Raw genomic sequence first — 139,646 nt, 5'->3', positions numbered from 1 at the left:
GAAAGTAAAGGCATTATCCTCTCACTGCAGCCAGAGTACTAAACCAACATGCCCTGTTGTAACAATCTAACACCAGAGGATGGGATGTATATCGTTGTGTTGGTAGGACAGTTCAAATGGACTCCCGGGCTCAGTACGGCTTTACTATGGTGGTGTAAATCCAGTTTTTGACCTGGCGAAGGCCTGGCTTCTTTGTTTGCAGGTGCAAAGCTTGAGTATTTGCACCTTTGTCAAGTAGGAAAGGGTACAAGTACTCAGGGTTGTGCCTGCAGTTCAACTGTGCGTGAAAATTGTGTCGGTGCTTCCAGGTGGAATTCAAGGAGGTGGTTTTAACCTAGCAGGGCCTAAAATGGTCAGTTACTTGTGCGATTACTTCTCTCCCCAGGACTTACTGCCGCAGGTGAGATTAGCAGAGGTGTTCGAACTGGATCTCCCTCAGTTTATTTTCCCTTGGTGAAATTCAATGGCCTGTGTTTATTCAGAAGGTCAGACAGGACGATCACAAGGGGCCCTTCTGGCCTTAAAAATCAATGGAGTTTTCCCATTGACTTCAATGAAGCAAGGATTTCACCCTATGAATCTATAAACATGATGAAGCTGAGTGGGGTGTTCTCTGTGAGGGGACCTGGGCTTTGGAATCCACCCCACTGTGGGCCATCCAGATCTGTTAACCTTTTGGGCCTACTGCAAGGCCCGTCTTTTTCTACTCTTCTCTACGGCTGAGGAGGGGGTTGTCTGGGGGGCTAAATTTATGGACAGTCCTTTGTTTATTATGTTTGTTTTGTCATTTTTAATTAGTGGCCAGGAGTCTGGGGCAACGGATGGTTGGGTGCTTAGAGCTGTGCTTTATAAACTGAAGACACAAATTAAATTTGCTCTCACAAATAGGAAGATACCCCCTCAAAAAGATTCCACTTTGTGTATAAATATAGATGTATTCACATTTACTGAATAATTCACTGTCTACTTCTAGTTCCTTTTGCTGTATAGTATACTTGTTTTGACCAATGGCGGCCACATGAAATGAGTATGGCTTCTGCCTATGGGTTTTGCATTACAAAATCTTATTGTTGTGTCAATAGACAATGGGAAGAGATGTCATGTGACTGAAGGGTAAAGTATCAGCTTTAATTTTAAATTCTCTGGCTTCTGTTAGCTCCAATCATAACATTGCTTGTTTATTAATTTAGATGTATCAAAATGCTAAAAAGATGCTTGAGAACATAAGAGCAGCCATACTGGGTCAGACTGATGGTCCATCTACCCCGGTATCCTCTCTGGCATAGGCCAGCACCAGCGCTTCAGTGAGAATGTACAGAACAGGGCAGTTGCAGTGATCTACCCCTGCATCCCTTCATGGCTTATCCCTATGTTCCAGGTGTCCTTGACATAACTTAGGATGTCTATTTTAAGAGGAGCAGCACGCTTTAGGGTAGCCCACCATCCCCAGAACTCCGAGCACCTTAAAAGCTATCTCCCTTCCAGTTAAACAGGACCGGCCTTGACAAATTCCACTCCATTTTCGTCTAAACACAGAGGCCACACATTGCTCTCAGACTTGTACAACACAACCAGCATCAGGCAAGTTATATGGGATGTAAATGAGGAAACACTTTGGCGTGGGGGGCAGGGTGTATGGCTCTTTTTCCCTCCCACAGGAATCATGCTTGTAAAGTCATAAATTTCAGCTTATTTATCCAAGTGATTGCAATAGTTTACTCAGAGCTATTAAGGCCTCTCAGCCACTGGTATGCTCAAAGAATCAGAGTGGCTCTGTCCTCAAGAGAAATGAGTATTTAGGAAATTTCTTAAAGCACATTTCTTTCTGGTCTCTTGCCACTAGTGACACATCTATAACAGCTCATTTCTGGACATCTTTAAAGCAGCCCTAACCCATCCTTTGCCTGTTGGTGGTAAGGTTGTATTCACAGCCACCTGTACATTAAAACATTCTTCCATACAAATGTTTTGACTGTACAAAGCAGCAGTTGTGAAAGTTTAAAACCACAGCTACAACTCAAAAGCACTCAGTGTGCCACCTTTCCATGGGTCTATGGTCAATAGCAGTTCTTAAAATAGCAATGTATGGTTCTAGCTAATGCATACAACTATCCCATTAAAGGAAAATATGGATAAGTTGTATTCACCTTCTTCAAAGGAAGGACCTGACCCCTAAGGTACTTGAACACAATCTCTTTAGCAAGGAGTGCTTAGTTATTGCCCCAACTTGACTTCAGGACAGCACTGTCTATATCATTACATGATTGCATTGAGCAGTTATTCTTGTGGTATTAATTCTCTCTTCCTGCTTGTGAGTATCCCTCTCACTCCTAACTTATCTGACTCGAAACAAGTCAGATAAGTTATGTGCCTCTCCTTACTGAATTACTGTATGTTGTGATATGTTGTGCTGATTAAGGTCTTTTATAATGCAACCCAGGTACCACCTGACTGCCGCCTGCTTCCCAACAGTGGTCCACGCCCCACAGTGTGAGAATGACTCTTACAAATCGGTAACAATGTATTGCAGAGAAATTCTGTCCACAGCCTAAATTTCACTCCTGGTGTGATGTTGCCCAAATATCTCAAAGGAACCGGGGCAGCAATAACACACAATACAGTGTGCCATTAAACTACTTGCCTTGGGTGCCTGAAGAGTTATAAAATCTTTTGGGTTACACAAATCCAGCCATTGGCTAAGAAGTCCTTACCTCTTACAGTTACTGCACTAGAGTTCGGTGCATCTAGAAATCAATTTCTTTCTACCCATTTTTACTCAGGAAGTCCACGTGGTGGTTGTATTACTTTTACGAGGCCATAGGAACTGTGGATCCCAGATATGTGGCCATCTCACCATTTTATGTACATACAAGTGAACTAGGGTGACCAGACATCCCAATAGTAGGGGCTTTGTCTCCTATAGGCATCTATTTCTTCCCCCGCCCCCTGATTTTTCATGTTTGCTATCTGGTCAAAAGTGAACTGACTCTAGATCAGATCTGACAGTTGTGCTGTCAGTTTGACTCCCGTTGAAATCTGTGAGAACTGAGTCTGTGGAACTGAGCTCCTCTGCCACAAACACCTTCCAGTCTAAGCGGAGGCACAGCGGTACCCTCTGATCAGGGTGAACTGACTGATGGCATTACCTCATGTGGCACTCTCAATGAAAAGTGCCTACTTGTATGATGGCACAGTGACTGAAACTGGCCTGTTCCACCTGATCACTTCTGCACCCTCAGATGTGTGTTGATGTTTATTAGCTATAAGAATAAAGGGGCAAATTTTCTGTACCTGTCCACTCTCTTTGTGCTCCCCAAGCGGCAGAAAGGAAGTAGAGAATGATCACAAACACTCAGCAGGCACAGAGCTGGCAGAGCCCCCTCTGCTGGCTCCCCCCTTGCATCCCCTAGCGCATGGGGTATAACAAGGAGGGGCTAGAGAAGGACAGTGGCTAGAGTGTGATGCTCTGTGCAATTCCCATTTGGCAGATTGTTCCTTGGGAGCCACCAGTTTGTTAGAGTAGCCCCCAGACTCTACGCTGAACACAGGGCCAGGACCAGGCAACAAATGAGGGGGCTGATCCAGCTCCCAGACTGGATCCACGTCCCTGATGTGCCCAGTAGAGAACCTGCCCCATCAAGTCTTGCTGCACCAAAGCTATGTGGCCCCATTTACAACTTAGTTAAATGTTTCCAGAACCTTGAAACTAGGCGAACAGCCAACGAGCTAATCACGGGTCAATTTTCATTTTAAAAAGCAAATGCTGGTTAGTTCCCTGCATGAAAGTGGAAAAAAAGGGGTGACCGTTAAAAAGTGCATTGCAGCATGGAGAATGTCCCAGTGCTGCTGGCAGCATGTTTCCAGCTCAGCTCTCAAGGCCTGCAAAAGCAGCTGGTGGTAGAAAGGCCAACGTAACCTTAGCAAATACCAGAGTAGGAAGGTGTTTATGGGGACTGATGTTCAACAGCAACTTCTGGTGCTGTGTTTGAACTAAAAAAGAGCAAGCATTAGCACTTGTAATTGGAGGTGGCGGGAGCAGTTGCTGAACTGATGGTTCATGTATGTTCACGCTGTGAGGACAGGTGTGGAATCTGTTCAGATCCAGCTGTGTCCAAAGGAAAGCAACCTTTCTAGCTAGGATGCCACCAGGCATTTGTACATAGAAAGTTCTCTCACCCTTCTTTACTTTACTTTCAAAAGTGGGGTAGAACAAGGTGTTATGCAGCCCAGCACTCTATAGTCTCATACACACAGCTTTGCCAATGCACCCTAATCCTCATCTGCAGACATCTCAACTATCCTAGTCCTGGGTCACCACCCTAGTCTGGCAACACGCTTCGCTCTTCACCTGATGTCTAATGCTAGTGCACCACCATGTGGGGCTCCATGGAAAGTCAGTTTGACAAGATAAAAATATTTTTGCATCAGAAAACTCCAGGCTTCCAACTGTCATCTCCTGCTTTCACTGATACAGTGCCAGTCAGAGACCTCTTGACTTCATTTGATCCCAGGAAAGACCATGTGTCAAAGGGGAGGGGGAGGGGAGACGACTTCCCACATACTTTTTTTTTGCATTTTGAAAGCACTTTGCATACAAGAAACTCAACAAAGTTTGAAAATTGATGCATTACCTAGTCTCATAAATTCACACATTTTTAAGGCTAAAAGGCACCATTGTGAACTGAGCTGCCTAACATGGCCAGAGATTTTCACCTAATAATTCCTGCAGCAAGCCCATAAGTTAAAATCATTTTAGGCAGATTTCCAATCTTGATTTAAAGACTGCACGTGATAGAGAACTGACTATATCCCTAGGTAAATTGTTCCAGTGGTTAATTACCCAAAAATGTGTGCCTTATTTCTAACCTGAATTAGCTGAGATTCAGCTTCCAACATTCAATCTCATTGAGCCTTTATCTGCTAGACTGAAGAGCTGTGTACTATCAGAAAGCTTTCCCCTATGTAGGTACTTATAACTCATAATCAAGTAACCTCCTAAGTTTTAAGAACAGGAGTACTTGTGGCACCTTAGAGACTAACACGGCTCCAACTCTAAAACCTCCTAAGTTTTAGTTTGCTAAACTAAATAGATTGAACTCGTTTGGGTTCTCACTATAAGGCACATTTTCCAGAATTTGGCTCATTCTTGTAGCTGTTTTCAGAACCCTTTCCAATTTGTTTTCTTCCATTTTAAAATGTGGACATCAGAACTGGACAGTATTCCCATGGTGAACAGGTATGCCACAAACAGTGGTAATAACACCTCCCTATTTGTATGGTATGTTTTCTTGCTTATACATCCAGGGATCACATTTGCTTGTTTAACCACCACATCTCAATGCTAGTTCAGGGTCAGTTGGTTCTCGACCATGATGCTCAAGTACTTTTCTACATCACTGTTTTCCAAAATACATTAACCCTGTGTAAAGGAATGTTCCTCCCATTCCTTTCTTGCAGCTTAGAAACTAAATCATGGGAAGGATAAGGCCAAACTTTTCAAAAGTAGTCATTGAATTTCTGTCTCAATTTTTGTATTTCACTCAACCCCTCTGCTAATTGGGCCCACGCTTTCTCGGGTTGGACACCTAAAACTAAGGCACGCAGTCCCAGGGGCCACCGTTGAAAATTCGGCTGCCCATAACTTAGCCAAGTGCACACAGCAAAGCCTGCAACAGAGTCAGGAGTAGAACCCAGACCTTCTTGGCCCCACTTCTGCAATTTAACCATAAGCAATGCTTTCACCCTTCCCCAGCGATGGGACACACCCCAACATGGTTTCAGTGGGTTTCCAGCATTGTGTGACTTGAAATTATAGTCAAGAGCTTACCCCTCCTTACCCCTATTGTTAATAATTACAGCACTTCGCACCTGCCCACCACATGGCCCCCATGCCATGCCCCGGTCCCTATGGGGTCTATGGGGGAAGGAGGTGCTGCCCCAGTCCCTATGGGTGGAGGGGGAGGAGCAGCCCCTATCCCTATAGGGTCTACATGGGGAGGAGGGGGGCTGGCCCCAAAAGAGAATGGGGGGGAGCTGCTCCTGTCCTATGGGAGGATGGGGAGTTGGCCCTAGAGGGTCTATAGGAGGAGCTGCCCCTATGGGGGAGAAGGGCAGCTGGGCCTAGTCAGGGCTTGTGACTCCTTGGTGAAGGGCGGGGGAAGCTGCCCCCGTTGCTAGGGCGTTGGGAGGCGGGGCGCAGCAGCGGGCGCTCGAAGGCTCGGCGCTCGACCCGGGCCTGCCGGCTCGGGGGCTCGGCGCTCGGCCCGCCGGGGTAGTGTCCTGCGCGGCGCGGCGCTCTAGGCCCCGCGGGAGTCGGGAGCGGCGTGGGTAGCGCGCGGCAGGATGGTGAAGCTGACGGCGGAGCTGATCGAGCAGGCGGCTCAGTACACGAACGCCGTGCGGGACCGGGAGCTGGATCTGCGCGGTGAGGCCCGGCCGGGGGCCGGCAGGCCCCGACCTCGGAGCCGCGCGCCTGGGGCGAAGCGAGGCCTTGCTCGGCGACCGGGGGCTCTGTTCGTTCGTTCGTTCGTGTGTGTGTGTGTGTGTGTGTGTGTGTGTGTGTGTGTGTGTAGGGGCTGGGGGAGGGGGAGGGGTTCGGGCTGGGGGAGGGGTTGAGGTGGGGAAGGTTGTGGGGGGAGGGGTTGAGGTGGGGAAGGTTGTGGGGGGAGGGGTTCGGGCCGGGGGAGGGGTTGAGGTGGGGAAGGTTGTGGGGGGAGGGGTTCGGGCCGGGGGAGGGGTTGAGGTGGGGAAGGTTGTGGGGGGAGGGGTTCGGGCTGGGGGAGGGGAAGAGGTGGGGAAGGTTGTGGGGGGAGGGGTTCGGGCCGGGGGTGGGAATAGGGGAGCCTCACTCCAGTTGTGTGCACTTTGCGGGGGGGGGGTGATGTTGTTCGCGGTTTCTTGCCTGGGTACCCTGCATTCCTTGTTGAACCTGCTGCTTTCACCCCCCACCCCCCATACTAAGTCCATCTAACCCGGGTCTGATGCTTTCCCCCTAGGGTACAAAATCCCCGTCATTGAGAACCTGGGCGCCACCTTGGACCAGTTCGATGCCATCGATTTCTCTGACAATGAGATCCGCAAGTTGGACGGGTTCCCTCTGCTGAAGAGGCTGAAAACGTTACTCATGAATAACAACAGGATATGGTATGGGGTTGTGGTGCTGCAGCGTGGGATAGATTGGGGGTGTGCGTGGAAGGAGTCCTGGGGTGCAGCCAGTTTTCAGTATTGGCTTTTCCTTGTATCATTGGAGTGGTGCAATTTACAAATGGCCAATGATTATTTTAATGGAGGAACGCAGCATGTTGCAATATGGAGCAGCATCGTAGCCTGCTTCATTTTCAGTGGGCTTTACATGTGCTGATGCTCATAACTCCTGGGTCAGATCAATAAGTAGTCTCCTCTTTTTATGGTCAGGAAAACTAAGGCATGGAGTTTGTGATTTGCTCAAAGCCACAGATACTCAGTAGCTTTTGTTTACCATTCCTGTGCTCAGACCAGTGAAAAATGTAAATCATGTTCACAAAGTTTGGGGCATTGGTAAGTGGGGCACAAAATGGATGTGATCAGAGGTAATTTACAGTAGCAAATAAAGAACCAAACTGTTTTACTTGAAACAGGGTGAATGATTCCAAAACCAGGTGATCCCTTGTACATGTATTGCATTGAAGGGTTAAAATGTGTGTGCATGTTTTTATTATTAAAATTTATTACCAACCTAAATCAGATTTGATTATTTTTTTTAAAATATCAATTTTAGTCGGATCGGTGAGGGACTCGAACAGGCCTTACCCAACCTCCAGGAGATCATTCTTACCAATAATAGCATTGTGGAGCTGGTAAGTTACTAATAAAAAAAATAGATCAAACCAGTTTGAATTATGCACATATTTGTATATGTTGTTGTTGTTACATGGCTTTGTTTAAAGCAGTTTTATTTGCCTTTCATGTATTAATCACAGATTATCTTTTCTCAAGAGGATAATTTTTGATATGCAGTGAAGCATAAGATGTTACTGATAGAGGGCTTTTCTAGGAAAGGTATAACACAGTAACATGTGAATAGAACTATTCAAATGCATAAAAGTTGAGTGTGTGCGGCATTGTTTATAGGACTGTAGCCTTCATTAGAATGTACCTTTTGAAGTTGGATATTGTGCTATTTTTATTACAAAAAGGTCAGACTTTTCTTTAATTTTCCAGTTTGATTAGGCTTATGCCTCTTTTACACTCTTCCGATGTAAAATGGGCATGGAATATTAAAGGAGAATAGGAAACTTTCACAAGGATCACTTCATTGCTTTGAAATTAAACAGCTCCAGATCTAAACAGACTCAAAGAAACAAAGTCTTGTGAATTAAAAAAACCTGAAACACTCAATGTAAAAACTTTTTTTTTTTCATAGTTGTATTGTAGCCGTTTAGGAATCATATGCAATATTTTTTCCTAGTTTCTATGTTTGCATTACATGCTTGTGAATGCTAACAGTATTATTATATACCCTCTTAAGGCTAAATTTTGTCTGAGACTATTGCACAGGCATAAATAAGGGCAGATTTTAGTCCTTGGTGTGGGGCTTGAGATTTGAAGTCCTTGATGGCATGGTTAGGCCTTGCCTACACTACAAAGTTTTGTTGCCGAAAGCTATGCCACTTTAATTAAAACTGCTGTTGCATGTCCACACTATGCTCCTTGTGTCGGCAGAGTGCATCAACACTAGCAGCTCTTGCATCCATACAGAGAGCAAGTGCACTGTGGTAGCTGGCCGCAGGGTGCTATGGGAAGGGTTTGCAAAGCTGCCATGGGGCAGGTACAGCGTCACATGATGCAGGTTTCTCAATCCCATTGTTCCATGGGCATCCCAGTAGATTGTCAGCTGCGTTTCAACTGAAGGGGGCTGGAGAGTGGTGTGCCTTGGGCTGGGGAGACAGTAGGCTGACCAGCCAATCCTGGGGGAGGGGTAACCCCCCTCCCCCATCAGCCCTCAACTCTGCTCCTCACAGCAATCTCTCTGAAGCAGCCTATGGTTTTGTGATTCCCTCCAAGTTCTCCTGCAGCCTCCTTAGCTGCAGGGAGCAGCATCCTGAGCAGCTCTGTGACCTGAGGAATGTCAAAGCAGCACGGCAGTCAGTCCTTCCACTCCCCACAGCAGCAGTCTGCCTGCCACTGTGTTACTAGTGTAGAACAGAAGCATTCCAAGTTAATGACACAGAGCAGCACAGCTCAGATGGCAGATACTTCCTGGAGCTTTGAAAGGGGAGGAGAGCATGCCTGCAGGGTAGCAAAGATCAAAACAGTCATGGCAGGCATTGTGGGATATTGGTGGAAGCCAGTTATGTGGACAAAACAAACAGCAGTGTCTACACTGACGCTTTATTGCTTTAACTTTGTCGCAAAAAGCTTTATGCCTTTCGGCGAGGTGGTTTTATTTTGTCAGCAAAACAGACTTTTGCCGCCAAAAGTAGCTTTGTAGTGTGTAACCTCCCTTGCTTTGTTGGCAAAAGGCAGATTTTTGCCAACAACACTTCGTAGTGTAGACAAGGCCTTATCTGCTTAAGCCTTATCTCAATGTGCTAATGGCCTAAGACTAAAATTTGTTTTACCTCTTCTTTTTTTTTCTTTTTCCCCTGTTATTTTGAAGGTATTTTATCCTAATGATATTCAGAACATTTAAGAGCAATTCTTTCTTGAATGAAGGTTTATATACTGAGTAATTCAGATATTGTTAAGTACTTTGTTTACATTTCTAGAAAAAATATTTTCAGATCATTGTAATAAATTACACTTTCATTTCATTTTCACTTTTTAAAAAAAAGTTTGAAATGAACATGATCTTTATCCTTTATTATAGTCCGATATCCTTTACAGTAGCCGCATACTACCAACCATTTTTACTTACCCGCTATTTATATGAGTGCTTGGATACGCTAGAGGCTAATGATAGTCCATTACAAGTTTTGGACTCCTGTTAAGTTAGAACATAAGAATGGCCATACTGAGTCAGACCAAAGGTCTGTCCAGCCCAGTATCCTGTCTTCCGACAGTGGCTAATACCAGGGGCTTCAGAGGGAATGAACAGAACAGATAATCATCAAGTGATCCATCCCCTGTGGCCCATTCCCAGCTTCTGGCAAACAGAGGCTTGGGACACCATCCCTGCCCATCCTGGCTAATAGTCATTGATGGACCTATCCTCCATGAACTTATCTAGTTCTTTTTTGAACTGTGTTATAGTCTGTTTTAAGATGACTTATTGTAGTCCCATTATTCAGGGTGAACTGGATCCTTTGGCAACAATTAAATCACTGACTTACCTGAGGTACGTAATCTTAATGTGTATAAACTGATCTTTTTAACGTACAGTTATACTTGCTTTTAAAAAAATCTTTCATATTATTTTACGCTTACTATTAGCCACTGGCTTAGTTCTTTGTTTTGAAATGGCTGGTTTTTCCATTGGACCCAGACGTGTGTTAAATAATGAATCAATAAACAAAAGGCTACAAAAAATACATAATTTTTAATGGGTGAAATTCTTCAGTTACCACCAAGTCTGCCAAAGTAAATAGGAATTAGCCACTATGTTTACATTAAGTGCTGTGTAAGCATACAACCGTCTCTATTGTATATTTTACCTTCTCAGAATTACGTTGAGATCTATTGTTACAAAATACTTCAGTTTAAATCTAAATCACATGCTGTTCAGCAGAGGGAATTGCATCAAGCCAGGAGATCAATAAGAGATCATGAGCCAGAATCGGGGGTTGGGGGAGGAAATGTTCAGATTTTTGTTTGTTGTAGAAATATGATGAACAATTAGAGTTGTTTGTGTTTTTGTTTTCATTTCCATAGTAAAATTCACTAAGATGGTAAACTAGACTCTAAGAACAAACTTTCACTCTTTTTCATAGAGATGAAGAGCAGCGTTGTTACTGCATTTATTTAGTGTACAGTCTTAAAGTTTAGCGTGCAACTTCTTTAAAAGAAGCAGTCTCTTGTATTCAGAATTTCTTTAAAATCTTTCTTTACTTCATAGTATTTTAAGGAACCCTGTAACAAATAAGAAGCATTACAGATTGTATGTAATCCACAAAGTCCCACAAATCAGAGTGTTGGATTTCCAGAAAGTGAAATTAAAAGTAAGTGGCATTTTTCCTAGCCTCTCTGTAATTAGGATCTTTTAGTTAGATATTTGTTCTTGTTTTGTTTTTATTTGAAAATTTAATGGTGGTGCAATTTGTGCCCTCCCCCCTGACCCACCAGTGTTTGTAAGCTACATTTACATCAATACTGGTGTCTAATGAAATACATACTTTGGGGCAGCTTTTACTTCACCCGCTCACTGTTTCAATAGCTTAATTCAGTAGCTTAAACCACCAGTGTTTAAGTACAGTTTGGATCTTCTTTGCCCTTTTTAGTGTTCTGAGTACAGCAGCAGATCTTTAGTGAAAGAAATAGGAAATCTTAACATAAACCTCCACTCCATCTGAGGACAAAAAGGTGGGGAAGAATTCCTCTGGGAAGTGTCTGAGACTGCCATACTCAGAGTTTAAGCCTTTTAACTTATTGTCAAAGTGCTTCTAAATCTAGTGTTGAGACACCGGTCTTCGCTGATCCAAGAAGTCTTCAGCCTATTTGTTTTTCAAGGAAAGAAGCTATGCAAAATGCACATGATGTCCCTATTGAAATTAACTTTGTGTGTGTGTGGTATCGCTGTAGGAGCGTCAGGAGGCAGAGAAAATGTTCAAGGGCAAACGGGGTGCACAGCTTGCAAAGGATATTGCCAAGAGAACAAAAACGTAAGATAAAGAGAACCAATTTAAACTGGCATTTGCCTTCAGAAACACCACCTGGGTTTCCCTGTGTGGCAGTGGAGAGTAAATTGAAATGCCACTTGTTAACAGGATGTCTTAACATCTCTGGTGGTGTCTCACCAGATATGCTGGCTCCAAACATCCTACTCTTGGATGGTGGTGAATACCATTGCTCAAAACCACTTTTTTTTTAAAAAGGTGACTTCTCATTACAGTCTACGCGGCAGAACTCAACTGTTCAGCAACATCCAAGTTAATGGCTTAAATCCAATGCATAATCTTCTTAATGCAGAAGGCCTGCTTCTCTTCATGAGCAGATAAAAGAGTGGGAGGTGGGGAAGCAAGTAAAAGGGTGGGAGGTGAGGAAGCTGACCTGCTGGTGTTTCTGAAGGAGGCAGTTCTTCATTGTATCAGTTTGTTAACAAAGATAAGATACTACACTTGATTGAATGCAATACTTCCGAAGTTTTAACTTTGGAAGTTAGAGAAGCAGATGTCATTCATAGGGATGTTAATGATATGCCTTTTATTTTTCTTTCAAGTTTCAATCCAGGTGCTGGTTTGCCGACTGACAAAAAGAAAGCTGGGCCCTCCACAGGAGATGTTGAAGCAATTAAGGTAACATTTTTAGGACAGGGAAAACCTAAGTAGGGAAACTGCCCAGGATCAGAAATTTAGTGATGTTAGGTGCCCCCCCTTACTGGTAACGGCATTCTTACTTTCCAAAGTAACAGAGGAAAAATGCGTTCTGATCACTTACATACTATACCTTTTGGGTTTCTTGTTGCAGAAATCTGAGGTTTTATTGGACTTCCTTTGCGTCGCTTTCTTGATCTTAGCGACATCTTGTTCTGAGTTTAGACTTGACCACAGAGTAGGCCAACATACTGTAACTCTCTCTACAGTAAAATTTTAGTTGTCTTGAAGCAGATGTTCTTTATATATTAATCGCAGCAGCTTGTTAACATGTTGAATGAGTATTGATCAGCTTGTTGGTCTTCCCCTTCTAGAATGCCATAGCAAATGCTACAACTCTGGCTGAAGTGGAGAGACTCAAGGGTTTGCTGCAGTCTGGTCAGATACCTGGCAGAGAACGAAAAACAGGTAATTGTATACTTTTGTTTCTCTTCTGGTTTGTTACAGAGTGATTGAGTAATATAAACAGCATGAATCAAAAACATAACTTTTTAAAACTTTGCCTGGAACTTGATATGATCTCAATCAGTGGGTTGAGGTGGATGGGTTATGTTGTTGGAGATGGTTAAAAAAGAATTGGTGTCATCGATCGGTCTGATTCTATTTCCAAAAAGTTAAAAGGATGGAACAAGGGAGTGGATATTTCATGCTGCATAAATCAGGAAAGATGAACTTTTAGACACTGTGAAAGGGTGCAGGAATCTTAAGCAAAGTGAAAATGTAACACTTGTGCAGTATAGTTGAATTTGACTAAAATCATTTGGGCAAAATTTGACAACCTCAAAGACAAAAGCTTAATTTTCTGGGTCAGTTTGTTGACCCTAAAGATACCAGGTATTCTGACCTTTTTAGACAGTGGAAGACCTAGACTATGGGGAGTTTCTCAGTGGGAATAAAGCAAGCTGCATATCAGACTAGGCAGTGACAAGGTCAGATGTTACCATGGGTATAACTCAAACTGTGCAGTAAAATAATTGAACCAATAACTGTAGGTGAATGTGAGAATCTTCAAATCATTATCCCCCTTTTCAGATAGGGTATAAGAGATTAGTGTCTGTAAAGTCTTAACAGGTATTAAATAATTCTGATGTATCCATTTTGTAGGACCAACAGAGGAAGTTGAAGAGGAGATGGAAGAAGACACAGTTCCCAATGGATCTTAAATGGTATCGTCAGGTGATCTGAAGAATATGTACTATTGTATCCTTGTTTATGAATACATTTCCAGTGTTGTCATAGAGTTAAGTTAATAACATTACCACTTTTACAAAATGGATTTTTGTTAGCTTGGGGCTTTTTTTGAAGTCCGATTAGTGTGTGTGAAATTTCCATTGTAAATTTTATACTGTACATGAAGTCCAATAAAACAGCATTTCCTCTCTGCAGGCGTTATTGTGACAATTTTATTCTCTGTGGGCCTAAAATCGATTTAGTATCCTCTTCTTCCTTAGGTTTCTCCTAGATGCATTCTCTTTCCCCAGTGGCCTTTTCTTTAACTCACCCTTGATATTTAGTTACTGGTGAAGTCTTCATATGATTTAAACTGTCTGTTATTAAAATATGAATATAAATATTGACACAACTGTGGGGAAAGCAAAAAATAAATTACCCATGGTCTATATTTGGTTAGCCAAAATGTAATTACCAAAGTTTGAATTTAGTCAGTTGACTAACCCTTATTCCCTTTTTAAAAAACAACAACAAAAGTTATGCATCTGTTAACTAGGGCCAAGACCTCAGTTTTGTATTATCCAGAGATTGCAGTACCAGCAATCAATTAGGACATTGGTTCGTTAATTCACCAGTTATCCTTCTCATCAGCACTCATGCAGCCTGGTACTGTGAAGCTGTCTCCCATCTATGAAATGACTCTAGAAGTTACACAGATCTCCTATTAGCATAACTGCAGTATGTATAAAATCACCCATTGCAGAAACACTGCGATGCTAGAGCTCCTAAACATCTGCACCACCAAGGCTTTTCAGTCACCATATGCCTGAAGCATGCCTTTACAAGGTCTGAGTCAGCTGGACTTGTAAAGACTAGGATGCTGAGTGATGTGACATGCTTATGCAGCAATGCTCATGGTTGCAGGCTCTTCCCATTGCAAGCCAAACCAATGAAGCAGTACACTGTCTGTCTCCCTGGGTGTAATGAACTAATGAAAAAGAAAAATGACAGATGTGCCTTGGAGCAGGCTGATTCAGGGCAGGGGGGTGGGGGCCTAGGTATGAGTGAGCATGTTCCAGTGATGCATAAAGTTTTTAAAAACACTGATCTGCTATTTGGAGCTCTGTTGAAGGACAAGCAGTAGTGAGTCCTAAAATGACATGCAGCCGTACAAAGAGCATCTGGGGAGCGGAAGCAGGAAGCTAGGATAAATGTAAGCAGAGAATCTAGAAGCCGCTGCAACTGGGGACCCTATCCAGGAAATGAACAGCAGTCAGCTGTCTGAGAAGATCTGCAGCCAGCAAAGGAGGTAAGAGATGAAGAGTAGGGAGACTTGTTCTTAAAAGCTGATGCTAGTGTGAAGGAGGCTTGATGTGAGGGCTAGGTGTAACCAGTGCCAAATCATGGCAGTAGAAGGGGTGTAAAAGCGTAGGTAACAAGGGCTGGCAGCTCATACAGCGAGGGAGGCACTGGCAAATGCAGAGGGAGTTGGAGAGAGGAATAAATGCTCAGTTCTTCCAGGCCAGTAACAGCTATGGGCAGGCCCTGTTCCTGCAAGTCACAGGCTGTAGGCAGGGAGCTATTCACAGCCATTAGACACAGGGAGGCAGGATCTTCCGAAGTCCAGGACTTGGGCATGCCTTAGAGACGGGGTCTTGGGACCAGTGGGGGCCTCCACCCCCTGCAACCCCTGTGGCAGCTACACCCATCACTCCTGGCAGAGGCAGGGGCAGCTGGAATCCAGGGGAGGATCCTAGGGCAGTCCAGGGAACCTCAGGATTGGTAGATCTGGGCTTCTCAGACTCAGAGCACCTCTAACCTTTGATTGGTCTAGGGCTACCCTCGCTGCGCTTCCTGATTTCTCATCATTGGTCTGAACATCTAACACCCCCCTTCTGATTGGTTTAAGTTTTGGCCTCTTCCTCTATCGCTTGATTGGCCGCAGCTTCGATACCTCTTCTTTTGATTGGTCTCCCCCTCCTTTTTTTTTTTTTTTAATACTAACCACCGTCCCCTGATCTTTCCTATATCGCGATTGGCCGTCAGCAGCCGCGCTGCTTTCTGATTGGCGGAGCCTCTCCAGGCCCTGGCTACGTGTCGCCTGGCCCGGGGAAGAGCGCCGGGGGCGGTACCCGCTCCCGGACGTGGCGGTCAGGCGGGCTGGCCCCGTGAATCCGGCTCGCTGTGAGGGGAGGCCGCGGCCGGCGGGATGGAGCTGGGCGGGGGGGCGCCGGGTCCCGGCAGGCCCGTGCTGGAGCAGGAGGGGATCCAGGTCCTGCAGCAGTCGGGTGAGCGGCCGGGGCCCTGGGCTGGGCCGGGGGCGGGCTCTGGGGGTAACGCCCGCCCCGAGGCGGTTGGGGGGGTCTGGGGGGCAGGGTCGCTTGTGAGGGGGCCTGGGCTCTGGGGCTAAGCGCCGACCTGGGGGCTGCCCCCCCCCAGCGTGTAGCCTGCCATGGCCCGTGGGGGGGGGGGGTGAGGGGTGACAGGCCCCACAGGAGTGCGGGGGCATGAGCCCCCACGGATCCTCTTCCCCGGCAGCAAGTGGGAATCCAGGCCCAGCCTTGACACCTCTGGCTTGACGCGTCCCTCTCCTCTTTCCCCAGTGGGCTGGCTGCTGGCCAGCTACGGCTGGTACATCCTCTTCGGCTGCGTCACTGTCTACCTCGTTGTCCAGAAGTTGGCTGAAAAGATGAGAGCCCAGAGGAGGAACCGACCCAATGCAGCCGGGGCACCACTTGGTTTGTAAATCTCCATTGGATCTGGGGTGGCACGTTCGCTTGCCCTGGTTTAGATCCGTGGTTTAGATCCTTTACCGTGGGTCCTTGGGCGTAATACCTTGGAAGGCTTCCCAAAGTCACGGTTATTGGTAGAAGGTCAGATGTGGAGAGCTTTGTTAAACGCCAGTATGTGACAACGTTCCTGCTCTAAGAATCTTATGAACTAACACAGACGTGATACCCAGGGCAACTTTTCAGGCAGCAAAGGTGCAGAGCCCTCACTGGCGAGGAGGTCAGTGGGGGAAGGCTTAGTGAAAGATGTGGCGTTGAAGACTGGGAAGGCTTTGCCAAAGATGGAGGGTGGCCTGAAAGGAGAAGAGAGAAATAAAGGAAGCAGTGAAAAGAGGTTCTGCAGGATAGCATAGGGTTTGGGGATAATGCGTCTTGACTATGATATTGAAAGCAACACGTTCTGTATAGTGACTTATATGATACCGTGGTGCCAAAATACTTCAGGGTTCATCACCACGGAAGTTGAGCACCCTATAGAATTTCCAGAGAAACTGTAAGATGTTTTTGTTATGCTTTGCAAACCCTCCTGATTAGTATTTGCCAGTCACTTCCTCCTTCTTATTATCCCTTAGCGCCACCCACTTCATAGGTCATGTTTGTGCGTAGCTGCCTACTGTGTATGCTATCTTATCTCTTGAACTGTGCCACTAGGTTGTAAATTGTACGCAGTCCAGGCTTTGTTTCAGTTTGAAACCACCTATTGCCTTCCCTTTGCATGCTGACTTTCTTTCATCGGGATAACTGGATGTCACTGTGCAGTGAAACTCCACAGGAATCTTTTTTTCTAAAAATCGTGTTCCATTGTTGCAGGCTGCAATGGAAATACTAAGTCACAGGAAAAAATGACATGCCAAAAACCCAGTATTTTACACAACTACTGCTGAAACTTCTCTATCCAAACAATTGTTTATTCATGATTTAATACATATCAACATACAACTCCATGCATAGAAAATATGAAACTTCCCTGTATTAACAAGTAGAAAACGCTGAGTAAAATATCTGAGGTTTTTTGGGGTTTTCTGGGGGGAAGTCAGCCTTTTCCCCTGTGACACTTACAAAAGGCAGCAGAGAGAGAGGTGGATACAATAGGTGGCCTGTATCAGGCTGTCTGCTTTCTCCTTGGAGAGGAAGGTGTATAATATCTTCATAAATTATGTCTCTGATAGAGCATGTTGGATCTTCCACTTTATTGTTATGATGAGACAAGTAGGAGCAATTGGAGAAGGAATGGGAGGGAGTCTGTGCTGGTTTGTTAATGATTCCTAATAGAAAAAGTTCTGTATATAGATGAAAGTGGATTCCCTGCAGGAGTATGGGTAGGTAGTTCTGAAATAATTCTTACCAACCAGTTTCAAACACTAGAATGGCAACTTTAAATTGTTGATGGGTGGGTTAACTGTAATGGGTTAATGATAATTCCAAAAATTCTAAATGTGATCAGCAGTTGGATCAGTATATAAGTTATTGGAAAAGATTAGTTAGAAAGTAAGCTTCAGCTACAGTTTCTTCCAGAGCAACTATAGAGCTGTATGGTTACACTTCTGTATCAAGATTCTTTGAAGATGATCGTTTTGCCAACTTTTTTTCATGATCTCATAGAACCTGATGTGGTGGTGAGACAGCAGGAAGCTCTGGCAGCAGCTCGCTTCAGGATGCAAGAGGAGTTGAATGAACAAGCTGAAAAATACAAAGAAAAGCAAAGACAGGTAATGTGAGGGCCAGGAGGACATTTATTTAACTTCTTAATTCGCAGTCCAGTTTTTGTGTGTGTGGTGGGTGGGTTTTGGGGTTTTTTTGTTTTTTTTTTGGTACAGAGTAGGTTTATACCTGACCAAATAGTAGAAGATCTGTGAACTCCTGGATTTCTTCCATATTCTGTTTGGAACAGAAGGCTTGGAAGATTACCCAAGGCTTAAGGGTCAAATGGTGAAGACTGATGTATTCCATTTCTATTCCTTCAAAGACTTTTGGCATAAGGAGAATAATTGTCTTAAGCCCAAATGCTGAAGTGCTTGCTTGAGTTGAAGCTTTGATGATCAGTCAAAATGATTAGATCCTGCTAACATGCAGGAAATTCATTCATGCTGGACTGTTTCCACTATTTGTTCTACTCCTTCCTGAAGTAACTGACCTAGTTAATACTTTTTTCTCCTAAAACATACAATAAGAGAAAACTCTATAGGCCTGATTCTTGAAAAAGTCAGACTTGGACTGTGATTGTGCATGCAAACCTGGGTTATGTGTACGCAAAAGGATTCTTCACTGGCTATATTAGCATGCCAGTTAACCACACAATTACACATGGAATTTGTATGCTCAATAGCAGACTTAATTTTTCAGGAAATTGAGTGCCAGTACAACTCCACGAGGCCTTAAAAAGCTGTAGAGTGCAACTTGCACTAATGAGGAATACCACATAATTCAGTGATGCTGTCTCCTCTAGGTAACAGCATGGGAAAGCTAATAATCAGAATAGCAGTAATGAACCTCACTAATCCTAGTTCGCTTTATTTTCTCCCCGCAGTCAATAGAGATGGTAATATCTCTTCATAAGTAATCTTCAAGTGTCGGAGTCCCTATCAGTGTAGTTAGACTTTAGCTACCAGGATTTCTTCAAATATCAAATGGAAAACTGTGTTCAGGAGGAGAATAGCCATCTTTGAGGAAATCTAACCCAATGCATTTAGACTGAGAGAGCCTTGCTTTCTTTGACTCTGGGCAAACTAATATACCTCTTTTTCTTTCCCATCCTTAAGAATAAAGGAGTCTGATGTGTTAACCATTAGCCTGTACTGCCTATTCGATAAATTACTTAAGAAAGATTCTGGTAGCATTTTCATATGCTGATAATTATGTTTATTCCATGTGAAAATATGCTTTATTCTGCTTTTCAGCGTTTCATTTGAACAATGTTTTCTTCCACCAAAAGCCTCTGATATTTTAAATGCCTTCATATCCATGATTTGTAAAGATTTGCTTTCAAGAAGACCTTTTTTTTATATATACTAAAATCTAGTTAGCTCTTTACTTAACATTTCATTTTATTATTTCAATTTGTCTCAGCACATGGAAAAGAGGTGCAGCTATGATTTAAAGTCATATTCTTTCCCATCCCTGTGCAGTGTGGTTGGAAAGACTTAGATATTACTTCTTTAGCTAAGGCAAGGAAAAGTAGGAATTGTATCAGTTTTGTTTGTGTGTTTGGTTTATGATTTTTTTCTATGCTAAAATGGCAGCACTTTAGCTGTTGGCTTTTTGGGGGTTGTTACAGTTAATTATACCGTCAAACAGTGTTACAAATTCTTCTATTTCCGCCCCCACCCCCACCCAGCTTGAAGAAGAGAAGAGAAGGCAAAAGATAGCAATATGGGAAAGCATGCAAGAAGGAAAAAGCTATAAAGGAAATCTGAAACTGAACCAGGTAACTTTACTCTTCTTAAACTTCACATGTTGCAGCAAATATCTTTAGTTAGATAACTAGCTGAAAACTACAAGTTGACAAGCTCTAAATAATTTTCATTTGTCTGAACAGCAAGAAATAGAATCCACTGCTTCTGCGTCATCAACAGTCCCGAAGCCTAAACCTAACAAAAAGCCTTTGCGAGGAGGTAGTAAGTATGAAACCTGGGTGTCTGTCAGTTATGGAAAATGAAATACTTATTCGGCTAGCTGGATGGTTATTTTATATGTGGGTGATTTTGTGTCTCTTTGTTGAGACAGAGGGTACGCCTTGATTCTCGATACAGCTCATGTCTTGTTGGAGGAGTCTTATATTTGAGCACTGTAGTCAGTACAAAGTCAGTTCAACTTTTGTAGCCACGTTCTGCTAAATGTTGCAGAGAAAAATCTCTGGGCCTGTTTGTTTCTGCTGTGGGGAAACCTGACAGTATTACAGCCCCTTGAGAAAACGTTTTAGCATGACTCAGAGATCCAGTAACTCCTCACTTAACCTTGTCCCAGTTAACATTGTTCCGCTGTTGCTGATCTATTAGGGAACAAGCTTGTTTAAAATTGTGCAATGCTCCCTAATAACATTGTTTGGCAGCTGCTTGCTTTGTCCATTGCTTGCAGGATTCTCTGGACGAACAGCCCCTCCTTGTGGGGATTAGAACCTGAGGGGACCAGTAGCTTCCCCCCCGCCCCCCATCAGCTTCCCTAAATTCCCTGTAAGGTATGTGGCTTGGCAGCTGCCCAGCAGCAGTTCAGGTGCTGCCCTCCCCCAGCTGCTCCTGACCTGCCCTCTGCCTTGGAGCTGCTCCCGGGAGCTTCCTGCTTGCGGTGGGAGGAGAGACTGATATCAGGATGTCCCGCTGCTCCTTCCCCCTGCTCCGTACCCCCTCTCCACAAAGCGGAGGAGGAGACAGAGCTTGGCCAGGGGAGGCTTGCTGGAAGCTGTTGCTTCCTGTCTGACCTGGCTGATCTGCTTAAAAGGGCAACGTACTTGAAGTGGGGTCAGCGTACTTAAAGGGGCAGTGCACGTCTCTCTCTCTCTCTTTCTCTTTCATGCACCCCTCTGCACTTTGGAAAGTCAGCACTTGTGCAGCCGTGCATGTGCCTTCAGGAGGAGGGAGTGAAGTGGTGCACTCCAGCTGGATAGCGTGGGCTTATCAGCATGTTCAGTTTTTGCAGGGAAGTGTTTGCAGCTGTTGCCCTGACTGCATCTATTGTGTTTCCTCCCTCCTGCCTCAGTCCATGCTGCCTTGTAGAGTGTGAGGCTACATTAACAACAGCGTATTAACCCTTGAGGGCTCAGCCGAGTGCTAGTTCATCATTTAGCAGCAAGGCATTCCCTGGGAAATATCCCACTATCTGACTTCACCACCTCAACCAAGCTTTACAATCATTCATTGCTGCGTACAATATTAAACTGTTTGTTTAAAATTGTTTAAAACTTGTACTGTATGTGTACATAATGTCTTCTGTCTGGTGAAAAAAATTTCCCTGGAACCTAACACCACCACATTAATTCTTATGGGGAAATTGGATTTGCTTAACATCATTTCACATAAAGTCGCATTTTTCAGGAACATAACTACAGCGTTAAGTGAGGAGTTACTGTACTGTCTCCTGATCTTAGAAAATGTAGATTTTGATTAACTTTTTTTTTTTTTTTTGGTAACTTCTTTTGGTCTGGGTAAATAAAAGGAGCCCCACAGCATGCTGTCTGGTCTCTGTGTGTATCTCCGAGCCCTGTTTTTTTAGATACGTCTTTTCTGCGTTTTGTTTTATTTTACACAAATGTAAGTGTAATTTTAGTTTCATGCAGCATTTCATTTGCCTGACTGCTCAGATGCCACAGTGATTGAACCATGATATCACTACTATAGATAAAAGCCACACAGCCAGTCTCCCCCCCCCGCGCCCCATGTACAATGCACCTACTTTCCCTAATAATAAAGCCCAATTTGGGACCAATATTCTAATTGGTATTGCCATTAGTGATTGTCCAGATGATCCTACCAATGAATGTACCAAAGCAGAAGGAATACACCTTGAGGGTACAGCAGTGAATAGGTTACAATAGCTGCACAAAGAACCTTGTCGCATCTTTAATATGTTTAGTCAATAGTTCATTTTACTATTGAGTTGAAAATCCTACTTGAATGTGAGATTGACTGCCATCAATGCCAAACACGTTGTATGTATCACCTTAACTGATCACTCTTGTTATAGTGTGTTTGGTAACACCCATTGTTTCGTGTTCTCTGTGTATAAAAAATCGTTCTACTGTGTTTTCCACTGCATGCATCCGATGAAGTGAGCTGTAGCTCATGAAAGCTTATGCTCAAATAAATTTGTTAGTCTCTAAGGTGCCACAAGTACTCCTGTTCTTTTTGCAGATACAGACTAACACGGCTGCTACTCTGGACCGTTGTATGTTGTTTATCATCAGCATACTCTAGTAGTCTGTTACCACGGAATGCCGAGCATTAAAACTGTTATGAACAGGAAATGAGAGAATAACAAAGAATGGGCTGCAGCTAAGCTAAGAAATGTCATAACATCAGTTGGTTCCTTCAGTCATTTCCCTCTCCTGCCACCTATCCTAGCTTCATCCCAGGCAGAATCCATGTTTAAATGACAGATTATGGAATTAGATGGCTGTATTCTGCTCATGAGGTAAACAAGGGTCAGTTGAAGAATCCTGCAGGCTGAATAAAATTCTGAAAACAGAACTTTTAGTTGTTCAGTGAACAAGATAACTTCTGTAATGATGGGGAAAGTCGTGGAGGTTTGAATGGAATAGGTTAATATTGAAAACTGCTCAGTCAGTATAGCAGAGAGTAGTAATCTGTCTGCTGATCGTGTATGGACAAAATAATTAGACAAGAGACATTTGCAAGCCTATATCTTTCCCAAGTGTACCCTTGTAAAAGGTGACTGAATCTGGTGTTTATCACATTGGGAAATCCAACTAAAAATCAGTGTCTGTCTGGTTTATCTTTTGAAACGAGAAAAGTAAAATTGCCAAAGCCATGGGGATGAGAGGCCTGCACTTCTCTAACACCAGTAGCATGTCAGAAGTTTACTTCAAAGAGGTTAGAGTTTAACCTCATGGCAAAAAAATGGAGCTTAATGGTCTGCAATAATGAATGAGCAGTGCTATGTCTGTGATGCAGACTTTGTTATGTACAGTGTTATCACTGCAAACTGCACATCTCCCTTGTGCATTTTGGAAGTCCTGTGGGTCTTCTGCCACTTAATTTCTCTGTTGGAGTGGGCCAAACTTGTGAAATATGAGTGCTGTACTGTGATATGTAACCTCTTAAAATCGCCAGACTTCAGTTATTGATGACATGGACTGTTGGATTGTGTTACGAAATAAATCCCCTCCTGACTGGGGTTTACCTCTAACTCTCAATTGTCCATGTTTTTACTATCCTTCCTCTGTCGTTGCAGGTTATAATCCTTTGTCTGGAGAAGGCGGTGGAACCTGTGCTTGGAGACCAGGTCGCAGAGGAGGTCCATCTTCAAGTGGATGAGGCTAACCTTACTGGTGTCTAATGACACTAGCAGGCCTAATCTGACCCACTAGTCAACTGCCTGCAGCTTGCATGTCACAGTGACTCTTTTGGGGCTTGGTTTAGTACAGGTGTAGACTTAGAAACAAATGTACGTGACACACAGATTTTAATGTGACAGCTAAAAGCCCTGACACATTATCACACACAGGAAAATGGTTTATCCTTTTTTAACAGACTGAAGATTATACAGGGAACAGAATGTCAATCAACAGTTGTCTTTTGGTTATCTAAAGAAGAAGCGTGGTCTATGGCTAAAGCATGTGACTTAGTCACGAAGTCTGGCTTCTATGCCTGGCTGGTCAGGAGACTGCCTGTGTGACCTGAGGCAAGTTCCTTAACGATCTGTGCCTCAGTTTACCCATCTGTAAAATGGGGATGTTACCTTCCTCATGGGGGGTGGGGAGTGCACAAAGGCATATGGGTGACAAAGACCTGTGAGAATAGGGCTTGCCTGTGTGATATTTCCATTCTTGGGGGCACTTCAACAAGTCTGACTTAATATTTCTGCTGGTTACTAAGTGCTAAATCTTTCACTGGGTGATTTAGAGCATGGCTCCAAGGGCTCAGATGTCATGGGTTTAGTACAAAAGGCCAATTATTATAGATGAGTCTCTGTGACAAGCTGCATTGAATGATGTTGTCCTTATAAATGGTAAACAAACCAGTGAGGATCACGGATACTAGACAGTAGATGCGGGTTTCTTGCTATATCTTTTTTTTTTATTTCAACAGTTTTGTAAAACAAAACACTGTAAATATTGAATACCATTGGAAATAAATTGTAAACTTAGTATTTGCAATACTGTGGTTTTTACAGCATCTTTTTACATAGGAGGTACCTGTTCTAGTTCAATAAATGTGACTAAAGCAAGATACTTCCTGGATTGTGTGGTTACGTTTTTTGACTACTAATTCAGCATTAATGCTTGGCCTGACATTTTGATGGCGTCCCTCAGTGATTTTTTTTTAACTCTTCTAATTTTCATTGGTGGCTATTTCAATGCTGAATGTCCGTTTTCTAATAAATAAATAAATCTCCTTCAGGCTGAGACCAAAATGCGGAAAATATCAGGCTAGAAACTAAAAGCTTTGGACAGTTACAAATGTTGGAAAATGGGGTAAAACAGATCCTCAGCAATTGAATCTTGTCCAGCCTTTACAATTGGAGAGCTTATGCTGAAAAACATATGGCAAGGGCCTTGTGCTTTCAAATGGTTGGAGACGGTCAGTAGCTCTTTCCAGGCTGTAGTCAATGATCTCTGGCTTTTTGGGGTGGTGGAAATATCTTGGGCCGGTTAACTTGAAAACTAACACCTTCAAACAGAAGAACAATAATTTATAACTTCTGTGGCTGTGATCCTACAGTGTGATCCATTCATGGTGACCCCTGTGCTGATGACATCAGTGGGAACCTGCATGAGTCTAGTAGGTCCCCAGGCAGGATCAGGTCCTTCATCTGGAGGCCACTAGAGTAATTTCCTGTGTACCATCTTGCTTCTCTTCACCAGAGGCACTGCAGAAATCTTCCAACATGGGCTGGTGGCCTGGCGGTCTTTCATGCTGAATAGCTCAGCTGGATACAGAAGCCTGTCCTGTACCCTGCTGTCGGTCTATGCTGTGTGAAGGGTCCGGAACATTTGTGCTGAAAAGAGTCGACAGTTTGCAAATGAGTTTAACTCCAGCCTGTGTAAATTCTACATGCTCTAAACAGTAAGTGAATAAAGAGTATAGGCTCTTCATCCTTCTTTTTTGGCATATATTCAGCTGTGTGGGTGGACACAGTGTTGATCTAAAGGCAGCGGATTTATAAGTGTCACCCCCTCTTCAGTACTTTTATCAGAAACCTGGGTGGCTTTGGCTAGTCCTTCTTTGTGGATCTTGCAAGATAAAGCATGAAAAGTTCCCATCAAAGGCATATGGCAAGTATCCACACGGCTCTGGTCTCTTTATTTTGAGTTCGTATGTACAGTGTCCTATTTCACTAAACTAGCTTAAAGCCCCTTGCAAAATTGTGCTTCTAAACACACACTTGGAGACTCTTCACTGCTATTTCTGCACGGATATTCCATTTTATGAGTTCACAAATCTTTATAGCGACTACCCCCTACATCTTATGTTCCCAACTTTCAACCGCTGACCATAAATGGACTATTTCAGCCAAGTGTCATTTAATCTTATGAGCTTTAAAGTCCCTAGTCAGGAACTGGAAGAGTGAAGAATCTCCCAGTGTAGTCTTCTCCTGTTACTTATGTCATTTTGATTTTAGCTTGTAAGGGATATATCTAAATGCATTCAGAATGTGCAATGAGAAGGCTGTTAATATACTATCAAAACCATCTTTTCATTTCCTGGCCTCTGTGTGCTTAGATTCATACTCTCAAACGTCCCTGAGTATGTCTGTGCTATGTACTGTAGTGTGAGGCATTTCACTTCTTGGGGCTTTCATTGTTGAATAAAGCAAAGGAAAGCGGGAGGCCAGGAAAAGCTCCATTAGTAGATTTTGAAGATCACCTATCATGGGAGTGAATGGGGTGGCAGGGCTGTCTTCAGGCCCCTGTGGTTGAGCATGAGTGTTCCCTAAGGCTGGGTTAACTGGGCAGCAGCATGGGTTTCACGCTGGGATGCTATCTTCACCATAGAAAGCGATGTTTAATTTTGAATGAAAGGTGCAAAATGCCCCAAATGACAAAGATTCTAAAGAGGCAGAATCAAAGGTGCGTGGGGGAGTAGTTCCTTTGCACTCACCTTGTTCCCAGACTCCCAATTTGTTTGTTTGTTTTAAAGGTAGCTTTTTTCCTTAAAAGATCTTTACTGAGTTATATGGATCTTTATTAGATGCGCCCTGCTCCCTCTGTCAGGACTTCCTTGTTCAGGCCAGGCAGTGGGAATGTGTGTTTCACTGAGCTCCCTGATCATTAGAGCTGGGCAAATGATTCTTTTGGATGGGGCAGAGAAGATTTGCTTCCATGTCTCCTCCCTTCCAGCCAAGTGCCTTAATCACCAAGCTGAAGGGGAGCTCACTCTGGCACAGTGAATATTTATACAAAATGGAACAGCTTCAACAGGCATGCCTGAGAGTAGCTCACCCTAGAATACCCCTTAGCCCAGTGGTCAGGATGCTCACAGGAAAGCTGAATTCAAGTCCCTGCTCCAGAGTGGGGATTAAACCCTGGCTTTCCTGCATCCCAACAAATGCCCTCATCATTGGTTAGAAGGGGAAATGTACCCTCTCTCTCTCTCTTTTCTGAAGCTGGCCTTGAAAAACTTTTGCCCAGTCAAAACTAATTGGGTCAAATTCACAAGCAGTTTTCAGGGGTGATCGGAGATGTTCTTTTCTGACAAACTATAAACGTTTTGCCCAGTTCTACTAGTCATGTCAATTTTTGTTCCTTCTTTAGCAACTTAAGAGATGCCCACTGAGGATGGAGTGAGTTTATTTAGTGACTGGTAACTTTCAAAACAAACCAAAAACAAAAAAACCCACCTTAATCCTCAGGTCTGTGAAACATGCCAAATTTGAGTCTTCTTGAATCAGTCATTTTAGAGTTAATAATGAGCGAGTTAAAAATCCTACTCCCTGCTCTCCCCTGCCCCCCCCCCCGGCTTTATATTTGTTTTTGGCTTGCAATTACTCAAACAGCTGGAAGCTTTTTCCCTCAGACATCTAAAAAGCAGATCAATTCTGGACTGAAAGCAAATATGGAAAGTTTTAGCCCAGAGGAAGAGTTATCCAGAACTACAAGTGAGTGAAAATGGGGTTATAACGTAACTGTGGAGTGCCACGCTCCTATTTAAGACAATGTCAAAATTCCAACAAATGGCAATGATACAGGATTGTACCCTACACTCGTTGCCTTCAGCAAACACACCAGTGTTCTCTGGCTTAAAAGCTTATTGCTTAATAACTGCTGTAATTGCACTGTTGTGCATTTACTGGAGATATTTCTCTGGCAGAGATTATACTGTAAAACATTAAGACTGACACTTATTTTGCTAGAACAATACAGAGTTTCTAGTTAACACAAATACTGTTTAAACCTCCAAGCATAAGACACCTTTGGGGTAGAATTTCAAAGACGTAAAGGAGTTAAGTTTGTGCCTTTGAAAATCTCTTTCCAAGGTGTTAGGTACCTTCGCCCTGGTCTACACGGGGGGGAGGGGAGGAAGGGTCAACCTAAGATATGCAACTTCAGCTACGTGAATAGCGTAGCTGAAGTCGGCGTATCTTAGGTCGACTTACCTGGCCGCGAGGACAGCGGCGAGTCAACCGCTGCCGCTCCCCCATCAACTCCATTTCCGCCTCTCGCGAGCTGGAGTTCTGGAGTCGACGGGGAGCATGTTTGGGGATCGATTTATCGCGTCTAGATGAGATGCGATAAATCGATTCCCCGATAGATCGATCATTACCCGCCGATCCGGGTAGATAGATCGATCACTACCCACCGATACCTGCCCTTAGAAATACAGCTAGACTTGAAAGATATCAGTTTCAACTAAACTTTCATTGGGAAGGTTTCTCAGGCCCAGGATGGAATTGCTGGTTAAAACAGGACAAAGAAACCCATTCCAGAGCGGCCAAGCCATTAGGGCATGTTGGGAAGACCCAGGTTCAAGTCTCTGATAGGCCACGGACTTGAGCCTGGTTTGCCCACTTCCTATCTGAGTGCCCTAACCCCCAGGATATTGGCTGCTCTCTCACATGGGGCTGCTTTGTTTTGGGATTCTTTGCAGAACTATTTGAAAGATCTTGGTTTCATTCCACATTATAATAGAATGAAATGCAGAAACCTCAAACAAATTTTGCATACCTGACTTCTTGTTTTCCAGCCAGCCCTCCACATAAGTAGCTTACCTCTTGCAGTAAAACAAGTTCTGCTGCATTTTCTAGAGTTTTGTCTGGTGTAATTTTGAAGTTCTCGGTGATCTGAGGCTTTCAGTGCTTTCCTTGGTAGATTAGTGTACGGTCTAGTTGATTTTAACCTTAGCCAGTTTTCTGTGATACTCATACGACGTATTCTGTTTCCTGGGAAGAGAACTCCTAGCACTAGTTGGAGCTCATAGTGAAGGGGCTAGCCAGGGGTCAGAAGGAGGGGGAAAGTACTCTATTGAGTTCCACTGAAAGCTAAGCTTTATGGTCTCACGATCTCAAAATACTACTCCTGGAGGATTGTGCAGAGCTCTACAATGGACGAAATCTTCCTCTGTGTAGGAGATCTGCACAAGGCCTCAGCATGGTTTAAGTGGGACCTAATTAGTAGTACATACCCATAGGAGCCCAGCGCCAGGTTTATGTCTACACTGCAGCAGGGAGTGAGCCTCCCAGCGTGGGTAGAACGACTCGTGCTCGCTGGGCTCAAGCAAAGCACTTAAAACAGCAGCGCAGACGGTGTGGCTTGAGCTGCAGCTCGGGCTCTCAAGCCCACGCGACCCCTGGATCTGAGCTCAGGTGCCCTGCTAATGTGAGTCTTTCTACCCAGTCTGGGAAGCTCGCTCTCAGCTGTGGTGTAGACGTGTCCTATGCAGAAGGATTTCACCGAATACAATAGTCTCTCTACTTCCCTGCATGTTTTATTAGCAATGAAATGCTTAAGAGGGTTGACTTTTAAATCATCGCTTGGCTTTTTAGTCAACTTCTCCTGGAGATCAATGAGGCATTTCCCACCTGGGTTGTTTCAGGCTGGCTGCACGTGACAGCATCATAGAATCATAGAATATCAGGGTTGGAAGGGACCTCAGGAGGTCATCTAGTCCAACCCCCTGCTCAAAGCAGGACCAACACCAACTAAATCATCCCAGCCAAGGCTTTGTCAAGCCTGACCTTAAAAACCTCTAAGGAAGGAGATTCTACCACCTCCCTAGGGAACCCATTCCAGTGCTTCACCATCCTCCTAGTGAAATAGTGTTTCCTGATATCCAACCTTGATCTCCCCCGCTGCAACTTGAGACCATTGCTCCTTGCTCTGTCATCTGCCACCACTGAAAACAGCCCAGCTCCATCCTCTTTGGAACCCCCCTTCAGGTAGATGAAGGGTGCTATCAAATCCCCCCTCACTCTTCTCTTTTGCACACTAAATAAGCCCAGTTCCCTCAGCCTCTCCTCGTAAGTCATGTGCCCCAGCCCCCTAATCATTTTCACTGCCCTCTGCTGGACTCTCTCCAATTTGTCCCCATCCCTTCTGTAGTGGGGGGCCCAAAACTGGACGCAGTACTTCAGATGTGGCCTCACCAGTGCCGAATAGAGAGGAATCAATCTGTTGGCAATGCTCCCACTAATGCAGCCCAATATGCCTTCTTGACAACAAGGGCACACTGTTGACTCATATCCAGCTTCTCATCCACTGTAACTCCCAGGTCCTTTTCTGCAGAACTGCCGCTTAGCCAGTCGGTCCCCTCATCAGTCGTCATCCCATTGAATGGTGAAGATGTTGGCTTTGTCTGTGTTAGGAAGTAGCTCCATTTTTGCAGTCGGTTTAGCTGAGGCAGTGCTGTGTGCAGTTTGTCCTTATCTGCACTTACCACAGTCAGCACCGCTACTGGTGAACAGATCACTGTTAAGCCCTTTCGGAAATGGTGCTGTTTTCAAGTGTAAAAATAGCCTGTTTGCAACCAGATGAGCTGGGGACTTGACTTTCTTTAGAAGAAAAGCTTAGATTTGGGAGTGTGACATGCAATGGAAAAGTACCCTATCGCTGGCTTGGTGTGACCTGGCCCACATCCACTTCTGTGGGTGGTGCAGTGCAAGCCTCCAACTAGAGAACTCAGCTGTCCCACACTTGACCACCCCACCACACCTACCGCTTGAGAGTCCCACTCATGAACAGAATGCTTTTGTTACCTGATCAAGGCCCAGATCCTCCAAGGGTAGGAGGTGCCTAACTCCTACTGATTTCAGTACCTTTGAAGATCAGGGCTCAGTGGTCTAGATTAAGGCCCTACTCAATTCACTCCCCGTGGGGACCTACAGGTGGGTTTAAACCTCTGGTTCCTAGCCTCTTCCTGCAAGCACCTGCTATGATGGATTGACAGGTAGGCAGCCCCTATTCGGACTCCTTTTACCATGCCCCCCTCCATCCATGCTCTCTTTTCCTGTGCATTTTTAACTTCTGCCTCTGTTTTCCCTCCCTGTTTGTGTCTTGTGGTGACTGCTAACTGCAGGGCACACTGCATGGATTGAGGCCTCCTTTGGTAGCTTTGAGAGGCTGAGTTGCTGAGCTTTACGAGAGCAAAAAGAAGCCTGGTCACTTGGCAGCTGCCTATGCATGTTGCCCAGCATGTGGGAGTTCCTTGTGTGGCTGGATGCATTAGGGCCTGCTGCTGGAACATGGATTGATGGTGAGTGGTTTTCAGGAGGCCACCAGCTGCTTCCTGTAGCTGTAGGAGCTACACTTGGCCTGGGAAGGTGAATCAAGCCTAGGGTCAAAGCTGCTTGCTCCTATTCTCTATCCCACAGCAAAGCCTAAGTAGTCTGGGATTCCCCTACGGGAGAGCCTGCTCCCTGTGTTGGGAAATACCGTTGTAAACCCAGATCCCCAACAGTAAAATGTTAATGGTTTTTATAAGTTGTATTGTGGCAGCAGCCAAAAGGGCTCTCTGAGGTTATGTTGACAGTGGAAATGTTTTACTGCCTTGTGACATTCTGAAGCTTTGTTTCTGAGACTGCAAATCCTTCTGAAACAGACTGATGCCTGCCCCAGGGGTAAGTTTGAAGGAAAGGTTTAAAAGGAACAGTTTGCTATCAGTTGACTCAAGCTAAGTCTGCTTCACCTCCATTGCTTCCCCTTCTTTCACTACAGACCCCTCTCTTTAGTGATCTCACTCATCGCCATTCCATGAGGACACGGTGCAGATTCCGATTGGCTGCTGACATTTTATGGCAAAAATGAAATGGTTAGTTTTGTGGGGTGTGAAATGTTTTGAGGGCAAATTCTGAGAATTTTCTGTTTCCCTTTTTAAAAGGGAGTGGAGGGGAAATCAGGAACTTGATCTTTGAGAGGTCACTTTGTAAATGTGCTTCCTGTTTTTAGGGCTCTCCTACTGTACGTATGAAAACTAGAGGATGCTGTCAGTGGGAAACATTATTATTTTTTTTATTAGTAGTAGTAACAAAACCTGCATTAAAAGCTGTGACCTGACCATCTTGCTGCTCTAAGTATCTTCTCCTGTAAATCCAATAATGGCTTTTGTGTTTAACCAGACGTACAAACACTGTTTGCCCTACTGCTTAGGTATAAGACACCCCAGACACTGTGTCCCCAGCTGTCACTTCTAAAATATATATTTTCCAGACACTTCCAAAAGTTAAATGAGGCTGTTCTGAGAGAAGGGTAGTAAAATGTATGAAACAAAGTTTCCTTCTGTGACTGCAAGGTCTGAATCGTTGTAGTGATCAAATGCAGCAGCAGTCTCGTCTTTTCCTGCAGGAAGCGCATGGAGCCTACTGCTGCATTACTACGTTAGACCATAGGAGAGCAGCATTGTTCCAGGTTTATGCCTCAGGCCTAACATGTATCACCCCAGTGATTCAAATGAAAGGAGAAGCTGGGTTTGATCAGTGTCAGGACCAGGGAAGGCTGAGGAGAAGAGCAGTGAGTGTTGGAAGTCTGGAGGGAGCAGCAGGGTTTCTGCATCACCCAGGAAAACACAGCGGTGCTGGAAATACTGTGACACAGACAAGTATTACTAGTTGCCCCGCTAGATTTTTCTAACTTGACTGTGTTACCCTGAATATGTGAAGTGTGCTCATTTTCCAGGGCCGGAAGAGTTTTAAAGACTTGGGTTTGAACACTGGTTACCAAAGAACTGTAACAATTAGGTTCCTAGAGCAGTTAAAAACTACTCTCTTTCTTTAACTCCATCATTTAAAAAATAGTGACGAATTTATAATGCACCATTACATTATTTAAGTATTTATAATATGCTTATCACAGGGTTTTCCACAGGATAAGCGAAAAGAGCAAAATTACCAGCCAATAATGTGTACCAAACAAGTTAGCCTTTCTCTGTCAATCATATAGCAGATGCGCTTTCCCTGTGGCTGTCCCACAAACTCCACTCATCCCAAAAGAATGAAATCTCTCTGCTTTATCCATGTACATAAAATATATACAAAGCCTCATTATCGTTCAGGATAATGTTGACCTGCAGCTTGACAACTAGACGTGGATTTAAATTGTGCGTTTGGTCCTAACAAGTGCTCAGTTTTCTACTTGTATCTTTGCTGCTGATGTTTGGGAGAGTGAATGTCCTATTCTGAATGTTCTATATTAGTAGCAATAAGTTGAAGGAGCAAGGACATGTACTTCTCGCAAATCTTGGAAAGTTATCTAAGTTTTCTTTGCAACAATTTCACAAAATCCACATACAGAGTGGAAGGAAAAAGAGTGTGTATCTGTAGTTGTGGGTTTACATAACTACAGTAAAAATGTAATGTGCTTTTTTTTTTTTTTTTCAGTGTCAACTAATATAAGATGCAAATGTTAACTAATGTTTATTTGGGTGGCTGCTGTATGAAGTGCGATCATGCAGCATGACCCATTCCCTTCCAATGCCAAGTAATTGTCAGTGTAAACCAAACTATTGTGGTCTGCGTGCAGCATAGTGTGGTGGCAGGAAGGACTAAATTGGAGTTAGTCTGACATCTTGCCTTATGCAGTGTTGTTGTAGTCGTGTTGCCTTCCTTTATCTTTGTTATGGGCAAGAACTCCTATGGGCGTCAATGATTTTAGGCAAGAATCAAGGGTTATAATGAGGTTAAATTATGCATGCAGGGTTTTTCTTAAACTACCAAGGATCAAGTCTGGGATCGTTCCACAGATGATGGTAGGTAATGTGTAATACACTTTTTGGCAGTGGATGGGCAACCTGCGGCCCACATATGGCCCATGAGGGTAATCTGATTGCGGGCCATGAGACATTTTTGCACGGCCCCCCGCAGCTCCCAGTGGCTGCGGTTCGCCCACCACTGCTTTATGGTGTCTCCAATATCCTAGTGCTATTTCCAAGAGCATTAGTGTGTCCAGTATCCCATAACCTCCCTGTATATAGAAGTGGCTATTTTTACATTTAAACAGAACCTTTCATCCTCAGAGATACCAAAGTTCTCCATGAACTACAAACATACTTCACTACTGAAATGCAGCTACCTCTGCAGTAGCGTAGTGCATTGCACAATGACGAAAGGGAGCCGAAACTTTGGTGAGGCTAGTGTCAGGGCAAATGTATTGTACCCAAGTGTGCTTTGGAGCCCATACTGTTCACAAAGAACAGCGAGGACATTTGTTTTACCTGACAGGCCTCTGCACAGTGAACGTCATGCTATCTGTCGAAGGATGGAAGGCACCGGTCAGCCCAGTTGGGATTTGAAGCTTAATCAACAGCTAAAAGATTTAGCATTTTGTCTAGTAGTGTGTGACTAATATTCTCACACATCAGCCTCTGCTCCTAGTTATGTGAGAAACATGGAATAAATAATGTGAATTTTGAATCTGAATCCTTCCTGTGCGGTTAGATGCCATTCCTGTCTATGCTGGGCCACGCGGCATGTCCTCTCTCATGTGAATTACAGGGCTTTAGTTCCATTGGGGGCTTTGGTAATGTCATAAACTGTGAGAGTAAAGCTTACCTCTGCAGAGTCCGGCAATGGAATTGCCGCCTTCTAATTCAGAAAAGGTGCTTGCTTTATTTTCTTGTGTATACAGCGATCCCGCCACAATAAAATCTAGCCAAGAATGCCCTATCTCAGTGATTCTGACCCTTTCCAGACTACTGTACCCCTTTCAGGAGTCTGATTTGTCTCATGTACCCCAAGTTTCACCTCACTTAAAAACTACTTGGCTACAAAACCAGACATAAAAATACAAAAGTCACAGCTCACCATTACTGAAACATTCCTGATGTTCTCATTTTGTCTGTATGGAATTTTAGTTTGTACTGATTTCGCTAGTGCTTTTTATGTAGCCTGTTGTAAAACTAGGCAAATATCTAGATGAGTTGATGTACCCCTGGATGACCTTTGTGTACCCTCAGGGGTACACATCTCTGGTTGAGAATCACTGCCCTATCTGACATAAGAAAGGGTGGAATAAAAGTAAATCAAACTCTACTTGTTTTAATCCCTGTATTCCTGTTCTCCTGCCGTCTTATAAACTTCATCCTCTCTACATCCGTTGTAAAGTCAAATAGATTTGACATTTTTATGAGGAGTTTTTTTCCTCTCTGAGAAGAAGCCAGTTGACAACATGTCAGCCCCAGTCCTGTCTTTCATTGCCTTTTATCCGTGCTAACTGCCTTTTCCTTTCAGAAGATTCTTGTGACTCAAAAGCCTGTTGGCTTTCCCTTGAATCAGGAGATTTTTTAATGCCAATTTGGAGCCTGGTTAGAGTGCTCCTATTCCTGCCATTATATATAGACGACCTGCCACACCTCACTTATTTTGAAGGGCGTTGTCCCTCCCTTTGAGTTAATTTTAAGTCAGTGTTCTAAAGTTTCGCTCAAAGGATTTTGCCATGTGTTTTAGGGTCTGATGACACAGTTTTTACACAGGCAAAAAGCAATACCCACCCCACCCCACCCACCACCTGGCTTCAATGGGGTTATTTGAAGAACCATTGAATAAACGCTCAGAAATTTCACTTATTTTGACCAGCACAGTCTGGAGCGAGGCCTTTCTAACTCTCTGCTAGACTTTTTATAATGTCAAAGAAATGGAGGTTTCTGTTCCCCCTTTCAGGCCAAAATGGATAAGAATGTATCCTAACCCCTTGTAAGTGATTAATCCTCTACTAGAAATAATGTCAAATACTGCAAAAATGTAATAAAAAGGAATTAACTTATTTTTTTAACCATTTGGAAAGAAGTGATACCACAGCAGATTAAAGGATTTTATTGTCCTAAACAGTGTGTTCAGATTATTTCACTAGAGATAGCTGTCAGTACATGCTGGGTCCCATGCCATGTATCAAGAGAAGAGACTCCAGACAAAAGCTCTTCTTAGGAACTGATATTGTAATAGTAAGCAATGCTTTCACCCTATCCAGAAGGGAGTCATTCTTTCACGTGAACAAACGGATTTCTTTTGATCTGTCTGGGATGGAAAGGTTTCTCTTTTGCAAGCAAAGGGGTCTTGCACAGCATTTTGGGGGAAAAAAATAAAAAAAGGAAAAGTTCAACCTCTTTCTAAGAGGAAACCGCCAATCCGCCCCTTGCTTCAAACTTGTAAAGCTGCTGGGGAATTGTCTGCTTGCTTTATATGGTCTGATCCAGTGCCCATTTAAGTTAATGGAGGGATTCTTACTGACTTCAATGGGTGCTGGATCAGGCCCTACATAAACTCTCTTTCCTCTGGTTCCTGTGCCAGACTTGTATCCTATTGTCTTTCATGGGCCTGCATGCTAATGTAGGAGGCATAATCTCACATACTTTTTTCCTGCCCCCTGGCTGACTTTGCTGTCCGGATGCTTCTCACTTTCTCTCTTTTCCTCAGGTTTCAGAGTGGTAGCCATGTTAGTTTCTATCAGCAAAAACAACAAGGAGTCCTTGTGGCACCTTAGAGACTAACAAATTTATGCTTATGCCCAAATAAATTTGTTAGTCTCCAAGGTGCCACAAGGACTCCTTGTTGTTTTTTCTCTTTTCCTCAACTGCTTTCCTTTTCTTTCGATGCCAGCCTGGAGTTCTCTCATTCCTGTAATGTTTTTTTTCTTTCTTGTCTCTCTTTCTCCTGTCTTTTGCCCCTGGACTTGTAAACTCAGTTGGAATGAATTAATTGCATCGCTTCCATGTGTAGGGGTAGCCCAAGAGAGAATAATGTCTTCTCTCCTTCCTTTTGCTCATTCGCTTCCTTATGTTTCCACGTTGGATTTACACTTACCCGTGAATTCAAGTTTGCTTCAAAATCTCTTGTCATGAGTGTAACATCCTGGTAACCCCTAGTATTTTGTTTGCTTGTGTATTATGTACAGCCAGTTGTGACAGATAGGGTAGTTTTCGGCAATAACCTTGTCAAACCTTATTGAATTAAGTTTCACTTTATATATCATTGTGGGCCAGGGATTGTATGTCATTCCATGGGGGAGGAGGACCTCAGCTGTCTAGGAACTAAAAACAGTAGGGGGTGTTTAGGTAGATTAATTCAGGTTGTTGTAACACCTCCAGAGAAACCACCACCTGGAGAGGCTCGCATATACTGGTTCAGACAGGATTCTCTAGAGAACCAACAGACAAAGAAAGAACTTTTGGATAAACAGCCTTCTTTCTGACCCAGCAAATGGATAGTACCTTTTGTCCAAAGGGAGGACCGCAGTCCTTAGGGAAGGGTTGGAAAGAGTGAGCCTCTCCAGGATCCTTGTGAAGATTGGGGGGAGGGATGGAGGTGAAGATGGTGTGATCTCTGGGAAGCTTATTAACGTTTACACTCTTTTATTGTTTTAATATGTTTTCTCTGTAATGCTTTCACCTTACAAGTAAATGTGCTTGCTTATAAATGGCTGTGTGGTAACGTATACCTATGAGCAATTATTCTGTTTATAGCCTCCGAGAAGGTGAAGCTGCACTGCTTAGGCTGTCTGACTTGGTAGAGAATTCACAGTATAGGCCATCAGATGCCATCCGATGAAGTAAGCTATAGCTCACGAAAGCTTATGCTCAAATAAATTGGTTAGTCTCTAAGGTGCCACAAGTACTCCTTTTCTTTTTGCGAATACAGACTAACACGGCTGCTACTCTGAAACCTTTCTCCTTATGTTATGCACGTTTTTTTCTATGTTGTTTAGGAGGAAATCTTACTAGTGTCCCCTCAGATTAACAATTTTTGATCTTAATAAGGACTAGGAAAAGGGCCAGTTGTGGGTAATTTTTTTTAATGAATAAATAAATATAATATTTTTTTATGTTTTATTCCTGCTCCTGATTGGCTTCCCTTTCACATGTTTCTTGTGCCTTTGGATTGTGAACTCCTTGGCACAGGCACTAATCTCACTACGTGTTTGGAAAGCAACTAGCTCCTAGCACATTGTGGTTGGCACCATAACATACATTTTAAAAACAGTCATGGGAAAGCCTGGCATTTAAAGATGCAAACTTGTTCTGGAAATGGCAGAAACCACACAGCAATAAGGGCAGGATCAATGGGCTGCAGCAGATATGTTGCAGTAAAAGGAAATGCTGTATTAATGCCATGCCATGTCTTTGCAACTGCAGGGTATCTTGGGGCCATAGCAATCTAATCCAGGCTAAAAAACTTTTATGAGTTAAATGGAGACAGAGTGTAGGAAAGCGGTGCAGGCACAGAAAAGCCTGGCTAAGGCTACGTCTAGACTAGGGAATTTTACCAAACAATTTACATGGGCTCATCTGTACCAGTGTTGACACCCATTGTAGATCTAATAAAGAAATGGGCCCAATGGGTCCAGTAGGTTTAAAAAGTATGGTGGAAAAAATTGAAGGACACTTGTCTACATTAGGTCTGTTTTTCCCAAACAGTAGGTCCTGCCCCACCAGTGGGTTGCAGGAAGTTTCTAGAGGGGTTGCCACATCCAGGGGCAGGTTAACCCATCACTGGACTCTAACCTAGGCTAACATATACTTCTACCACGTTTGGGCCAAACCTGAGTAGAGCTGCGACCCAATGCCTGGAATAGGAAGCTGGGCCCAGCCCCTCGGGCAGAAGCTGCCACTGCAGGAGTTGTCTGGGACAGGCTTGCTCCCCAACCCTACCCGCACTGGGGCTTCCCCTCTGAATTGAGCTGGGATTAGGGTTGCAGCACCTCCATGGAGGGTGCATGCATGTAATGGTGAGTTTCAAAAAAAGACAAAATGTAGTTGATGGGTCACCTTAGTAAAATGTTTAGGAACCACTGCACTAAGCATCCCTACTGGTGCTCAAGCCAGTGTCGCTAAACCAATGATAGTACCTCAGTGTATTATATTAAGGAAAAAGAAAAGGAGTACTTGTGGCACCTTAGCCGAACAAATTTATTTGAGCATAAGCTTTCGTGAGCTACAGCTCACTTCATCGGACGCATTCAGTGGAAAATACAGTGGGGAGATTTATATACATAGAGAACATGAAACAATCGGTGTTACCATACACACTATAAGAGAGTGATCACTTAAGGTGAGCTATTACATTCAGGGGACAACATCATAGGGCCTACTCACATCAGCCACACTATCAGATGCTCGTTCACCTGCACATCCACCAATGTGATATATGCCATCATGTGCCAGCAATGCCCCTCTGCCATGTACATTGGTCAAACTGGACAGTCTCTACGTAAAAGAATCAATGGACACAAATCAGACGTCAAGAATTATAACATTCAAAAACCAGTGGGAGAACACTTCAATCTCTTTGGTCACTTGATTACATACCTAAAAGTGGCAATTCTTCAACAAAAAAACTTCAAAAACAGACTCCAAGGAGAGACTGCTGACTTGGAATTAATTTGAAAACTGGATACAATTAACTTAGTCTTGAATAGAGACTGGGAGTGGATGGGTCATTACACAAAGTAAAACTATTTCCCCTTGTTTATTCCCCCCCCCCCCTTCCTCAGAGGTTCTTGTCAACTGCTGGAAATGGCCCACCTTGGTTATCACTACAAAAGGTTTCACCTCCCCCTGCTTTCCTGCTGGTAATAGCACACCTTAAGTGATCACTCTCTTACAGTGTGTATGGTAACACCCATTGTTTCATGTTCTCTATGTATATAAATCTCCCCACTGTATTTTCCATTGAATGCATCCGATGAAGTGAGCTGTAGCTCACGAAAGCTTATGCTCAAATAAATTTGTTAGTCTAAGGTGCCACAAGTACTCCTTTTCTTTTTGCGAATACAGACTAACACGGCTGCTACTCTGAAACCTGTATTAAGGAAAACTCCAGTTCAGCTCTAGCCTTGTGAATGCTAGTGCATTTTTTTACTATTGATCTCTTTGGGCCTTTGCAAATCTACAGAGTGTGATAATCAATGTCTGTCACTACCTATGGACTAGTTTATCCAATTAAAATCAAAAGGCATCGGAGGCTCTAGGGAACCAGTTTGGAGCTAGATTTGAAGTCCCTAAACACAAAGCAAGGGATGCTGAGTTTTTCTGATTTGTAAGGTCCTAGGAATCCACAAAACTTGCATTACCCCAGGACACAGACAATCTGATGAGCTAGAGGAATGGTTTAACCTGTCTCCCTTGGCAGAACACCACCAAGGGGCCTGGGACCAATACACCCACCCTATTTTTATGACTCCTTCTCTCTCATTCCAGCTCCCCCCTCATGCCCAGACTGGAATTTTTATTTCTTCCTTTCTCATTCACAGACCAGATTCACTCTTTCTCCATCCCTCTCCTGTCTTTCCTTCTGCCACATCACCTTTTCCCTGTCTGCCCCATGCTCTTCCCCCTTCCTCTATCCCCTGCTGTCTCATCCCCCTCCCCCTCCACTCCGCAGTCCCTCTTTTCCTGACACCCCTTCAGTACCCCTTCCCTCCTCCCCTCTCCCCCATCACCCCTTTTGGTTTCCCCTTCCCCTCCGTCACCCCCTCTGCCCCCTCCCCCACAGGCCATTCCCCCATTGCCCCATCTCCCCTTTCCCCTCCCTGCCACCTCCTATGCCCCCTCCCCATAGGCCTTCTCCTTCTCCCCCCTTCCCCTCCCCCATCACCCCCTCCTTGGTCTCCCCTTCCCCTCCCTGCCACCCGCTCCCCCACTGACCCATCCCCCATTGCCCCATCTCCCCCTTCCCCTCCCTGCCACCCTCCTCTGTCCCCTCCCCATCAGCCTTCCCCTCCCCCATCGCCCACTTTCCGGTCTCCCCTCCCCCCGTCACCCCATCCCCTGTCCCCTCCCCCCCCCGGTCTCCCCTCTCTAGCAGCCGAGCGCACAGCGCTGCCCTGAGCGCGAGCCAATGGGGACGGGGGGACGGCAGGCGAGCGGGGCCAAAGGCTGCGGCCCGGGCCGGGGCGCGCTGTGCGTGGGGCGGGCTGGGCAGGGGCCGCGCGCGCCTCCTCCCCGCGCCCCTCCCCCCCCTCCCCCGCGCCATGGCGAGCTGAGCCGGGGGACGCGCCGCGGCGGCTGCACCAGCACCACGGGCAGGGCCGGGCCGGGCCGGGCCAGCGGGCGGGCAGCGCTAGCGGCGGCCGGGCCGAGCCAAGCCGAGCCGAGCCGAGCGCGTCTCCGCCGGGGAAGGGGAGGAGGGTCCCATGGCTGCCGCCCTCAGGCGGGGGCTGCGCTTCCCCGCCCCGGGGGGGCCCGGGCTGGCCGGCTAGGGCAGGCAGCCGCGGGGCCGGGCTGCGAGCAGGGCAGAGCGGAGTCCGGGCTCCCCGGGAGCAGGGGGCGCCGGGACGGGGGGCGGCCCTGGTGCTGGGGGGCGCGGGGCTGGGGCAGCGGAGGCGGGCCGGGCTTGGCTGGCAGTTGGGGTGCAGGGAGGTGGGGGTTTTTTGGGGGGGGATAGGCTGTAGGGAGAGCTCCCCTCGGGGGGCTGCGGCTGGAGGCGGGGCGGTGGGAGTGCAGGGGGGCGGGGCGGCCTGGGCAGCGGGGGGGCGGGGAGCTGCCGCCGGGGTGCGGGGCTGAGGGGACGGTCTCGGGGCAGGAGCAGGGCAGGGGCACCCCCTGGCAGAAGCCGGGGCGTCGGCGCTCCGTGGAGCGGGCCAGGGGCGCGGTGTATTTTGGGGGGCCAGCGTGTGTCGGGCAGCGAGTGGGGAATGGCTGGCAGAAGCCGCCGCTCCTGGCTCAGCGTGTTGCTAGGACTCATCCTGGGCTTCATCCTGGCCTCAAGACTCATCCTGCCCCGCGCCGCGGAGCTGAAGAAAGCGGGACACCGGCGGAAGGCGAGCCCGGAGGGCTGCCGGCTGCAGCAGGGCGGGGGGCTGCTGCGCAGGGACTCCCGGGGGACGCTGCTCTGGCCCCAGGACCCCGCAGAGCGCCAGGACGACATCCCGCCGGCCAGCAACTTCCTCTTCGTGGGGGTCATGACAGCCCAGAAATACCTGCAGAGCCGGGCGGTGGCTGCCTACAGGTGAGGGCTGCAGCCCTGCCTTGTGCTCCTCCAGCATTGTATGGGGCAGTGTCTCCTCCCCCCCTTGCACCCCTTCTCTGTCCTCCCCCTCCACCAGTGGACGGGGTAGGGTCCTCGCTTGTGCGTCCCCACTGTGTCCTCCATCACAGGATCCTCCCCCTCCATCACAGAGTCTCCCTCTTGCGCACCCCTTGTCTGTCCTTTCCCTCAGGCAGTGCATGTGGCAGGGTCTACCTCTCCCACACCTCTTCTCTGTCCTTCCTGTCTCGCAATGCGTGCGGCAGGATCTCCCCTGTGAACCCCTTTTCTATCCTTCCCTTCCAGTAGTGCATGGGGTAGGGTCCTCCCTTGTGCACCCTCTCTTTGTCTTTCCCTCCCCCAGCAGTGTGTGGGGTAGGGTCTTTCCTTCCGCCTCCCAGGGCCCTTCTGTTCTGTGTTCTCATATCCTCCCCCACATGCTTGGGGCATGCTGTCCTTGTTCTGGCTGACCCTATTCTTATGCTGCTCTAGGCATAGGGCAGCCCTCCCGTTCACCATGACTTCTTTGGCATATCTAGCTCCTCATCAGTGAAGAAGGTAGTCACTGGAGTAGGGGTGGGTACAGGGGGAGGGAAATATGTATGGGGATTTGCTTTATGCCCCCTTTTCCTTTGCATGTTAGCCTACATCTATTAAGTGGATAAAGTCCCTATAGGGGGTGTGCAGAGAGGAGAGTGTCTGTGAGGGGGAATGTGCTTTATAGTCCTCTCCCTTATCTGGGTTCCTTTGTATGTGCAGCTTCCCATCTGTTAAATGGATAAAGTCACTAGCCTTGCAGGGGAAGGGGGAGATCTTGCTTTATTATTCCCCTCTAGACATCTCTAACCTACTGCACAGATTCAGGGGGTTTTGCTGCTAACCAGCTGCTTTGTATTCTGACAGATGGGATCTATAAGTATCTAGAGTCTCTTCAGCAATCTTGACTTGCTGTGTATTTGAAGGCGTTTTTTGTAACGGCATTACATGCCTGTGGGTGACTCTGTCCATATTATCAACATCAATGGGGTTTATAAAAAGAGCCTCCATATAGATCAACCTGGAGGAAATCTTGAAATATGCATTCTGAGCTGCTGCTGGGTTTCTCACTAAGTAGGAAGACATCTGCACTGTACAGACACCAGTGTCTGACTTACACATTGCTCTGCCTTGATACCTGTTAAGCCTCAAAATGCCAGTTAAAAGTTGCTTCAGGTGCTACACCTCCACGCTAATCTTCTGTGGTTCTTACAATCATATTTTCCTATTATTAAAATAGCTTTCCTCTCCCCTGGTGCTGTCTGGCAGGCCCACACAAACAGCAGGAGAAATCGACAAAGGCACTATGTGTTTCTGGGCAGTTTCACTTGTTCCTAAAGTAGTGTCAGATGGATCAGAGGAAATTGAAAAAATACAAATTTTTCAGTTGTAGCCATTTTTGTTGCTACTTGCAACAGTAGCAGGCAAATTCAGACAATGAGACCTTTTCCTCACAGGTTCTGACCCTTTAAGATTTAGGAGTTAACTAACTCTTGTTTGAGAGAACCCCTGAACAAAATTGAGGGCTACTTTGGAAATGTAAGTTTGAGTTTGTTATAGAGCTTTCACCTTAAGGTTTTTCTTGGTTCTGGTTTGTTTGACTAGTTGCAATAAGTTCACACTTTAAAAGAAGGAAATGCTCTTGCATCAGAATTAAACCGTCTACTCTGAGAATGATCAGTCTGATAACTGATTAGACCTCCACAAATATGTCAATACTCAGGTCTATTCAGTTGCACTTTTCACGGGCATCCCTTATCCTTCATTAGGATATGCTCAGCTAACACTTTTGCACTGAACTCTGTTTGTTGTTAAGATCTCTGGCACAGAAGTTTTTAGCAAAAACTAGTTTGAGATTGGAAGCTCTTCTTAAACCATATCTCATTTGAAAATAGGAGGGGGAAGTGAGTAACGTGAAGAACAATGCTGTGGTGAGATCTGAACATTCGTGTGTGTGTGCGTGAATGAACTTAAACCTCTGTGTTCATTTCAAAATTGCCAGGGTCAGTCTGACAGTACTGTAATTTCCTTATGTTGAAACTTGATGAATACTCCCACTAGACCACTCCTTTGTGTCTTGTTTTAAGGGACATTATCTGGTAACTGTAACCCCAATTTACTGTTTAAATGAGGCTTAGCATACTGTGGCTTCCAACATTTTAATATTGGTGGAAATGTTTTTTATTGAACTTTTGTTTAAAAAACAAAACAAAAAAACATTCGCCACGGGCATGTTTAAACCAAATTTGTAGCATTATGTAGGTGAAGTGTTCTGAATCTTTTCCATAAAAAGACCCCATATTACAATAGAAAAATAGTTTTGGGACCACCTCTGTTCCCATCTAACCATGAACAAAGTGATCTCCAGGTTGAGAACATGGACAAAGTAAGTAGAAGGCATAAATGGTAAAACACGGATTGTTTAATGTTCTTCAATTTTGATACTAACACAGGGAAGGAGATCTCTTAAACATATTTTAATTTGCAGTGTTCTCTGATTAGATTACATTCTTCAGGGCAGGGGTCCTCTTTTATCTAGGCATAACAATGTAGCCTGATCCATAAAGGGGACTCTGATATGCTACTGTAATACAGACAATAGTTGGAACATAATAACAGATTTCATCACCAATCGCTGTCTATTAGAGCAATCATCCCTTTGGCAAGAGTAGGTCCCTGTGGTTCTAGAGAGTCTCTACTCTGCTGATGTGTCCTAGACAAAATGTGCTTGGTGCTTCAAACTTAAGCTAAAGGCAGATCTTGGAACGTCATGCCCCAAGGTCTGCTTCTGTAAGAGATCTGTAGTTAAGACCTAGCAACCTAACTTGGATGTTATAGTTTTTAATCTTTTATGCAGATGTATCTTAAACAAATTTCTGTATTTTGTATGTTAAAAATATTTGGCCTGTTTGATCAATAGGCTAATGAAACTGAGCAAATGAGTGCTTTTCAGTGTTAGCAGAAATGGGAGCATCTGATTATAATGCCATAAAATGTCTTAAAGTGGAAGGGGATATTTAACACAAGGAATTGGTTAACTGGGCTCTTCAACATAGTAGCTCTGCTAGCTCAAACCTAGTTGGGTTGGGAATTTTGGAGAGGGAGGCGGTCATGAGAGATCTGTGGAAGATGTTCAAAAAGATGTTGGCATATGCAGCATTTACACGTTTGTAGTTACTAATATAGGACCTGAATCTGCATCCATTACACTGGGTAGTAGCCATGCAGGTAATCCTGTTGACTTCAGTTGTCCTGCTACTTATGTGGGTCAGGCTTGCAGAACTTGATCCATAGGGTAAATGTGCGGGAGAGATGCACACTAACAGACGTTGGGTAAAGGTGGAGAGAAGAGAAAAGCCTTCAGCGAGCAAGATAATGCGCAGCCTGGAAGAGGAACTGGGTAGTCCGCCCAAAATTGGTAGCTTTTTTGAGAGATTCAGTAGTCACCAAATGGGCAAGATCTGAGAGCTGTTACCATTGTGAGGAGCCTAAAAGCATTTTTCACCCTGCTGTGCATTTTAAAAAAAAAAAGTCCCAGAGATAAGAACACACTTTCCTTTGGCTAAAAGAAACCTTAGATGGCTTATGATTGCCATGGTATGCTCCACTAGACCATTAAGATTATTAAATTGACACAGCATCACAGTAAGATGAATTGATGGTTGCCGCAAGGAAAGTGGGGAAGCCCTTGGCAAGGAATTCTGGTATTACCATCTTAAGAGTTGCAGAGACTGGCTAATATGATTTCAATAGTTGTGAAGGAGCCAAAGGTGCAGGGAGCTGAAAATCTCCAAACTATTTTAGCTCTAAGGCTTCAGTTGAAAAAAGTGGTTGCAAATATTTACCAGGGACCAAAGAACAAAATGTACACTGTCCCTTGCTGCTGTTAATCCACTTATGGTTAGGAAGAACTTGAGCAGTGCACTTCCTGAAAAGCTTTGTCAGTTATTTCAGTGAGTTGCTAGTAGGAGAAGTGGGCCTATTGAATTTTCAGAAGCTCTAAATAGTGCTCTGGTAGCATAAGAGGCAGAGTGTAGTAGGCATTTGCTTTAAACTGTTATTCCATCTGACAAACAGATTAGCAGAAACTGTGTCTTAAAAGGCCACTAAAATACAACATAGGAAACAGATTTGATCACCCTTGCTGTGACCATGTAAATCAGGGAGGAGGTTGGAAAGTCAGAAAGAGTATAGGTATAGGGACTGACTAACAAAGGCATGAGGCCAAGAAAAAGGATGCCAATAAATGTTAACTTCCCGCCACTCAACCATTATCCTGAAGGGTTCACAGAAGAGAGAAAATCCACCAGTAGACGAAGTACCAGAGGATTCCAAAGTCTGTTGTTAGTAGAAGGTCTGGACAAAGATGTCTTGTAAATGGAATAGGAGCAATAGTCAATTTTGCCAAACACTAGACCCACTTATTTATTTTGCACATCAATTCTATTGACTAGGAAATTTGGAGAGCAGTTAACTTTTAACACAATTAATGTGTAGGAGGCATCAAACTTTGAGAACCAAACTGAATGTTACTTTTCTCTACACTGAACTGTGTAATTGAGGAACAAAAAACAGAGATATGGTCATTAAAGGACCATGAAAGAGAGATGCCATTCTGCTTATGGATAATGTAGTGCAGTACCTTATACCCAAACTTGCCTCTTTCAAACGTTGCGTGGAAGATTCTAAGGTAAGGCACTTATTCAAGAGACTGCATTTTGAACACATTGTCATTCTGTTGTTATATCTTATAGGAAATAGATTGCTGAGAAAGCTAAATACTGCTTAGAAAAGCTGCAACAAAGGCAGCCAAAAGGATTTGGGGTCTAAGAGTGTAGTGTGTCTTCTGTGCCTGAGCCCAGGGCTGTCCATTGCAAGAGTAAAATACAGGCTCTTTATCTGCAGGCCCCGGAATCTAGTCTACTGGTTGGTATTCCTCTTATTGGGTCCTTTTAGGGCAACTAGTTAGATACTGTGGTGGGCAGTGGAGTATACACTTTTTATATTTGGAAAAATGTCATTTGCTTCCAATTCAGATTATGTTAAGTGAATCCGAATACATGTTTTAATCAAAATAATTGGAATGAGAAAGAAAATATCAATGCAGACAATAAAAGTTCTTTTTATGGTCTGATCATATGCCATAGTGCGGGTATAAGACTTCTGGGAGGACATTAATATTTATTACAGTGACCCAAAATCTGCAATATACTCTACAGAACAAATAATGTATTTTGGGAGCAACCACCTGTTATACTTCTGAGGTAAAGAGGAGACCTAGGCACTGGCTTTCCCACCTAAAATTGATTGTAGGAGCACTTTTATGTAAATTATAGGCACACTTGTACATTTACCCAGATGCTATAAATTGCACCTGCATATACTTGTAGGTGCAGAATTGGAGGCTGAACTCCAACCCTTCTGGAAATGAGGGCCCTAGATTAGCTTTTCTTAGCTTTGGAAGGGGAGAATTTAAGGAGTACAGCAGACCATTCAGGCTCTCTGGCAGCTTTCTGCAGGATAGCATGGCTGGTAGCTTTAAAAAGAAATTTCCTATCAAGATATAAACTCCTAGAGATCTTCTCTGGTAAGGGGGGAGACAGAATTGTATGTGGTGGTCAAGATCAATAGTTTGCACTTTGTTGATGTAAATAACCCTATCAATACTAGTGTAAAATTCTTCAGTGCTGAAGTGGATCAGCATATAAATATCTTTAAATTTTAAAAACCCTTACCCTAGTGGCACCACAGATACTTAGTACCAGAGCCACATCTGCTACCAATGCTGCTTTTTCAGCATGACATTCATAGGTGAGTTAAGCTGATTTCTTACTTAGAAGTAAGGCACTCAGTGGAGAGAACTAGTCCATCATTTAGAAACAGTTGCTCAGAACTAGTCTTAATTCAAGGCTCCATGGTGTATTCAAGAAATCATTTCCCCAGCTTCATTAACTTGCTGAGGCATTGACAAATTGTTTTCTTTGGCATAATTATACAATGCAAGTGTTTCTCAAAACTCTAAATGGCTTCCTTGGTCTCTTGCAAGTGAAGTTCCCAGCAGAATCAGGCAAAAATGGGATACTTTTTTTCTTTAATCCTCTTTGATTTGGGACAACTCTCTGTGAAATAAATATTCTAGATTATTGTGCTTTTTTATGAGTTCACTAGAGATAATGAAGCAAGAATTTGTTTTGGAAACTGAAGATGAGGAAAAATTCCAGATCTAGGACATGCCAAGTCCCTACTGCTAAGTGCATACATTATTACTAACACCACCATAACTGTATTAATGGTTTCTTTTTAGGAAGTATTTAATTCCTGGTTATAGTAGTTGTTGACTTTGTAGCCCTAACGTGTTTTTGTATACACCTTAGTTTGTGTCTTCAAAAGATTATATGCACTTGGTTTACACTGATTTAATTTTTAACAGCTTTCTGTGGAGAACCCTTGTACCTGACCAGCTGTACTAATCATGTGACTTTCACACAATTGGCTATATATGCGTGCAAAGGAAAGTTTCATCTGACTCAAAGAAGTAATGACTTTATGACAGCTAGCCTTAATGCACTATATTAAGTGTCTTCATTCTAAAGGAAGATTGCTCAACTCTTTTGTTTAAATTATGACGTTGGTATTTCATGCTTCTGGATTGTCAGAATTGTGTGTGTCTTGAATGCTGTGTGAACTAGTATTTCTCAGTGTCATGCACATCTTCAACACTTCTCCCCAAAAAACCCAACAACCGTATGGACCTAATCCTTCAAATCTTGACTCATGCAGTATTCCTGTTCACATATGTAAAGATTCTACCTATGAGAGAGGGTTGGGCTCTAACAGAGCAGTTCTGTTTTATGGTTTTTGAATACTGATGTTCAGTAGCCACTAACGTTTTCTTGATCTATCTTTGTACGGTGTCTAGTGTGTACCTGGCTGAGGCCTTTAGGGACTACTGCAGTACAGATGATTGATAATCCTGGTAACACCAACTTCGGCTACCTGGCTGTAGAAGCGTTGTGACCACATTTCCTTAACCAAAGGAGTCTGACTGGGGAACTGGAGGGTGGGGGCAGAGTATGGGCCTTCTCTGAAAGTATCCATTTTTTGGTTTTTATTACCAAGCTTCAGGCCTAGTTCTGCAAACCTTTTAATAAATAGTTCTCACTTATGTGAACAGTACAAGCGAAGCAAATGGGACTGCTCATGTGAGTAAATACTGTTCAGGCCACAGGAGGGGAAAGAGAACAAAGGCCCGTGACTGTGAAATCTTATGAGTTAGGACACTGCCTATAACTGAAGATCAGGCAAAAGAAATAAACCTAAGGATTCTAGACTGAATTGGAATAGTAGCTCTGAAATTGTTAAACTTGGTTTTACACTTATGACTTTACAAGTTGGCTCTTCAATGACTTAAAGTTAAGAGGCTTGAAGTAGCTTTGAACAAAATTCCATGTTTATAATAATTATTTTTGTCTTTTGATAGACAAATCTTTCAAATGTCAAATGATCAAATAAATTCAGGTTTGATTCTATTAGATGTAATAAACATGTATCCTGAACTTAAATTTTTCTGTTCCTGTACTTTCTGAATAAGTGGATGCATGAGAAAATAAGTTATGCATATCAAATGTCATCTGCCACTAATTCTGACAGTAAGAAGCAGCAGGTGTTGATGTTCTCCAGATGTTTTGGCCTCTGATGACTGACTTTTATTCAAAAGGCCTTAAGTGAGCTTCTATAAGTCACCTGTACCACAGTTCAAATGTGTGCTGAAAGCCACTGTTCTGAGTTAAGATGACTTACTCCTTATCTTAGAAATCACATTAATTTAGGAAATGATTAAGGTATACTCCAACTGTAGTTCTACCAAAAATATTATCTAGGGCAACTGGCTTTGGGCCAAGGGATATTCTGCAGTTTGAACACTTAAAAACTCTATCTTAGAGTTTTACTGATGCATGCCGCTGTTCCACCTCAAGCGACGAGGAGCTATTCCCTACCAGTACTCACATAAGTGTTGATATGAAAGAACTTGAACTGGGAGGGCTGAGAGCACCTCCAAACATGGGAAATAACAGACACAGCATTGCTTTACATAGCTGAGTACTCTTCTAAAACATCTGGACTGTGGAGGATCATTAGCTAGGAGCTATAAAGTGCAGAGAACATCCTGCGCTGTCCATAGTTCATCAATTAGAGATTGCTGACTTTTCATGGTGCAGGGAGTGAGCTGGAAAATTATTGGCTTCCTTAAAGGAAAAAGACAATAAACTGAAGAAGTTATAAGGACCTCATCTTGCCACTTTATTAAATGAATCTGTCTGGGAAGTGGCTTGGTTCAGTATAAAAGCAGCATTGGGAACAGATAACAACGGATGCTTTTGATAATTGTGATTCCCAACAGCTTTTGTTCTACAATTCTACATTTAAATTTGTCACAGTGCACTTTTTGACTAATGTTGGTCAAAAGGCTTCTTCACTTGGTTTTTAAATTTAAATTTATGCTGGGATATTTCACTCATAAACCACCAGATATTAGCATACAAAAAACTATGTATGGTCTGCTTTCATTTTACTTAAAAGGGAGTAGAGGATCAATCTAAATGTGGTTACCAAAAATTTAACAAAGAAACTCACTAGTTCCTGAAAACTTAAGATGTGGGTGTTTGCTTAAAACTATCTGATTTTCCCCACTTCAATCGAATGGTTTCATAAACTGTAGCTTATGCATCAACGACTATGGGTATGTCTGCAGGGGCAAAGAAAAATTCACGGCTGGCCCGTGCCAGCTGACTTGGGCTCGTGGGGCTTGGACTGCGGGGCTATTTCATTGCTATGTAGACTTCTGGGCTTAGGCTGGAGCCTCTGCTCTAGGATCCTGCGAGGTGAGAGGCTCCCAGAGCCCAGGCTCCAGCCCAAGCCTGGAAACCAACACAGCAATGAAACAACCCGCAACCTGAGCCCTGTGAGCCTGTGTCAGATGGCATGGACCAGCCGCAAATTTTTCTTTGCTGTGTAGACATACCCTAAAGATCTGATTCAGCTCTGACTGAAGTCATTGGGATTCTTTCCATTGATTTCAACTGGATGTTAATTTCCTAAAATACACTGGACACTTGACTAATAAATCCAGATTTAAATAAGTGTATCCTTTTAAAGGATTGTGGCTTTTTAAAATTAAAATTTTTGTGATGAGCAGACATCAAATACCATTTTATTTCTAAATGGAACTTTTTGTTTAATTTACCTAAATATTTTTAAATGAGGTCTCAAAGCCCTGGTCTACGCTAGGTGGGCAGATAGATCTAATTAGGCAACGTACTTAGACCTACTCACCATGGCGTCTTCACTTCGGTGAGTCAACTGCTGCCGCTCCCCCGTCGATTCTGCCTCCACCTCTCACGTCAGTGGAGTACGGGAGTTGATGGGAGAGTGCTCGGGGGTCGATTTATCATGTCTAAACTAGACCCGATAAATCGATTCCCCACTGGATCAATTGCTGCCTGCCGATCTGGTGGGTAGTGTAGACATAACCCTCGTGGCTAATGCTGTAGATTTCGGATCGTTTAAATGATCCAAACACATCCTACTCTATTTGTAATCTAAAAAATAGTGGTTGGAAGCACCTGGTATAAGTAGAACTGATACGTTTAAGGAACACTATTCTTTTTCACACCTCAAGAATGTTTTCACGGCTGATTCTGAATGCAGATTATGGTCTGAACAAAGCTGCCAAACATAACTAGAAAGTTCCTCCTATAGAAGGAACGATTGTCCAGTTACTGATTAAAACTGCATTCCATGTCTTTCTACACAGAATACTCTTTCCTCTTTGTGAGCAGCAATTGCATTAAACAAATCCCAGTGATCTAAAAGTCATAAGTTTCTAAGAGCAAGGATGTAAAACGTTTAATAGTTGTATAACTTAAAATGTCTCTAGAGAGTCTTTGCTTGACTGTGACTCAGAAGAGGTGTAAAGAGGAGTCCTCCTAAGCGTAAAGAGGCCAGCTGCCCATGTACATAAGTGCTAGGCAGGCTTTGCTAGAGGTTGCTGGTGAAGGCTGAAGACCGATGCTATGTCTTTACACAGCTCTACACAAATGAGGGCTCCTGGCTGGAAGAGTGGCTGATATTCCATAGGCCCTGCCTATATTGCTGATCCCATTTCCTCTCCCAGCTCCATGTCTCATAAGACATCACCTTTATGCTTGGAACAGCCTGCCATTTCTTGTCCACAAATACCCATTCCTATTTAAGCCCCACTTCTTTCCTAAACTCTTTAGGGGAGCATGGGTCTGTCATCTTCTGGGAGCTGATCCACATCAGAAGTAGGAGATCCATAAATGTCTTAAGTGACTTAGGAGTGCTAGTTCTTTTGAAAGCCATTTTAAGTGTCTTTGTCCTGTTTGAAAATCCCATCCTTTAATTCTTTAGCTGAAGTGGTAGAGTATCATGGTTTTAGCTCTGCGGGGTCCTAGGTTCAAACCCTGCTGTCAACCCAAGTGGTGGCTGTTACCTTTTTAACTTCCATTTCAATTGTCCTTTCTCTTCCTTTTGGTTTCTTTTGCTGTGTTTCTGAACTAGATGCTGAGCTTGTGGGATCATGGAACACTTAATATCAGAACTTTGAGTAGGGCTTAAAAAAATCTGCATTCCCATTCTCCAGAGACTGATACAAAATGTGGCTGTGAGGGGTAATACCATGGTAAGAAGAGAAGTCCATCTGTTAGGATTCTACTGTGCTGCTATTCGTGCCCCATTCTTTGGGGCTGCTTTTCCATAAGCCTCCAGCTGGTAGGGGGCAGATGAGTTTGAGGTGACCTTTCCTGTTTCTTCCCCTGCATATTGGGTTGCTGCATGGAAGAAAGATCTCTTCCTCCATCAGAGCCTACCTATTCAATCTGCCAGCTCCTGGGTGGAAAACACCACTACTCTACCCATCTGTCCTAGAGTCTTTCCTTCTGTGGGGTACAGACTTTTCATAAGTTGTTGCAAAAAAATGGTCATCTGTTCATTCTGCACCTCTGAAACTATAGATTAACCTAGGCACCAGTGGACAGAAGTAGGGACTGAAAAATGTGCAGGGAAACTTTTCATCTACACAAAATTAGCTTCAAACTGTTCTGTCATCTGCACAAACTTGAAAATACATTCTTAGTAATTAAAAGAAACTTATTTTCCTAAATTTTTCAAAAACTTTCGGGGGGGGAGAGAAGGAAAGTAGTAGCTTAAACAAAGTCAGTATCTAGGAGGTCCCAAATATTGTTCTTCCCTCTGCATCTGACTGGTATTCATACTTTACAGTTATATAGTCCTTAGTAAGGACTCTAGATGGTACTTTCAAGGGCACTCAGCGTTAGCCTAACACAGTTCCCTTTGACTTCAATGGGAGTCTTATGCCCAATGTCAGTGGGGACAGAGTTAGGTTAACACTGAGCACTTTCTGAAAATTCCACATTTAGTTTTGGAGGAGCTTGATTGTTAGCCCATCTTGAAACTAGAAACTTAGGCTCAGAAGCATGTCATGTTGGAATAGCTTGGACGTCGTATATCAAACTTCATTGCACTCCTCTGACAACAAAAATAACTACATGACACACCCATACCCTGTGTGCCTGAGGGCTTCAGTCCTAGGCAGCAGGGCCTTAGCCTGAGCCCTGCTGCCCAGGGCGGAAGCCCATGGGCTTCAGCATCAGCCTCTGGTGGTGGGGCTTGAGCTTTAGCCCTGGGCCCCACTGAGTCTTAATGCCAGCCCTGGTGACCCCATTAAAGCAGGATAGCAACCCACATTGGAGTTGCAACTCACAGTTTGAGAACTGCTGTCTTATATGGTTCTTACCACTGTACGTGATTATTGCTTTTATGGAAGGAAGACCGCATTTCAAGAGAATTTAAAAGGGAGGAAATTCTTAAAACAAATGGTCCTCCTGAGTCGCTTTTTCCTGTATGTTTGACTTGTACTGTGATGTGCTCTGTCTATAAACTTAACTTTGTATTTTCATTCTAGAACCTGGTCCAAAACCATTCCTGGCAAGGTTGAATTCTTCTCCAGTGAGGGTTCGGACACCTCTGTTCCAATCCCAATAGTGCCGCTACAAGGCGTGGATGACTCCTACCCACCCCAGAAGAAATCCTTTATGATGCTCAAGTACATGCATGACAACTACTTGGACAATTACGAATGGTTTATGAGAGCAGATGATGATGTTTACATTAAGGGGGACAGACTGGAGAGCTTCCTTAGGAGTTTGAACAGCAGTGAACCCCTCTTCCTTGGACAGACTGGGCTTGGCACCACCGAAGAGATGGGGAAACTGGCCTTGGAACCTGGTGAGAACTTCTGCATGGGAGGACCTGGTGTGATCATGAGCCGAGAGGTGCTGCGCAGAATGGTGCCTCACATTGGAGAGTGCTTGCAAGAGATGTACACCACTCATGAGGATGTGGAAGTGGGAAGATGTGTGCGGAGATTTGCAGGAGTGCAGTGTGTCTGGTCTTATGAGGTAAGAACATGAACACAAGAAATGAGGCATGTGGGGGCGAAAGGTGTGATGTTTTGTACAGGATAATAGCATGTCCCAAATACAAGCAAATGGGATATGGCCTACCTGACATCTAATTTTGTATAATATAAATTTAAAATCGGTTAAAGTAGTTCTGGATATTGCACCTGTCCCAGAGTTCCCCTGCTTTTCTTTCTAGCTTTACAATAAAATTGTCCTATCGCTCTTGAAAATAGTTTTTCTCCTTCCTGTCATTCTGTGAAACCCCCACACGAACGGATATGTGACTGCACGGAGAAAAATGTCTCCTAAATGAACCAAACTGTGGGAAATCTGGTAACTAGTCTACCCTTTCAGTTACACTACTCTTGGATGTTAATTTGTTGCTATATATATATATATATATTTTTTTTTTTTTTTAAAAGTCTTCAGGTAGAGGTGTGACATGTAAGCTGAGTGTCTCATAGTTTTACCATCCCTGTGCTATGAGGTAAGAATATTCATCACCCCCGTTTTACAAATAGAAACTTGAGGGGAAAGCTAAATCAAAGTGGTGTCTTTCTTTCTGTCTTGTTTTAGTTTATCAAATGGGGCTCAGCATTCACAAGCCCGTATGAATTTAATAGGGAGCTGCAGGTGCTCACCACCTCTGAAATTAGGTCCCTGAGTGATTTGCTGACAGAGCCATGAGTGGGAGTTCTTGGTTTCTAGTTTGTGCTTAACCAACTTGTCTGTGAGATCAGTATTGAAAACTAATGGAAAACCAGACTGCTTACCAGTGTTGGAGCACACAAGGCCTATAGACATGTAAAATAATTACATGTATCTCTTAGTCTTTCACCCAACGTATACCTATTGCCAGACAAATATTTAATCTCTCCAGCATTTAACATTGTCACACTGCATACAGTTCTGAGTCTGCAGATAATTAAACATGAAACTGCCTACAGGGAAGTGTCTACAGCTCAGGTATGGTTCTGTAACTTGTTGGATATTTGCTGATTCCTGCTGTTGGACTTGTGGGTGAAGACTGGCCTTCAGAGGGGCTTATCCTCCTCCTCCCTTCCCCCCACCTGTACTGACAGCCACTGATACCTGCCCAAAGAGATCTGATTGCAGCTTCAGGATCTCAAAAACCCCACAACCTGCTGTTTACAATGCTGTTTATTATTTACACTTTGTTATCCTCATGGACAATTCAGATCCATACAGTTCTCTAGGCTTTGAAGTTTGGTTGTAAATGTTGCAGAAGAATAATTCTGTTCAGCTGCTTACATTGGAGTTTTTAAAAAAAAATACAGTGGAATCACTTCCATCAATCTGTAGTTCTGTAAAAGCCTGTCCCTACAGAATCTAAATATGTGGCCAAACATGAGTTCAGTTCTCTTTAAAGGGACACCAACTTAATCACACTTGGAAAGAACACTGAAGATTACTTCCGATAAAAGGTCAGAGGAAGATTGCTTTACACTCATATTTTTGTTCCAAGGGCTTACTCTTTGTTTCTGGCAGCTCTGTGTATAGTTTCCCCTAACTGTGAGCTCTCACGTAGGAAAAGGGGGAGGTTTTTTTTAAAAAAGAAAATTGTAAAACCACAGAAATTGACAGAGGGACTTGAGTCAGAGATAGTACCTGAAGCTGTTACTAACTAATTGACTTGGAAGCTATTATTAACTAAGTGACTTGGTTTCATTTTGACAGCAAGTCAGTTTAAATTTTTGAAATAGTTACTGATTTGCTTCTCCTGAGAAGTTACCATTTAGTGCCTTGTGGGCCCAATTGAAGCTCAGTGGAGTCAATGGGCATTGGATCAGGTCCTTGAGATGGAGAGAGCTTTTCAACTGCATTCATCTTGGCACGTGTAGATGTTTTATATATAAAAAATGAAATCTGGACACCGGCGAAGATGAGCTCTGGAATGGCAGTGGTGCTGTCACTTCTTCTATATTTCTAGACCTGAAATGATTTACTAGTGTGGTAGGTGCCTTACAGAGAAAGGATCAAACCACTTTTTTCTTAGTTCTCCTGTTTAAAATAGTTATTGGGCCTAGAGCAGACGATTGTAACAACTTCCGTGTAAATAGCTACATCAGGTATCACTTGAAACTATTAAACGCTCAAATCCTGGTCCCATTGAAACAAATAGCAAAACAGCCATTGATTTCAGTAGGACCAAAATTTGGCCTGAAATCTTGAATCATTTTTAGAGCTGTCACACTTTGAGGAGGTAAGAGAAACAAAAAAAAGTGAGTGACATGTAGCAGAACTAGATTGCTAATAATGCTGAGGAAAAGCAAAACGCTTGAGCATTTTTAAGCTATTCAGAATGTTGTCTTCTCTCAGATGTGGTGGATTGTCTAAAATTAGTGTGTGTGGAGGGGGAAAATAGCACAAACTCTTAAAAATTACCCCTGCAGTGTGAGTGAGAATGTAAGGTTTAGTGTTCCCTGGGAGAGAGGGAGAAGGAGGAATAGCTGGGTAGCAGTTTCAATTATGAAACCACATTACTGCTTTAGGGAGTAGCTGCACTTTCATTTCACTGAGGGCTTTTTAATTTAAAAACTGTCATAATTTGGTCTTTGATCTGATTCCCTCAGTGCCCAGACAACTGAATTAAATGTGCCTAGGGAATGTTATGTAAAATAAAACAATGGCTCTGTTAAGCAATGCAACTGTCTTAACCAGCTGTGTTAGGAAAGGTTAGTGTTTAAACAACATTTTCCATGTCTTAACTGTATTCATGAGTGTCAAGCAAGAGATCACTACGGCTAAAATGCAATGCATTGTATTGCAACAGACTTTGGGTGGAAGGAAGTTTTATTCCATCCCCTGCCTTCTTGGGGTATTAGTAGTGCATTCTTTAGGATACCTCAAATTAGTTCCCTCTTTACAGTTCTTGCAGGGCTTAGCAAATTAGACTCTAATTGCTTTAAAAAAAAAAAAAAAAAGTTCCTTGCTTATAACTTCCATTTAGAAGAGTTCCAAAGAGCTTTAATGGCCCAAATCTTGAAGCCCCTATTCATGTGAGTAATTTCACTGATGTCAGTAGGGGCTGCTTGCATGAGCAAGTGTTTACCAGTACTTTGCCATACATTTGTGGAACATCGTTGGGGAAAACTCTGCTAGGCCCTGTATCTTCCCCCCTCTACTCTCCATTGCTGTTACCCTTATTGACACCCTGGGGGTCACATGTATTTTGATAACTGCAACCACCTCTTCTCGCTCACCCTTTTAACTCCAGCCACCACCAAAACAGTCATCTTCTGTCCTGACCATTAGACACCCCTCTACTGCTGCATCAAAGCTCTGTCCCAGCCTACATGTCTGGTCCTTGATCCTCGTGTTCCTCCTGTACCTTCTGCTTGATCAAAGATATCAGCCTCAAAACCCATCTTGTTTCATTCTTGTATTTGGTGCTGACTTCTGTGCTGCCTCTTACTCATGAAGTGCACTCCACTAAGCTATCAACCTTATTCATTACAAATCTCATGTAAACTCACTACTTCCATGATGCCCACAAGAAAGTTGTGAATAAACTTTGTTGGCCTGAATGCTTGGGTGTGTGTGAGGGGGAGATAGCATTGTCCGTTGTTCCCCTCTCTGGGTTTTATCCTTTCTCTGGTGTGTCTGAGGTTGTAAAATCTCTTTTTATCAGTGATTGTTCCTTTTTTGTGTGTGTGGTAGAGTGCTGAACCTGTCATTTGTGCTTAACAAGTAACTATGAAATGCAGCCACCTCCTAGGGTCAATGGGAGTAACCACTCAACAATTAGGGCACAACACATTGCATGACAGCAGGGGGACAGGACAAATTATGCCAAGGATGAACAGGGCCATGGAATATCGTATGTCCACAGAGAACAGACAGGACCTAGGTTATAAGGTCTTTCTTTCAAAACCTGACACCCCTTCCCATCCCCAGCATAAAGTATGTGGAGCTTAATTTACCTACGTTGGGGAGGATAAAGGGCTGAGTTGATCCCATGAGGACTGGACCCCACAGTCCTAGAGAATCTAGGTATTTCAATCTTAAAGGGATGTTGCCAGGGCTGAGGAGAGAATGTTTGATATACCTGTGTTAAAATCTTCTCTTTCGCTATTAGTTTACTACTTTGCATTTGTCTCTGCTTGGAGAGTGAAGACTGGCTAGTTCAGTTTCTGCCTTAGTGCGACATTGTGCCAGTGTACCAATTTCAGTTGCTCATACTGAAGAAAGCTGGCTTCCGTTCTGATGCAAAGCTATTGCAGTGCCTTCCTTTTTTAAAGAAAATTCACTTTTCTATTTTGAGTTTCATTTATTTTGAGTTTCATTTTGAATCTTGTATTTTCTTTAGCAACATCTCACCTATGGGGTCATCTTTCAGTAGCAGGTGATGCATTTTTTTTTAGTTGCTCTTGCCATAAAAATACTATGTAAAGAGTTCCATTCCTGTTCACAGGAATCCTGGTCACTTTTATCCAAATTATTCATAACTGCTGGTACAGGTGAGTCGCATCATATGCATATTTAACTTACGCGAATTCAACTATATGTGCTCGGCAAAAAAAAAAAAAGAAAAATAACAAGATACCTGTAAATGGTGTGGGCGATTCCACCCACCATTCCACTCAATGAGTGTATGCCCCGGTGTGAGCATGAGATGGGAGACGTGAATCTGCTGTTCCCTCAGTCGGTCTGGGTTCCCGCATGACTCTCATAGTGTGAGCATCTTGCCCTGCTGAGTGTGATTCTAGTGTTTAAAGATACTGTAAGTATTTTTCGTACAACATGGCCCCTAAACGCAAGCCAACTACTTCATCTGGCGCTCAACCGAAGAAACAGCGATCTGTTCCAACGCTGGAGGAAAAACTGGCTGTGTTGGATTTATTGAGAGACGGTATGTCGGTCTCCAACGCAGCACGTAAATATGGTCGCAATGAATCTAGCATCCGTGCCATCAAGATTCGAAAGAGAAATTCGTCAAGCCATGGCATCAAGTGCTCCAATAATTGCCAAGGTGACAAGCCAGGTGCGTGATAAGACTTTAGTGAAGACTGAAAAGACATTAAATTTATGGCTGGAAGACATGAACCATAAATGTGTGCCTATCGATGGCAACACGTTGCAAGAAAAGGCTCTTCACGCTGTTCAAACCTCCCGCTGAAGAGGGACAGCCTTCTCATGAGAAGGAATTCAAAGCCAGCCAAGGTTGGCTTAATAGTTTTAGGAACCGCTTCAACCTCAAAAATGTGCAGACTACCTGTGAAGCTGCATCTGCCAATGAAGAGGCAGCAAAAGCCTACCGCGAACAATTAACCTTTTTCTTCTATGATTTTCTTTATCTTCCGGAACAAGTTTTTAATGCTGACGAGACTGGGCTCTTCTGGAAAAAAATGCCCAACTGCACTTACACTTCAAAATCAGAAAGACAAGTCCCTGGCTTCAAAGCATCTAAAGACCGTGTGACTGTGGTGTTTTGTGGCAATGCGGTTGGGCATTTAATAAAGCCAGGCTTACTCTACAGGGCTGCAAATCCCCATGCCCTATAAGGCAAGAACAAAAATCTCCTGCCTGTGTTCTGGCAATCAAATAACAAGGCTTGGGTGATGGCAACATTATTTTTGGATTGCTTCCACAAGTGTTCCATTCCGGAGGTCAAGTGGTACTTCAGAGAGAAAGGACTTGACTTTAAAGTGTTGCTGATCTTAGACAATGTTCCTGGCCACCCTGCGGCACTTCGGTTTGCTCAGAATGATGTTGAAGTCGTCTTTCTCCCCCCCAATACCACCTCCAACCTCTTGAAACTGCTAATCACGCCTTGGTCAAGGCCACATACACGAGGCTCAGATATGCAGCACTATGGATGCTGATTCCAATCTTAATGTGATGGAGTGTATACTGTACTTTATGGGCGATTTAAGGGATTTTCAAGGGTAATTTTGAGTATACGCGATTTTTGCCTTATGCGCTGACTTTAGAACCTAACCCCACGTAAGATGCGACTCCACTGTAATTGGCAAAGCTGCAAGATATGCATCCAACTTTCTTCAGTTGTGTTATAAACCATTTGTGCCATTTTGCCCTCTCATAGTGTCAAACGCTTTTCTTTCCTCCTATTACAGTGATTGGTGCAGAATAAGAACCTAGACAGTGTTGTGCCCTGGTGAAAGTCTCTTACATGATTATTCTTTTGAAAACTGAAGTTTCCAGTAACACTTTTCTATTTTAACTAGATCTGAAAAGTCATTTTAAAAAATGTATTGGTCCATGTGTCTTAATAGAAACTCCATTTCCTGGTTTACCTAGCAGTATCGGGAGGGGAGTGCTTTCCACACCAAAGCATCAAAATAGAAAACATATTTTCAAAACGTCTTTAGGTGTGAGAGGTAATGTAAAGGAAGCCAGGGAGAGTCGAGTGCTTTATATTATTGTATTCTATTGTGGGTTGAGAAGAAGAAGTTTGTCAGATTCACATAAGTCCAATTATGAATCCTTAGTGGAAAGGAAATGTTTGGAAGAAGGGGGAGTCTTGCATTAGTATTTTTGTCTGGCCTTTTTCACTCAGATTTAAATGAGGATAATAGCTTCTCTGAAGTGCAGCTATCTAGAACAGGGTTTCCTTCTAAAACATTTGCATTGCATCAGATAGAGACGTAGGCATCCCCCCAAATGTTCCATTCCTGTATATAAGGCTCTCAAATGTGGGGGCAGGAGGAAAGTGTTTAGGGGCTCTAAAGTGGCCAGAAGTCAGAGAAATCCTGTGATGGTCAGGGAGGGAAACAGCAAGTACTGGCACAAATATACAACTGTTAGTGTGTGACTAGTCTCCAGTTCTGTGGGTTTCTCTCCTGAGAAGGAAACTTCTCCTTCACTGTGTCAAAAAGGTATTGGAGACTAACTGGCTGACTGACTGGCAGTGCTGACAGGCTTCATGTGGCCCACTTAGAGCTTGATCCTATGCTACATTAATTTCAAGGGCAGAGCTTCTATTGACTCTCTGATGCTGCACCATTAGCCCCGATGAGATGATTTTATTGGAATATTCTGTACTTGCCTGTTTAGTCTAATAAATATTAAAATAGAGTTGTGAAGGCCTTTGAGAAGCAGGGTACAGCATGTGTCTTTGTTAACCTTGAGGACCAATGTAGCATCATGTCAGTTCTTGAATTTGTCATCTCCAACATTTTTCCACAATGCTGAGTATCCACGACTCCAGCTGAGGTCAGTATTTCTGGAAATCAGGCCTTCAGTATTGCTTTACATCAGTGTCTCTCTGACATGCAGTCCGTTCTGACATCAGGCCATGTACTACTTTAAAATAAACCTGTCCTTCAAAAAACGTGGGTAGCCGGGTTATAAATTGATGCCATCAGTGTACGTGTTGCCATGTGTACCCATGCACAAGGTGCCTAGATGAATCTGATGCAGACCATCCGTATGTATGCCATGATTAGTTTGGAGAGAACCTTGAATTACTGAAGACTTTTAAACTGTAACTTTGATGGCACTGTCATTGAAAGACTTCATGGAAGTCTGCTTTGTCTTTTTAAGAGCAATTCCATTTAGCATACAGGAGCTGAAGAATGGATTTCAAACATAGTGTGTGACCATATGTAGGCAGGGGCAGAATTGCGCAAGGCCTTGGAAATGAGTGCAAAAAAACTTGACCTTGATGCGGCAGGCAATAGGGAACCAGTGAAGAGCTTGGGGGGAGGTAGAGGGAGGTGAGCAGAGCATCATAACTCTAAAAACAGCACTTTCGGCAGATTGGTGAGGGGAGAAGCAGGGAGGTCAAAGCTGAGGAAGCTTCTCCGTAGATGCAGGAAGGCCACAGGGTGGACAAGGGTTTCAGCATTTGGAATGGGAGGTAACCTAGGATTCACATCTAAACTCTGTAACTTCTACATCATCTAAGTTACTTAAAAGAAAGCAAAATCTGACTGAAAACTCATAAGCCTTTTCTTAGTAACTTCTGCAGTCGCAGATCAGCAAAGCCTTAAAGCAGAAGTTTGAGGTTTGTGAAGTATTTTGATTGCTGTTTGAACCCAAAGACCCTGGAGACAGCTCCATTTTGTGTATGTGCAGTTTTAGCACAAATACTTCTTGACTCCTGGCCATGTTGTTGGGGGTGGGAGGAGGGAATTGTACGGTGTGCACTTGTATCTTACTTGTACGTTTGTTTTTGTTAGGGTTTGACCCAGTTTTCATGAGAATACAGAGAAATCTGCTCTTAGATGACCTATAGTAATGTCTAAGCTGATGGTTATAAAAATTTGAAAGTTGAACAATGAAATGTAGTCTCTGCTGATGCCAAGCATAAAAATAAAAGTACCTTAGGTCTTCCTTCAGTCTTCTGAAGTTCAGCCATTCTTTCATGAATTAGTATCAATGTAGTGTGAATGTGGGGAGCTATCAAGATTAGTCATTATCTTGAGTACAGTCAGCAAAGGCTTTATTGCTTCGCTGGATAAAAAACTTCAGTAGAATTTCCCTCATCCCAGATTCCTAATTCGGACATGTACTTGTGGAGAGAAGTTGTGTGAAGACTTGAGAAACCATTGGAGAAGGGGGAAATTCTTCGAAAAGTGTCTTGATAGACTTGATAGTATATCCACAATCAACTTGAAATCTAGTCTTTTTTGGATATTACACCTGCCCAAAGGATCCCTTGGGTCTTGCCAATCTTTATGGGTTGGCAGTACCACATTTCTTTTTTAAATGGCTGTCTCATTGTTTTGTGTTGGCTTTTCTCCCAAAGGGGAAACCCTATATAGTCAATTTCACTGCTTCACTGTCTAGGCAAACTTGTCAAATGCACAAAGCAGTTAAACTATAAAGAGAGATTACTACAACAAAGACTAGAATCTTAGGTGGTACTTATAGTAATAGGCACCGTGCTTTCAGGGTTGCTTTTTTAGTTGACTGTATCCCTTTTAATGTCAAGTGAAAATGACCTTTTTAAAAAAAAAAAAGTGAAGAGGGGGATCTGCTTTCAATCCCTCAATCTTTAAAAATAAGTCTTAAATTACTATTTATGTAGCACCAACAGTGTGCTGGGTTTGTCTGGACCTGTGCTACTGCTAGACTGTACCTGTAGTCCTGGGTGCTCCAAAACAATCAACTTTGTAAAAGCCGGTTGCACTAATCTGTTTCCAGGGCCTTTATTAATGCTGTTGGGAAGTCAGCATGGCAAAATTATATACAATAGATCTCTCCATCCTGATGTATCACTAAAACAGCTGCTTTCTAAGCAGCTCTCTTTGCTGGTCATGGTATGCTAGTGTATACAAAGGCTTTAGTAAACTGTCAGTTATATTTTGTTGATACAGCAGGATCGGTTCCTGGCATGTTGTATTCGTATCTTCCCAATTCGTATTCCTGATCTTTTTTTCATTCTTACCCGTACAGTATGCCTCCAACTGAGAGAAGAAAAGGGGAAAAAATACTGAGAAGAATTAAGTCTCTTAAAAAAATAAATCTCCTTCTGCTTCAACAGCTTCCTTTTATAAGGTCACTGTCTGTGGGATACAGACATCCATTAGTGCTGCAGTTTTTCCTTTTTGCTGACTTGGCTGGGATGAAACTTCATGTGCTGTGATGTGTTTAGATGTACAGCTGCAATTAATAATGGGAGCTGAATATCTTAACCCTCCCATATACACTGCACTAAAATGTTTCTGTGTGGTAAGCTAGAACTTGGCTTTGTACTGCAGTGGAGGTTCCAGCCCTCTGGTAGATAAAAGTGGCTGTGAAACAGCAATCTGCAGCACCAGCTCCCTGTCACAAAAAGGAACACTTCTAACACTCTGCTGTGTACTACACTGTATAAGATCTCTACTCTTTTCTCTACATAATCTGCTGTCTACAGTTTGTACCGTCCATCGTATGGAGAACTAGTTGTTCAGGATGTGTCTAGCCTCGTCTCATTTAGCAAGTTTCCTGCTGAAGAGTTGCTGTGAGTTGTGCCCTGAAGCCCTCTGATTTTGAAAATGGAACTTGGTTCTCTAGTCTACTGGGCTGCCACATATCCTTAATTGAGTCTTAAAAGGCTTTAAACACTTAGCACTAATTTCCTGTGTTTAAAAGCTTAGCTGGACTCCTGATGGTGTAAACTTTCATGGTTATCAGCTAGAGACATCTTAAATTTTTGCCAGAAATCCTCATTATCTAAAAGGTAGGCATTTTGTTCTTGCATACCTGGGACACCATGACCTTTAAGTGTCCTCAACTTCTCTGCAAGTACTATTGGGAACTCTCAGAAACCTTGCTGTTAAATTTCATCTGGAAGAGGATTCACTGGTCCTGTTGCACTTAAAACTTAGTTCTACTTTATTTCTTGCTTTAAATTGGATTTCTGCTTGTATTACCACTTGAAGCAAACTGTCAAGAATTGCCTTCAGCTATGTTTGAGCAACTTCACATACAATAATAATGACACAAACTTGACTCTAGTTTTCATTTTCACCAACCGGAAATTTGAGAATCTGGTTAACTGGCAAGTTATGTTACAGATGGTGGTTGTGTTTTGTGGTGTTTTTTTTTTTAAATTTCATTAAACAAAAAATAGCCAAAGTTAGCTTAAATTCAGATATATTGATGATGCAAATGCCTTTTGTGTGTGTGTGTGTGTGTGTGTGTGCACATGTGCATCAGAGGAGATCTACTCACTTAGGTTTGTACACTACATTTAAAGTAGTGTTGGTGTTTTGGTTTTTGAATTAGAGTCGGAGAGGACATTCCACTATCATATTTAGACCCCAAGCCTCCATTTGGATCTGCTAGCAAAGGTTTCTCCAGCCGTGCCAGATCCTATTTGACTGTAGAATGGGGGCCTGAATGCTTTGCTACATGGGGAACTAGTTAGAAATGGCTAATCTAGAATAATTCCATGATAGATACTCATATTCCACACCAAGTGTCTTATTCAGACTTGGAATAAGTGGATTGAACTAATTTTGGAATAAGGCACTGTTGTTGTGGAATAACAGCATCCACACATGGCATTAATCAGGAAGCACTACCTTATTCCAGATTTATTTCTATGTGTAGACAAGCCTTTAGTCTGTGAAGTTGTCAGGGAAAGGGATAGTCTTCACGTATCTGCGAGAACGCAGTTGGTGCTTAACAAATAGGTTGCAGATCTTAGTTAACTATTTTTGAAGCTTAGCAGGTAGCATTTTCCTATTAAATAATATAGGAAGATGATAAATGTCCTAGTAAGAATCTTCTGAAATTTCAGAGGTGAGTTGTCTTCCTCCTGTGCAGTAAGAAGGGTGGGGAGACACACAACTGTGCAAATTCTGACTATTTGGAGTAGCTTTTCCCTTTATACCTTCAGAAATACTGAGAATATACGGCAAATGGATACTTCTCTCCATCCCAGTATGCCTGCATTGGCACTTGAAGTTGGTCTCAACATCTGTTCTAAAAGGCTGAATAAGTTGCTTCATGAATAATAGTGGGCAAGTTTTCATATACATAACTGTAAATCAGTGTGACTGGTTAGAACACTGTTCCAAGAATAAGTTAGTGCTAATGAAGGTACCAGCCCTTATAGGCCTTCAATGGGTTTAATTACTTGGCAGTAACTCCTTTATTTGAATTAAAACTAAATGTTTTGGCGGGTTATGTCACCACTGTATTATTGTGGAATGAAGGAGAGAGTGTTAGTTTGCCTCCACTGAACTGCCTCTGGATTCATAGTGCACTTCAGACAGCCCAGACTCTGCAGCAACATTGTCTGTCTTGGTGGTATAATGCAGTGGTTCTCAGCCTTTCCAGGCTACTGTACCCCTTCCAGGAGTCTGATTTCTCTTGTGTACCCTCAAGTTTCACCTCACTTAAAAACTACTTGCTTACAAAATCAGACATAAAATACAAAAGTGTCATAGCAAACCATGTCTGAAACATTGCTTATTTTCTCATTTTTACCATAGAATTATGAAATAAATTAATTTGAATATAAATATTGTACTTCCATTTCAGTGTATAATATATAGAGCAGTATAAACAAGTCATTGTATGAAATTTTCGGTTGTAGTGGCTTTTTATGTAGCCTGTTATAAAACTAGGCAGATGTCTAGATGAGTTGATGTACCTTCTCTGTGTACCCCTAGGGGTACGTGTACCCCTGGTTGAGAACCACTGGTATAAAGTAAATTCATTGCTTATACAGTGACATTTGCTGGCTTGGGCACTTTAAGGATATGTAGGAAAACAAATTCCTGCCCCAAAGAGCTTACAACCCAAGATCCCGATCCTACCGTGGGGCCCAGAATTTAACAAGGCAGGGTGCTCTGAAAGTGAATCCTTTTTTCTGCACAAAAACTCCAGCTCTATTCCCTGTTTAATGTTACTACTTTTTAAAAAAAAAAACTATATAGAACGTGAATTCCAGTATTAAATACGTGTTTACCACACTACGCACTCAAGGCCCCAGAAAATGCCTTGTTCCTCTTCAGTTGGCACAAGGGTTTTGGGTTTTTTTGTTTTTTGTATCTGCTCAGTCATAAGTCTGCTTTGGTACCCCAAACCATTAGTACTGGCTGCCTTTTGAGATATGCAAACTCTGAGGCAGTGATATCCTGTAATACATTGGCACAGTTGGGATGGGACATGTGGGAGGGAGAGTACTCTGCTCCCCATTAGCATCCCCCCTTTCTTGCTAAATCCAGCTTTTAAAAGTTGATATCTATATTTAGATCCATTAGAATGGATACATATCTATGTACAAAAGCTGAGGGCAATAAAGGGGAAAGTGATAAGAAGTGGGGCTATTGGGGACAAGTAGTGGGGTAGGGAGGCAGAGGGAAGCATGGGGGGACAATTAGATTGGGATGGAATGGGGCATTACAGGGGAGCATGGAAGGAGAGCAGCATTTGGGGTTAGGGCCAACAGGAGTTTTCTAAAAGACACCTACCTATCCACACTAGTAGAAAAACTACATTAGCTGACACAATTCTTTATCAGGTTTCCAAAATGGTGTCTTTTCTTTTGAAGTATGTATGTGGTGGGTGGGTTCTTGAGACCAGGGTTTCCTTTGCTTCTGTTAGCAGTGTACCATGCAGATTTTCATATGGTGCAAGAGATTGTGTTCAGTGGTTCATCAAGTGAATGTTGTAGGCAGAAGAGACCCTGTTTACTTGAGACCTACTGCTGCATGTTATTTTGTGATAGATGCTTGGTACATTCCTTTACGATTGCTGTATTTGTATCCCTGAAGGGTGATCCTGTGCACACTACAGTTCTGCACTAATGCTGCACTATGCACAGGGACTGTACGGGGTTCTGTCTTGAGCTACTTGGATGACCCTTGCTCTATTCTCTGGTAGAAATGTTCTTCCAGTGTAGGGAGACAGAACAGCTTACCAGTTTTTACTAAGCCTCTTTAACTCACTTAAAATCCTTCAGTTGTCTCTACTGATCAGACTTCAGGCATATAGTGGACTTCTTTCACAACAGGGTGAGGAAATACTTTTCAGCTTACTTTTAGATGGGCTAATGCTGTGTGTTCAAGTAAGCTTGAAGGAGTCTAGTTTTAACCCTGACCGCCAAGAAAATTGGGGAAAATGATTCATTTGTACTTTGAGAGGAGTTGTAATCCTGTGTCTGCAATTTTATGAAGTGTTTCAGCAGCAAAGCGTTTTGCAACACCTTTTCCTCACTGCACCTCTGTGATAATTACAATGATCTTCCTCTTGCAAAGGGGTTTAAGTAACTAGCCCAAGGGCACAAAGGGAGGCTCTGTCAGGGCAAGAATTAGAGCACAGGAGGTCCTGACTCCTCCTCATATACTCAAATGACAGCGTCTTTTCTAGTTATTTCAATTAAAATTCCATAGTCAGGGCTGACACTAAGAGAAGCTTGAGCAGACATGTTCTTCCTCTTGCTCTAGGAAACCATGTGTTCTATCAGATCTCTCGGCATCCCTATGATTTAGGGTCCAGACTGCTAGTTGCAAGTTGGTTCCTCAACACAGTTAATGGTAGGATATCATGGCAAACTTGGTCTTCAGTCTAAACATTGTTATCTATCAAATCAAAAAAGCAACTCAGCGGCTCCAGTGAGCAAACTTGTGACATGAGGGGGCGAGGAACCAGCATCTTGTCAGTAGGAGAAGGGTATGAAGCAGGGGGGCAAGGATGAAATTTAAGGAACTGTTAACTAACACAAGTGGTGGAATGGAGTCCAAATAAAAAACATTGAGTTAAATCAGAGGTGGGCAAACTATGGCCACATCCGGCCTGAGGGACTGTCCTGCCTGGCCCTTGAGCTCCCAGCCGGGGAGGCTAGCCCCCGGCCCCTCCCCCGCAGTCCCCCCTTCCCCTGCAGTCACGTCGCTGCGCGGGCAGTGCAGCAGCGTGGCTAGCTCCAGCCGGGCGGCGCGGCTGCCAGACATGCCGCTCTGAGCGGCATGGTAAGGGGGCCAGGGCCGGAGCTGGGGGGTTGAATAAGGGGCGGGGAGTCTCGGAGGGGGCAGTCAGGGGACAGGGAGCAGGGGGCGGTTGGATGGGGTGGTCAGGGGACGGGGAAGGTGGGGGTTGGATAAGTGTGGGAATCCCGGGGGGCCTGTCAGGGGTCAGGGCAGTCAGGGAGCAGGGTGGGTTGGATGGGGGTGGGGTCTAGGGGGAGGGGGGTGGCGGCTAGGGGGAGGGGGCAGTTAGGAGACAAGGAGCAGGATAGAGATGGGAATAGAGTTGCTATAGAACCAAACCTCCTGGGAACTTTCTAAGGGTGAAACCTTCAGTCCTGCTTGTAGTAGCAAATTCGCTAGAGCAGCTGCTCTGATGCTGTAGTCTGCTGAATGCTTGCTGGTTGGCTATTGCAGGATCTGCCTCCTTCCTGCATAACTGCTGCTTCAGGTGACCAGGCTTCTTGCTAAAAGGAAGAATCCGGTTGCTACAGTGGCTCTTTTACAGCCATTTCACATATTAGCCTTTGCTAGAGGCCACAGTTACTATAAGAAGGTGGAGAGCAGATATTTGCCAGCAGGAAAGGAGTTGCCCTCATCAAGGAACTTGGGCTGAGAGGGGGAGCTGCAAAAGGTGTGAACCTTTGATCCACAATGGCTCAGTTGCAGGCAGTCTCTTAGTATTGGGAGCTGAAGATCAGGCAGAAGGGAGCTTGGGAAAGCAATATACGGTAAGCAGGGGTATGCGTTGGGAAATCAGTCTGATTTTTAGAGTTAACTAAACTTGTACAAATGAGTTAGTGTACTCTGGAAGTTATTACATGGTGCCAGCTTCCCTGGCATGTCGCAGATATAATCTGCAAAGCACCTACAGGAATCCACTAACCTTTCTACACCTGGATCATAGAATCATAGAATATCAGGGTTGGAAGGGACCTCAGGAGGTCATCTAGTCCAACCCCCTGCTCAAACCAGGACCAATCCCCAATTTTTGCCCCAGATCCCTAAATGGCCCCCTCAAGGATTGAACTCACAACCCTGGTTTTAGCAGGCCAGTGCTCAAACCACTGAGCTATGCCTTCCCTCTAGGCCAGGACGAATACCTACCAATAAAGCATGTACTTTTAAAGTCCGCAATCTTGGTGCTGTCACAAAGCTCTGTCGTGCACAAAAGTGACAAGACTCGAAATCAAATCGGAGGGAGTTGAATCATGCTGTGGATAACAGGATGACTGTCTATTGAGGGGCCCCTGCCTTCATGGACAACTATGGTACACTGGGTCATAATCTATTGGTAGGTTTCACTGTTGCTAATTCAGGTTTTCACAGCGCATTGAAGCACTGAATGCAGGGCACTGCCAAGAGAGGGTTAACAGGCTGGAAGATTTAAGTAAACATAGACTTAGTAATGGGGATTTACAGTTTATTAAGGCATGATAAGTATTTAGGAAAGTAGAAAGGAGCAAAGGAGCTGTAATTATAAGGTTTAATTTAAAACTAATTATAGCTATGCAGGTGGCTTGTTAATGAGTCATTGAAATCTTGCTTGCCCACCTTTTTATATGTAAGAAAAAAAAATGTATGCTGCCTGTATATTATGAATTTACCAATGTTTAAAGCCTTATGTCCTTGTCACTGCTAATCTTACATTTCCTCCCCCATCCCCATCCACCACACCCTTCTCTGTGTACAACACCATTCCTCTCCTGTCTCATCCTTATTTTCATTGTAAGCTGTTTGGAGCAGGAGACTATCTTTTAGTTGTGTGGGTTGTATAGCACTCAGCAAAAGGGAACCCCATTCGTGCCTTGGGCCTCTGGGGACTATTTTAATACAAATAATGAATAACTGTATTTCAACAAGTAAGTGCAAAAAAAAAATCCTTAACTGCCTCAGTTTCCCACAGTACTGGAAGTGCATGTTAACTGCATAACCAAAGGATGCTTGCTAGTGGCTTTAAGAACAAAAAAGTTGTCTACCATTTGCAATATCCAAGTTTACAAAAAGCTTTGTCACTCAGAAGAAAAGGCTTTGAAAACGTGCATCACCTTAGTTTAAATAAATACCACTTACTTTCCCTCTTTTTAAAACAAACAAACAAAACCCCTTGTAATAACTGAAATGGGCAAGCAAGGTACAATTGTCCTTAAAAGCAAATGTGCACAAGAAACTCTCTTGAGCTACTGTAAACCTTGTATTGTAAGGAAACAAATGTATTTGTATTGAAGGAGTAACTCAGCCCAACTCCTCTTCATTTTGAGCATGGGGCATTAGTCCACCGTTCTGTACAGAGCAGCTTTAAATCCCCTTGCAATGAGAAGTTAATAGGTCCTTTTTCTTGAAAAGCAGTTCAGGAAACGTGGAGGAAAGAGTCAAACGACTGAGCACTATTTTAGTTGTTGGAGTAAGGAACTGCTTGGTTGGCACATGAAGAAAATGACTCTAAATGCTAGTCTTGGCATTGAGGTTTGCAGTCATCTGTTGATGGATGGGGTCTTCCTTGGTGTTGGAACAAAGGGTGGAGAAGTTGAAAGGGATGTATATATGCAAAGAAAATTGTATTACAGCAACTGTACAACTGGGCCTGTGGTAAGATGCTAGTATAGACCAGATCTGAGTGTTTTTACGGCCATGTCCTGAGTATCTGCTTGCGTCAGGGTCTTCTGATATAGAGGTAAGCCATCCCCACTGCCTCCCAAGACCTATGTTCACTAGTGCTCACTGTCATTGCAACCATCCAAGCAGCTACAAGTGGTACATTTTTCCAGCATAGACTAGGTCACGAGGAGAAGAGCGCCATCTCCTTCAGAGCAGCTGACATTGCTGTGATGTAATGCAGGGGTTCTCAACCTTTTCCTTTCTGAGGTCCCCCGCAACGTGCTATAGAAACTCCACAGCCCGCCTGTGCCACAACAACTGCTTTTCTGCATATAAAAGCCAGGCCCAGCTATAGGGGATAGCAAGCAAGGCAATTGCCTGTGGCCCCAGAGCCCCACACCACAGGGGGCCCTGCAAAGCCAAGTTGCTCGGGCTTTGGCTTCAGCCCTGGGTGGCGGGGCTCAGAGTCCTGGGCTTTAGCCCATGCAGTGGGGCTTCAGCTTTCTGATCTGGGCCCCAGCAAGTCCAAGGCTGGCCCTGCTTGGCGGACCCCCTGAAACCTGCTTGTGGTCCCCTCAGGGGGTCCCGGACTCCTGGTTGAGAACCACTTAATAGGAGGGCCACTGCTGTCTGCGCTGGTTGTGAAAAATGATGTAACTGAGCAGTATGGGTTTTTTTAGATACATGCTGGTCATGTGTCAGATCCCACCTTGTAAGCAAAACACTGGGCGGGAGGTTGTGGTTCTTCGAAGGGTGGTCCCTAATTACACACACACACACACACACACGCGCACGCACACACACACACACACACACACTCCCCCCCCCCCCCCCCCCCCCATGGACACTGCTACGAAAAATCAGACTCCGGCACAGGTGCACCAACATTTGGAATATATATGTATTCCAAACGTTGGTGCACATGTGCTGGAGTCTGGTTTTTCATTGCGGTGTCCATTGACCTGCATGTGCATCATGCATTACTTCATGTCTCAGGTGAGGTTATATTAGGCAGTGTGGGTCGAAGCCTCTTCCGTTCCTTCTTACTGCCACATGGTCGGTATCAGAAGTGGAAGGATTGGGTCTCTGTACTGACTCTCTGGAACCAGGGACTGTCAGTGCATTTGCACGGTGGCAAGTTCAAAACTGATAAAAGAAATACTCTTTTCATACAACACAGCCTATGGAACTTACTGCCATGGGATGTCACTGAGGCCAAGAACTTGGCAAGGTTCAATGGGGGATTGGTAACCTACGTGGATAACAAGAATATCAAGAGTTGTTGTAACTAATGCCTAAGTGTTAGTTTTGTTTTTTGTTTTTGTTTTTTAACAGTATATAGAACCTTGTGCCTCATAGCATAAGACCTTTAAGGGTTAATATTAGACCTTTGTGGGGGGGCAAATTATCCCACATCTGCCTAATGAGGTTTCTTGTACCTTCTCCTGAAGCATCACAGACTGGATACTGGACTAGATGGACCTATGTGACTTAAAACATTTTTGATCTCCCTTGAGTTCCTACCTGGTCGGCTGGTCTACATAAGCGGTTAGATAGTTCTATCCATCCTGATATCCTAGCCTGCTGTGCATCATAATAGATGCTAAGAAGGGCTTGTAGGGCTTGATCCAACTCTGGTTGTAGTCCGTGAAGCCTCAGCTCATTTCTGTGAGACTCGGTTTGTCATACCTGTTCCTGGTAGTTGACACCTCAAACAGCTGTTGGCTTGTATGGGGAGTCCAACTGAAGGCGCTTTAGCAACAGTTCCTGTACTGTACTTTGCTTTCAGTCTGCTTTACAATTCAGTTTCACTCAGATTTTAAAGTTAGAAGGAAGTAGTATGCTCCTCCAGCATGACCCGCTACTGAACATGAAACCAGCCATAGAACATTTCACGGTAACTCCTGATTCAAGCCCATAACTTCTAGAAAGAGATCCCATTCTTGATTTTTGGTGCTTTTTCTTTTCCTTGTAGAAAACACTGATAGAATTGCTTGTCTGGCACTTAAGAAACCTGAGCTGCTCTAGCCCGGTCAACAGTTTTGCAGGTGGAGAAACTCAAATGAGACGGAGAATAACTGAGCTTTACAGTGTGCCCTGAAGCTCAACAAACTTTGCCTTCTGCAGACCAATGAAGGAAGAGTTCCAGAATAGAGGTTGCTTTGTAGAAAATGCCTTGCTAGTGGTCATTTGACCTTTTCAGCTGGGGAGCTGTTACCAACTACAGCAGTGTTGCATGAAGAGTGAGGAAAGGGGAAAAATAACTTGTGACACTGACCCCTGGAGTAGGACATGTTAAACAGTTGGAGCTTATCTAAACTTTATTTCTGTCTGTGCAATAATGGTGACTTCACAGATCTACAAGAGGCTCATATTAATCAAATAACTACCCTGCACAGACCCACATCTAGGCCCTTTGGAGGAAGCAGTTTGGCAATACGTCAAGCTAACAGTAAAAAATAAGAGATTATAACACAGACCTACTCAAATTGAATGCATAACTGATGGCCACATGTATTCTGCTGTATCAAAGGTCAGGCAGACAGCTGAGTGCCACAGGGACAAATTGTTAATGTAATCCAGCTAAAACAGTGGACAGTTCAGACTGTGCTGTAAACAGATACGGGTTGGGATGTGATTTTTAGCTAGCCGATTTTTGAGGAAACGTGAGACAAAGCAATCTTTGTTGGAGTCTGCTGCAGAATCTCTCACTACCAAACACTTTATCGTGTCAGTTAGTCTATGGTGGGTGATACATTACAGTAACAGGTTTGTTACTGTGCAGAACTGCTGCTGTCTTTAGCTGGAGAAAACTGACCTTTGAGCGTTGCTTGAAAGGGTTTAATGCTAAACTTGCTAAGAAAGCCCTTTTAGGGGAGAACCCTGAACTTTCAGCTGAGCGATACAGCCCTAGGATATGAGAGTTTTTTGTTATACCTTGTAACCTACTGCAGAAACAACATGCTTAGGTGAATCTTCTGCATCCCTGAACTTGCTCATGAACAGCAGCAGAGAGAAAAGCATCGAGTTTCTACCATGGAAAGTATTTCTTAAAGTTACAACCACCGAATAGCCTTTGAAATACTATTGTGTGTATTATATAAAATGCTAGAACACGTGTATTAGTGTGTTTTCTACACTCTGTACAGGTTCTGGTGTTATCCAGCTGATAAACTTATCACAGTTGCAGTTTATCACTCCCTTTGGCCCACCCAACCTGCACTTTGTCTTTTAACATTCCAATACTACCAGACAGCTCTTGGAGGTAGGCTGGTTTTTTTGTTCGTTTGTTTTGTTTTGGGGGCGACAGGAGGAGGAAGGGGCAAGGGAGGATGTAAAATCAACCTATCAGAAAAGCTTCCTGCATCTGTCCCAAATGTGGAGTTTTTCCCCTCAAAGTCCCCCCTGTCCAAGGCACAGGCTACACAAGATCCATTTGCTACCAGTAACAGATTTTACATACATAAAACCCACCACAACTTTAGAGTCTGGTCTTAAGTGCTGAAGGGCTAGAAAAGGGCTTTATCCCACTGCAAAAGGGAGAATTCCCAGCTGGCCAGCTAGCTATACATTGCTTGATTCTAGCACTGCAAGGGCCCAAGAAATTGGGCTTTAAAGTCATGCCAGTTTTATGTACATAATAGCTATTTTAGGTCTCTTTTTGAAGTTTTTATGACTCCTTCCAAGCCCTACACAGTTGGAATCATGATGACTAAGGCTTTGCTGGCAGATGGATACAAGAAATAATTCCAATTTAAAAAAAAAAATTAAACATTCCATGAAGTTTTTCTGTAGCATAAGCTTATCCACACAAGGATCATGTGCTATGAAGATTTTGGGCAGAGGATCAGCTGGTGCAAGGGAGCATACCTCTGTCTGTTTGGAGCTATGCCCGTGTAGAGCAGCTGAGGCTCTGAGCCTTTATCAGGCCTCATTTGGGATGACCTGAATAGCTCATTTGTAGCTCTGCCACTACTGTGCAATGTGACCATCCTAAATTCATGCCGATAAAACATTTATACACCAATTTTGGGGGGGAGGGGCAGTAGGGTGACCAGGTGTCTGGTTTTTGAATGGAACACCCGGTCAAAAAGGGACCGCTGACCGGGCCATTAAAAGTCCGGTCAGCGGTGCTGCGGCGCTAAGGCAGGCTAGTGCCTCGGGGAAGAGGTGGGGCTAGAGTGTTCAGTTTTGTGCAGCTAGAAAGTTGGCAACCCTAAGAGGCAGGGACTGTATTCCCTTTTATACCAATCTATTTCCCATTACGTATATGGTAGAGAAAGCTTAATTCAAATCTGCTGAGGCATAAGATGCTGTAGAAAGAGCAACAGAAGAATTTAGGGGTAAAACTTTTTAATATAAGGAAACCGTGAAAAATGATACTTTTTATGAGGTGAATGAATGAATGATAGACCCACCACTGATCAGCCTGGCCAGTGAGTGTTGGTACAGCTGGATGCAGAGTGTGAGAAATGGCACAGTGGGAGTCTTGAGTGATTGATCCAGCTGCAGTACACCTTACTCTGCTGCACCTAAAGCAGGGGTGGGCAAACTATGGCTGCGGGCCACATCCAGCCCGCGGGACCGTCCTGCCCAGCCCCTGAGCTCCTGGCCGGGGAGGCTAGCCCCTGGCCCCTCCCCCGCTCTCCTGTCGTGGCACCGCTGCAGGGGAAGCGCGGCTTGCGCCTGCCCACCTCCCAGGCTTTCGAATAAGCCAGTCCTGCCGCTCTGAGCGGCCTGGTAAGGGTAAGGGGGGAGGGCAGGACGTCCTGGGGGGCAGTCAGGGGACGGGGCGGTTGGATGGGGCAGAGGTTTGTGGGGGGGGGGCGGTCAGGAGCCGGAGCCGGGGGGGGTTGAATGGGGGTGGGGTCCCAGTGGAGACAGGGAGCAGGGGGGGTTGGATTGGGGGGGGCAGTTAGAAGGCAGGGGGGATTGGATAGGCATGGGAGTCCTGGGGGGCCTGTCAGGGGATGGGGGTATGGAAAGGGGTCGGGGCAGTCAGGGGACAGGGAGTGGGGGGGTGGATGGATGGGGTGTGGGGTCCTTGTGGGCAGTTAGGGGTGGGGGGTCCCAGGAGGGGGCGGTCAGGGGACAAGGAGCAGGGAGGGTTGGATGGGTTGGGGGTTTTGAGGGGGAAAGTGGGAGGGGGCGGATAGAGGGCGGGGGCCAGGCTGTTTGGGGAGGCACAGCCTTCCCTACCCGGCCCTCCATACCGTTTCGCAACCCCGATGTGGCCCTTGGGCCAAAAAGTTTGCCCACTCCTGGCCTAAAGAGAAGAGAGTTCTGGACCGTGGACCTACAGCCTAGAACTTGAGATATCTGTTGCAAAGATTCAGTTCTCTTTCCATCATAAGTTGTCCATAAGCATCATTAAGGCCAGATAGCGGGCCTGGGATCCACCCGTGAGCATGCAACCAAGTATGTATGCACACCTAGGGATCATCTGAACTCTAAAAAGTGGAGGCTAGAGTCTGAAGAAGAAACTCTGCAGGCTTAGAGTACTTATTCTGTTCATGTCCTGGGAGCAGAAAGGGCATCTGCTCTTTAAACAATTGTAAAACAATAAAAACCAGCAACTGAAAAATGGGACTCAAGTACTATTTGAAAAATACTAATAGCAGGATTGTTAGCATATATGTACCTTCGTTTTCAATAACAGGGCATTATTCTGAGATCTTTAACATGACGTGCACAGTTGCAAGCCCCCTCTGTTAAACAGGAGTGATTAATTAACTTTGTTTTGCTTAGAAGTCAAATTAGCAATTAAATTAATCACTGAATGTTTCCTGCCAGAGAGAATAAAAGGGAAACTTCACCTTCTCTGGGCAAAATGTAGTTCCCAAGGAATTTGAGAAGCAAGTGAGCAAAACCGTTCCAAAAATGTGGCCGATCAGACATTCAGCCACCCGAAAAGGAAAGAGACAGGAAGTGAGACAGATTTAAAAAAAATACAGCTGAGTGGAGGAAATGACTCGTCCTTTGAGAAGAAATCTATATAAGGCACATAAGGCAGACTATTCTTTGTGGCTTTGAGTAATGGAAAAGAAAACATTAAAGAACAAGCAAAGAGCACCCTGTATATCTTACAGGGCAGCTCCAAGTTAATGTTTTAGCCCTATCCATCTGAGATGGAAACCTGAACAGAATTTGGTTACTGCTGTTAGGACTTCTAATTTTTAAAAAGATATTAATCTCACAGTTGACTGAAAAACATTGTTTTTAAAAAAGCCAAATGTGTTTACAGAAAGTATGCAGTGTTGTAGCCATGTTGGTCCTAGGGTACTGAGAGACAAGGTGGACGAGGTAATATCTTTTATTGGACCGACTTGCGTTGGTAAGAAAGACAAGCTCTTCTTCAGCTCTGTAAGCTTGTCTCTTTCACCGACACAAACTGATCCAATGAAAGATATTGCCTCACTCACCTTGTCTCTCTCCTAATGAAAAGTATCATTTACTGTGTGACTTGGATAATGGGATGCAGCTGCCTGTCTGAACCCAGGTCACACTGATAGCAAGTGAAAGTGGATGGTAACCAACAGTTATTTGGTGTCCTAAGTCAATAAGATGCTCTGTCCTGTTCAGAGGGAACAGTTCTTTACACCAACACTGGCACCTTCAGAGAAAGGGGTTGCATTGGCAAGGAGAATGACCCCAGGACTGAGCAGGGGTGATCTGAGGAGAGTTGTTCTGCACCTAGTCAGTGCATTCATGAAGAGATTCAGGTTCTGGTGCAGTCATTTGTCATGTTTTGGGACAGAGTGCTCATTTAAAAGGAAGAATACGAACAGATGTTCCTCGCTTACAACAGCTACCTCGTTTAAGGTACCCCAGTGTTAATCCCAAACTGGGGCACACCATCATGCTTTAAACAGGCACCAAGTGATAACCAGAGGTATCTTTCAGATGGTCTTGAACACCACACTTCAGGTGATATTCATTTTCTGGGCACAGGCAGGCGCAAGGCGTATGTGCCTCTATTTGGATATATCAGGTGTGATTGCCCTTTTGCTGGACTTCTGCTCAAGGGGGTGAATTTGAACAATGATGAGTTCTAAAGGGTTCTTGTCTAATTCCGGACTATAGGCCAGATACCCAGCTGGGGCAGAGAACTGTTTTGTACAGTTGGGGGAGTCCAGCCATTCCCCAATGCCAAAGAAGCTGAGCACCAGGGATCATTACAATTCTGTGACCATGGCCTCTTTACCTCAGGTGTGCCCTGCACTTCCTGCAGGGAGGGGTGGCAAGGTGGCATAGAAACACTATGCCACCCAGGGTGGGCCTACACAGAAGGGCTGACTAAGCCAACTTTCTGCCAGTGGCATGGAGCGCAGCTGCCCTCATGCAGGAAGGATCTGAGGCATCTGTGCAAAGAACTAATAATTGCATGGAATCAAATCACCCTTGAATATGATTCTCAAAGACTGTTGCTACAATACAGTGAATTTGTTATAGACAAACTTTACCTAATTACTGCCTAAAAATGCCTTACATAGTAAATTGAATCACAGTGGTCGAGCATTTACCCACACAGAACATTTTACTGTTCATGCATTTTGCCCAGAGGTGGGGCGGAGCACTCCCCATTTTAAGGTTGCAAATGGCATTCACTGAGATATTTCAGCAATAGAAAAAGACAGTATTTTAATTAAGCAATGTGGTTCATTAAACATAACTTATTGATCTGATTCTTTTAGAACTATGTACAACCTATTTCACCCAGGTAGAAAAATTAGACCTACTGGTAAACCTAAAATCCTGCAGTTTTTATATATATGTAAAATCTGTTACTGGTAGCAAATTGTTCTTTCTTACTGTGTGCCTTGGACAGCAGGAACTTTGAGGGGAAAACTCTTCCATCTGTCCCAAATATGGAAACACTTATGGCTTGGTTTTACACCCTCCCCACCAGGGGTAGGGGTTTCCAATAGCTGTCTGGTATATTAGTATGTTTAAATTTAATAGCCAGAGTGCAGGGGAGGTGGACAAAGGGGAATGATAAATTGCAGATGTGATAAGTTTAGCATCGGGGTAACACCACCACACGGGGAGGGTGTAGAAAAATACAAGAACATTTCAAAAGTCTGCTAGATAGTTGTAACTTGAAGAAATACTTTCCACTGTAGAAACTGGATGCTTTTATGTCTACTGATGTTCATGAGTGAGTTCAGGGATGCGGAAGTCACCCAAGAATGTTGTTTTCCCCAGTAGGTTATGAGGTACGGCAAACACTATCTCATGCCAGCACTGGGTCTCTTACCTGAACATGGACCTGTGATTTTGAAAAGACTTGTTTGGTGGTTAAATTGGATACAGTTTGCAAATCTGTTAATTCCTTTGTCTGTGTTAGCTGCTTTGGCTTTAGTGGTTGGGTAGCTTCTACTGTTTGACTACTGCACTCCACTGATAGCTTGCATTATTTATGCACTTCCAATTCAGAAGTGCTAATACAAGTATTAACAAAAGGTATTTTGAGCATGATAGTTAAGTTTAAAATGCCTCCTTTATAATAAGAAAGAAGTATCTCTAAAGGGAAACCTGTCTGACTTTCATATAGCTACTCTGTACCAGTTAACTGGTGTTGGTATCTATATAATCTTTAATAAAAACCCGGTACAATATTTTATGCACTGTAGGTGCATGAATATCTCGTGTTAAATCCAGATCCATGTAAAGTATACCGATGACATGCATAAATCACAAAATGCTGTCCTATTGAATGAAGTGGTTATGTCAAGATTAGTGGTCTCAGACTTGACCTGTAAAAGGAAAAAGCTGTAGAGTAACTACAATAAATGAACAAACTCCAAGAAAATGGGTAGCTCCAAAAGCATCCCCAGAAAAAGGACAGGTAGCCTAATGTGATTCTTTTTTGTATGACAGAAAAGTGTAAAATTGCTTCAGCCAAAATGCATGATCTTCAGCTTGCACCTCACTCGAAATCCGAAATGAGAGTACAAGATTCTCCTCTTCACTGTTCCCTTAAGTGTTTTATCTAACCTATTTTTATACACTTCAGAGGCCTCTTCTAGTAACTCGTTCCATTACCCACATAAGAAATATTTTTTCCTAACGTCCTAACCAAAATTTTTCCTTGTTTAGATTCAGGCTGTTTCTCCTTGGTACATCTGTCGACCGTTCCTCTCTTCTAGATTGCTGTTTAAAATAGTTGTAAACAGTTACAGTATGTCATCTTCTGTCTCTTTTCTAAACTGTACATAGCAGATTACCTTAATCTTTCCTCCATCCCTCTTTTTTCTAAACACTTCGATCATTTTTGTTGCCTTCATAAAAAAAATTCCCCTAGTTTTCTTGGTTGTAACGGATGTGAAGATCAAAATTCTTTGCAGGGCTGAAGGAGTGGCTGTGTATATATGTAGTATTACTTCCCTGTAGCTATAAGTGATGCTACTATAAGCATATCTAGAATAGCAGACCTTTTTTTTTTTTTATTGCAGTACTATATGATGGACTGACATTTAAATTGCTTCAGTTTCCTGGATCACACTTTCTACCTTTTGTACATCACTTCTCCTTCTGTCCTTTGGTACATTCTCTGTGTTCAACAAATTGTCCAAAATATTTGAGTCTTTTTGTGAACTCTGGGACTAGACGATATACATCCATTGAGTTACATGGATGAACTCAGTTGAAATCTGTTTTAACTCTTCTCGTGAACCTTTTTTTTTTTTGACTCTACTAATTTTTCCTTTTTATAGGAAATGTAGGTGAATACTTTTACCACCTTGTCATTATCTTCAGTTTCCTTCTTTTCACTTATCAGCCTTTCTATAGAGCTTTCCGTCTCCAGAGGGATTTATAAAAACCTGCTTCCTTTGAACTCGCTGAGGTTTCATGTTGCAATTGTTTTTGTCTCCCTAGCCTTGTTCTTGCAAACTTTCACTCATATCCTGTATCCTTGCCTTGCTAACTTTCTTCCCCCACTATCCCTTCCCACTCAGGCTTTTATGTCTGGGATTTTTAATCATCCCTCTGAAACTTCTATACTGCAATGTATGTCCAGGGTTAGTAGAACTCGAGTGAGCAGACCCTGGGTTTGTTAACCTGGAGCATCTACACGCATTACTCCAGGTTAGCAATTGTTGAACCCTGGGACCCAACCTGGGATTCCAGCATCTACACTGCATTATTCAGGCCCAAGTCCAGCTGCCCATATCCCAGACTTCCTAGCACCCTCCTAAAATGTGGTTACTCTAGCCCTTTGTTCATGATGCAGTGTGGGAAAACTTGGCTGTCCAGAGGACAAAGAAATTTGGCCTGTGGGATTGTGGGCTACTTCTGGTGGCCTCTATGCTGCACTCATGCTCTGAGACCGTTCCACTGGAAAGCAGTAGGACTTGAACCCCGAGTCCCAGCTTAACTCGGGCTCAGACCCTGGGTCCGAGACCTGGGTTAACGTGTGTGTGAATATATAGACAGAAGGGAGGTTAGGCTTGAGCCTGGCCTTACATTGCAGTCTGGACATACTCTAAATGTCTTGTGTCTTTTTCTGGTCTAGTCAAATTGCTTTGCTTCTCTTCTTGTGCTTCATATTCTGCTCTGATTTCACTTTTATATGCATCCCTTTTACCACTTCTTACTTTCACCCATGGGATTCTGTCTGTTAATTTAATTTCCCACTGCCTGTCTACCCTCTTCTTTAATATATTAACATTAGATCTCTAGGTCATTACTTCCTGCAGGTCAATATTTAATCATAAGTAGAATTAACATGACGATCAAACTTTTTTCAGTGACAGCCCATATTGTTTCTAGTGAGGGTTATTTCTGAAGGGTTTGCTATATTAAAAGCATTTCCCTCTACTTAGGGAGGCTTCTTGAAAAGGGTAATTTATTGCCTTTTCTATTGGCATAAGAAGATGGTGCACAAAAGCTTAGCTCTTTCAAACTGAAGCTGAACGAATATTTGAGTACTTCACAGCTTAGAATTATTGTTACATAAATCTTAAGTATCGGTACTTCAAAAATGTCAAAGATATAATAGGTTTTGTTTGTTTGGGGGTGGGAGGAAGATTGCCTAGAGGGATCAGACAGCATGACCCTCCTTTCTTAAGTAATGCTGAGGTCACTGCCAAATCACTGGATCCTGAGATTTTTGCCATTTACTTGCTGGGCTCTGGCAAACATTATCAGCAATGTTCTACTTGACTACACAAGCCCACAACAGCCCTTTGTGTGTGTGCTGTCCAATAGCCTTCATTAATATTGTGTTTCACACTTTTCTCCTTTTAGGTTGTGTCCTGGGAACCTTAATTCTCTTCAAGGAGACTTCCCTATTCAGGCTGAGATGTTAAATCTTGTGTGAAGTTCAACTTTCAGTTGGTGGCAGAGCAGAGCTGCTTTTAATTAAAACTCCTTGTTTCAATGTTTTTGGCATTTTTCCCCTCTCCTTAAATTTCCCCTGCTTTATACTAGTCTCCAAAGGGCAGTGCCGCAGTAAGGTAGTGTCTGAATATCATGCTGAGCCAAGAGTTTTGTGTAGTCTAATGGCTTAATATCCTTTCTTAAAGAGGTTTGCTTGGGGCTAGGCAAAGTGAAAGTGGATGGGGGGGGCGAGGTAGAGACATGTCTGCTTTTTCTGGTGTTGCTAAAGATGTTTAGGAAAATATGTAAGGGGTTGTCATGGATCTAGAGGGGCATGCTTTGCCTCTGGCTTTTAGACAGCCTCTCTAGGAGGGTACCCCTTTTAGTGCTAGGCCCTGTGCCTCTGTTAGCCCAAGATTAGGACACTGACTTCAGTACCCCTGTCTCTTGCCATGGCTGTTCGAATGAGTTCAAAAGAGCTTCAGTTCCTGTTAGAGACTTCACCTTTCTGGGAAGCAACCCAACAGCCATTGTTTTGTAGCAAAACAGGACAGCCTTTTCAAAACAAGTCAGCGCTTTAGTTACCTGGAATATAGTGTTTAAGGATTCTTGGGTTAGAATGGAAAAGCAAAGCTTATGAGAGTCCATGTTGGCAGTATTATCTGCTCCCCTGGTCCAGAGCCTCCAGGATTTCATCCATATCTCTCTCTCGCCTTTGCTTAGTCGGCAGAGTTCTTATGTTCATGTTTTCACACCTCAGTCCTTTGTTTCCAGTTGCAGTCAGACTACTTTTGCATGTTCTCCTTCCCTTGGCTTTTCCCATTTATATGTTGACAGTTCTTGATTATTGTTCATTCCAGCCAAGACCTGCCTACTGGAGTCTTCTCCAGTTTCCTTTCCCAAGAAAGAAATTAACTCCTTTACACCCAGTAGGTAACAGTAAAATGTGAGTGGGAAAACTCTGTCAAATTTTTTTCATAAATTTCAGAAATTTTCGAACAGTCTTCACAGAATTGATAATGTTGGACTTCTCATTATTAAGGCTTTACTCCTCTATCATGCCCTCTCCCTATTGGTAGCGTCTGTTTTATTATGAGTTGATTTTTATATGCCAAACTGTGCTGTGTATATGAGATGTTTGGCTTTTATGAAAGCTGTGGTCCGTCAAGAGATCTGTATCAAGAGATTTGAGATGAGTGGACAAACAGATAGTGTTAAGAAATAAGAAATGATGAAGGGAAGTATTGAAAAAATTGAAAAAAGCTGATGGCTTATGCATAAGTGATGGGCAAACAGGCTCCTTACTGAAGGATCTCTTGAATGTACAGACCAGCTTTTGTTTGATCAAGATGCGTGGAAAGATAAGGTAACTCTAGATACAGCCGTTTGAGAAGAGTTTCTCAAGTGGTAGGGAACCTGAGAGCTGGAAAAATGACTACTCTCCTAGGAAGAATTCTTAATAAATAAGATACATGGATGGCAAGGGTCCCTTAGAAAAGGAAAGACCCCTCTGCTTCCTAGGATAGTGCGCTTACACAGACTTTGCCATGGTGGAAATATGACGGCTGCTTTCCTGACTAATATAGTGCTAAGCAAGCTGACACCTGTCCATCTCAACAGTAGTTGGGCATATAATAGAGGGTCTCCAGAGCAACTTGACCTCAGAGATTGACCTGAGATGCAGCATGCTAGGAAGAGAGATGAGACTTGAACAGCCTGGAAAAAGTTAGAAACATTGACATTTTATTTCCTGATTTCAAATATTTGGGCCCACTGAGGCTGGAGGGCATGTGTGCATGGTTGGAAGGGGCATTCTGGTTCTATTTAAGACACTGTTAGGCTGTTGAATGGTTTCTGGGACAATTCACTGCAGTCCATCCCAAGCAGAAACAAGTAGTTGGATGACCTCCAGGGAGTAGTAACAAAGGTGGTTCTGCAATTAAGCCAGGCTTGGGCTTTCTGTCCAAGGTCCTAGACTGAATCATGCTTTTCCCACTAGTGCAGTCATCCTGAAGTCTGCGGGTGACAGACTGGTCTTCAACTTCCGATACTATTACCAAATGGTTACGCTTTCTAAATGTCAGTGTAGCTGGAGAGAGAGACTCCATAGGGTATGTCTGCCCAGGGCTAACGGGGCTTGAGTCAGCTGATCTGTGTTAGTGAACACTTGAGTGTCTAAATTGTACTTTCACACTGTGTTAAGACTTTTGTAAGCTGTGCTTGAAACCAGGGCTCTGGCATCCACACTGCATTGTGCAGACCTGAGTCAAAGTAACCATATCCCAGAGTACCTAGGTCTCCCCTGCCAAAATGTGGTTTCTCTAGCCCTAGGACTGTGGTGCACCGAAGGGAAAACATTATTGCACACCCTCCATGTTACAGGAAGTTTGAAGCACCCTGCTTTGCAAAAAGTTTGATCTGTTCACTCTCCACCGCGACCCCCAGGAGGCTCTCTGATAATGTGCTTGGAGATGGGTGATCAGAAGAGAATGGGTTAACGCTAATCTGAGCTGCTGCCGTTCACAAAGGAGGGGAGCGGCTTCCATTTTCAATAGAGTGGATTATGGATTGTTTTGATAGAGAGGACTAAAGAAGTTGTCCCATGGAATTGTGGGATACTTCCAGCTCACCCCCAGGACCCAGCTCAAGCGGGGCTGCATCTGCGCTGCAAAGCAATAGGGCTCAGACCCTGGGTCCCGGCTTAACTCGAGCTCGGATCCTCTAGCCCTGCAAGTCTGGGACCATGGGTCTGAGCCATTGGTTAGCAAATTGCAGTGTAAATGCAAGGGGGGTTGGCTTGAGCCAGGGCTCAAGCAGGGGCTTATGTTGCAGTGTACACATACTCTTGAGCCCTTTCCCTCTGCCTCCCTATATTTTAGGTTGTGCTGTAGAAAGTGACTTTTTTGGTACAAATCCATTTTTGTTAATTGGCTACCCTTTCTTTTGATATGACTCTTCAGCTTGTTGAAGACCATCCTCCATCAGTGGCTCTCATTTACTGAGCCTTCAACATAAGTAAGAGTGAATTTCTTTCCTATTGTTTGGGGTCTAACATTTCTGTAGTAATGGTGTGTCATCCCGCACCACCTCAGTAAAGAATTACATGTCACTTAATGTCATATTGCAGAAGGTGTGGTGCTTTTCTGAGCTCTGATCTTACTCAAACATCTTATCTCTACCTAGACCTGTAAATAGCTCTGAATAAAGTTGATCCATCTGAGCCATCCATCTCAGAGTAGCAGAATGTACTGTTTTGGTTTGTTTGAGCATTTTTGTATAAGAATATTTCTCTGCTTGCACTGTGTCTAAAGGATGTCTTAAAATACCATCTTCGCTTTGGGGATTTTTTTTTTTTTTTTGGTGAGAGGATTTAAGGGTAAGTTCCTCCTTTGTTACCTACTTTCCATCTAGAATTGTAGCTCCTCAGCAGTATTTACAGTAACTGGAAGCGTTCAGCGAGTGGTGCTCTCCTTTTCTGCATCTCCAGAGCACAGAGATAAACATGTTTGTACTTGAATGTGACGACACCATGGAAAATAATTGTTGATCTGATTATCTCAACTGAGATGGAGTTTGACTTGTGTGCTTTATGGGTGATCATCTGCCCCGGGCTGCTAGGACTTCGGTGAAAGACTAAGTTCTTTGCAAAAACTTTCCATTCTGCAACCAGTCAGAGGATTAAAACAAGCCTGGACAGCAGACAAAAGGGCATATATCATTTTACATGTCAGACTTTTGACATGTGTGGACTTCCAAATAATTCTAAGATTACCTGTTTTCTGTCTCTAGATTTTATTTATTTATTTTTGTTGGTTGCTTGTTTAAACAGTATTTGCTTACGAAGTGCTTTTTTTCCCATGCAAAAATCTGCTTTTATCCTGAGAATTAGTACTATTGAATACTTTCTCAATTTTAAAAACCTGAAAGGAAAATTGGCTTTTACTAATGACTAGTTAGAACTGTGCAGTGGACAACTCGTTTTTCCCTCTTAAAAAGCAAGCATTCAGTAAAATCAGTAAATACCTATATGAAAGGTTAGGAAGAAATTGGAGTATGAGATATCATGCCATGAAACAAATGTCAGTAGCATTAAGGAGCACTTTGTAAGACCTAGTATAATTGTTCACAGTGAAGATGTGCTAACATGCTGCTCATTCCATAAATATTTCTTGTTCAGGAAAATGCATTGTTTACAACTATGGCTGAAAGTGGTAGGGTTGCTAAAGTTGGACTGGTATTTAACCTGTTGTGTACAAAATAACTTAAGAAGAAAGTGCAACTTTGGAATGTTGTGTTTTTCTGTTCCTGGAGATGACAGGGAACCATGGAAATAGTTCCAAGTAACCAGTGCAGAAACATTTTATTCCAGCGCTTCATACCAAAACTCTGAAAATTACTAAGCAGGTACCAAGCATAGTTGCTGCAAAAAGCAAGGGAAAAAATTAAAATGGACTAAGTGCAAGGTGGGGACGGTAGGAGGTAATACACTAGTTTATATAGTCAAAATCAATAGCATGGTTTTGAGTGTATCCTTTCCTTCAACCCACCCTTGGGGCCTGATCCTACAACCACTTGTTCATATGAGTAGTTCCATCAGTGTCAATGGGACTACATATGCAGGGTTGGGCATTGATGTGGCATCTGACCCCCATTTTAAGCCTAGACTCTGCAAAGAAAACTGGATCTGTCTACACTGCAATTAAAAACCCACAGCTGGCCCATGCCAGCTGACTCATGGGGCTTGGGCTATGGGTTTGTTTCACTGCAGTGTAGACTTCTGAGCTTGGGTTGCAGTCTGGGCTCTGGGACGCTTCCACTTCACAGGATCCTAGATCCGGGGTTCCAGCCTGAGCCTGGAAATCTGCACTGCAGTGAAACAGCCCACCTCACGAGCCCAAATCAGCTGGCACAGGCCAGCCATGAGTGTCTAATTACAGTGTAGATGTACCCTGTATGGTCAGCCTCTGCATCCACCTCTTCTACTTGCTCGATCAGGGTCTGAGATGGTAAGCTTTTGGGGGCAGGGACTGTATCTTTGTATGGGTTTCTGTGCACACTAATGTCATTTTCAGGTGTGTTCTTCACCTATTCTTTTCCATATATATCATCTTCAAAATACAGGGATTTTGGAAGCGAAGTAAATAAACATTGCCTTTAACTGCAGATTCTTCAGCAAATTTGCTGAATTGGTGCTGAATATAACCAGTGTTGAGATGCCTGACAAGATGTGAAGTTCTCACAGCTGTTGGGCTAACTTACCTGCCTTATACAAACCTTTTAATTACACAGTTGGCTAAGAAGCCACGATAAAAAAGTGTCTTCTGGCAACTTCTGTTTTCCTCCTTTCTGGTTCTAGGAGTGTAATCTCGGGTCCTATCTACGCTAGAATAACTGGCAGTTTTTGACCGCTCCCCACGTGCACCCCTTGCTCCACAAGTAGCATTGGAAGTTGTACCACTTCCATAGGCAGGGCATGCTTGTTACAATGGCTGTTGAACTCTGGCTGACCCTGTTTACATCAGCAGGACAACAGATTTGAGTCCTGCTTTGATGCAGAGGAGAGCAGTTTCCCTGACACCTGTCAAAATGTCTGTGCGGTACTGTAGACTGTTCATTATACCTCATGGTAAAAAGCTGTCACAAATTGTAAAGAAGGCCATGTCTACACTAGAGACCTTGCAGCAGCACGGCTGTACCAATGCAGCTATGCCGCTGTAAGATCTCCTGTGTAGCTGCTCTATGCCGATGGGGGAGAGCTCTCCTGTCGACATAACTAAACCATCCCCAACGAGAGGCAGTAGCTGTGTCCGTGGAAGTGCATCTCCCACCAACTTAGTGCTGTCCACACAGGGGCTTCTGTTGGTGTAACTTATGTCACTCAGCAGGGTGTTTTTTTCACACCCATGAGCAACATAAGTTTTAATGACAAAAGTGCTAGTGTAGACATACTTCAGGAAATAACCTAAAAGGTATCTTTCTGGCTACCTCAAGTATTCGTAAGAGCATGATATCTGTGTACCTTTTGTATAGGTACAACTAAATTGGAGTGAAGCCTGTTTTTAAAGGAGCTGGTGTTACCTTGACAGAGGGCTTCACACGTAACCTTGGCTTGCAGAGTGCGCCTACATTGAGTTCGTGTTCATGTAATTCTCCACTGGTGTCGCAGTAGGGGCTGTAGTGTAAGTGGGATTACAGATGCTCTTAACATCATGTTCTCTAATTGTAGTTAAACAACATGGTGGTTGTAGCTTAAAAAAAAGCCCAAGCTTGCTCTGCAGTAAAGCTTCCCTCTGTGGAACTTTGCTTTTGGTGAATTACAAACCTTTAATTTTTGTAGCGTAGGCATGTCAAAAAGTATTTGGGCTTCAATAGGAAAGAAGTAGCTTTGTACTTGAAACCTCAGTGGGTAGGATTGTAGGAGTGTGTCATTATTCACTCTGACTAGTGTTTCCATCTAATGCCATAGTCTGGGAAACCTGTGCATGCATTTCTCGTGGCTTTCATCCAAGCTCTTTACAAACCTCAGTGAACTGTGCCTCTTTCTCCCTCGGCGGTAGTGAAGTATTCTATTATCCTCATTTTAAGCGGTAGACTGAGGCACAGGGGTTACGGAATCATACAGAAAGTCTCTGACTCTGGCAGAGTCTGAACTAAAACCTGAATTGGCTTTCCAGCCTTGTGTTTTAACTTTCCTCTCCACGTAACACTGCTAACAAATATGCTATAGATGTTAACTTAAATTCACACTTGGGATTATTTTTAGTATAAATTCTTTTTAAAAAAAATTATTCAGTTCACTTAGAAGGCACATGGCTGGGTGGTAGAACAGACTTCTCTTCAGGGTGTGTGTTCCTAAGTTAGAGCCCAAAGGTAGCTGAGACATCTGTTTTAAACACATTTGAGTTAACCACTTATTATGGAGCATAGGTAAAGATTTCAGTTGAATTCTAAACTCCGGAGTCCTTTTCAGTATTCTCCTAACAAATTCAAGGCTCCAGATCAAATAGTAACAAATTGTCCCTTCCCAGACTTTGGATTCATGTATTTCTTTTAATAAAAAATGCCATTTCAAAAATAGTTCTGTTTTCAGTTTTGGGGAGCTTTCTCTCAGGATTACGTCACTTTTCTGGGTCTCTCCAAGTGCCTGACAATAATGAGTCCCAGTAAAGATAGTCTGTGGTATCCATTTTCAGCATCCTTAGCTGTAACATGAATGATATTATACCTTTCAGAGGGGGTATGAATGGCATCCATGTACAACATGCCAGCAGGAGTCCAGTGAGGTTAAAACTATCCAAATAGTGTTTACCTTTGGTCAGATAGCATTCACCTTCAGAGAGGTTAATTCCTAGAGCTGGTTATTAGACTTGCTTTATGGATGGAATAATAATCTTATAAGACACCTTGCCTGTGATGGGACACACAACAAGCAGCGCATAATGCATATGGAGGATGTATGTTGTCAAACAAGTCTTTAGAGAACTCCAACTGCAGCCTGAGGGAGTGAATTTTCTTGGCTGTAGAGTTGGAAGCTGATATAGCTGTCTGACCAGATCAGTCCCTCTTCTGGAAACAGCATGGGAGCGTGGCCAGAAGGGTGGGTGGAATCTTGTGGTGTTTTCCATAGCGTTGGGCTCTGGTTTGTAACAGGTGTTCCTCTATCAGCTGATAAGCAGAAGAACTAATCACTAGTCAGTTGATGTCCTTTCCCATTATCCTGCTGCTTGATCTACCCATCCCCAGTCTCTCCTCTGAGACAGGTTCCAGTAGAGCAGTGCCTCTGACTCCAGGAGGGCCTGTGATGTTTAGCCTGTCAAGGGATTTGGTCCAAGCTCTTTTGGGCCCCAGTAGCTCATCTGTCAAATTTGCCCGAAAGAGGGGAAGGAACGCTTGTACTCTTCCAGAGCTACCCCACCAACACACAACAGAAGAGAGGCCCTCAGACAGGGCATGTGCAGAAAGAGCTTCCTAAGCTGCTCTCTTTCCTCTGACCCCCCACCACTGCTTTTCCTGGCCCAAACTTGGGAGGACAGGAGGGGTGCATGGGAAGGCCAAATATCCTCTCCTCGTGCCCTGCCAAATTGAATGTCAGGAAAAGATGATCACAGCTATGTAAATATGGTTGAGAATCTTTTGCATGGGTTGACTGTGTATTGGCATTTGTTAGGATTGCCTCACCAATCTTATGCCATACATGTAACTGTATAAATGTATGCTTGCTGGCTCTGATCATGAGCCAGTCTGCTAGTAGTTGGTGAAATACCTGTGCCTGGTAATATGCTTGCCACAGCACAGTGGCAACTAGCTGTTCTTGGTAGTGCATGGATCACAATAGCACATACACTTCCATGATCTTTCATTCCTGTCCTTTTAAAGTACAGTAAATGTACCCAAAGTGGCTTATTCAGAAAAAATCAATAAAAAGCCAGCTGAGGCTTCCACGTTGCATTGAACACACCCTGTGGTTCTAAGGTATTTCATTACATGCAGTCAGTCTATGCAACGTAGCAAACTGATCTCATACCCTGCAATCCCTGAATGCAGAATGGAAGGGGAAGTATAGAAGCAAGGAAATTCCAAGTTGAAACATAAACTGTATTGAAGTCAGATGCTTAACATTTAATTTCAAAGTAACTTTTTGTGCATTCATTTTTCCATTTTCGTAAATTTTTTTTTAAATATATTTGCATGCTCCTACATGTCACATATGGCTTGGCAAGCTTCCAGCCTCTCTCACTTTCCCTCTAAAATAACTACAAGTCAGAGAAGTGAAGTTTTCTCTTTTTGAAGGCTTCAAAGAATAAAACTGAAGCAGTCTGCATTTATTCTTACTCTTCCGTCGTTGGCATGAATGCTGTCTCACTGAGTGGCGGATGGCATTCCAACACATTAATAACCTCAGACTTGGGCACACATGAACTCAAACACATGCTCAATAATGATTGGGATTACACAATTTTGGGGTGGGGGAGTTGATGAAAGAGGTGAGATTGAATATTTATTTTATATCTGCCTTTGTTTTATATCTGTATTTTATGTGGGATTATATTTACTCATGTATATTAAAATGACTGACTTGCAGAGCTTTTTACTGCACTTTTGTGTAATTGTTCAAAGGTATATTAACATTTTTTCAGAGCCCTCTAGATTAGACTTAAAAATCTTCTGTTAACAGAAAGTCTTTGGAGACGTTTCAGTTGTCCATATGACTTAGAAAATCTCGTCCACCAACATTTAAAAATTGGGGATACAGTAGTACAGAACATTGCATCAGCCTTTTAAAGTTTGGGTTATAGAAAACATATTTCATTTTGAACGGAACTGTTTCAGTTACTTATGCTTTATCATAATCAATAACCCCAGCTCTTATTCATGCAAAACCTTTTTTTATAAGCCTTTTCACTCTATATACAGCTAGCCATTGAAGACACCAAGTAGTTTATTTACTGTTAGAAACATGTTCCTGTTTTTGGAAACAGTGAACCTTGGGCTTTGCTAGCAACTCCTAATGTAAAGCTACAATAGTTTAACTTTCATACTTCGTAAAGCATCCTGCTCTAATAAATATCTGCTGCCAACAGACCTAATAATACATCTAGAGCAGATATTTTAATAAAACCTCTCTGTAAATACTGGGGATGGGGGGGGGGGGCGGGAAGAGATGGCCCTTGCAGCATGTCTAAAGGCTTACAGATAAGGGCTACAGTTGAATTCTAGAGCTGAGAGAGCTTTCACAGAGAACTCCTTGCTGGCAACCTTCTCCTCTTGTCCAGCTCTAGTGCCTATGCTGATCCCATAGGTAGCCTAGAAGCCTGTGTTCAGAAGAGTACTAATAGCCCCTGCTCAGAGCTGGCGTAATAAGGTTCTTTCTGCTATTCCTAACCGTGGTGCATTTGTGGCTGTGTGGGGAGCTTTGAACAGCCCCAGCCTGCATTACATTGTCTTGGCCTGTCAGTCATGAGAAATGCTGTGCTGATGTGTCACTGTGTATGTGGCTTCCCCTTCCCCTCCCCACCCCCAAACAAGTAGATAATGTGAAACCTCTACGCTCCTATTCACTGGCTTCTTACTATTACCTGACAAATCACATTCTTAATCACAACTTCTGAAAAAAAACTGTACAGAATAAACCAAGCCTTTACTTTTTGGGTGGTGAGGCCATTAGTATTTTGTTAAATTACGATTTTTAGTGGGGAACCCCTCCACATGCCTTGAGCCCAGTTGAGGCATAACCGCGTGTGTTCAAACATAAAGAGCCAGGTTTTCAGAAATGCTCAACCACTCCAGGTTTGGAGCTGGATTTTTCAAAAGAACTCCGCTCCCCCTTAGGCATCTAAGCAAAGTAGATTTTCCAAGAGTGCTATGCCACAGCAGTCTCCTAGAGCTCATTTTCAATGCTGTTCTGGATGTTTTTGTAGTGTAAACAGGACCGATACTAATATGGTTCAGAAACCGTAGACTGGCCCTGAGAGTCTTGGCCTCACCCATGGGTGGTTGTCCTCAGCCTCGCTGATGTCAGTGACTTTCAGGACTCACTAAAAATCTGGTGCTGCTGTCATGTGAATGCAACGTTGCTTAGGTGCCCCTCTCTATTCTGTTTGTTATTCCTCTAGTGCAGTAACTACTTTTCACTTTAAAAGGGTTTGGGGTTTTGTTTTTGAGATGCTGGGTTTCAAAATTGTAAACTTTTTTGTCATGGAGAAATGAATATAGGTGTTCTGAGGAAGTGGCAAAGTTAATGGTTGCTAAAATGGGCAGATGTCTTACTCCTTCATATCAGACCTTGGATAGGGAGATTCCTATTGGTGCTATTAGTGACTCTTATCTCTGTTGCTGAGAAGGAAACATGCTATGAAGAGGTCTAGTTTTTCTGTTGCTAACTATAGCCTTCTGTCTCTAGCATACTTAGCGGGACAAAGGGTTTTAAATACTAGCAGCAGGTTTCTACCCCTTGCCCACTGCCTCCCCCAGTGCCAAAGACATTCCATGGCATTCTTTTATACATATTCACCATGGACAGTAATTTAAATGCCTTTATATCCAGATGAGTTTAAAACTTTTTCTGTCCCTGTACAAATATTTTCCAGTTCTAAACATGGAAACAGGAAGACAAGGGCTAGGGATTTTAAGGGTTTTGTCTACCCAGGGAAGTTAGTGTACAGTAAGCTAGGCTGTGAATTTAAAGTGCACTTGTTACTCCTCACTAACTCCCCATGTGGACACTCTTACTACACACTAAGAACATCTTCAGGTGCTTCCAAAGTGTATTAAGGTAATGCGTACAAAGGCATTCTCAATGCACAGTAAAGACTGTCCACGTGGGAAGTTAGTATAGAATAACTAATGGGTTTCCCCCCATGTAGACAAGCCCAAAGGTGTCTAAGTGGTTTAGGAACCCAATGTCCATTGAAAGTCAAAGAAATTAGATGCCTTTGAATATCATAGCCAGGTTGCTACTTAAAGTTTCCCAGCTTTCAGGCCCTTTTGTAAGGGGAGCAGGAGAGCTGCATGATTTCCTCATATGGGGGCATGTGTCTCATAACACTTTTTCAATGATCTTTGTGATGTCAGATGCAGAAGAGGCATTGTGACAAGCTGTGTAGCTGGGAATTGGTTTGGAAATAATGCACTAGACGAAGATACTTTTTAAATGCAGGATGGCCTCTAGAACAAGGGTTGAAGCTGTTGGGTCCTTGTACAGTGTGGTGCTGAAGGCTTAAAATTCTTTTTGGAGAACAGATTTTAGAGGGAGCTATAATCTTGCAAAAAAAATCAACTCTGATGCCAGTATATTTTGTATGGTTTTTTTAAATAAATTGGTGGATTACCACTGCCCATTTTTTTAGAATTTCATATAGCAGGAAGATAGTTCAGGTTAACCAAGAAATGGTCTGAGCAAAATCATTTGCATATTGGTTTAAAAATGGGACTAACATAGGGGAATAACTAATTTACTAAATATATAGGCTCAGATCTGACTCACCTCAAAATAGTCCTATAGATCTCATTCTACACGAACGTTCAGCTATGTTTCATCATCCTTGCTACAGAAAGAACAGTCTCTCTTCAAACTTCAGCTTCTGTGGTTGTTTGAGGTTTAACCAACTTCTGTTTAGAAGGTGGCATTTAGACTCGCCATGAAGCAATGGCTTCTGAGGATGTCTCATATTTCTAATCTTTTTTTTTTTTTTTTTTTTTTATAAAGACCATTTTAAATTATGGCTTAGCGCTTTCCCAGTTTGGGGATGCAAAAACAATGTGAAACTTTTCTCATTCAGAAGAGCCCTTTAGAGTCTGGAAACAAGCTGTCTTTTGTTACCATCTCGTTATCACCTGGTCACTTGTGTGGATTGCTTTGGGGTTCTCTGTTGGCCCTGCTTGTGTCTTTGCAAAGTGAGGTGTAGGATGCATTAACATGTTGGAAATGTGTAAACAATCAAATAGACTTTTCCCAGACACTTTTTTTTTAAAAATGGGTTGCAAAGAAAGTGAGTCAAATTTGCGACCCACTGTACCAACCTGACAAGATCTCTTCAACAGGGCTCACAAATGATACCCTGGGAAATGTGTTGAGTGAAATTAGGGTCCTCAGTCCTTTACACTGTTCATCTTCATTATAAACAGCTCTTGACTAGTCATAGTGGCAAAGTTGTTTTTCAGAATTCTCTCCAAGCATGCTTTTAAATATTAATATAAGGATTAATTCCTATGGAAACGGCATGAAGGTCTTTCTTGGTAGTTATTAAACTTAACACCTTGTTTTTTTTCTCCTCATGACCTTTGAACCTCTCTTTAATCCGTTTGACTAGAGCTGAAGGTTCATGCCAAGAAGACCCCACTGAGATGAGGAGGGGAAAGCAGTCCAGCCTGCGAGGCCTCTTCTAAAATCAGTGCTTGCCAATGTTGCATCAGGGATTTCAGCTGAAGACAAAGGAAGAATGATCTCTTGTGCTGTATGGGTATAACAGAATAAAATTCTGTGGTGGAGTAGCTACGTGGAGTTGCTAGCATAAGCTTACAAAACGCTACAAAAGAGATGTTTAGGCTTTGACAGAGGGAGCTTTTATTGGAAGGGGAGCGAGGATTGTGGTCGTTCGGTTTTCCCTTTCCTGTTACATTTCTGGTACAAGTTGCCTGATTTTTGTTTTTCTAATTTTGGTAAATTTAGAGCTATAAATTAAATAAATGCAAATTCAAATTTTCTGAATGTTCTGGAACAGCCATCTCTAAACATCCTCTACTGTTAATCTTGATGTTACGCACTCTTATAAAAAGTTTACATTAGTCCCAGCAGCTCATGGCTTTAACCTCTTTGTGACCAGGAACTGGGGTCTCCCGACACAAAGCACTAATCTAAAATTGTTTAGAACTCTGATATGCTGGTACTCTAGGGAGCTGCATGGAGTGATACATGGCTCATATCCAACAGGCTTATGGAGTACAGTCTTAAGTTTCATGCAATATATTTTATTTTGTTAGTTTGCAGAGGTTTGCTGGTATGAATAGGGTGTATTACTCTCAATGAAAGAGAACAATGTATTCAAAGTATATAAACACCCCTTAAATATCCTTAAGACTGTTATGCTGTCTTTAAGTATTGATTTGAGAAAATCCTGATTGGAGGATACACTGTCCGTTGCCTACCTCTGTCCCTTAGTCTGAAAACTCTAATTGTTGCAGTGGCATTACTGTTATGAATTGCCTTCATGCTGCTGTCTTCTTGTACTTTCTTTGTTCAAAGTATATTTAATTACAGTTGCTAGTCTACCGTGCCTGTCTTCTGATTTGCATTTGAACTTCAGACTTGTACTTTAGTTACTAGCTGTGAGACCAGACCTCCAAAGGCATCTATGCAGGTGGTCCATATGCCCATGTACAGCCTCAGTGAGATCAGTGGGATTTATGTACAAACATTAGGTCATGAATTCCTTAGTGGGACTGTCACTAAAATTTTGATTTACTATCTCCATGTATATAAATAAGGGCTGCTTTTACACAGGGAACAGTTAGTGAAGCATACCTTAAACTGTGGCCTGTGTTCATGTTACCTGGTGAATGCGCTAAACATTTTAAAATAGTTATTCCAAAAGTAAGTCAATATAGTGCTTTTATGAAATTAGAGTTCAGTGTTGCCTACCGTTTATGCATATGCACATGCATTTTCTGTTGACTGAAAAGAAAACTGCACGTGTCCAAAGGCAGAAATTGACGGCTTGTTGAAATATCTGAGATTCGGGGCTCTAGGCTGCAGATTGGACAGCATATTAAAAATTCTTCAGATTATATATGCTATCCATGTGCACTTAAAATCTATCATATTAAGTAAATAGTTTTCAAACTTGGCTTCCTGATACAGTATTCAGCCTAAATTTTCTTTTCTTAACATCACCTCATTACTGAGTTATTTGTGCCAAACAAAATTCCTCTCGTTCTTGGTGCTTTTACTTTTTAGATATATTTGTAGCTTCATGCGCCCACCTCAGTCATTAGATATTTAGCCAAGATATGAACACTTAAGTCTAGTCTCATCAATAGAAAAGTTGTATGCATGTTCTGTATGTAAAAACCATCCTGTGATTAAATTTAACTGATTGTCAGGAAGTGGGTATTGTACAGAATAAACTAAAAAAATCCATCTGGTTTAGTTTTTTTAATTATTCGTATGCTAATAGAGCACTACTCTTGAAGTTTTACTAACATGAAGGCAATATTAAAAGTCTGACATAAATATGATTAATTGTGGGGACTTCCTTTTCTTTAAATACAATCAGGGTAACAAACCTTTTCAAAGTAACTTGAAGGGTTAGTTCTGTGACTTCCTTCTTCTTGATCTCATGTCCTGCTTTGAAGGTCTGGGTGGGCATCTTTCTCTTACAAACCTCTTAAACAGCTGTTCCTACAAGAGGCCATAAATTACTAGAAGGCATTCAGGCAATGAAAGAGACATTTCAGCATCTAAATCCTAGTGTTGGACATGGGTATGATGAGAGATAATGTTTTTTTTTTTTTATCTTCTTATAGTAGCATATAGCTACATGGTTATAGGGCTAGCTGTGCCTCTGATCCCTTTCTAGTCTCTGAGTGCACTCTCTCTGGTGTCAGGCCTCATGCCTTTACCTTTTATGGGGTAGCAAGTGTGATCCTCGCAACCTTGGACTGGGTTCTAGGCTGTGGTACACTGTATATCAACTGTGCTTCCTCAGCAGGTCTAACTGTGTTCAGTATCAACAGGTGTTTCCTTCAGGACCTTGTGACCCATGATTAATACAGTGACCAGACAGCAGCCTTCTCAAACCAAAGTATTGTTCAATCTTAACAGTAGGAACAAACCATAACTTTAAAAAAATAAAAAAAATTTGAAACAAGAAACTGTGTGCCCACACATGAGTCTTACCCAAGTTCCCCTTACAGTGGTGGCTGGAGGGGGTAGGCCTTGTTTCTTCAGATCCCTGTGAGTGTCCATCTGTTCCCTGTGAACAGCTCCCAAACAACTACTTCACTGCTTCCCAGAGACACTTGAACTGTTTATAGTCCTCTGGTTCCCAGCACTGGCAAAACAAGCTGTGTACCTTGTCTGGAGCTAAGGAGGTAGGATCTTCATTTAATAGCTCAGGCAAGGTCTCTCATGCTTCTCCTGAAATGTTTATATGGAACCATTGTCTCACCTTCCTGCTTGTTTCTCCAACAGCCCACAATTTAACCTAAACAAGCATTCATACAATAAACATTCTAATAACTGGGTCACATATAACAATAGTAGTTTACTAGAGCTTCTCCATGCCCTCTGCAACAGAAACGTAACGAGTATAAACCTCTTCTTCAATACATTAATTCTCTATCTTCTGGACACTATGGAACTGCATCCATAGCAATGCCATATATATTTTTAACCTGATCCATCTGGAGTCTTGCTCTCTTCCTGTACTGGATGCTATCTCAGCAGAAGCTTAGACTGACACTGGTGAACAAGTGACCATGAGTAGCCAAGGATGTGTGTGGATTGAGCCTGGATTTTGTCAGAAAACTCTAGGGCTATGATCTACCAGGCCACAGCCTCCTCCCCCTCCATGAGGTTCAAAACCTCTCCTTTTTGAAAGATTAACTTCTTGTGATTTTTGTCAAGATCTGTTGAATTGGAATTCATTTGCAAATTGGATACAATTAATTTAGGCTTGAATAGAGACTGGGAGTGGCTAAGTCATTATGCAAGGTAACCTATTTCCCCTTGTTTTTTCCTACCCCCCCCTTCCACCCCCTTCCTCAGACGTTCTTGTTAAACCCTGGATTTGTGCTGGAAATGGCCCACCTTGATTATCATACACATTGTAAGGAGAGTGATCACTTTACATAAGCTAATACCAGCAGGAGAGTGGGGTGGGGGGAGAGAAAACCTTTTGTAGTGATAATCACCCATTTTTTCATGGTTTGTGTGTATAAAAACATCTTCTGTATTTTCCACAGTATGCATCCGATGAAGTGAGCTGTAGCTCACGAAAGCTCATGCTCAAATAAATTGGTTAGTCTCTAAGGTGCCACAAGTACTCCTTTTCTTTTTGCGAATACAGACTAACACGGCTGTTACTTTGAAACTTGTCAAGATCTAGTTGGATAGAAATTTGAATTCAATTAAAAATGCACCAAAACAGCATTTTAAAATTTAGGGGTTTTAATTAATTAAAACCTCATCTTAGCTGTACTGGATATTCAAGAAAAACATTTTTGAAAACATATTTTGCATATAAAACTAACTAGTGTACTAAACAAATGAAGTCTGACCTGTAGTTAGTGATTTGAACTGTTTCTGGTCACCATGTCCTTCAAGATTTTAGAACTAGTAGATCTCATCCTTTTACACTAGTTTTTATTTTTAGATTGAAAGAGGAAAACAATTTTTCCTGCTTTTTCAACTCCCAATTAATTTCTTAAGTTTGAATGTACTAGTCAGAATGTACCGAACTATTTGAATAAACTGATATGAAGCAAATATTATCTCTGCGCCTGCAGAACAAGCTACTGATGTCAAAAAATGGCTGAGCACTTCAACAAACTCTGTTCCCAAGTGCCAGTGACTTCCACCAGTCCAGTGGTTTGACTTTCTTTAAAACATTTTCGAGTGTTTGCTCATGTCCATTCCATATTAGGTGTGCATGCTTGCCACGTGCACCAGTGCCAAAAGTTTTTTCCCTCAGTGGTATCAGTAGGGGACCGGCTATGGTGCCCCCTGGAGCAGCTTGCACATGCCATGGTATAAGGGGCGCTGCCGGCTCCCCCCACCCTCAGTTCCTTCTTGCTGCCAGTGACGGTGCTGGAAAGTCTGCTGCTTCGGCTAGCATTGCGTTTCATTCAGTGTTCCTTCTGAACGTTTCCTGTAAATTAGTTCTAAAATAGTTTCTAGTTAATAGTTTCCTTAGTGTTAGTTCTAGTTTAGTCGGTTCTGGATGGGACTCAGGCTAAGGACGGGGCATACCCTGGTCCCCAGGCTTTAAGCCCTGCAATCATTGTAAGCGGCCTATGCCCATCAGTGACCCACACACTAGTTGTTTGAGGTGTCGAGGCGAAGGACAGACAGGTGTCGCATCTGTAAATCCTTCAAACCCCAAACAAAAAGGGACATCCGTCTCAGGGCACTCCTGATGGAGTTGGCTCTGACCCCAGCACTGGAGATCCGACTTGGCCCCGAGCACCGCAGCATCAATGCAGAGCACCCCGCTGGCACCGTCTTCGAGCCACGGCACCGGCTTCGTTCTCATCATTGCTGGACAAAGCCATCACGGGTACCCCTCACCCAGTTCCACGAGATGATGCTAAGGTTCATCAGGAACTATTGAAGAGGGTCGCCTCCAACCTAGGACTCCAGGTGGAGGAGCTAGAGGAGCCATTGTACTCCCTATTTGACATCCTCTGCTCCATGGCACCTGCTAGGGTGGCTTTGTCCCTACACAAAGGGATTCAAAAACTAGTAATGCCCTGTGGGAAACCCCTCTTCCCTGCCTCCTCATTTCGAAAAGGGCTGAGTGAAAATACTTTGTACCAGCTCAAAGCCATGAGTATCTCTACACCCACCCGGCCCCAAACTCTCTTGCAGTTGAGGCAGTTAATCAAAGGGAAAGGCAATGGCATCCCGGGCCCATGCCCAAAAATAAAGACTCTAAGAGGCTGGATCTGTTTGGGCGAAAAATTTATTAATCTTCCAGCCTTCAACTGAGAGTGGCCAGCCACCAAGCCTTCCTGGGCCACTACAATTACAACATGTGGCAGGCCATGGCCAAGTTTGAGGTTTTGCTTCCCGATGGGTCCAGGAAGGAATTCTGGGCCATCCTCGAGGAGGGCACTGCTGCGGCCAGGGCGGCTTCAGACGCTGCGGACTGTGCAGCTGGCCCCATGGCCTCAGCCATCTCCATGCGGTGGGCCTCCTGGCTGCTCCTGTCTGGCCTGTCGACAGAGGCTCAGCAGTCAATGCAGGACCTCCCCTTCGATGGCCAGGCCATGTTTTCACAGCAGACGGACAGCAAGCTGCATGAACTAAAAGATTCCTGCACTACCTTGTAGGTACCCTCTAGGACTGTACATCCCTGGTCCAGTCTGTAAGCAGTTTAAACCACAGCCATCTCAGGGCCAAAGGAGACAACCCCAACAGGAGCCACCCCACAGGAAGAGATGGGGCTACAAGCGCCGCCAGAGCTACCTGCCTCCACCAAACCGGGCTCAACCCGTACTAAGCAGGGGAACAAGCGGGCATTTTGAGGTTTAATTCAGTACTACAGGTATTTGCAAGACCTGACTTTATTGGTTAGGTCTGTCAGCCAATTCTGTTATGAAATTAATGGAGGGGCAAAGTATTTTTGGTTTAACTTTCTTAGTGTCATGGCCTTTAAGGTTGATTTTTTGAGTTTACGAGCATTGAGAGATGTCTGTCTTGCTTAGTTCTACAGATTGTCCAAAATACTGTAGTTTAGAAATGACCGCTGTACTACTCCCTTATGTCTAAAGGATGGCAGCCAGACTGAAAAAAGCATGCATCATACCACTGACTCTCACTGAGGGAAATCCAGGAGCTGTTGGCTGGAACAGCTGCTTGCTTTCCTTTTGAAAGAGACAAGAAGGGGGAAAAATGACTAATTTTGAGCAATAACGTGAGGTATTTGAAACACTGCATAGAACTGTTGTCGTCATTGTTTTTTTAATCAAACACTTGATTAGCAAATTTAGAATAACAGCACTTAAGAACTTCAGTTATATGAGTCATCCTAATTTCTAAGGGTTTTCATAACCTATATAAAGTATTATATACAGTAGAATTTAGCATTGAAATTTCAGTATCCTGAAAGGAGGAGAAGAAACTTACTCAAAGCTGAATGTCTTTACTCTTTTTTTAAGAAAAAATCTGATCTGTATTCTTTAATTGTACATGATGCATTTACATTATTTTCTTCAGACAGTGTCTGCCAAAGAGATTGTACAAAATGTGTAGAATCCTGTTTACTCACGGTACAAATTAATTATGCTAGAGATGTTGTCCAGTCCGGAAAGACTAAAATTAGACTTACCAGCCATGGCTTGGTTTGAGGCTATGCATTTGACAGTAGAAGCAGGGATGCTGAGCTGTCTTTGCTCGCTGCTGTACTCTGGCAAATATCTAAGAAACTGGACCCGTGGGGCAGAGTAGGCGGGATGGCACCCAGAGTCTCAAAGTGTGTGTATATGTGTAATATCTTGACGCTAGCATACAGGGCTTGACACTAGCATACAGGGCACTGGCAAAGATCACTCCACAGAAGCTGGGGTCCCATATATATTGCTGTCTTTGTTTTGGGGTTGCTTACTATTTTCAAGATCAGGAGGCCAGATTTTAAACTCTGGTGTACTTGGATGTCTCCTTTCCTGGTTTCTTTAATCAATTTTGATCCCTTTGAAATAGGGATAATGTAATAAAGAAGGGTGGTTGGTTGATCAGGTTCATATTTAAAATCCTTCCTCCCCCCTTCCCCAGGAGGGCAGGGCATTAAGAACGAAAAAGCAGGCTGCTGAGAGAAGTTCCTTTACTATAGAGAAGTGAGAAATGAATTGCTGATGAGGGAAAGCAAATGTTAAATGGGTAATCTATTGTCTGTTAGCCTCTGTGCCAATGTATCAGCACAGCATGGTAATTGTCAAGCTGTCCAGAGTGGCTCATGACCATGAGTGCCAATCTCAGGGCAGACTGTTAAGGAACAGGGCACAAACCCCAAACTGGTTGTGTATTCTATACTTAGATTCCACCAACCAAGTATCAGGCGTGAACTCCTCAGGCACTACAACAGCCTTAACACGGAGTTAGACAGTCCCCTTGGGTTCTCCGGTCTATCTTGACCCTTAGGCAAGCTTTCCTTTCTGATAGATGGTCCCTTACACACAAAATTGCAACAATATTCAGGTGACTGGTCCTTTGGGACTGGAAGTAACTTTCCGCAGGTCAGTTGTACCTTAGCTCTCTAACCAAAGACAATGCTTTTGTACCCAATCCTATAATAAACTAACTACAGATTTATTAACTAAGAAAAATAAATAAGAGTTATTTACAAGGTTAAGCAGGTAAACATACACACACCAATAAGTTAGTCTTAGGTTCCAAAAGGTGGTGATAGCAGCTGTATGCAAGTGCTATGTCTTTTAGGCCGAACCCTAACTAAGCAGCTTGGAGATCCCTTGCTTATGTTAGAAATACAGCCCTGTCTGAATTCCAAGCAGCATAGTGATACAGTTCCTTCTGGTCAGGCATTTTTATTCCCTTCCATCAGAGTTCAAATTGATGGAACAAGTATGGGCTCTGTCTCCTCTTCATAGGAGTGTGTGGATGGGAGGCAATCAACAAAGTCTTTGGCCTTTGATGTTTCACAATGGCTCGTTTGGTTTCATTAGACCTTCTTGTGTGCCGGACCAGTGCTTTACACTAATTAATGCTGCTTTCCTGTTCAAGTTACACAACTACAGAAGTTTACAGTGCAAACGCTCAATATAACTTTATACTGTGGACTACAGATGTTAAGTGAGGTCAATACATGCAGCATCCTGCAAGTATTTCATCAAGTCTAAATTCATTCTTAACAATTTAACATCTATTTTAACAATGCTAACACACAGATGAGCCACACTGCTCTCCAGCTATGCATTTGTCAGCCTTCAGTGAGACCTAGGGGCCTTGGAAGGAGCAGACACGTGGTCTGCCAGCATCACAGTAATATTGGCCATTTATAAGAAAAGGTGCAATGTGGACATCTCTTTGACTTGGCACAAGTGATCTTGGTACAGCAGGGCCTCCATACATAGGACTATAATATCATGAGCTAACCTAATCAAATGGGAATTGTTAACAGAGAGGCCAGGCCTGCGCTATAAACTTTACATTGGTAGAACTACATCTTGCAGGGGTGTGGGGGAGCCCCCCCCCCACCCCCCCCAGCAATGCAGTTATACTGACCTATCCCCCAGTGTAGACAGTACTATGTGGACGGGAGTGCTTCTCCTGTCCACACAGCTACCATCTCTTGCAGAGGTGGACTAACTGCACTGACTGGGGAAGCTCTCCCATTGGCATAGTAGTGTCTTGGCTGAGGTTCTGTAGTGGTCCAGTTGCGCCACTGCAGCATTTTAAGTGTGGCTCTTCCCTCAGCATCATCTTTCTGGATTAGAGCCTATGTGGGCCCCAAAGCCCTGTTTATAAAGGGTTTTTCCCTCCCCACTACATACTTCGACTGTGAGACAATGGAAATGATGCCCTTTGGTGTGAGGATGTGCATTGTACTGCCCTTAAAATTATGTCACTCACGTTTTGGGGGCACAGTTCAGCCCCTGAGCAGTACCTAACTTTGTCATCTGTATCGTAGTTCATCAATGACTGCTAATTGTCCTCAAGACACTAAAAAAGGAGCAGTGTTCACAATGCTGGTAATAAAATCTGTGATTGTTAGTCCATTGCCCACAGTCTTGAGTCATCCAGGCTAGGAATTCTGGTGTTGTGGCATAAACTTGTGCAGTGTAAAATAATCATATGCAAAATTAAATATTCTTCTGGACTGATCTTTAGCCCGAAGCCAGTTAGGTCCAGGATGTCTCGGATGAAACTAGAATATTTTTTTTCACTATCTTCTGAGCACCAATCAGTCACAACAGGTATTACGTAAATAATAATTCCCATTCCTCACTATCTAAAAGGAGCATGTGGAAGTGCATTGCTGAATACATAATGTAAATTGGTAGACAGCTGAAGTAGGATAGCAGGGTATTTTTGCAGCCTTGATGATATGGAGACTTAGAACAAAACATAAAACCTGCATGTCAAATTCATTGTGTTTCAGCACATGTTGCTTTTGTAGGCTTGTGCTCCAGAAGGTTAAATCCTGGCTTTTTAACAGAGTAAATACATCTTCCACACCCACCAAAAAAAAAAAAGTCAGGTGACCAGTCTAGACAAAGTTGATGAAAGATTTCCCTCTTGACAGACACCCAACAAAAGCTAGAGACGAGGATGATTTCAGTGGGAGAGGTCAGTATTTATTTTTTCATTTTATTTTTATGTTTAGTACTGTAGCTAGTTGGCAACCCATTCAGAGCAGTCAGTAATATTCATTCTTCCTAAGCGAAAGCTTTACATGGGTGTAACTGTTTTTTGTTCCATTTATGGACTCTAAAATGTTCAATTTACTCAACTTTTTAACATTTAAATTGAACAATAGTTTTTGTTTTGTTTTTTAAATATACAATCATTCTAAAAGGGTGGCAACGTTCCTGGGGAGAACTTACACAAGTTTTGTCCCCAATAAACTAAAAGAGAACCAACTGAGGTGTCTTAACTTCTCTCAGCGCTGTTAATGCAATGATCTCATCTTCAGGGCATATTCCCTATGTAATCACCACCATCTTGCAGATATATCCTACCATTAGTCCTCCCTCCTTTTTACTGTGGTTAAACTGCTTGTAAAGAGGACACCCCCCCCCCCCCCCACACACACACACAAAACCAAAAACATTTTATGAACAGGTGAAGAGGCATTGTGTGTCTGCGTGGGTTTTTTTTGTTTGTTTTTGTTTTTTAGAATAGCAAAAGCCATTAAAAAACAGATTGTCATGGGTCAAAAGTAGAAAGCCTTTAAGAGAGTTAATGGGTTTGATAGTCTACCAGGAATTAATGGGATTCCAAGATTCTCACAGTAGAGGAGATTAAAATAATGAGGATTATTTAGTTTAGGGAGGTGATGAATTATGGATGACCCCGGTAGAAGGATATGAAATGATACATGGAATGGAAAGTTTCCTGTTTAGCCTTTCTAATCATACAAGAACAAAGGGACATTTTATAAATTTTAAAAAGGAACAAATTCAAAACTGCTAAGGGGAAATGCTCTTTTACTCAACATTTATTAACGTGGTGGGCCTTGCTTCTGCAAGATGCTATTGAGCCAAGGTGCTTAATTGTAAAAAAAAAATAAAAAAAAAATAAAAAAATTAAACATTATGTTAATAAGAACATTGATGGTTACACTCTCTAGGAAAAATATACACGGTGTAGGAAATAAGCCAACACCGAAAGGATTTAGGACAACATTTTCTCCCTGTGCATGATACTGTATAATTGTCCTTCATGGGCAGTTTTTCACTTGCATTTGAAGCCCTCTCGCACTGGCCACTGACAGAGACAAGATACAAGATTAGTGATCTGGTATGGTAACGCCTTCCTTCAGTGTCATATCACAGAGCTGCTAATCTTCTGCGATACCAAGAGCCATAAAACAAGAGCAGTTCTTTGACATATGTGGAGGAATATAGAGGAGCACCAGAGATTGCCCAATTACAGGCATCCACTCTGGGTGAGAGTATGTGTACAGCAGATATGCTTGATCCTACTGTTTAACCTTCAAATATTTCAGTTAACTCTTTACTATCCCTAACCAAAATCAGGCTCTCCATGATCTGCGCCATGTGTACCTTTTGAGGGCCGAGTGCATGGTTATAAAACATTAGGCATGTCTGTTTGCTAATGTGTGTGCTCTTTCTTCACCTAAACAGACGTAAGCATTTCAGTGACGCAGTCCATACAGACTGCACCTGACTATTTTACATTCAACCTGCTTCTTTCTTACAGCTGTTCCCAAGGTAGGAGAGGCTTTGTTTATTCATTGATTTTGTCACTTAGCGTTCTACCGATAACTACTTGTGTCCCTTCAGTCAGTCATGCTCTCAAGACTGTTTAGAAAAACAGTGCATTTTCTTAATATGTTGTACTAGGTGGTGGTCTTCAAGATTTATGAAGCCATAATGCAGTGTACAAAAAATCTTCCACCTTTCAAGAAGTAATGGACAGACAAGCTGTCAAGGTTTCTTCCCCACTCTGAACTCTGGGGTACAGATGTGGGGACCTGCATGAAAACCCCCAAGCTTATTTTTACCAGCTTAGGTTAAAACTTCCCCAAGGTACAAGCTGTTTTACCTTTTGCCCTTGTACTTTATTGCTGCCACCACCAAGCGTCTAACCGATATATAACCGGGAAAGAGCCCGCTTGGAAACGTCTTTCCCGCAAAATCCTCCCCAAACCCTACACCCCCTTTCCTGGGGAAGGCTTGATAAAAATCCTTACCAATTTGCATAGGTGAACACAGACCCAAACCCTTGGATCTTAAGAACAATGAAAAAAACAATCCAGGCTCTTAAAAGAAGAATTTTAATTGAAGAAAAAAAGTAAAAGAATCACCTCTGTAAAATCAGGATGGTAAATACCTTACAGGGTAATCAGATTCAAAACATAGAGAATCCCTCTAGGCAAAACCTTAAGTTACAAAAAGACACAAAAACAGGAATATACATTCCATTCAGCACAGCTATTTTATCAGCCATTTAAACAAAACAGAATCTAACGTACATCTAGCTAGATTACTTACTAAGTTCTAAGACTCCATTCCTTTTCTGTTCCTGGCAAAAGCATCACACAGACAGAGAGAACCTTTGTTTCCAAACCCCCCCCCCCTCCCCCAGCTTTGAAAATATCTTGTCGTCTCATTGGTCATTTTGATCAGATGGCAGCAAGGTTATCCTAGCTTCTTAACCCTTTACAGGTGAAAGGGTTTTTCCTCTGGCCAGGAGGGATTTTAAAGGCATTTACCTTTCCCTTTATATTTATGACACAAGATCTGCTCAGTTTTGGAAGGTACCTTAACTTCCAGTTGTATCTTTCCTTTATGGTCTGACTTCCAGATGCTGGACTCCCTTTTGGTTCAGTGGCCCAGCGTTGGCATTATTATTACTACAGCAGAACCTCAGAGTTACAAACACCTCGGGAATGGAGGTTGTTCCTAACTCTGAAATGTTCGTAACTCTGAACAAAACATTATGGTTGTGCTTTCAAAAGTTTACAACTGAACATTGACTTAATAAAAATTTGAAACTTTACTATGCAGAAAGAAAATGCTGCTTTTAATCATCTTATTTTAAATGAAACAAGCACAGAAACGGTTTCCTTACTTTGTCAAATCTTTTTTTAAACTTTCCTTTCATTTTTTTAAGAGTTTGCATTTAATACAGTACTGTTCTGTCATTTGTGTATGCAAGCTGTGGTGTTGCAGAATCAGTAAGACATATTAGATGTCAGCCCAAAAAGGGGGACAGTTCTCCCAGTGCTTTCTCCAAGTGCACAGTCCCATTAGAATCAAGGGGGAAACTCCTGGGAGTTTAGGACTGATTGCTTAAGTAAGGTTTTTGCAGGATGTGGGGAAGGGGAGGAGGAGAAGAAGGCTAATTATTTCAGGTTCTCTAGTTGAAATCCTAAAAATACTTGCAGATCATTTTTTAAATTCCTTTTTCTCTCTTACCCCTTGGATATCTCTGGGATATGCTATGTACTATTTGTGTAGTAGGATCTGTCATATTTCTTTGGAGCTCTTGCTTGGGTATTTCACTGCTCTTTATGTATAGAATACTGTGTGTGATCACATCTCCAGAACTGATTGCTGCAGCAAGCTAGGCCCATTTTTAAGAGAGGAAGTATTTGAGGAGAGAAAGTCCACCAATCCATCAGCAGATCTAACTACGTACAGTACAGATTGTCACAACATTAACAGAAACTAACAGTTGAACGGAAGGAAATCTGAGCTGATGGATGTTTTAAATTATTCCCTTTTGTTGCAAGTACTAGAGAGCCAACTTGGAATAGCTGTGCAAATTACAAATCCTTCTTAATTTGTTTGACCTTTCCATTGATGAAGGAAAGGCACAAAAGCCATATAATTTGAAGCCATCTCCATTAATTTCAGTTTTCTTCCCGGGACACAGATTAGCTTGTTCTCTTGCATGTGTTGGCTGGAGGAGTTCTGGGCATGGTTTAATATTAGAAATTACTTACTTCTCAAATTCACTGTCAGGAATAAAGTTGAGCCTTTCCTTATGAAGGATTAACCTTCCAGACAGAGTGCTGGATTTCACCATCCTGCACTAAAAGATAAACCAGCTATGTGGTGGCTTTCAAACTCATCTCACCCTAAACTAAGCTTAAAGTCAAGCAAGCTTGGGCATTCTGTTAGCATTATTAATAAATGTGCATTTTTCCAGAGTCATTAGGAAAAATGATATAAACCTAAATCTGTCAGTTCCTAGGACATGCAGCTATTTAGGTGGATGATATAAAAACCTGCCTGAGAGGGAGAGTGGGACTCATGTACAAGATTATACATATAACCCTGAGTGATTTCAAAAGCCTTTTTATGAACAAAGTGAATTGGCTTTTTCAATTTGTATTTTAAAAAAAAACAACCTAGATTAACTGACACTTTTATACCTGTCTCATGAAATGTATTTTTCTTGCACATGGAAGCACCTCTTCTATCAAGTACAGTACAGTTCAGCTAGCATATTATATAACCAAGAAGTTTCTTGATACTCCAGTGTTCCTTTTTTGGTTTTAAAGCGTTCTTCCAACTAATCAGTCTAGAAACCTGTGTTGGAAATGTGTGTGTTTTCCAGCAGTTTATCAGCCAGTCTTTACAGAATCCAGACAGCTCACTTTCATGTTGTAATAAAGGAAAAATATAATTGCCAGACGTCTACTTGAATAGATGGTTATTCTGGTACAAGTATGTATGTCACTTGCTTGGTCTGTGACTCACCAGTGGATAGAACAGGAATTTTTGGTGACTAGGAAGTGGAGTAAATTACTGGTTGTGATCTGATGTCTTATCCACAGCATAGTAAGCAAAAGGGATGAATTAGAGACTGGAATAGCAGCAATGTATTTTTGGGAGGGGGTGCAGGAAACCTCAAAGGATATGTTATACTATTGCCATTCTGATTACTTTTAAAAAGAACATAAAGATAAAATAAGAAAACCTCAATCCTAATGGCTTTGCCAGTAATAGAAATACATTATAGAACAAAAGGCTGCAGAGCTTTTTATATCTTGTGTTCAGTAAATTGAGTTGAAAAGGAATAGACAAGTGTGTTTTTAAAGTCCACACCTTAAGTCTGGGCCCTTATTTTTTGTATGGGTGGAGTACCTTTGTGGCATAATAGCCATGCTCATGTAAGCAAGTATGATGGCTTATGTCGGAAAGGGTATAATTAATGTAGAATTAATTAATCTTATCAAGAGGGTAATTTTTAAAAAAGCCTTTTAATTTATACTGCACTACCATGCTTAGATGTGCCTTCTGGTCACACCCATCCTAGTCCTGGAAGCCCTGAGGATCCTGGATGTGGATTCACTTAACTTACACAACTGCTTTTCATCTTCACTAAATATAGAGCCATTAAATCATATAAATGGAAAGCTTATTCAAACTGTTCTAAGCCAATGATGCTTTTTTAAATCCTGGAAATATGTTTGTCTGATTCTGGCACTTTAATTGTGATGCAAGGCTTTATATGTGTGTCATGTATATATTTTTTTAAAAAGTTGGCCAAGCCCATAGCAAGCCTTCCCCCATTCAGAACCAGCTGCTTTTCATTTATTTAGGCTCCTTTCACTCTGGGATGAGCCTTCCACAGATCTCTTTACAACTGATGCATTGTGTACATAAACTACTGGCAAATCTTCTTGCAGGAAGAAACAGTGTTGTCCAGAGTTGTCTCTCTCTGGGTGCTAACCAGGATGAATGTCAATAACAGTTAAAATCAGATCTATTACATGATGAGAACTTGTATTTGTGCATTTCGCACTCTTAGTTGGAGAAGCCTGAAACTTTCTGTTGTTTTTCCACTTTGCACTTGGTGTTACTTGCTGTATTTCCAACAAAAACAAACACTGGAAAAAATTAAAAATCTAAATTGGCTGGTGTCATGTAACTACATACCTGGTGAAATAATCCGGTTGCATTTGTTTCCAGCAGGGACTAGGCACAAATTCTCCTTTGCACTCAGAAGTTCCTAACCTGTTGGCACTTCCTCCAGGCTTTCAACCATGCCTGTTACAGTCCAGGCCCTAGTGTATAAGCTCAGTCTCTGCTACTAGAGAGAAAGTAGAACTTCAGGTCTCTTGTTAGCCTGTTGTATCAAAAAGCCAGCAATATACAAGGGTTATGGCTCCTATTTCTTGCCTTCATCTGGCACCTTGTCTGAATGCTGTTTCCAATAGGGGCCAACTCACCAGGGCAAATCCCTGAGCAGAATTCCTGGATCCCACTTTGGGGGTGGTCAGCCTCTCACTAATCTCCATTTCAGTGCCCCAAACTCCTTATCCCAACAGATTAAAAGAAAGCTGTGTCACAGTTCTACTGCTCCAGCCCCTCATTCCTTCTGGAGATAAATCCTAACATTCTTCTCCATGCTTTTTCAAACCATGACACCTCCATTAAGGAAACTGAGTAGGCTATACCAGTGCAACAATAAATTTTAAAATTAAACTAAATAAGTGGACACCTTCGAATCTGAGAAATGTAGGGTTAGAAGGGACCTGGAGAAGTTATCTATTCTAGCACCCTGCACTGAGGCTATGTCTACACTACAGCCTATGTTGACATAACTTGTATCGCTCAGGAGTGTGAATAAACCACCCCACCCCCCCCCAGGGAAATAAGTTACATCGAAGTAAGCACTTGTGCACAGCGCTATGTCAGTGGGAGAACTGCTCCCGCCAACATCGCTTCTGCTGCTTACGGAGGTGGGTTTTTATGCTGACAGGAGGGCTGTCTCCCATCAGCATAGAGCGTCTTCACCAGATGCGCTGCAGTGATGCAGCTGTAGCACTGTACCTATAGACGTGGCCTGAGGCAGGACCAAGTAAACTTAAATCATACCGACATGTATTTGTCTAGCCTGTTCTTAAAAACATCCAAGGATAGGGATTCCTCAACCTCCCTTGCTGACCTGTTCCGGTAGTTAACTACCATAAGCGGCCCCAAGCTATTTCCTGGCTCTGGAAGTAGCACTGTTAAGGCTGTGGCTACGCTAGAGAGCTTACAGAGGAGCACCTGCACCAATGCAGCTTGTTGCTATAAGCTGTCTAGTGCAACCGCTCTAAGCTGATGGGAGAAAACTCTCCCATCGACTTACTTAATCCACCCCCAATGAGGTGTAGCAGCTATGTTGGCGGGAGAAGCTTTCCCACTGACATCGTACTGTCCACATTGGCGCTTAGGTCGGTGTAACTTATTTTGCTCCGGGGGTGGCTTATTCACACCCCTGAGTGATATAAGTTATACCGACATAAGTGCAAGTCAAGCTAAATCATTCTTTATGCCCACTACTTGAGTGTTCTCTCAAGTGCTAGTCCTTTGTGGCTCAGGGTTGGAATGTTGCATCTAAATGGACTTTGAATACTTCCCCCTGCCTTGGGGGTATTTATAGCAAGTTCCTGCACGTAGATAGGAGTTGCATGTCTACATTGTTTGGGGTTTCAGCCCCAATCTTAGTTAAGCTGACTTCAGCAAATGCTTGAAGCAAAAGTTTTTCCTTGAGGGGGAGAGAGGCAACATCAGGAGGAGGCTTCTGGTGTGTGATCTGACCTTGTTAGATTGCAAATGTCTTTGTAGCAAGGAGTGTCACTTTTTTGTTTTTACCGTGCCTGGTGCAGTAGGGCCTTATCTATGATTTGGACCCCTGGGCACTACCACAGTACAAATTGTAAGTAATTACATAACTGATGGATTGTGAAGCTGTAGGCCTGTGATAACCATGTGGAATCAGTTTTGCACATACAAAGTGTGAGCTATTGTAAATGCAAACTAGATTAAAATATACACACTCCTGTTGCCAGGAAAAACTTCTTTTGAATAGTGCCTGTTTGCAAAACTAACTCTGAATGTGACAACTTTACTACAGAACTTGTGGTGATCTGTGTTGCAGCCTTCCTTCTGTTTCCCTCTCCCTGACGTTCTTTAAGAAAACATTACCATCCCTTGCTCCTTGCTACAGCATAAAACATGGCTACATAGGCAATATACACAGTGACAATTCTTTTGCACCCTAGGCACTGAAGTAATGTTGGTCTGTCTAAATGTACCTTGTGAATTTACCATGATCAGTGGAAGTCAGTGTCAGAAGATCCTGTTCAGTTTCAAGTTGCTACAGTTCTTGTGTCAATTTGTCATCCGTAATCACAACCACTTGGGTAGCAAAGGCTAAATTCACCCTCAAAGCCTGTTATGAGGTGGAAGAGTAGCATGCTTCTAATGCTGATCCAAGTAAACAGCTCCGTACAGCAGTACTGCTCTAACTTGAGGTCCTATCAGTCTTTAAAATAGAATAAAACTTGGGTTTTGTGTTAGAGCTCTGCCGGCACACTCTTCAAATAAGGTAAATGCTAATCGTTTTGACTGCCTAAGCGGGCAGAGCAGCCAGTGTGCTGTCATCAGTAGCTTGAACAGCTTAGGCGCTAGAACCTGCTCTAATATTTTAAGAGGGGGAATGTTGGCCAACATCTTGGAGAAGAAAGGTGCTGGTAATCGGTTCTCAAATGGCAACAAGACTCCAGAAGTTATTAGCCTGGTCCCGATCTGAACCACTGATTTGGAGGTGAAAGGTTCTTTGCTCTCAGTCTTTCCAAAAGACATTCACATCTTTCATCAAGAGGTGTCTATGTCTTTATTGTTTGCATGTTAATTATTGTGCTGTAACTCTCTGTATATTTAGCGAAGAGAGCATCTTGTGCGATCTACTTCCTTCCTGCTGTTACGTATCATAGAGTTGATGTACTAAAGCATGCATTTTTGGCATTCTAGCTCTTTCGTTTTTAAACGGTTCAATCTCTGAAAACCGAAAGAGAAACTGTCTGCAGTCAAAGGAAGCACAGTATGTTGGGAGTGCTGTCAAACCCAGAATTTGTGCAGCTGCCAAAATGAGGTTCTATACTTTTATTGGGTGATATAAATGTTTAATTCATAGTGTATGTCTCAGAATAAATGTTACTCTGCCAAGTAATGAGGCTCCATCTTGCAATCAACACCTCGTATTCTGAGGTAGTTTCCTTGACTAGTTTTTTATAGCTCTGTACGTTCAGAGTTTCTTAAGAAAAATAAGACTTTAGAGATAATGCACACAAAAACCATCTCATCTAACGTAGATCATTGAGTGTAAAACTTGCATTTAAACTGCTTCTTGAAGGCAACCTTCAGAATTAGAAGTATGGTTTATAGAGTTTTATAGAGCAGTAAAGTGCAATTTCTCTTCAGAGAGCAACAATCAGTATGCCAGGTATAGGCTCTTAACTTAAAACCTTGACATTTGTCCTTTATTTTCCCCTCTCTTGAGAGACTGCTGCTTATTTTCTGTATCCTGCACTGTGCTTTTTTTTTTTTTTTTTTTGAGGAAAGTGTTAATTACTAAGCAAACAGCAACTACTGGATGTTGCTCTGACAGGCATAAACACTCCTAAGGTTTGTATTTCTGAGCCATTTCCATTTCTTGGTTTACCTGCGGGCGGGGGGGAAGGGGCAAGAGTTCTGAGCAACAAAATTACCACAAAAAAGTAGAGACTGCATCTTGTTATACTAGTTATCTAGGCAAAGCATAGTAAAACCGCAGCCATTGTAAATCAGGGTCTTCCCATGTAACCTGTATAGCTTCAGTGTAAATCTCTTCCACTGGCCCAGGTTATTACAGATGTAAGACATCCCTTTTGTTATAATAATTTTTTTTGCAAACCATGCTTTAATTCATCAATGAATTTAACATTTCTAGCTTTCGTCAAAGTGGTTTTCCATCAGCATCTCCTATATCTCTGCCCTGCGATTATTTTTTCCAGATAATTAGTTGTATTAACAAATTAGTGCATTAATTTTCATGCACAACCACTCTGGAATGAGTTAGTTGTCTTTTCCTCTCCCTGCCTCCCAATACTGAAATTGCTGAAAATCCTGACTCAGTACACCATCAACTCCAACTTTTATACTTGGGTTCACCAGCATATCAAGGCCCTGTGCACAGTAGGATCAGAACAGTGCCGATTACCATCTTGTCCAAAACCAGTTGTTGTTAGGAAAGACAGGCAAAAGCCTTCTAACCAGTATAACTAGGGATCACTTCCCCCAAGAATTGTGCTGTAAACTATCCCCACAAATAGTCTATAGTATGGTTCCGTCACACTGTTTTTACATTGTTCGTGGACAAGAATCCTTGCTCCTCCTGGTGAGGGAAACCATGACAGAACCTTACTAGCACCACTCCTATTGAAACAGTTGTGTCTCTAGCAGTGTGCCTTAACTCTGGGAAACCAGAATGTTTGCACTGTGAGCTAATCTACTCCTTAAAGACATTAGATAATGTAATAAAATAGCTCAAAGGCACATTCTAATTAATTGCTGCATTTCATCATGCTTCTAAAATTTTTATCTGTTGCAGAGTAGAACTGTATTTTTAGTACAGTGCAATCTAAAATGTCTGGCCAAAAACCTGATATAGTACCTAAGAAAATGGAAATATTTCTTTAAATGTATTCCAGAGCTGTGGTTTTTCCTCAGGGTATTTAAACTCTTATGTTCTGACTACTTACTTTGGTGCAGTTTATGTATGACTTGGATTAAAAATTCATTTTACGGACAGTTGACTCTGATCTTTCCATGCTTCTTTTTAATAATGAAAAACAGAACTTAAATTTTCAATTTAGCATGATGTAAACGCCAATATATAGTGTCCAAGGAAAGAAAAATTATATTCTTTCATTTGCCACTGAGGTTTACAGATGTATTCTCCCTTCATGGTTATGACCAAAGATTCATGCTGTTGTAACCCTGACCACTTCCTCATTCAAATTTTTTGTTTCTCTTACTTCACATCTCCCTTCCCCACTTGTAATACAGACCTGTCTACCTTCCCAATGCAGTGGATTTCACATTCTCTGGTCCTTAGTGTAAGAACTTTGGCCCAAGTTCTTTGCTGGTGTAACTGGTGCAGCTCCTCTGAAGCCAGTGGACCTAGTTCAGTTGACACAAGAGAAGAGCTTTGCCCTTCATATGCTACTTGTCTGAATGTAAACTCCTTGGGACAGGAGTCCTGTCTTCTTTAAAATAGCAAGCGCTCTGTGGACCGTTCATATTTCAGTATTGCTGCTGTTGGTAAGTCACCAATATACCCTTTTTTTTCCCTTGCAAAGAAACACATGGTCCAGAATCTTCAAATTGCAACCTTCTAGAATTACACTATTGTCCCCTGCTGTTAGTTAAGTGTGTTTTTTACTGCTTTTTAAATAATAATTTACCAATTTATCAATCACCTTTCACTGCACAATTTCCACATCCATATACCAACTTGTAACAGGGGCCTCTGCTAGTCTAGTTAATTTGCTTACAACAAAAATGAAACCAGCAGAATGGACTCTCTCTTGTTCAATAGCTGGCACCTCAAGATAGGGCTATTACCAAGCTCTTTCAATGGGTCTCAAGTGGAAGTTATGCGGTGGGTAAAGATCACTTTGTTTACCTTCTAGGCATTTTTTTCTAAACAGGGTTTGAAGGTAGAGTCTGTGTGGAGTGAGTAGGGTAGTCTTGTTCCGGTTCCTGGTGGACATGGGGCTATACCACAATGGCACCTTTTCTTAAGTCTCTCAACAGAGAACTCCACAAATGGATGATTCAGGAAGGCTGGGCTACCATCGCATACCTAGGGCTTCATGGGCAGAAAGCTGGTGCTGGCACTATTTTGTGGCTCACTGCTCTGTGGAGGAGTGGTAAATTTCACAGGCTCTCATTAATCAGACACTCAACGTGCACTAAGTTGAAATTAAACAGTAAGATGAAATTCAATAAAGACCGATGCAAAGTACTACACTTGAGAAAGGAAAATCAAATGCACAACTACAAAATGGGGAATTATTGGCTAAATGATTTTACTGGTGAAAAGGATCTGAGAGTTATAGAGGGTCACAAATTGAATATGAAACAGCAATGTGGAGCAGTTGTGAAAAAGGGTAATATCATTGTGTGGTGTATCAACAAGATTGTTGTTTGTAAGACTCAGGAGGTAATTGTTCTGCTCTGCTCAGCACTGGTGAAGGCCCACCTGGAGTACTATATCCTGTTCTGGACTTTAGTCCAGAGGAGATCAACAAACATGATAAACCGTTTAGAAAAACCTGACCTATGGGGAAAGGTTATAAATACTGGGCATGTTTAGGCTTGATAAAAGAAGATTATGGGGGGACCTGATAAGTCTTCAAATACGTTAAGGCAGTGTTGGGCAACCTGCGGCCCATCAGGGTAATCCTCTGGCGGGCCACGAGGCAGTGTTTACATTGACCGTCCACAGGCATGGCCACCCGCAGCTCCCAGTGGCCGCGGTTTGCCGTTCCTAGCCAATAGCAGCTGCGGAAAACGGCGGCCAGCATGTCCCTGTGGCCTGTGCTGCTTCCTGCAGCTCCCATTGGCTGGGAATGGCAAACCGCGGCCACTGGGAGCTGCGGGTGGCTGTGCCTGTCGACAGTTCATGTAAATGCTGCCTTGTGGCCTGCCAGCAGATTACCCTGACTGGCCGCAGGTTGCCTACCAGTGTGTTAAGGACTGTTATAAAGGGAAGAGTGATTACTATTTGTCCTATCTTCAGTGGACATGGAGAACAATGGGCTTAATCTGCCGTAAGGGACAATTAGGTTAGATATTAAGAAGAACTTTTTTAACTCTAAGGGTAGTTAAGGTCTGGAATAGGCTTCCAGGGGAGGTTGTGGAATCCCAGTCATTCAAGGTTTGTAAGAACAAGCTGAACACACACCAGTCGGGGATGGTCTAGGTGTTTACTTGGTCTGGCCTCAGTGCAGGGAGCTGGTCTAGATGACCTCTCAAGATCCCTACATTTCTATGATTTTATTTTTTTTTAATCCACTTTATGTAGTAACCCAATGGTGCACTGTAGGTTAGCAGTTCTGCCACTATAAATCTCATAGGAAATTGTCTCGTGAGGGAGATACCATGAAGGGAATGCTCTTGCTTTATACATAAACTTCACAGTACAAATACAGTAGTCGCATAATGTAAATCACATTCAGATATTCTGAATCTTGCTTGCATTTTCTAGTGCTGTAGGGAAGAGAGGCCGTACAGTGAGAGAAACATACCTCATCTGCTGAGATGTTAAACAGACAGCATTGGCGTTTCTTGTTTGAGTGGGTCGCCCAGCTGATCACTATGCCTTTGTATTAACTGACTAAGTTTATAGGGTTTATAAATGGGTGGGGAGGAAGACAATCAGGGTTGGTCAACTTCTCAGCCTCTTGGCTTTGACAATGTCACTTTAATTCCTGTTGCAAAATCCTGCTATGCCATATTTAGGAATTCCTAGGATTTTAGAATCCCACCCCCCAAATAGAAACCATACTTGAAAACTACCAAAGGTGATTAATTGCATGCTACCATATGTGAATGATGTATGTGCATTTGATTCCTCACCCATTATAAGCAAGGCAAAGAAGTATCCTTTTTGAGTTCATGGATTTAGTGGAGTTTGTTTGTGATTCATTTAATGTGCTTCAGATTATTTTTGATGCTTATTTCCTAGGCTTCATTAAGCTTTGTGGTCTGACCATATTGTGGTGGTGCCTGCTAACAGTTTAGTAAAGACGAGTTTTAATATCCTGATATATTTCTTTAATATCCTGTAATACACTTTTCCAGTTCTTTTTGGATAATGCTAATACTAAACAGGCTGTTATGCACAAGAGCCCCCAAGCTACGTTTTAAGATTCACATAATGGACCCCATCTTTCTTCTTTACACAACACTGAATGCAGTTTGTCTGGAGTTTTTTTTTAGTATACACAGCACCATATGTGAGTGTGTGCTTTGCAAAAGCAGTGTAGAAAGAGACTGTTCCTGCCCTAGTCATGCTTTGGTATGTGTGTTGTGGGAAGACGCAGTTAGCACATTTTTATCCCTTTTTTCTTCCTTCATACTTACGACTTCTATGGGCTAAGGCCAGGTCTTCACGAGGAGCACCTGCCAGTGTAGGAGTACTTGGCCATTTATACTTTGCCATTTATACAACTACTCCACAGGTGTGCTTGCACAGCCTATTCTCCCCACAGACCCAGGTGATCCAATACCTCCTGTCTACTCCAGGCAGAAGTGTGTCTGTAGCATGTAGCCAGCATGGTGGATTGGGCAGTTGCCCACAACAAGGGATTGCTGCTATGTGTGCTCGCCACACTGGGCAGTCTGAAATGGCATTTCAAAAATACGTGGAGTTTTTAAAGAGGGTGTTGGCTTCTGGTGTCCATGACCCGTGGGAAGTGCAGGTCACAATTGTGACCAGTGTGGGACACTGTGGAAGGCTGCTGGAGGACAGTTAGAGTCAACGTAGGTCACCGGGTGTTGACACTCTCAGTGCATCAACCACGGTAGGCTGACTGTGGCTCCATGCCATTCTGGGAGGTGGTATTACAGCATTGCCACGGCAGGGCACATGCAGAGCGGGACCAGCAGACTTGTGTGTAGGTGTAAGCACAACTAGGTCCAAACAAGGTGGTTTACATAACCTAACGTTGTAGTGTAAATCAGGCCTAAGCTGATTGCTTTTGTTTTGGTATTAGACTATCTTCTATCATTAGACTCTTTACCAAGTAAAAGGTGGCACTCTGGATGGATTGCTGTGTGACATTGTGATGACTGCGCACTATGATGCTAAAGAATATTTATGACAAAGTGCATGGGAGTGAGAAGTCTGTGTTCCGTAAATCAAGAGAGGGGCATTCAGAGAGGCACAGTAATTTATTCACCCGCATGGATCAAAACGGTTCTGGGGCATGCACAGATGTCTTCCCAAAACAAACATCCCTTGGATATGTTGTTTTCTAAAGGCAATGGCAAATTCCTCTGGCCTTTAGCAACACACCAGACTGCAGAGGTCATCTGAAGAGACTGGTTCCTAGCATGTGTTTTGGGTGGCTGCTGGATTAGATTTTATTTTGTTCCGGTTTAAAAGGACTCAAAGCGAATTTTCTGCCGCTATTTCCAACAATGCTATGATAACAAAAAATTATAGATGCTCAGCAAGACCCAGGGTATGATGAGAAGGGCAGTATAAAACTTATGAAAATGTCATCTTCCTAGATGCTTTTGTGTATGCTTTAAAAGATTTAATTGACCAAAATAATGGTGTAATGAGAGGACTGAATACTGCAGTAAACTGACAGCAGAGGATTTGGCATTCCAAGTTAGGTGGTTCCTGACACTGCATTATCACCAGTTTTTTCTCATCCAGAGCTGCTTAATTGCTGAATAAACGCCTCTGAAGAACAGTAAGGAAGGGGTAGTGAAAAAAAGTAGTCATGCTCCATTTGTTCCACTGATACCCATGGTCTAAAGCCATTCCAAGCAACAGGTCAAACACTAAACATTCATAGATGGCTCACAGGAAGGCAAGACATTGCAGTCATGTATGTGACACTATGAACACTATTCCATATCCTGATCCTTCTACTAATCAAACTGGCCACAATCCCTCCACCCTAAAGGCCAAGACTTTAACAGGGTTCAAAAAAAAAGAACTAGATAAGTTCATGGAGGATAGGTCCATCAATGGCTATTAGCCAGGATGGGCAGCAATGGAGTCCCTAGCCTCTGTTTGCCAGAAGCTGGGAATTGGCCACAGGGGATGGATCACTTGATGATAATCTGTTCTGTTCATTCCCTCTGGCATTGGCCACTGTCAGAAGACAGGATACTGGGCTAGATGGACCTTTGGTCTGACCCAGTATGGCCGCTCTTACGTTCCTATGTAAAACACTCACACTGACATGAACCTGCCTCTTCGCTGACAAGAGCCTCATCCCATCTTCCAGTTGCTGACCCCTCCCCTCTTCTTCCTTCCTACCTTGGACTCAGCAGCAACCCTCCTAAAGGGTGACTCATGCCGAGCTGCCAGACCTGTGTGTGATGCACAAGAAGTAACTTGTCGTGCCCACCACCTCCCAAACTGGTAGAAAAGGGGGCAGGGAAAGCCAGGATTTTTCACATTTCACTCTGCAAGTACACGTTTTTCTTTCTGCAGTTCTAGAGAGGCCTTATCCCTACAAAAGAAGGGAAACGCACTGTATTGGATGTGCATTCAGAGCCCCAGTATAAAGGCTATATGTGCTTCAAAATCTGCTATTGGGTACTGGAGCTACAGATGAATCCATTAAAAGCAGCCGATGTAGCAGCAACAGGCAGCTGAAATATCAGAATTCTGAAATGGTGACTTGAGTTCTGAAGTCCCATCAGCAGAAGTGGGTTGCAAGAACCTGAACTATCTTCCAGTATAGAAGCGGAGTGAAAGAAACCATGGGGAGAAATCAGAAAGCTATTCACATGCAAGCAGCAGAAACATTCAAGAGAATTAAATCCATGCCTTGCTTGATTGACAAATTTTGTGAAGGATTTGATTGCCAAGGTTGAGGCAGTGTATTTCACTCTTTTAATAGTGGCTAATGAGTTTTCATTCAGTGTAATGAGAGCTATTGGTAACCACACTTCCTGCTTTTACTTAAAGCATTATAAAGTTTTAAAAGCAGCGCTGAAAATTTTAGTGCCAAAGCTAAATTATAGGCGGCATATATCTGTATAGCTTAAAAACACAAACGAGGAGGTGAGCCCCCCTCAGTCTGACACACTGCATGTATTACAACATACTCTGTTACGTAGTGCCCCAGACTCATGCTGTTTGTTACTTGTCCAAACTATGCCAGAGAGCAAGCCTCCAGAAAAACCTCAGACCATATACAGTTAGTCAGCAACTCCATGTGAAATCTCTAACCATATTTGAACTAATGGGCTCACTTGGATGCTGTGGGAGAGGGTGGGAATGCCAGTCTGTCTGACAGTTTATTTCAGTAATTAGAAAGTTGTTCCACCAATGGGATGACAATAAAAATCATAGCTGTGTAGGAAGACGCAGGCTCTCTTAAAGCTATAAACATATGCAAAATTTGGGAGGAATGGCGTGGGTTCTGACTTGTTTTCTCTGTGTGTACATATATACACACAAACAAATATACACAGCTTCTCAATTCCCATCATTTGGCTGGTGCGCACCTCCTGGATTTGTATCTCCTGTAAATCTATTAAAAGGAGTCTCTTTATTTTGCTTAGTAATCTACATGCACTTCTACCTCTCCTGAAAAGTGACCTAAATATACCATCTTAAAATTATTATTTTTTACACTTCAGAGACACCATTTACAAATATAGGTGAATTTTATAGCTAGAGCTCTTCATACTGGTCTTATGTAGCCTTTTTATAATAAATGCAAGAAAGTCAAATTACTTAAAGAATGATGACCCTACTATATAGGCAGCATTCCTCTACTAATCTCATTGACAAAGTATCCATATCCTTTTGTGACCTACCTACTACGTGCATCATCTGTGAGAGTCCAAGTTCTTTGGGGCACAGGCTGTGCCATCTTAGGGTTTTGTACAGCCACATATAACTTTGACACTATATAAATTTAATCCAGATGTTTCCCAATGATAAGAGAGAGGGTAGTTTATTGCATTCAGATTCAGCTACTATTGGACAGTCTTAAGGTATAGTCGAGGTTATTGGACAATGGAGAATCTGTCCTCCCTTCAGTCCTGTGTAGTAATGATGTGACTGCACCCCGCCCCCACCCCCGAAATGCTTTCACAATCATACCATTTAACTGTGGAAATGTACATCTGCAGTAACTGCATACCACGCAGTGCTCCTTACCATATAGGCTTTCAAAACTGTAGGTGCTCGAGCCAATGCTATCCAGTAAGAGTCTAATGAAGTAAGTAAGCATGTGGTTTCTCTCCATAGCACAAGAATTTGTGGCTGCTTTTTTGCTATTCTGAGCAATTATAAAACAGTGCTTCTGGCCAGAATCACATGTACCTTTGAAACACACACTTTGAAACAATGCTGTGTTGCTTCAGTAAATACAGAAGGCTGTCATCTCACACTGTTCTCCTTGTGAAATTAGTTGGGGGTTAGTTCATGTCCTTGTGGACACATCACACAAGCCAGCGCTCGAATAGGCTTTATCACCATTCTTAGCAGTACTCAGTAAAAAACAAGATTGACTGCATAGGGAGGGCTAATTTATGGTCATAGGCTGCTGAAGAAATATGCGACAGACAAAAATTACCCTTGTTCCATAAATGCTAAATTTAATGTTGGACAATGGTACTGCAGTATATCATAGGGAGCTGGCTAATATGTCTTTCTTTATTTCACAGAGACTCTGATGTTCCTCTTTATTATTTGTTTTGTACCCAGAATGTTGCTGTACCTGATACACCATATTTCTCATTGGGCTATTTGTAATGTATCACATTAAGCAGATTCGCTGCTATAGTGTGATCTTTTTAAACGATTCTTTATCTTACCCCAATGGCTATGCTATGGTAAAAAGTAACAAGAGCATGTGAATGGAGGATTATTTTTTTCTTTGAGTATTATGGGGAGACACAGTAACTTGTAAATTGGCCTTTATGCGCCGTTAGGTGTCATTCAGTTGCTTTATTGCTAGGTGTGCATTGCAAAGTTTGTAGCTTCTTAGTGAACTAATAATCTTCCTTTCCTGTACCTGAGCATAAGTATTTCTAGTGGTCGTTTTCCAGAGCTAAGAACACTTCTGTCCTGAATGGCTAAGGAAATCAGGCTGACACAGGAAGGCACTAGGCAAAACTAGGCCATTATTCTAATGGCCCAGGCTAATGAAGATTATAAACTTTACTTGACAAAATGTCACTAGCAGATTAGATTATGTACAGTGCAATTAAATGGGGTTTACAACAAAAACTGTAAAGGTTCATTGTGAGTGGCAAGCAAAATGAAGTGTGACACTTTGAACTTATGCTTTATAGAATGAACTAGCATTTCAGTATGTGCTTGGTACTTTCAAATTTATGAAGGCACAGTCTTCAATCCCAAGAGTTTACCATTTTAGGAAGGAAAGCAACGCAAGGGTGACTAGAATGGAAAATATGCCATCAAAATACATATTCTTTTAAAAATGTGTCCTTTTACTATGCCTTTTTATTAGCTGGCTTATTTCTTATAGGCACTGCGACAGAAGTGGATCTTGAGAAGGGGTTCGGAGGAGAGGGCAATGGCCACACACATCAGCTTGTGCAGGTTGGCATGAAAGAGGAGCACAGCTAGCTGTGGGAGAAGTAGACAGCCAAGTGTTGAATTTCCCAGGCCACCTGTCCAAAGTGTAAATGGTCAGCCCTCTGTAATCAGAGCCTTGACTGGCTAGAGAGCAGGCAGGAAATCCTATCCCTAGTGCCAATTCTCTTCCCTTTGGAGGATGGGGATGCCATTCAAGAAGGGACTGGGTGGACTGCAGGACTGGCTAGGTGCTGCTGCTGCTGCAGGACAGCAGGCTGAGAATCTGAGATTGGAGGTTGGGGAACAGGTTCAGGGAGCAGCCTTTCTGCGTCGCATGCAGGAATCTGCTAGAAGCCACTGGGAAGAAAGTGCCTTGCTCAGTGTCTAAGGAGCTGATGTTATGGCAGCACTTGTAACTGTGTGCTTCCTGATTTCCGGGTGAATTCCTGTCTCCCAAAAGGCTGTAGGAGGGTTCTCAGTCCAAAAGCAATGGATGGGAGTCTGGAACTAACTACCAGCTAGGGTTGCCAACCCTGACTGAAGCCATTCTGGGAGATTTTCTTTTCCAACACAACATAATGTCATTTTCTTAAAATATCCTATTAAAATCTCCTGGGATTGCTTTCAATAGTCACCTGGAGATTGATGCTGATTCCGGGAGACTCCAGGCCAATCCTGGAGGATTGGCAACCATTCGAGACCAGCATCACTGGCATAGTAGACAGTGTGAAAGAAGCACATGTGATTAAAGACAGGGAAGAGCTTTGATGTTGAGGACAGAAAGTTTGAATTTGATGAAGTGAAAGTGTCAGACAGTAGAGGGAATCCAAGGGTGAGTGATGTGGCCGGCAAGGAATATTGTTTTAGCAGTTGTGTTTTGGGCTGGCATATCTGATCTATTTCAGGGCTGATATGTAATGATGGAGCCGGGAAATGCAGTTGCACCGGGAGTGGAAAACACCAACTTTTAATCAGTGCCCAGAATTGCTAAATAGTCCAGGACTGAAAGTGAAGAATAATAATGCACTAACCATTTGAACGTTTAAGGAGAAATCGGGTAAGTCAGCAGACTGTAACTACCCACAGGGACAGTTCGGTCAGACATCAAAGCCAACATGTGTTCCGGTAAAAAAAACGCTGCCAGTATTGGATTGCTTTAACTGGTGACGAGTTTTTAGTATCCGTCCAAAAATGGCATCTCCCAGAGTTCATAAGCACTGCGTTGGGGCACTAGTTCAATACTGACTTGATGCTACTCTCTGAAAGATGTCACAGAGCGATGCTGATGAGATTCCATAGGCAAATGTCTCATTTTTATTGGCTAGCCTTCACATTTCACCAGTGTTAAACTAGTTTACAATGGAAGACTCTAGCAAGCCATAGATACTGTGTCCCAGTCACTCCTTGTATTATTTCAGATGATGGTGAAGTTGATAGAACAAGCCCATTTTTGAAGTTACAAAAATGGATTAAATAAACTGTCATGCCAGGACACAATGTGTAGCTGCCTTAGCATCAGAGCAGATGCCTATTCATATGAAAGCATTTCATGTTGCTAGAGTAGATGATGCAAAAATATATACTATGTTACATCACTTGCTATGTCAGCTCCGGTGGTATAGAGGCAATGTCAGTTAAGGCAACCGTGAGGAGAACTGCTGCATCAGTATCATACAGACACTTTGCTGGTCCCATAATTGCAGAAATCTAATGTGCTCCAGATTCCTGGTGATTTTGACTAGGTGTTCTGGAATCAGCAGTGCATGTACACTGATACAGATACACCAGTAATAATCTCTAGTCTAGACATCGTGCACCAGAGGTAAGTTGCAATGGTGCAGTCTCCATTTTGCACTGGTGTAGAACACCTACACTGGGGGTTTGCTTGAAAGATGCTGCACCAACGTAGCTACATTGGTGCAAAAATCCCTAATGTTAGGCAAGCTGCAAAGGCCACATCCTGCAGCTAGATCCATAAGGGCACACACACTACAGTCATAGTACAACTAATAATAATCCCCGGGTGGAGCCCTGTTGCAGGATCTAGCGCTTAAGAAAGACCTCAGGGTTTGACCCGTTTATTGCTACAGCTCTGTCAGTATCACTGGCCTCGATATACATACATATATGAGGTAGTGCGGGAACTATTAAGAAAAGGTTGTTTTTTACTTCTGGTTTCAGAGTAACAGCCGTGTTAGTCTGTATTCGCAAAAAGAAAAGGAGTACTTGTGGCACCTTAGAGACTAACCAATTTATTTGAGCATAAGCTTTCGTGAGCTACAGCATCCGATGAAGTGAGCTGTAGCTCACGAAAGCTTATGCTCAGATAAATTGGTTAGTCTCTAAGGTGCCACAAGTACTCCTTTTCTTTTTTTTTTTTTTACTTCTGTGCTTTTTTCTTTGTAACTTTTTATTGATTTGATTTTAAGTACTTTAACGGCCTCAATTTATCATCTTTATATTTGTGAGCAATGATCCTTTCTGTTTGCTACCAAGTAGCCATAGTGTTCCCCTCTACCCCATCCCAAGTGGTGCAGAGTGCCTCTGTGAGGAGAGGATATTGCCATCCACAGGAGGTGGAAAATAACAGAAGAACTACTAGATGAGAAAACACCCTGTTTAAAATCCATATATAAGGTCAGTTTGGCAAACAAGGTCCATTCTATGGAGAATCCTATTTCTAAACCTTGGTGTGCTATTGCATTATTAAAATAAAAGATGGAAATTGATGCTACACCCCTTAAGATGTTTTCAGCTCACTGCTGCCAGCTATAATACAATGTATAGAGCTTTCTGTGTTTCCAAGAACTGCCCTACACTTCATCTGCGACCTAGAACAATAGATAACTCCTCTCTGGATTGCTTATCTGAGGCTTCTCCTGCAAAATCTTGGGGCTTTCTATGAAATAGAACAGATACAAACTTCCAGGCTGTTTGTGACTGTTCTTTTCATGGGGCTGCTGTCAGTGATGACAAAACCCAAGTTTGTTTGCATCTCAGCACCGTGGAAGCTACGGGTGCGTCTACACTAGAAAGATAAGTCAGCCTATATCAGGTTGACTTACAGCCACCACTGTAATTACTGCGGTGGTGCTTGTCCACACTACCCATCTTGGGTCAGTGGTGCACACACCTACTCATCAGGGGTCCTTCCACTAAATCCTCACCAGGAGTGCTTCCATCAACCTAAGAGGGGAAGTGTGGGGAGCCGAGAGCCCAGGCTTTCGGCTCCCCACACTTCCATTGCACTCCCTGTCAGGAACCCGACTTCCCCACAGGCTCCCTACTGGCTGTACCCACATCCCCATTCTCTGCCTGGAAGAGTGGAGGAAGCCACCTGAGGCTTCTCCCCCTGCTCCCTGCCCAGTCCCTGCTGGGAGCCAGTCAGTCTTGTGAAATTGCTGTGAAATTGATATGGCTGCCAGGCTCCCAGCCGGAAGTGGGCGGAATCCAGCTGCCTGGGCTTCCAGCCACAAGCTGGGTCCAGCCCCACCACCTCCCCCAGCTCTTCAGGGGAGCAGGAGGTAGTTGGGCTCTAGCTGCCTGGCTTCCTTGTCAATTTCACAGCTCCTGCCATGAAATTGACAAGACAGCCACATAAGGAACACAGTGTCTACACAGACACTGTGTAGTAGGTCACTTACATTGGTGGGGGAAGGCTGTAGTGTAGACACTGACATAATTAGGTTGACCTAACTGCATAGTGTAGACCCGCCCTAAGAGGAACAATAAAATCCGACACAAAATATTTGTTACGAAAGTAATTTGGTACAGTCCCTGCGTCTGGCCTTAAATGAACAAATCAGAAGTGAGTTACAACTAGTTCATTCCTATTTTGTCTGGATCAGTGAAGGCAGCCGCTCCTCGATTTGTGAAGGAAAGCTGAATCATTTTTCCCACAGGTCAATGTCAGAGCTCAAGTGAGACAGTGCATTTCCACTGGACTCCTAATCTGGAAATGCTCAAAATGAATTTTGAGCACACTTTCTCAAGTGAATGTGATATAAATTAGTCCTAGACAGCTATGATGCTGCACTTTTTTAGTAGCTGTAGGGTAGAACATTTAATAGCATTTATTGGCACACTCCTTGTTTTTGTTCCTATTAAGCCAGAAAGAATCCTTTTGGAAGCAGAATCCTAAATTACAGCCAAACCTTGTGAGGTTTGCATAACCAAATCTAATCTCTTCAAAAAGCCAGTTTTAAGGGTGGTTTGTTTGTTTTTTATTTTGTTTCTTTTATGATACAAAATACTTGCAGAGTAGAGTTCTGCTTTTTTGCTTTAAAAAATAAAATAACTGCAAAGAAGCAGCACTGAGGCTTTATAGAACTGGAGTGATGGCAGCTGTGTGGCTAGTATGTTATATGTTCCAAATGGGAGGACATTATTTAAACAAACCAAGCAATAATCTCCTCCTGAGAGATGCTTGTGAAGGCTCTTGTCTCGTCTTTTTTTTTTTTTTTTACCACTAAGCGTCCCAGTCTGTTTCCCATTACTGAATTTGGGGGCAGGGGTGAGAGGACCCTTCACTTTCCAACTGCAATGAACTGACTGGTTCCCTTGTCTAGATCACAGGAAAAGGTCATTGCAAAACAAAAAAAAAGGTTTATTTTCCATCTCTTTCCTCCACTTCATAACCAGGAGATCTTAAATTATTATATTGTTTCTTTAAATTCCTTTTTACTGTGGTCTGTTAGTAATGCTAATTCCATGATACTAGAGCAACCATCGGCAGACATATCACTCAAACGTTGGAGGCAGGAGGGAGAACTGCTGTTTGGACAAGTGACTATGTTGGGTGGTAGAAAGGAGAAGAGATGCAAATGTGGAGAGTATGATCCATTCAAAATTACTTCGTTTGGAGAAACTGGAAATGGGCGAATTCAGGACAGATTTTTAAGCTTCTGTGCTTATTGAGGTGGAGCAAAAAGGTCAGTTGCTTAATGAAGTAGTTGTGTTGTAAGCTATTGTAAACTAAAGATTAAACTCAGATGCAGTCACTCTTGTAATTTACAGCTGGACTAGATGTTCCTTGGGAATTTGGTGACCTTGGATTTGCTGTACTTTAAAGTTGTCCGAGATGTTTGGCTTGCCTTTTAAAACACTCTGGAGAGAGAGGGAGCAGTAGCTTCATAGAGGTCAGCAATACACACGGCACTGTTGGAATGAAGATCCTGAGACAGCCTTAGCAGACTCTAGATGCTTAAATGGAACCACCAGCACTGTTCTTCATAATATCCTAAAAAGAAGTTTATTTTGCCAGGCACAGCTCACTCTTTCTGAAGAGCAGGCTTAGAATTATTTAATACATATGTTCTGAGCCTAAAACGATTTTGTAGCACCCTTAATGTTCCTTTCCAAAACTGCATTAGATACCACATTTGAGATTTGTCCAACCAATATTTTCCCTTTTATTTAAAACAAACCTCATTAGAGTCGAGGGTAGTTAAACGTGCTTAAGTTGAAAAGGATGGGCTGAGCACATGCTGAATTGGGGCCTGAATGTTTTGTTGGTCAGTTCAGAAGTTTCATATGAACATCTAGCGCTGTATATGACGCTTTCTGTACCTCTTCTTGTTGTGGCCAATAGAGAGGCTGTGTTTAAAGGGTGAGAGTGATGTGCGTAGGAAATCACGCTTTATCCTTTTCCCCTAAACACAGTAATATCCATTGTACGGCGTATCTTTGAGCACCCCAGCAATAGCTGTGTGGGGCTGCATGTGACACAATCCAATGTAAAACGCAAAACCCTGTATCAAGAGTCATTACGAAGAATCCTCAATGTCCCTTCACGCTCAAAGGTCTGTTACTTGAATCTCCTGAAAACTCCACACCTCCCTCTCCCCCCCCACCCGATAAAGAAAAAAGAAAAGGAGTACTTGTGGCACCTTAGAGACTAACAAATTTATTCTTATTTATCGGATGCATCTGATGAAGTGAGCTGTAGCTCACGAAAGCTTATGCTCAAATAAATTGGTTAGTCTCTAAGGTGCCACAAGTACTCCTTTTCTTTTTGCGAATACAGACTAACATGGCTGCTACTCTGAAATCAATGATAAAGAAAAGACTTTTATCCTGTGGCCTCGTCTAAGTATTGAACATTTTACTAGCAGAACTGTGCAAAGAGGTTGGTTTTTTGTTGTTGTCGTTGTTGTTTTTTTTTTTTTTTTTTACTGACCTAGTTAAGGTGGCAAAACCATTAATGTAGATGCAATTTTACTGGCATAAGGTGCTTTATATCAGGATAGCTTATTTCACGTCGCTGAACTGGAATAACCTATCCTAATAGAAGCACTTTTATACCCATATGGCTGCACCTACACTGTGTGGGGAGGAGGCTGCTGCTTTATGCCGGCGTAGTTAAAGCAATAAAACTATAGACAAGGCCTCTGTGTGGTTGTCTTAAGCACTTCCTTTCCTCTTGTGGAAGAGTACCTGCTGCCGAGATCAGATGCTCTCCTGCTGTTGAACAAAGTTCTCCTGAGCTATGCAACATTAGCTATTATCCTAGGTTTTAATTAGTTAGGTTTTGTATTTAAAGTGCATCTTGGGTATTCATAAATATGCCATACAACATGAGTTGTCCAGAGCTGCTTTTCATGACATTTGTGGAGCTGTATTTTCTGCACTGTGGCAGTACAGTGTGGATCTGTGAGAGCATGTCCTGTGGGGCTATTATGTGGCTGCAGGCCAGTTTCTGTATATATTGGCCTTATTTTTTAAGTCCATTTTCTCCAATACACTCTCTTTTTTTGGCCTGCAAAAGACTTCTTCATTTAAAATGATCAACATAACACTCTTTCAGTTAGTCTTTTGGATCCAAGCCCATACTGCCCACAACAGCTGTACCACAGTTTAAACATTCAGTCTCTAACGTATTGGGAAACATTAGGGTGTTTTAAGGCTTCAACAGGTCTAGAGTAAATACTGATTAATAAAGAGTAGCTCCTTTTTGTGTCCCTGTATTTCCAGTACTCTGCATTAGAATAAAGCATGCTTAGAATATAATCCCCAAAATGAATAACCATGAAAGGTTCTTTTAAGTGTATTCCAAATGAGGAGTTTGGATACGTGTTTTACTAGCGAGGCTCTAGTAACCAATTTGTCGTGCAAAAGCTTGCACGTAATGTCCTGTAGAGAACTGTGTGTTCCACAGATTGACCACCTTGCTATCATTTGATCTTTTCTTCTTGATTTCTGTCTACACATTTTGATGGTTACTAGGTTAAAAAACAAAAAAGTCAAAACTGTTTAGTGTTCCCAAATCCTCAAACACTGAAATGTGCAAATAGCAAACATGGCTGCAGTCCTTTTGGTAGCATGATCAAATGCTTTCAGATCAGGGCCCTTGCATATGCTAACCTTTAAACAAATATATAAATAGCTGGCATGGCATAATTGGTTCCAAGCATGGATAGTGTGCCCCAACATAGAATCATAGGGTTAGAAGGGACTGCGTCTAGTCTAACCCCCTGCCAAGATGCAGCATTTGTTGTGTCTAAATCATCCAAGACGGATGGCTATCCAGCCTCCTTTTGAAAATCTCCAGGGAAGAAGCTTCCGTGACCTCCCCAGGCAAGTCTCTTCCATTGCCCTACTGTTCTTATAGTTAGGAAGTTTTTATCGTGAAATTTAATCTAAATCTGTTATGCTGTAGTTTGAATGCATTGCCTCTTGTCCTGCCCTTTGTAGCAGAAGAGAACAACTTTCCTCCATCTTTTTTTATGGCAGCCTTTCAAGTATCTGAAGATAGCTCCCATATCCCCTCTTAATCTCCTCTCTTACAAGCTAAACATACTCAGTTCCTTCAGCCTTTTATTCATATGGCTTGCATTCCATTCCTTAGATCATCTTTGTCACTCATCTCTACATCCTTTCTATACATTGGCATCCAAACTTGGACACCGTACTCCAGCTGAGGCCTAATCAGAATTGAGAAGTGATACTGAAACCTCCATGACTTGCATGCTATGCCTCTGTTAATGCAACTAAAATTGCATTTGCTGACTTATGTTGAAGCTGTGATCCACTACAACTCCCAGATCCTTCTCAGCACTGCTGCTGCTAAGTCAGTTTTCCCCCATTCTGCATGGCTATGGCAACTACTCTGGTAGTAGCTGTGATTGCTAACCACGGGTTGCCCTTGTTAGTGATCTAGGCTAAAACGTGGTGATTTTTTCTTTAATTGAGTCATCCCAAAGGTGAAGTGGGGGGGAGGCCTAACTATATAACTGATTCAGGTAGTCCTTTTCTTTCTAGCTGTGTGCAATAGGACATCCCGGAGTATGCTGCATTTATATGGTGCTTGAGCCCTTCTGTATGCTTGTCTCTGGAGCACTTTGTCCTTTGTGGAAGCACTGTGGGTTAACTGCTCAGTTTTTCCCAGAATGCACTGGCAGTATGGCAAGTGTGGATGCACAGAGATAACATGGTTGAGTTGTGGAAAAAATGAGTTGCTAAATAGATGTCGCGCTCTCGCTCTCTCGCGCGCGCTCTCTCTCTCAGGATTAATGAGTGGTTTTAATAAATGGGTAATCGATTGTTAGTTCAGCTGGTCAATAAGCTGCATATAGCCACCTATGACACCTTCTGTTGGTGCATAACCACCTATAACAAACTACTTAAGTCTATAATATGCTTATAGCATCTATTAACCATTTATTAACTCTTTGTAAAGCATTTTAAAATGGGATCTTAGGGCTTGTCTACACTACAGTGCTACAGCGACTTTTAAGCACCACGAAGCAATGAGTGAAGACACTACCTATGCCAACCAGAGAGCTTCTCCCATCGGCATAGGTACTTCACCTCCCCAAGAGCAGGTAGCTGTGTCAATGGCAGAAGTCCTCTTAGCCAACATTGTGCTGTCTACACCAGCAGTTAGGCTGGGATAGCAGCGTCACTCGGGGGGTGTGGATTTTCCACACTCTGAGCAATGCAGTTTTACCAACATACATTGGTAGTGTAGACCAAACCTGTATCTCAAGCGTGACTCAGTATTATTTTTAAACATCCTTTACCATTGAAGTCAGTGGGAGCTTTGCTGTCAACTTCAATGAATAGAGAATCAGGCCCACAGCGTACAAGAGGCCGCTTATGCTTATGAAGTACATGGGGAGTGGCTTGTCTGGGAGGGAGGAGACGTGAAGTTTTATAGGAAAAGCAATTAAAATATCCTTGCAAGCTATTCCTCTGAAAAACATGTTTATATACAAACTTTCTGGAAGCCTTGGTGTATCTGCATTCTAGCACTCCCTGTTAGCTCAACTGCAGTGAGTGGTTTGTTAGAATTTCCACTTTGGGAGGGCCGGGTGGGAATTTAACGTTTTCTGTTTAAATTGCATTGAGTTGAAACTTGAAACACCAGTCACGTCTACTTTTTTCTTTTCAAATCAGCTCTCCTGGAGGAGAAAGGGAAAAAACATATTTAATTGTCTGGGCTTTAACTACTAACATTTTATTCCTACTTAGAAAGCACCTATTGTAGTCCTTAAAATATACCAGTTACTTTCATTTCAGAAAGTTAGTTAATGGTCCATATCTTAATTTGCATTCAGATGTTTCATAAAATTTTTCCTACCGATCAGTGTTCTGTTAAAACTTTGTTGAGTAAAGTAACCTAAAAGTGCTTCTGCTTTTCATAGTTTCCTATTGTGGGTGTTTGAGTGCCCTGGTTTGGTATCTTAGAATAAATGCTCTCAGGTTGTATGGTCTTGATTATTTGTTTTTCTTTTTAAATCCAAAACAGAATTTGAAAATAAATGCTATTATCAGTGCTGTTTAAAAAAACAAAACAAGAACCTGACACTAGCTACCTATTGAAACAATATAAAATATATATATCTTGCCTTCCAAAGTTCTGTGGAAATCTGTGCCTTCACTTGTATTCAGACAGTTGAAATCCACAGATAGATACTATGTGGTATTACGTCTAGTGCTATATATAGTACTATAAAAGACATGCCTGATGGAGACAGCTTAGAATTAAAGTACATGCTCTAACTCTGTGCTCTTGCAATGTTTTTGTTCATGCTATATAAATTCTCCATTGTAATAAACAGTGTGCTTACAAGATTGAGTCTAAGTGGGTGCGACATGGGGTCACGGGGATCCCAGAGCTCTTAACAAAAACTGCAAGACTCTAGATATACTACAGTAACCCATTATTAGTAACAGAAACAACATACACATAATTTAAAAAGGGACGGAGGGCAGGATGGGAACCATACTTCAAAGCTGGTTTCTTGAAGAAGGCCTCAGTCCTTTTAACTCTTACAGCTCCTACTCTGAGTTTCAGTCTGATTGAGTTCCACCCCGGTAACACTCCACTTCTGTATCTGGGAGAGTTTCTATCATGCACTACTCCAAAAGGGTATGTATTTCTTGTCAGTTGACCTGTTTTTATGGCCTAGAGGCCCTAACCAAGTTCAGGTCCCCTTTGTGCTCGGAAATATACATACACCTTGTAAAAGACGGATTCTGTTCCAAAGGGCTTACAGTTTATATTGACAAAATGGAAGAATGACTTAACGTGGGGAAGATAGAATAGGAAAGAACAAATGTCTTGAAGGACAAAGAAATGGGAAGGAGAGGGAAAGAAATGGTGATTACTGCAATATGGTCAGGGAAAAACGATAAGGGGTAGTAGTGCAAGTAATGTGCCCACTGCAAGTAATATGCAGCTATAGTTAATATAACATCGTTCTTAAATGGTGGGTCAGACCAAGCAAATCAGGTGCCGGTAAAGTGTGGTGGGCCACTTGCACTCCAAACACTCCTTATCTCTGCGTGCGTGCGTGCATCTCTTTATACTCCTCCACAACAATGGGCTGAATTTAGGACACAAAGCAGTTAGAGACCCATGCGATGGGACTTCTAGCTGCTGTACATAGACATAACAGGATCACATAAGGATGGCGGCAGCTTTAACTGCCTTTCTTTTAGCATCTTTAAGATGGAGACTTCATTTTGTTATTTCTTATTATTTTATAATTTGCATTTAGCTCATTGCTTGAATGGGCTTTCATTCTTAGATTTGACATTTAGACTCATTCTGTCTTAAAATATCTCCGGCTATGTGTACGGTTGAATAGCTACAGCTGCACTACTGTGGCATTTCAGTGTAAACACTACCGTGACAGGAGGGTTTCTTCCACCGCTGTAGTTAATCCACCTGCCCGTGAGGTGCTTGCTAGGTTGACAGAAGAATTCTTCCCTCAACTAGCACTCTCGCCACTGGGGGTTAGGTCGGCTTAACTATGTCTCCCAGGAGTGTGGATTTTTCACTCCCCGAGAGACATAGCTATGCAGATGTAACTTCTCAGTGTAGACCAGTCTCAACCTGCCACCTCATTATTTTGAAATAGAGCAATTCCCATTTTAAGAATGCTTATGTTCTACTGTATATGTACCTTATGTTTCATTTTATGAAACTGCTGTCGGTACTTTTTGAAGGCACCTGTTATCATTTAAACTCTGTATTTTATTTGAGATACTTAATTTTTTTTTAAAATGTGGACCACATCACCCGCTACCACAGAGATTGAATCCTGATATGTGTAATGTGGTGCCCTCATGTTTACTAATGCAGAAATTAAACATAGAATTTAGCATCTTTGGTAAAAATGTTTAGTTTAGGTTTCACACTAGTATTGTCCAAGTTTAACTCTATTATTCTTCTTCTTTAGAAGAGTTTGGCTGTAAAGGAAAAGTTTAAAAGGACATGATAATGAAAACATAAGTTATTCTGAATACAATGTCCTTGCCTTTCCATATGTCATTTAAAAAAACAAACAAACAAAAACAGAAAAATGCTATTCATTTTATAACGTAGAGAATAAAACACACTGACATATTTTATCTGATGTTGCTGTCTTAGACTAAAAATGAGTTTATGATCTACTTAGCACACAGTTGTTCAGATAAGGATATTTCTAGAGTAGGACATAATAATCCTAATCCTTGGTAGATGTTTCTTTCACCAGTTTACAATGAATAACCCTCTTAATTCCTTTGAGCAGCAGCTGGTATCCCTACAACCTGTGTCTAAAATGAGAACAGCTTATTCAGAAAGACTTTTGGTCATATAAGCACGGAGGCATTTTCATACAGTGGGGCTATGTGGGGTAACTGTCACAAATACACTACTGCTAAAATCTTAATGTTGCAAAAATAATAACTTAATATTTCTCTTTTTAGATGCAGCAGCTGTTTTATGAAAATTATGAGCAGAACAAAAAAGGCTACATCAAAGACCTTAGAAACAGCAAGATACACCGAGCTATAACACTGCATCCCAACAAGAACCCACCATACCAGTATAGACTTCATAGTTACATGCTGAGTCGCAAAATCGCAGAACTGCGTTACCGGACTATACAGTTGCACAGAGAAATTGTCCTGATGAGCAAATACAGCAATGCAGAAATACACAAAGATGACCTTCAGCTGGGGATACCACCTTCTTTTATGAGGTTCCAGCCACGCCTGCGTGAGGAGGTCTTGGAATGGGAGTTCCTTACGGGAAAATATCTCTATTCTGCAGCTGATGGACAGCCCCCTCGGAGAGGGATGGACTCATCGCAGCGTGAAGCATTGGATGACATTGTTATGCAGGTCATGGAAATGATCAATGCAAATGCTAAGACCAGAGGGCGGATCATTGATTTCAAGGAGATACAATATGGCTATCGCAGAGTTAATCCTATGTATGGAGCAGAGTATGTTCTTGACTTACTGCTTCTATACAAAAAACACAAGGGAAAGAAGATGACCGTGCCTGTCAGAAGGCATGCCTACTTACAGCAGACATTCAGCAAGATCCAGTTTATGGAGCATGAAGAGATAGATGCCAAGGAGCTGGCCAGCAAAATTAACCAAGATTCTGGATCCTTGTCTTTCCTGTCCAATTCACTGAAGATGTTTGTTCCATTCCAGCTCACTGGATCAAAAGCAGAGCGGAAGGAGCCCAAAGACAAGAAGATCAACATCTTGATTCCTCTGTCTGGACGGTTTGATATGTTTGCTAGGTTCATGGGGAATTTTGAGAAAACTTGCCTCATTCCCAGTCAGAACGTCAAGCTAGTCGTCCTGCTTTTCAATTCTGACTCAAACCCTGATAAGGCAAAGCAAGTTGAATTGATGAGAGATTACCGTATTAAGTACCCCAAGGCTGATATGCAGATCTTGCCAGTGTCTGGGGAATTCTCAAGGGCTCTGGCTCTTGAAGTTGGATCTTCTCAGTTTAAAAATGAGTCTTTGCTCTTCTTCTGTGATGTTGACCTAGTGTTTACCACAGAGTTTCTCCAGCGATGTAGAGCCAATACAGTTTTGGGCCAACAAATATACTTTCCAGTCATCTTTAGTCAGTATGATCCAAAGATAGTTTATAGAGGAAAAGTTCCCAGTGACAATCATTTTGCCTTCACCCAGAAAACAGGTTTCTGGAGGAACTATGGCTTTGGCATTACCTGTATTTACAAAGGTGATCTCCTTAGAGCAGGTGGCTTTGATGTCTCTATCCAAGGTTGGGGCCTTGAGGATGTGGACCTATTTAACAAAGTCATTCAAGCTGGCTTAAAGACTTTCCGGAGCCAAGAAATCGGAGTTGTTCACGTACATCATCCAGTCTTTTGTGACCCCAATCTGGATCCAAAACAATATAAAATGTGCTTGGGGTCCAAAGCTTCAACTTATGGGTCCACACAACAGTTGGCTGAACTGTGGCTTGAAAAAAATGACCCGAGCTTTGGGAAAAGCAGCAATACTAACGGCTCAGTGAGGACAGCCTAATGTCCAGCTGTGCTGGAGAAGACTTTTTTTAATTATCTAATTTATTTTTGGGAAATGTTTTGATAGTTCATTTTTAAAGACCACACAAGGATATATTTTAGAAATCGTGTTTTCCTACCAAGAACTCTTTTGAGAATGAGCTTTTTTGAACAAAACTGTGATTTGATATTTGCCTTTGAACAAAAATTTTGGCTGAGTATTATCTGGCAGATCTGCATAATTCTGGTGACTTGAAATAAGGTTTCCACGTGAACAAAGGACCTCTTTTTTTTTTTTTAACCTTTTTTCATTGATGTCGTCTTTGCTAGGATTCTATAAATTGGAACCTGAACGTTCAAGCAAAATGGTAAAATACTGTACCTAACTGTTGTGTTGTGACTGTTACATTACGCAGATTCTACTCTTTTTAAATAGCCATAACGTTCAAATTGTGTTAGAACAATGCAAAACAGTGTGGCAATAGTTGGGTTATTAATTTCAGGAGTATTTCAATTGGTTGATTACTTCAACCAAAAATGTACTTTTACTTATTGTGGCCGAGCAACTTTTTGAAGGAGTGTGTGGAAAAGAAGCACAACCTTGTATCAGTTTAGTCCATATGTAAGTTTTGTCTGACATTTGGTCCATATGTGGATCTAACATTAAAAATTCCATGGTGGATTCTGTGTATTCTAAATTGTTCTCCTGTCTAGAACAGAGACTGCATGATGGTGAAATGCAAAATTGTAATGTGTGGGAGGGAGAAATGAGAATTTCTCACTGCAAAACAAGGTACAAAACTAAAAATCTGAAATCCCTAATGAGAACATTAGAAACTTGAATCTGATTGCATTCATTTTGTACAATCAGTTACAAGATGTTGATGGGAACAATTGTTACATTCTTTGATTACTAGTTTCTTTTGGTTTTCTGTATCTGATAGACCTTTAATTTATTTAATATCCATTGTTTTAGGTTCTTGCCCTTTTCTTGAATATCTGTTAGTCATTTATTTATATATCTATTAGGAATGTATTGCTTTTTCTCACTCTTAAGGTAGTGTACATCTTACTTACAGTAAACTGTGATCTCCAAAGATTTCTTTTGAAAGTATTTTTTATTCCAAATTCCTTTTAAAATTTTACTGAGTGACTGAAATAATCTTGGGAATTGTTTTGATGCTCTAAGATGAACTGGGGAGAGAAAATATTGAGTAGAAACAATATGACCCCTCTGAGTTATCACCTAGGAAAGGGTAAATAAACATACAAATAAAGTGCCTTAAAGTGAACAGCAGGAGGGGGAACTCTTCTGCATCGAGATGTAGAACACTGATGGAAATTGCTGTTGAAGCAGATCATATCTTGAGCTCAGAAGTTAAAAATAAAGCCAGTGGAAAATATATTTTTCTATTGTAGTCCAACACCACTTTGCCCTAGTTCCATTTCAGTAATCTAAAGACCTGCTCTATGGGAGGTGAAGGATAGTAAAAGAGAACGAAAGTCAGTACTTAGATTTGATGTACCACGGTTTAAGGGGCCTTTGTGGAGTAACTGCTTGAATATTCCAATAGGAAAATAATCAGTGGCTACACGTTTATGGAATGTGAATTGCATTTGCAACTAGCCTAGATTCGGTGTCATACAACTGTCGGTATTTTTTTGGTGACAGCCCCAAGGATGTAGATACTTATAATGGATTCAATGCATGGAAAGTGTTGAAAGACTTGGTCCTAAGATGCAATAAAGATTTTTATTTGCAATCCTCTCTCATCATGTTGTCTGCCTCAGTCCTCATCTTACATAGCAGGCCCAGTTTATGGTAAGTATTATAGCAAAGATTTTGGGAGTGAAATGAGCCTAACAATAAAGTACCATTTATGCACAAGTTCTTGCCATCTGTGCCAAATTTCAGAGGCAATAGCCCTGGGGTAAAGGTGTTTCACCCACTGCCACTACTACTGTTTACTGTCTTGAGATTTGTTAATGGAGATCTTTGAAGTCTGCCTCGTG

The 139,646-nt window shown here is 42.7% G+C and overlaps 3 protein-coding genes across 4 annotated transcripts; all 3 read left to right on the top strand.

Moving 5' to 3' along the window:
- Positions 1-6,249: 6,249 nt before the first annotated feature.
- Positions 6,250-13,887, top strand: SNRPA1 (small nuclear ribonucleoprotein polypeptide A'). The gene is made up of 9 exons (XM_077828314.1): positions 6,250-6,424; positions 6,996-7,143; positions 7,757-7,835; positions 10,269-10,315; positions 11,033-11,135; positions 11,716-11,795; positions 12,353-12,428; positions 12,821-12,914; positions 13,611-13,887. The coding sequence occupies exons 1-9, from the start codon at positions 6,343-6,345 to the stop codon at positions 13,667-13,669; spliced, it is 768 nt and encodes a 255-aa protein (XP_077684440.1). The 5' UTR covers positions 6,250-6,342; the 3' UTR covers positions 13,670-13,887.
- Positions 13,888-15,788: 1,901 nt separating this feature from the next.
- On the top strand, positions 15,789-24,284 carry SELENOS (selenoprotein S). Of its 2 annotated transcripts, none has more exons than XM_077828262.1 (6): positions 15,789-15,964; positions 16,280-16,414; positions 18,068-18,174; positions 19,800-19,889; positions 20,001-20,076; positions 23,369-24,284. In XM_077828262.1, the coding sequence occupies exons 1-6, from the start codon at positions 15,886-15,888 to the stop codon at positions 23,449-23,451; spliced, it is 570 nt and encodes a 189-aa protein (XP_077684388.1). In that variant the 5' UTR covers positions 15,789-15,885; the 3' UTR covers positions 23,452-24,284. The 2 variants fall into 2 exon arrangements, with proteins under 2 accessions (XP_077684388.1, XP_077684387.1); XM_077828261.1 differs by having other exon boundaries at positions 15,792-15,964; positions 20,001-20,079.
- A 16,799-nt stretch (positions 24,285-41,083) lies between these two features.
- CHSY1 (chondroitin sulfate synthase 1) lies at positions 41,084-139,357 on the top strand. Its single transcript, XM_077828943.1, has 3 exons — positions 41,084-41,503; positions 53,562-54,057; positions 136,063-139,357. Exons 1-3 carry the CDS (start codon positions 41,190-41,192, stop codon positions 137,653-137,655), a joined length of 2,403 nt encoding a protein of 800 aa, XP_077685069.1. The 5' UTR covers positions 41,084-41,189; the 3' UTR covers positions 137,656-139,357.
- The last annotated feature ends 289 nt before the right edge of the window (positions 139,358-139,646 follow it).

Source organism: Eretmochelys imbricata, chromosome 10, assembly GCF_965152235.1.
Source record: "Eretmochelys imbricata isolate rEreImb1 chromosome 10, rEreImb1.hap1, whole genome shotgun sequence".
Lineage (NCBI taxonomy): Eukaryota > Metazoa > Chordata > Testudines > Cheloniidae > Eretmochelys > Eretmochelys imbricata.
This window is presented reverse-complemented; position numbering and strand designations above follow the sequence as displayed.

Bases quoted from the DNA above. Each gene is read 5' to 3' on its own strand.
- SNRPA1 (XM_077828314.1), top strand. From the start codon at position 6,343: ATGGTGAAGCTGACGGCGGAGCTGATCGAGCAGGCGGCTCAGTACACG. The intron at 7,144-7,756 runs GTATGGGGTTGT...TATCAATTTTAG, and splicing joins ATGAATAACAACAGGATATG to TCGGATCGGTGAGGGACTCG. The intron at 11,796-12,352 runs GTAAGATAAAGA...TTTTCTTTCAAG, and splicing joins ATTGCCAAGAGAACAAAAAC to TTTCAATCCAGGTGCTGGTT.
- SELENOS (XM_077828261.1), top strand. From the start codon at position 15,886: ATGGAGCTGGGCGGGGGGGCGCCGGGTCCCGGCAGGCCCGTGCTGGAG. The intron at 16,415-18,067 runs GTTTGTAAATCT...ATGATCTCATAG, and splicing joins TGCAGCCGGGGCACCACTTG to AACCTGATGTGGTGGTGAGA. The intron at 19,890-20,000 runs GTAACTTTACTC...TTGTCTGAACAG, and splicing joins GAAATCTGAAACTGAACCAG to CAAGAAATAGAATCCACTGC.
- CHSY1 (XM_077828943.1), top strand. From the start codon at position 41,190: ATGGCTGGCAGAAGCCGCCGCTCCTGGCTCAGCGTGTTGCTAGGACTC. The intron at 41,504-53,561 runs GTGAGGGCTGCA...TTTTCATTCTAG, and splicing joins CGGGCGGTGGCTGCCTACAG to AACCTGGTCCAAAACCATTC. The intron at 54,058-136,062 runs GTAAGAACATGA...TTCTCTTTTTAG, and splicing joins AGTGTGTCTGGTCTTATGAG to ATGCAGCAGCTGTTTTATGA.